Genomic DNA, 144179 nt, shown 5'->3' with positions numbered 1-144179 from the left:
GTCCGCAGTCACCCAGGGCTATAAACAGGCAGAGGGTGAAAATAACCCCCTGAGCAAAGACAGAGCTGGCTCCATTACTGGTTAAAGAGCCATTTTTTGAAAAACAGGCCTGTATTTTGCAGGTATTAGATTACTGATGTTGTTGCTACCAGGCTTACAAAATTCCTCTGATAAAAGGGAAGGCTGGTATTTAGAACCTGTAATCTCTATGTTGCAAAACTGTAAGATGAGCCAAGGGCTCTTTAAATGCCTAGAAAGTCAAGAAACGTCTTTGGGTTTGTTATTGCACTGCTGATTTGGCACAGCCCCTTTCACCCAGAGGGTCCTAAAGCCTTTGCAAGGATGAACCGAGTGAAAGTCCCAGCTGTTTGAGACAGGCAGATGGACAAGGAACCCAGGGAGACCTGCAGGACTGATAGGAAACCAGCAATGCCTCCAGTTCCCAGGGAAACAGCCCTGCCGTGAGCTTCTCCTTTACTATGTGAAAAGGCAAAAGAGTAAAAGAGATTTTACCCCTGATGAACCCCAGATTCTCTCCCCCCTGCCCACCACCTCCTCCTCTCTCAGGCACAGTTTATATGTTGCCCTGTGCACTGCTGCTCGCTTTCTAAGAGTGCTGGAAATAAGAGCGGTAAGATACACCAGTCAGAGGCAAGAATGCTGCCTGGACTCAGCTCAGGTAGAACAACTTCATATTTTTCAGAGAGTGTGAGAAGGTTTGTATTTCTGAGACACTGCAGGTGCTGGGCCAATGCTGGCATCCTGACTAGGGCTCGCTTATGAGGGAGCGGTGCTCAACATTTCTATGAAAGAGCCACTGCCTTTAAAAGCATCTCAAGTCCAGTTCACTGGAAAAAGGATGCTGGAAACAATTAGTGACTTGATCACTTAAAAAAGCACTGACATATTTAACATCTTAAAGAGAGACAATACAAAATGGCTGCTGTAAGGATAAGCCCCACGTTACAAGCATCTCCCCTTTGCCTTCATGGTATCCTTCCACATAATAAGGGATAAAGGGACATCCAAAAATCTTTTTTTTTTCCTCCAGCAAAGAAACCTTTTCAGTGCAGAAGTTAGCACAACAGTGCCCTCTTCTTGCCTCTCCTCCGCAACCACCACAACACCTCAGCCAACACAGATGATACAACGTGCTGCTCTGCCATCGGTAACAGCAGGATTACTCACATAGGGGTTTCTTATTCCCCCCAAACATGATCTGCCACATACTTGGCAATATTGTTTTTACATCTGCTTTATTTTGTACTTCTTTAAAACTGACTACAGAAAAATGTTAGATTCTGGTTGGCAGCCTCTTGAGAAATAAGGAGGAAGGCACTGATGTTATGTAAAAAAAACCAAAGTGATTTAGATGCAGAAAGGAACACTGAAAAACAATTACTTTAATTGCTTTTATTGTTCTCCTGGTTTCGTAGAGGTGCGTAGAGGGAGAGGTTCAAGAACTGGTTTAGACATTAGAAAATCTGATATTGGAAAATGTTTGATGAATTTATTTTAATTTTTTTTCAAGCAGGTTCTGAGTTTGAACTAGGCTGCTTTATATGGCAGATTATTCATTTATCACCAACGTGCAAGAACCTCCTTTTACATCACCAAATAGCGATTTTGGCAAAGTTCGTATTGGGGGGAGTTTGTACTCCTTGCAGGGTAAGTAAGTTTATGGATTGGAAGAAAACCACCACTTTGTCAATTGCTATCTTCTGAACTGATGGGCGGTGGCAGCAGCAACGTTACTTAGAGACATCTGATTTATGTGGCTATGGAACTGCTCGTTAAAACCCATAATGTTTATTTGCGCTATGCAGCTGGCAGGGATTCCCTGAGACCCAGTTCTGCCAGCAGGTATAGTTTTCCGCTGGGTAGAACCACCTGTCATCAGCAGACTAAACCCAGTCATTTTTCCATGCAACTGAAAGGAAGGTGAGCAGTGTCTTTATAGGGAGGAAAAAAAATATTAAAAATCCATCTATGCAGCTATAAAGGCCTCACCACTTTTCCCCCGCTCCTTTCCTCAGTATTGAGCCAAAAAAAGAGCTGGGTTAGAATCAAACTCCTGACTTATTATGCAGACTTCAATGTAATGTGAACTGGGAAGGCTTCAGAACATGGCATCTACAATGCAAGCACCCAAAAGGGCATTTCTAGCAGAACCCCCATTCCCTGTTACACGCTGCCCACACTAGTTCTCTTCTGTTTTTACTCCCCATGCTCGTGTGTGAAATAAAGGCAAGGACAACACCCAGAGAGCTGGAAGTTACCTTAATGACATAGATCTGTATTTGAATTTCATTCAGGTCCTAACTTAACGGTATGTTACCTTGCTCCCTGTCGCTAATTCTTGTCTAAATTATGTTTTCTTCTTCCGCAGAACAGATGGATTCCTAAACCCTCTGGGCTCATCTCCTGGCGCCAGTGCACACAAAGCGCACCCAGCAGCACGAGCTGTGTGCTGCTCAGGGCACTGTGCTCCTCAGGGGTTCATTTTCCCCACACAAAACAACTTCAGACGCAATGTACCTGAGGTTATACAGTCAGACAGACCCGGAGAGACTGCAGAATGCGGGGTTCAAACATCAACTTTTTACTGCAGCGCAGAATCTGATCAAGGAAACAAGTACACAAGGTAGCACAACCCCTTTATCCCTAACACAGGCATTGGAGGCATCGGGATGTGACTTACCTGTGAGAGATGAGACTGCCTGGGGTACTCACCCTCCCCATGGCAAATGCCACTCAGCGGTGACAAGCAGAACGCAAACCAGCTGATTTCTCTGTAGGAAACAGCATGAGGTTGTTCTGTGCAGGCTCCAAAATCCTGCCAGACCTTTGTGAATGCAGCCCCGGGCAACGGACCTGCGCGGGGCTCCCCACTGCTCCCACGGCTCAGGCTGCCCGGTTCAGAGCTGTCTCAGGGGTAGGTGCACGTGTGGCAGTCACACCATGGATTGCAATTTAAACTTCACTGAACTGCCCATACAGTGCTTAGCATAAGAGAGGCTCAGCATTTGAGCTCTTGAAATAAAAACATTGCCCACCAGAAACCTGCTTTTGTATTTACAAGGGCAAAAGTAGGGTCCTGCACCTGGGGAGGAAGAACCACAGGCACCAATATAGGTTAGGGATGGATCTTCCGGAAAGCACGACTAAGGAGAAGGATCTGGGAGTCCTGGTGGACAGCAAACTTCCCAGGAGCCAGCAATGTGCCCTTGTCGCCAAGAGGCCAATGGGATCCTGGGCTGCATAGGGAAGAGTGTGGCCAGTAGGTGGAGGGAAGTCATCCCCCCCCTCTGCTCTGCACTGGTGAGGCCACAACTGGAATACTGCATCCAGTTCTGGGCTCCCCAGTTCAGAAGAGACAGGGAACTACTGGAGAGACTCCAACATAGGGCAACTAAAATGATTAAGGGATTGGAGCATCTCCCTTACGAGGAAAAGCTCAAAGAGCTGGGGCTCTTTAGCCTGGAGAAGAGAAGGCCGAGGGGAGACCTTATCTATGTTTACAAGTACCTAAAAGGTGGGTTGAAGGATGATGGAGCTGGACTCTTTTTAGTGGTTTCCAGCGATAGGATGAGGGGTAACGGGCACAAGCTGGAACATAGGACGTTCCGTTCAAATATGAGGAACAGGAAAAACTTCTTTCCAGTGAGGGTGCCAGAGCCCTGGAACAGGCTGCCCAGGGAGGGTGTGGAGTCCCCTTCTCTGGAGATCTTCAAGACCCGCCTGGATGCAGCCCTGAGTGATGTGCTCTGGGCAGTCCTGCTTCAACAGGGGAGTTGGACTGGATGATCTCTAGAGGTCCAGTCCAACTCTGACAATTCCGTGATTCCCTATAAAAGAAGAAAGAGGATGAGTAGTTATAAAGAAAATAACGCTGTTCTTAAAGCTACTCACCGTCTCAGCCTCTGTGCTTTCTCCAGCCTGATTCCTGCCTGTCTCCTTACTCCAACACCTTCCCTCCTGCCCATTCATTGCCCATTTTCATGGAAGGAGGTCACCGTTCTTGGTTTACACCACCAGCAACACCAGTCTCTTGGAGAAAGGCCTCCTGCTCTTCCTGGAGTTTGCCCTGCTGTGGAGAAGAGATTCAAAACTAATCAAACAACAAAAAAAAGCCCCAGCTGAGCAGTGCACCTGGCCTAGTCCCATGCCCTTCCTTTCTACAGGAAGAAAAAAGGGGCTCTAAATATGAAAACAGGTTTTAACACAAGATAAAAAAGCACAGAAGGGCATTTTTACCTTCCAGTAAGAGTACTGAACTTGGTACACAGCAAAATTCTGCTTGAAAAACTTAGGTTTCAAAGAAAACATAGTCATGCAACTTTCAATACTTGGTTTAAAACTGTTACCAGGTGATAGTTTACACTTGCATTAACTTCTCATGCCTGGAAGAGAAAAATAAAGATACTGAAAAGCACTCTGAGGGGTATCGGAAGAACCTTGCCGTGACACCACTAGTGATTCTGTTTCAACACCACCAGCAGAAGTCCTTGCCTTATGTAAGGAGCTCAGTCTCTGGGGCATTTCACACACACACCAGAAAAAAAACCAAAAAACCCCACCCAAACAAACCCACCCCAACAACAACAAAACAAAATAAAAAAATCCACCCACCAAAAAAACCCCAACACCCCCCCCCCAAATTCCACCAACACAAAAAACCCAAAACAAAACAAAAAAACAGCCAAAACAAAACATACTACAAAAAAACCCCAAAACAACCTACCCCCGCCCCCCCCCAAAAATCTCAAAAAACCAAACCCAAACCCAAAATATCCCTACCAAAAAAAAAAGAAACCCAGACAGCTCTCATAGCCGATAGTAGGATTAATTGCACAGGTTGAGCGACTTAAGGCTAAGGGGAAAAAGCCAGTAGAATAGAGCAGAAGTGAGAAACGAAATTACAAGAAGCATCTAAGTGTTACTGGCTTTTCAAGGGGGTACAATGCAGGTATTTCCTCCAGACACTCTCCCATGCCCTTTATTTATTTTGACGAAATTTTCATTCTTTGTAGGCAAGAGCAGCCTACAAAATTTGGGACGTTTTCCCAGTCTAATCCAAACCTCCTCAGCATTTATATTCTAAATGATTTTTTCAGAATTGATGCAAGTGTATTTATTTTTTATCATTAAAAAAAAAAAGTCCTGAAGGTAGAAACTTGACATTCTGGCTCTCAGCCCAGGAGCTCTTAAAAAAATGTTTAAAAACGAGAATCCCTTGACTCTGTAGGTTATAAGAATGTACAAATACAGCAGTTTACAAATAAAAATGGAAATCTATGAGGCCTTTTTTCAGGAAATTTTCTTCATTTTTTATGTATTTCTCCTTTTTAATAACAACCAGGTAGCCAGCATCTCACCGAGTACCACAGTTTTGAATTACCATGGAGGCGGGTCTGCATAAGATTTACATACCTTGTAAACCGTGGATTTATGGGGAACATAGGTTGTAAATGGGCATTGTGTTTTCACGAACATGAACTTTATATTCACTGTGATTTAAGCATGTTTTAATCTGCATATTTGAAAAGTTCCCAAGAGGAAGTTGGATTCATATTGCTCTGTTTATGATCCTCTGTGCATCGCTCACTCTAGCAGCCAGCATTTGCCAAATTTTAATCTGCCTGGGATTTTTAAAAGTAAGTATTGAATAAATAAGTAACTCAATAATCAGCTTGCTTGGCTAACGACCCAAAGCGTCATTAACCTGCCTAAAGCATGAAGCTCAGCTGAAAGTGCTGAGCTGTGTTCTGTGCTGATCTGGTCTTCTCCCAGGGCTAAGGGAACCAAACCCGCCCCAGCAAAATCTTTTAGCAACGAGATTATTTAGGTGGCTCTTGTTTAATGAGTTAATATAAATTTCTTGTCATCTGAGTGTGAAAACAAGTGTGCCTTGTGCCTCCTTGTGTCTCAGCTCATCCTCACTCTTAAAAATACACTTTCAGTATAACTTCTCATTAGCAACAAACGCCCAGGAATGCATGTCTGTGGTTAAACCAGTTCATCCATCTGTTCCGTAACTTACCTTGAAACACAGTTAAATTGATGAAGATTTCAAGTCGACAAACCAGGTTTTCATACCTTGTTTTGCTACCGATTCACCATGGCCCAGTGGCAGTTTCCCATCAGACTCATCTACACAGATCTGCATGTCTAGGGAAAAGGAGGCCGAGGGGAGACCTCCTCGCCCTCTCCAACTCCCTGAAAGGAGGGTGTAGCCAGGGGGGGTCGGTCTCTTCTCCCAAGTCACAGGTGATGGGACAAGAGGAAATGGCCTCAAGCTGCACCAGGGGAGGTTCAGATTGGATATTAGGAACAACATTTGCACTGAAAGGGTTATTAAGCCTTGGAATGGGCTGCCCAGGGAAGTGGTTGAGGCACCATCCCTGGAGGTATTTGTCGTGGTTTCGGCCTAATTTACCAAAACCGGACCGACAGATGGCCCTTCCCCTCCCTTCTCCCCCCCTCAAAAGAGGAGAGAGGAGGAGAAAGAGATAAGGAGATTCAGAAGTTTAGAATGAACTAAACTACTTTAATGAAGAATTAATATTAAAATAAAAATAAAGAAGAAAATAATGAAATAGATACAATATGTACAAAACCGTATCAAGCTCCCAGGATGACAGTCATGTCACTGGCAGGCACTGCGGAAGTCCCAGACTGGAGTCAGCGACGGATGGGAACTGGATTCCACCTCTGGAGTCAGGAACACACGGATCGGGATCAAAGGCAGATGAACAGAGTCCTCTCTGGACGTCGGCCATCGCGGAAAGAAGGGCTGACCCTTTGATCCCTCAGCTTTTCTACTGAGCGTGGGGCAGATGGGATGGAATACCCCAGTTGGTCAGGTTTGGGTCACCTCTCCTGTCCACTCCTCCCCACCGATGTGACCCCTCTACGTTTTTTCCGTTTCCGACCCCCTAATGGGGCAAATAATGAAATTGGCTGACCTTGGTTGTTATAGCAATAACTATAAGCAAGGACCTCTCTGCTCACCATCCCTTGGCATGGAGCACAAACATTGGTCTGATCATTCTGAGAACGAGCAGTTTTCTCCACAATATGCTGTTAATTTCAGAGAGTTAGAGGAGGCCTAGCTAGGATGTAAAGTTACAGAACAGAAAATTGGTTCAGTTTTACTTCAAACTGGGACAGTATTCAAAAGATGGGTTGACATAGTGCTTAGAGACATGGTTTAGCGATGATTTTATCAGAGTTAGGTTGATGGTTGGACTAGATGATCTTAAAAGGTCCCTTCCAACTGAGACAATTCTATGATTCTATGTCTGTAGGCCCAGGACAGCCTCTAACCACTTTTTAGAGACAGTTAATAATCATGCCTAGTTATTAGTGAGTTTTATTTGAGAATGAAGTTGCAATCCTAATAAAGAATAACCTTCCACTTCTTTCTAAAGAAAAAAAAAAAGTACCTTTCCAAACTGTTCTAAAGCATCTTAATGAAATATTTCCACTGAAGTCTGATTTCAGAAGTCTTTCACATGGATTTGTCAGCCCTACAGTAAATCACAGCTTTCCTCTCTGCCCCTTCTCATTTCTCAGCACTAGCGATACCTGCAGGATCACCAGACACATGGTCCTTGCTAACCTGCTGCTAGTGCCAACACACTGCTTGAAGTCGAAAACCATCCCCCGTGCCTGATTCTGCTCGGGGCTGTGGAAATGACTAGGAACGTGTAACCAGGAGACAGGAGCACGTGTTTAGGGCTAAATGCCTCCACTCTGGAAGTGGCCTCTGGTCCTGAAACGAAAGGGTCAGAGTGGTTTTACATGCCCTGCTCAGGGCCAGCCCGCTTTAGGCCAGGCCTTTGTCCAAGTCTTCTTGGGGATCCTCACAATGATCATAGGACATCACTATAATTTGTTTCTGGATCTGGCTCCAGTTGTGAGGATTTTTTTCCCAAAGCATTTGAAACACCACGATGCCTTTCTTGCAGGCCACAAGGGTGGTAGATTTTTTGGAATGAGTCCATGGGTGCACTGCATGCCTTGAATTTGAAGGTGCCAGTAGAAGGACTGTAGAGGACAGAAGAAGCTGGACCTGGCCTGGTCTCCTGTCCTCGGCAAACTGCGGGGGTTGCTGTGGTGAGACACCCCAGGCCTGGACAGGGGGAACTAAATGGGTCACAACAAACACAGCACCCAATGGTGAATAGGTGCACAAAGAGGTAAGGACCTCAAAACCCCCCAGACGATCAGGGTATTGGCTGCACACACATTCCCCGGTGGTTTGGTGTTGGTGGTGACATTAGGGCACAAACAGGCGAGAAGGCGCAGTAATGCATTCACTCTTGATATTGGTATTCTCATTCACAAGTTTTGCACCACCTTCATTCAAACAGTTAAAGGACTGATAAAAACAAAAAATAACACTTGTCAACAAAAAACAATTGTGATGGAACACATTTCTATGAAGATAAGTACAGACCTACTGATATGCCTTGAAAACCCCCAACACACGTGTTGCTGCAGTTCTCGGGTCTCCTTAAATGCTGCATGGAAGACTACTTTTTTTCTTTATCATTCATCACGATCATATACAGCAAAACAAAGCAGTTCTGGTCCAAGGAGTGGAAACTTTGAAAAGCCCAACAGTGAAGGGAGAGCACCTGAACCACCCTGTGCAAAGACTGCACCTTTCTGGATGCAGCAGTGAAGCAGAAACGTTCACTAGGTGGTGGTCGTGAACCACCACAGAATCGTGCAGTGAAGTGCTTGGTTAACGATGGGCTCCAAAACACAGGGGAGACAGAAAAAAGCTAAGTATTTAAAGTAATAACATTTAGATTGAAGGGCTTTATTCAGAATGCATCGTACATACGGTGAGCATGTCCTCCCCAGTCGCCTGGGCGGACACTTTGGTCAGTCTGCTCTGTAGGAGGAAGGGTGGCTCAGGGGCAGGATCCCCCGGGGCTGTTTGGCCAAGGAGGATCTCCAGGAGAGGTCCCAGGCGTGGTCTGGAGGTGCTAGCTGGAAGATGGGGAGGTGTATGTGTGCTCTGTGCATCATCTTTAAGCTAACAGCTTGAAGGTCTTCTCTGAGCATCCCACCTGTGCTGATAGGGATGAGGGGAAGAAGGCAAGGCCTTCTTCACCACTTCATGGTTATCCATCTACTGGACATGATGATGAAGGAAATGCTTGCGTGGTGTCTGCAACTGAAGAGGGGTTACTGGTGAAAGCCCTCCATCTCCCACAGCAACTGTAGGTAAGCTGTGTGTCAATGTTTTCCTAGAGGCCCTGGCTTGTGAGAGAATAGATTCAGATTTTTACTGGATCCCTCAGCCTTTTGTTCAGAGTAGCAAACTATGCTGCTTTGTCGGGTAGAAAATTATTTTTCCACCATTAGCTTTTTCACACTGGAACAAAAAAAAATGAAGGTAGGGGCAGGAGCAATGCAGTGAGGCTGCAGCATGAAGCTAAATGACAAAAGCAATCTGTTTGGCTCGATTTACATTTCGGTCCTCACATCAGAGACTACAGCAAAGCTGAAGGTGAAGAGCTGATAAGCACTCTTGAAGGGCAACCCATACCCTGTCCAGGAGACACCAGAGGCTTAGAACAGCCAAGCGATGGAGCAGCTGCTCCATCCCTCCCTGTACCAGCTGGCCTGCTTTAGCAATTCCAGTAAGAAACTACACCAGAATGGAGATTGGTGCTATCTTGAGTCACCTACAATAACATATTTCAGCCTACTCTTTTGTTCCTTCCCTTCATTGATGTAGTGTCTTTCAACCTTATTGATGGTGCCCTCCCCAGCCTCGCACAAAGTTTTGCTTCCGCGTCGTCTGCCCACCGATGTCTGCTGTCTTCTCAGCTGGCTTCTGGATGTCTCAAACCCCAGCAAGTATTTTCAGCAAAACAGTTTTTCACACACTCCCAGCCTGTCTTCAGATGAAAGAAATTCTGAAGCTGAGCCCGTTTAGCAGCAGGAGCAGTAATGGGAGTAATAGGGTAGTGCAGTGCTAACTGTGGCGCTTAGTGACCGTGACACACTCTGACATTGATTGATTAAGAGGCTGGAACTCTGACTGTGGCACTGGGCTGTTAAGAATAAAACGAACTTTCACTTCTCATTCATACACATCCATCACCAGCAGAGGAGTTTTAGCTTTTGTAGTAACGACTCGGTTTCTTTTGTGCAAGAGAGATAGAAGTATGAGATGTAAATGCAGTTTTTTCTGTGCTCTCAAAAGCATTTCAGTTCATCAACGTTTTTTGAAAGGATCTTTAAAGAAGAAATAAAACCCTTCAGCAACACAGCTGGATTTCAGCATGTTCAGCATCTCAGCTACCAAGTGATCTTCCTCATTTGGCTAAGAACCTGGCTAGAGATTTGGAAGCAAAAGGCTGCCTGTTGTTCCCCGAGGAGGCAGAATCAGTCCCCAGAGCAGGATGGCTGCCACTGCTGCCGAAATGCCTGGCCAGTGTCTTCGAAGTTAAGGATACTCTGAAGCCCTGCCTTGGCCAGAGGAGATGGATGGCTGCTGTAAAGGGCATCTCTATGGGATAAGCTGATGCGTTACAGGCTGCTCTCGTGTTTCCATACTGCCCTATACATACACCTCCAACTGTTTTGACTTCAGGACTGGCTGTGATGGGAGCTGTGTGATTCAGGGCCCGGCTAATGGGAGTGCAAGTGGGAAAGGTCTGTGATTAGACACTGACAGTTCATTCACCTTACTCTGGCTTCTGCCTTAGGGGGATCCTCCTGCGGCACAACTGCGGCCATGGGCTGTTGTGAGAAGATGCTGGAAAACTTCATCAAGACAGCAAGTCACCACACAGAATCAATAGGAACAAGCCAAACCAAAATTCTAGAATACCAGGATTAGCTTTAGGAATAACGACAGCACCACAAGTTTCTGAAGAGGTAACTGTCCTCAGCAGACGCTCAGGAGGACAAAATTACAAAGTCATCTAATACTGCGATTTGAAAGCATCACTAAACAGAGACAGTGAGAATAAAAGCATAAAGACCAACTCATCTAAAGGTTTAAAGCAGCAAATAGTCATCAGCTGAACCATGTACTGCCGAGACCAGCTCACATGGAAGTGGTTTGCTGAACCACATCTCTCAGCTCTGTTGGCATTGCCATGTAGGAACCGTATTACAGTGTCCAGCACTGATCTCTCATATTCAGGTCATAAAATGACTTGGGGTTTTTGCAAATTAGTTTGACTTTCCCCTCAGCTGCATTTGGCTCTAGTCTACTTCGATCTCTCTCTCTTTGTCCCTCTATCCCAACCTTGGCCTGTCTTCAAAAAAATATGAATTTACATTATGGTCAAGTTAAGGTACATTTAAACACTTGCTATTTTGAGATATGGCATATTTGCCTTTCCAAAAATAGCGAAAATCCCAAACCGAAACAAAAATCTTCAACACAAATTTCAGGACAATTCAGTCCATCCATCCAGGACACTTCAGTTGTTTGAAACACGACTTTTCCAAACCCCATCACCCTCCTCACAGTGCTGCTGCAGCATCCCAGCAAGACGAAGGCTTCAGAAAAACGCTCCTTTGAGACTACCAACGACTGCAGCATCACTTGCTCAGTTCCCCCACTTCATCCTCCTCGGTTCCGCTTCCCATCCGTCTCATCCACTTACCGTATCCTGTCATAACCCATTCTCCAGCTGCTTCACGAAGGGACAGCCTGTCACACCACTGCATGTTGTCTGATGTTATGGTGCTCAAAACCACTGCCGCTGTGCCAAAGAGCCCAGGATCTTCACTGCAAGTGAAAAATGGAAGGTCCCAAAGGTTAAATGCCGCTCCATTCAGACTTGTATTAGCCTCAGATCAAACACTGTACAAACGTAGACATCAACTAACAGCATTTGAACGATTCGTTTATTTGCCAGGTTTTGCTTTTGTGCTAATGAGCTACCCAAGTAGGTAACAGGACCCGCGATTATTCCCCTGACACACACATGGCTCTAGTTCCCTAACGAGATGAGCATAACTTTTTGTATTCTTGATTAAAATAGACCTCAAAAGCAAAATTAAAAGTCACCATTTCCTGGTGTCATGCTTCCAAGTTAAAATTAGCTTGCAGCGAGCATACCCACAGCAAAAAAAAAAAATACCACCCTCCTCATGCCTATATGTTCATACAAGGGGAAAATACGAAGAGAGCGTGAGCGTAGCCAGAGCTAATCCGTTCCCAAAGCCGAGCAGCTATCTGCAGAACGCTTCTGTGGGGCGCTCAATCAGCGTCGACAGCTACGATGCTCTCCTCTTCAAAGAATGCCGGCCTTTCATGTGGGCTGCCTTTGTGCATAAGGAGAGTATTTTTAGCAATGCATTGAGTGATTTGACATTGAGAGACTGAGGGACATTGTCGACTGGAAAAACTTGGATTGTTGGTACTTATCTTGTACTGAAGACTTTCTGGGCCTAGAGAACTGTTTCCAGACTGGGATGAGAGGAGAAAGCTTTCATAGACATGGTAATTATTTATGGTTTCACATCATGCTTTTAAAAGAAACCCCCATACTCTCATATTTTTGTCCAGTCTTCCCCGAGATTGCTAAAAATATTCCTGTGTGGACATCCCTCCTCCTATTTCAAATTCAGGATTTAGGTAGACACAAGGTCAAAGATGCTGGAATAGGAAACCAGGTATAAAACACAAGCAGAACCAAATTTGTCTGCAAATATAACCCAGTTCCCCAGGGAATGCAGAGCCAGCACAGCAGCTGCATCCTTGTGGCAGTGGCAGCCTCCTGATCTTAAGATTTCCTGAGTAAAGGTGGTTTCCACAGAAAACCCTCTGTTCTTTGGCCATGCCTATGGCAGGAAACAAGCCTTTGGAGCTGCAGCATCCAGGCATCTTGATCTAATGTGGGTGAGAAACCACCCCATCCCAGCAGCCTTGTGATGTGCAATATTGAGAGGTGGGGTGGGAGGATGTCCTCCCCTCGTTGTCCCCTCTGAGCACAACCTCCCTCTACCAGAGACACCCAGTGCCCTGAACCAAGCAGATACTGCAAGGACAACACCACACACTGCTATTATTACTCCTGCTATTATATACTGCTGTTATCCCAGTCCTAAAAGGAGGTACCAGGTAGATGTAGACAATATCTACAGTTATAAACTTGTATTTTCACCTTCACTACCAAAGTTTTTAGTTATCACATTAATATTCCACCACTGCAAATCCTGAATTCTGTACTTTGCTAATTAGGAGCCGGGTGTTATCTCTACCATATAAAGAAGGTCTGTGCCATTGCTTGCTATTACATGATGAAAACTTACAGTCCTTAAAAAAAACACTATTCAAAGCACAACACTCTTAACGTTTAACTGAAAAATAAGAGAACTGATCAATATGCACAGCCTTCCATGAACCAGAAGTCTTAAATTATGACTGGTATTAATTGTATATAATTGAAATTATAAACTCCCTGAGATAAATCATCTCTCACTTGTAAATCTTCCAGATATTTTTTCCTAACATTTATAAGTTCTCATTCATAAGCATTTACAGATTAATGCAGAGCTATGGATGTAATTTCTTTGCAAATGAAGCTATGTCAATGTCACTGTTATTTATAAATCTCTAGACTCCTCTTTTTTTTTTTTTTTTTTTTAATCGAGTGTAACAGGTTATGAATCAAGGCATTTTTTATTGTTCGGTGGGTAGGCCTTAAGAATCAGAAACAGGCTCCATAATCTCATTTCCCCAGAGATTAAGTTACAAAAGTGATAAACTTATAGTTAGTACAGCGATGGTTTTGACAGCTATAATTTTTTCCCCAGAAGAAAGTAATTTGAATTTAGATTAAGACACATCACTTTGGCTTCCCTTATAAACTGTTGGATTAAGTTTCTCGATTGCTCTGTACGCACGTTTGCCTGCGCAAACCAAAATGTGGAAATTAAAAACGTAGGAAGAGAGGAGCTTATGCATTCCATTGACCTTTATATTAGTTAAGCATTGGAATTTTAATATATGTATGATACATGCTTTAATTAAAGTGTAAATCAGAACTCTGAGTTCCTCAGATTTATGAGCCATGTATCACTGAAGCTTCATTCTCAAACCTCTCCGCCCGCAGGCTCCTGGGTGGCAGAAGCGCCATGGCCTGTGATGCAGTGCTGGACGCCGATAGGAACAGACAGCACCTAAGTTAAAGGTGAGAACTTCTGGGCCGTCCTTATGTTTTTAATTCAAATTTGAATTTGAAAGCAATCAGACGAAAATATTGGAGAGAGAAAAAAATTCTAGCTGGCTGTATAAATTAATGGTGACAGAGGAACAGAAGTCCTCTCTCTCTGCTTATACCTAATCATTTTATCGTGCAATCTGTCTGTATTTTCCCCCAACCATAGGGTAATTCATACCTGGTGCCCCAAACCAAAAAATGCCCCCTTGGCACAAGCTGCTGCAGAGAACGTGACGCTCAGGAGCCTGCCTACATACATTTTTTAATAGAAGTGGAACACAACAAGAACATCTTTCACAAATAACCACTCTGGAGGATGTTAAAAAAAAAAATAATAATTCCTCCGATTTGCTGTTTATTACCTTCCCTCGCAGATCTTTTCAAGTCATGTATTTATAGCAGCTGAAATACATTCATCACAATTACCATTACTCACCACAGCGTTTCCAGCATGTTCCCGTTCTCCCCGAAGTTTGCTGTACTGCAAACACGCACGACTCTAAAAGGTGCTAAAAATTAACTCTGGCTGAGGAGATCTCATTCTGCGCTTCCATTGGCTTTAATTAGATGATCCACATGAATAAATGAGTTCTAGAACACCACCTTGGATGGAAGACTTTCAACAACTGGTGTCTTGTTTGGGTTGCTCCTGAAGAAGGGGTTGTATGGACCCCAGGATCTGAAGTACCCTGATTTGAGAGCCTGGTGAGAAACTGTATTATACCAGGAAGTGGGGTCACAACAGGAATTAATCTCTGGCTGGAAAATTCCTGTAAGTTCTCTTAGTTCTGAAAGAAACCCTTGAAATGTGTGGTTTGCTGTTGCTTGTACTGCTCTTCCTGGGTGCGGTGGTGGTACCCATCATCTTTCTGACTGTTCCTGCTGATGAATGTAATGTGGTGCCATGAATTTTATCTAGTTTTAGATCAGCTGATGCTCCTCTTTAAAAAGAGGTCTTTGTCCTCTGAAGCCAAGAAACAGCTCTCGCAACAATTTGTCACAGATGACAAAAATCTTGAACAATACCCTTCTCATTCTGGACTATCTGTAATACTTAGATGTTGTTTCTGAGATGTAACTCAGAACAATGTTACCTGAGAAGCGTTTGGTTGAAGTGCCATGAAGGCAAACACAGAAGCTGAGCCTCATCCTGCTCCAGGACCATTGCATCGGCGCGGGGAAGGGACAAAGGTCCCCAAGGCAGAACTTTAGGGATGAATCATAGAATTGTCTAGGTTGGAAGGGATCTTTAAGATCATCAACCTAACTCTGATAAACCATCACTAAACCATGTCTCTAAGCACTATGTCAACCTATCTTTTGAATACCTCCAGGGATGGTGCCTCAACTCCTTCCCTGGGAAGCCCATTCCAAGGCTTAATAACCCTTTCAGTGTAAAATTTTTTCCTAATATCCAACCTGAACCTCCCTGGTGCAGCTTGAGGCCATTTCCTCTTGTTCCATCACCTGTGACTTGGGAGAAGAGACCGACCCCTCCAGCTACACCCTCCTTTCAGGGAGTTGTAGAGAGCGAGAAGGTCTCCCCTCAGCCTCCTTTTCTCCAGGCTGAACACCCCCAGCTCCCTCAGCCTCTCCTCACAAGACTTGTGCTCCAGACCTCTCACCAGCTCCATTGCCCTTCTCTGGACCCACTCCAGCACCTCATATCATATGAAGGAATATCTTATGGAAACAAGAGGCTTCCAGTAACACTGGAGTTAAATGAAAACTAGCCATTTGCGCTGCCCATCATCTTGGAAAGCTATTTGGTGCCCCCTGCGATTTTTGGCTACTTGGTTCACAAAACAATGCTGGCTCAGCACAAACCCCAGCCCGCAGGTTGCTCCACCTCAGCAGTTTCATGCCATCTTTTGCAGCCAGGCCACACCGATTCCATAAATTCATACCACAACTGAAGGCAGTGGCCACTAGCTATACTTTTATTTTGACTTGTAAAAGCAAGAACATTTGCACAGCCAGAGGGAATGATGAAACCAAAAGGGGAATGACTGTAACGCTGCCTTCTTTTATTGTTGCGCATTAAACGAGTACGGTGTGGGAGCATCACACTAAAACCAAACAACGCTTTTAGTGCAGCCTCGGTCCGTTTGCAGAGTCTGATTTAGCACCAATTTAGGCAGCACAGTGAGATAATGAAGCAAGGTCACTGTGGGCATAACTCTGCCAGGAGAGCGGATTGCATCAGGAGGGACGCGGGCTCCATGCGAGCGGTTCTGGCCCATTCCCAGCCTGGCTGGGGCTGCAGCCAAGAAAGGCGGAGAGGTGCAGGGGTGGGATGCAGCTCCTGGGAAAGTGCTGCGGTAAGAGAACTGCTAATTAATTCAATACCAAAATACTTGCTTAGGTAGAAGGCCGCTTCTGTAATCCATGCCAATTGAAACAGCCAATTTGCAGCTTCATCATCACTCTGAGGTTTGCAGCACTTCGCTGAAAGACTCCGAGATTTTAATCTTAGCAAAGGAGTGAGATAACTGCCAACCAGCTCCTCTCAGTCATATGTGGTGGTACCCCCCCGTTCGGCCCACGCAGCAGATCCCACCCCTGTCCTCACATCTCTTCAGAAATCGTCCTCTCCCCATCTCCCCCCTCCATCTCATTCATGGGGGCTCTCCTGATGCCCACTCAGAAGGGAGCAGAAAACATTAGTTTCCATTCATATAACTATGGGGTAAAGAGCGTATCACTGACACTGGCTGGCTCATGGTAAGCCCCCAGGAAAGTTAAATAATTTGAGGAGCACTGGCATACATTGGCACACTCAAAGCCTTAGAGAAGTTGCATCTATTTTCTATACCAGATCCTAGTTGTCTCTGACACCTTAAGGGCAGAGTCCTGTTTTTACTGAAGGCTTCTTTCCTTGGGCAGCTCAGTCCCCTCTCTTGATCCCCTGGTCTGTCCTTCCTTCCGTCCTCTCCCCCAGCAGAGCAGTCCCATCCCCCTCCCACTTACAGCTGCCATTTCTTTCTTTCCAGTTACCATCCAGTTTTGTACTGGAAAACACTGGGCAGACGTGGCTGCACCCAGCATCCCTCCAAGAGCTTAAACAAAACAAGAAGAGGGGTTTCTTCCCAAGTCCATTCTTCTTTCTCCATGTTACTGCAGAAGTGCAGGCGACGCTTTAAAGGGTTCAACTCTGGAAATCATTATTCCTTTCATCTCAGATAGCAGTGGAAGGAATCGCCGAGCCCGGGGCCGGTGGGGAGCTTCCCATGCCTCTCTGCAGCCCAGCTCAGAGCTACCACAGAACACACAGAAAGTGCCAAAACCCAGACAATGCAGAAGACACGTGTCAGCTCTCCACTTAAATACCTACTGATGCTTCACACAAAGATAGAATTTTGATAAGTTAATGCAAAACATCTAGCAAGCGCCATTTTTTTTTCCCCTGTGAGCTTTCGAAACACGCCTGACAGACAATCCCCAAGGCTGTCGTTCCAATCAATTAGTTTGGGTATACAGTTTTATTCCTTATTATTAATAATTCCACTTTTGTTCTATGGGAGATGGATAACATAAGATTCAAATCTATTATGATTGTGTAATTTTCCAGCTTAACATACAGACGGAGTGTATTTTCACAGCACTTGTACGAGACAGAAGAACATTATTATATTTCAGTGTATGAGTGAAATAGTGAGCCTGATGGACCTGACAGGCAATGAGTACTTCTCAGTCTGAACGCTTTATCTAATTTTAGGAAATAAAATAAAATTAAAAAAAAAAAAAAAAAGGCAGACAGACTCTCTCTTGAAAGCATTCTACAGCCATGAGCTAGTTGTCTAAGGTTAGACAGGATGTCTTCTCCAAGACGAAATTAAACCCAGGTTTCCCAAACATCGTGAGCATCTTGTAACCCATCTAACCTGACAGTCCTCTACATAAAGAGCAAATAAACAGATTTCTGCCTTAACAGTAACATACAGTAACACACAGCCAAGGGACAGCATTTAAAGGAGAGAAAGGGGAGGGGGGGAAAAGGCAATTGTGTTCTTTCCTTATGTATTCCTTAGAAGGAAACCAGCCACACCTCTTTCACTGTCTTTTTGCCCATCTGCTTTGAAATCCCACATGAAAGCTTGATAATTGTCCTTGATAGCAAATGAGTTTATTTTTGCTTTCAGCTTACACTGCTCTGTAGATCACACAGCAAGATCAGCGCCTGCTCTAACTTCTTTAATCTGGACATTGCGCTCACCAGGGGCAGCCAACCTCCCAGCAACAGCAGTGGTCTGCGTAAGCGTGTGAAGACAACAGAAATAAAAACAGCAAACGCTGCTTTTACTTTATAAAAAGTTCTTTCTAAAGATTCCGTATGTTTGTCACTGGAGAGAAAAGTTATGCCAAAACTGGCCAACATTGTCTCCAAGAAAATACACACACTTTCTGCATTCCTCAGTTCCGATTCTTGAAGACACCGCCAGGATAAAGCCCAGGATTCAGGAGAAGCTGGAGAGAGGTGAGGGGCAACGAGCACCAGAAAAGCCCGACCCATCTCCTAATGAGATTCACGTCTTCCATCAGGAAACCAATGAAGGAAAAAGCCAAACATTCTCATTCTTCGAATACATTACGTTACTCTGCGCAATGACAGAGATGTGATAACAACGCCAGTTTGTCCATTTGCAACTCAACGTTACCCAGCGCAGCCCTAACCCTGTTCCACCGGTGGCTTTGGTGGGATTCAAAGACACAAGCGAAGGGGTGGGAAGAAGATTAGACAGAGTTCCTGCAAGGGTTCCAGTTGCTTCAGCAGGACTAACAGCTCCCTCAAGGCTTCAGCAAGCCAAACTGTGCTCTTAAGACTCCATTTTTGCCCATCTTATTTAATAATATCCCAACATACAGCTTACATTAACTGCATCTATTTAAGTTAGAGCTTCAATGTTTTTCAATTCTTCTACAAATAAATCATTAGATCCGTATCCGTCATTTACCACCCTATCCCTGCCTGTCTGAATAAGCAACGCATGGCATTTATCAGCACCTTCTGCCATCGTTTATCATGGTGCAGCCCATTGTCATCCTTGGACAAACCTCTCCTCGGGACTGGGGAGCTGCAGGATTTGGCCCACTTAGAATTTGTCTCTATTATTAAATTTTTCTGAAGTCTTTCCGATGTTAGTAACTCAAATGGTTTTCTTTTTTTCAGATTTGGTTTTATTGCCTTGTATTTAAGGCTCAGATAATTAAGTGGATTTATACTTATATTGTCTTACTTATTTACTCATGCCTGTTATTTAAAACCTGGTGGTAACAAAAAGTGAAACTATTACTCAAGTACTCAGGATATCCATAATCTAAATTAAGATCCAGTACAAATGACTGCTTATTCTGCCTTGATGGATAAACAAACATCTGGCACTAAAAACAGTGAGGACAGCAAAATAAACCCTTGCTCTTCTATCCTCTGCCAAGTGTCAGGACATACAGCTTGCCTTAAAGGTAGGTAAATGCAGACATTGACACCAAGTATAGGAAAGCAAGTCAGAAAGTCAAATCCTACGAGTATAATTTTGGATGTGAAGGTCTCGGGATACAAAGACGACCAGGTTTGAGGGAAGAGAGAGCACCTTTATTGCATGTAAGGATCAACTGGTAAAAAGAAATAAGCATTCAGGCCCAAAACGCTTTCTCAGCTTGCATGCTCTAAATCTTGGCTGTTTTTTCCAAGTATATCATTATATCTCAGAAATTATATTATCTCTCCCTGCAGACTTTATAGTGTTTAAAATGTCAACTCTTCTTGAAGATGTCTGCTTTGCACTTCCCATCTGTTCCCAGAGCTGAAGCTGCTGCCCATCACCGCTTCTCACCCCTCCCACGCGCACGTGGGGAAAGGTACGCTTCTGTGGAGAAGAGTGTCCAAATGAGTTACGGCTTTTGGGTGAACATTAACTTCATTTCCATACCGAAAACTAGCAGCAGAGACCACAGAGCATGGGTATTATATACTTGCCATATGAAATGCAATTTATAGGACCCAGCTCTCAGACTTAGGCACAAGAAAAAGTTACCAGTTGTTTCAGTGCAATATGCGTACAGCAAAATCAGTCTAAAATCCTTAGGAAAAGTCTTTTACTAGGAAAAAAGAGCTAAGAGAGAAGTGTTGGTGGGTGTAGCAAAAATAGTTTCAGTTCTTCCCAAAAGAAATAAGAACTAAAGCAAAGAGGAAATGCCTAAACTCATATTTTGGGTGCTTAGGTTGTGTTTATTTTTATTGGAAATATAATAATAATTTTTTTTTTTTTTTTTAAATCAGTCTTTTGCATTCATGCAATGTGGGTTAAGGGATGGAAAGGAAAGCAAGGAAGTCCTGGGCAAGTAGTTGCCCAGTCACACCAAGCCCGTTGCAGCAAAGGAGATTAAAACTTGGAGCCTTCCCAGAGAGGCGCCCACAGCACAACTGGTCTCTGTCCCTTGGACATGCTGTCCCCATGAAGGGCTGAAGCCAAACCAGTACTCTTGGCTAAAATCCCACCATGGTTTTACAGCGGGCAGAAGGAGAGGCCTTTTGGCCAACAAGGCATCTTTTTACACTAAACCCATTTTACATCATTCTGCCAGGGCAAGGTGGCCTTATGGTGAATATAGGTACAACCCATACCCACTGAAGTTCATTTATGCACTGCTAAGGTGGTGCACGGGGGCCTCAGCGTCAGTGAAAATGAGACCTAAGAACTCAATTGGTGGTGCCCATCTCAGCAGCATCCAGGCAGCGCCACCATCCCAACATAAGGGGCCAAGGTCACAGAGGAACAGTGACGCCGGCATCCCCGTGAAAGCTGGCAATCTCTCTGCCAGGCACAAATGGAAAAGACACGGTCTCCTGGCCACGGCTGCCGCCTGGGGCAGCCCGGCCTCCCGCAGCCCCCTCGCGCTGCGCACTCCCATCACAAATGCCAGCCACGCTCATGTAGGCAGGAACGCCCGCAAGAAACCCACCCCCTCTCCTGGCTCCTTTCTTCAACATACTGCCAGCCTGCTGTAAGCCAGCGAAGGCAGCTCGCTCCCCATCAAAGCCCTGCGCTCACACGGTCAAAAATATTCCTGCCTTCTGCTGCTGCCAGCTTTCGGCAAGGGGGAGTTCTGCTTTGTTCCAGTTTTTCATCCAGCCACATGCCACACTGCCATGACTTCGTGGAAGTCTACAGACGAGTCTTGCCAAGAACCCAGAGCTAAGCTGCACCTGCTGAACCACGGCAAACCTCAGTGCTCGTGGTTTGACGGATGTAATTCCTGGCAGCGGCGTCCCAAGGTGGTGCTTTCCAGCTCTTCACAGTGGAAAGCCTCCAAAAGCACGTCTATCTCAACACTCAGTCCCCAACGTGTTCCCCACAGCCTGGTGAGCATCTCGTCCCTTCACCATGGCTTTACCGATGCACTTTTCTCCTCTCTGTGGCTGAGACAACATGGCCAGGGTAGAATGAGTGGAAAAGTAGGAGGTGCGCTACTTCCCCGGCTGCTACCAATTAAAAGTAGGTTATGAACCATCTAGTTTATTGGTTTAGGGTTCTTAAAATTTTACACCGTTAAGTACGCTAGTTCTGAACATTTATTACGCCTGCTAGTGGATCATTAGCTGCCAGCGTGGCTGGGACAATCGCAGCTACTTCAATCATCTCTTTTACCAATTGCACTTAGAAGAAAGTCTTAATTTTGTGGAACTGGCACTTTTTCAATGGATGCCACTCCCTCTTTGTTTTCATTTTTATCTGGTTCTCCCATTTACTCCTTTATGACGGTCCTCCCTGGCAAACTGATAATGTTCAGCTCAACCATCCCAGAGAGCAATGTTTCCTCCTCTGCCACTCTTCCACCAAGGAAAGCCAGGATGGAGAGTGCTCAGGGATGCAACCTATTCCCAGGTGCTTCTGCTCTTCCTCTTCTTAAAGCAGAAATATCGCATTGATTTCATCCCTGTCAGGAGTTTGTTGACGTCAGCAGGAGCCAACTGCAAGTGTGGGACAGGCCAGGTACAGAGTGTTACAGCAATCCCCACTGAAATTGGGTCAGGTCATCAAATCTAACTTCCCCCATACTCAAAAAAAACCTACATTGTGCCATCTTGAATCGTTACAGACTATTTTGATGTTTTCTTCTCTTCCAGTAAGTATACATTAATACTTTCAGACACTCTCCCATTTTTGTTCCAAGTCAAACAGTTCATGGTTTCAAAGATGGTCCTTCAGTACATGAATGAAGGACAGCAGTAATTTCACCAGGAAGCTCATAAAAATCCTCTTTTAGTCTACTCCACAACACTATTCCATGAAATAAAGAGCAAACCAGAGCATCTCCCACATGTCTGGGAGTCTTTACGTGTATCTTGAGATGATTAAATGCCACTGAAGTAAACAGGGAGGCTTAGAATCATGATTCTTTGATTGGGTTGAGTTGGAAGGGACCTTAAAGATCATCGAGTTCCAACCCCCCTGCCCTGGGAAGGGACACCTCCCACAAAAAAGCCAAGCTTCTACCAAAAAAATCCAAGCTTCATTTGAGATAAAAAGTTATCGTTCATCTCAGCATGGAATTAAAATGGGAGGATTATCAGAGATGCCAGTGTTTCTGTGAAGTGGTGTTCATGGAGTGACAAGGAGAAGGTCTGCACACCCTCAGCCAGCAGCCGTGCCACGGCACTCGTCATCCCAGCCCAAACCTGCCCTGGGAACTTCAGCCCCCCAGGCCATTGTGGGGAGCTCACTAGACCTTCGCCACCCAGTGTGGGATGCTCTTGGCAACAGCCGGAAGGGCACTGGAACCAAATAAGGAGAAATCTAGAAGCTGGTTTGTCTCCGCACTCTTGCGGCCAAGCAAATCCGCCAAAACTCACGGAGCCAGACACGGGGGCTGGGGCGGGGGGGCGGAACCCACAAAAACCCAAATGAAGCAACAGATTGAACTTATGACTGTCTGTCCAGCCAGCACCAGCAATGATGAAATACAGCAACAGCGAGTGTGACACAGCTGATGAAAGACCTCAAAACATTTACGCTAATGCAAAGGTTCAGTTTCATGTTCCCTACGAGCTCTGCAAACAAGAACAGCGCCAGAAAACATGGAAGGATGATTGTTAAGTTTTGCCTTCTTTTTTTAAAAAAAGTCCAAATACCAAAACTGCTGCTCCCCAGTTTTTCATTCCAGCCTGTGCCGTTGCAGGACAGGTGAAAAAAAGGCTTTCACAGTTGGAAAAAATGAGTTTCAGCTTGTGAGACAAACCTGCGTTAGAGCCACAGGCTCCCTCAGATCAGACCTCAGTTTAGAAGGTGGGGAGACAGCGTGGTCCCGGGGAGCCGCTGGCAGATGGCAGTGGAGCTGCCCACCTGGGTTGTGTCCCTTGGAGGGACCACCCTGTCACTGGCCCCGCCACACACATACTCACCAGCAAAACACCCCCACGCAGGGAGTGAATAATTTAGCACTTAAAAAAAGAAAAAAAAAAAAAAAACAACACCAAAAAACCCACCCAGGGAAAGCTCTAGTCCTGATTCTGCTCCAAACACCTATTATTTAGTCTGACTGCCCCCATTCTATTTCCTCCTCTTTGATCAACTAATGACCAAGAAAAGCTATTACCAGCATAAGAAAAATACATTCCTGCTATCTTTGAACTGCTGCGGCGAGTGCAAATGTGTTGCTTTCTATGAGAACAGAGGAAATATTTCTTCAGTGGCTAACATGAGAAATGAGGGGGGGAAAGGTAGGAGGAGGTAGGGGAGAAACTTTTATTTTATTAACTAATTAGATCAGTGTTAAAAGAAAATGAGCCTCGCTGAAAACCTCCACATTATTGATTCTGGAGAAGCTGCTGTAGCGTACAATGGAGACAATGAAACACCTTGATTTGCATTTGGAAATGGCTATCCCTGCCCAGACAGGGAATATAGCGATCTACAAAATAATGTAGTTATTGTAATGAGGCAGAGCAGGGGGAAGGAAGGTGGGAAACCATTGCCATCCAGCAAGTTTGGGAAAAGAGTGACTACAGGTAACAACTGCACTTGGACTCTGTTTTTCAAAGTCTTCCAGTATCACCGCATGGAAGAAAAGAAATCCCCCTGCCATTCCTTTGTTTTTTGTGACCAGACGACGAACCAACTATTCCAGCTTTCCATGAACGTCCCTGCTTCCGCTGTTCTGGACAGCCAGCGAGGCCACCACCATTAAAAACAAACAAACAAAAAACCAACGAAAAAAATCAGAACAAACCCCAGCAGTTCTGCACTCACAAGGTGGCCGAAAAGACTCAACTACTAGGACACCAGCAGGGGGTCAGGCCAGCACTGCCCAGCAACGGCCACCGCTCTGCCCCACGCCGTCTCTTGGGTTGGCCCACAGCAGAGATGATGCACAAAGACATAAACTGAACAATCCAATGCTCTCAAAAAAAAAAAAAAAAAGAAAGAAAGTACATGAAGAACATGTGGGAACAAATATTTAACATTAAACTCTATGTTTGATTCCTCCTACAAAAGCACCCCAAGAAAGAAGGAAACACAATGCCTTAAAAAAAAATAATACAAAAATAATCAGTGGAATTTGGGAAAATATAAATCATCCTTTATTAGTGATTTCCCAGGGCACTCATTCAACAACACACTCCGCGAAGTCCCAGAAGTGCATGGAGCAGCTGCCTCCCAAACCTGCAACACGGCACAGCTTAAAGCCATGGTGTAATTTAGAATAATATTATTCTTCAGATTTCTGGCCCGGCAGCTCGCTGGTACTGCCAGCGGATTAGCGAGTGCTAACGCCGGGGCCGTCTCCAAGGCAGCAATGGAAAAGGGTTGATGGATTTTTGGATGTTTCTCTTTCTGACCTGTGCCCTTTTAAAAGGGAGAGAAGCGATGAAACAAAAACCCCCTGGCAATGGGGTAAGAGCGAGAGAACCAGCAGGAGGCAGCTCCAGCCGAGGAGAGGCTACAAGTGGAACTCACAAAAGGAAGAGATGAAGATTGGCACTGGGTTAAAAGTACCAAAGTTACCAAATATGAAGTGCAGGAATTTCTAAGGATGGGGAAGTTGTGAAGTGGGGCCAATGGGGGCTTGCGAGGTCCTGACAGGGAAAAAACACATGGAAAAGCAACTCCGCACCATGTGCCAAAGGATATGGACCCTACCCAAGCAACGTGCAGGTGACCCGCACAATGCACCCATGGCAGAGATGTGAACACCCGCTCCCTCCTTCCTGGAGGCTCACCAACCCAAGCCACTAAACACACACACAACCCCCCCCAAAGCCCAACCGCCACCGACCGAACGCCCCACACACCATCTTCACAGAGGGCATAAGGCGGAGGGAGGGGTGGGGGGGGTCCCAGCACAAAGCTCCACACTCTCTGTTGGCTTTTGAGTGTCCTTCTGAACCAGAGTCCTGGCCTTCACCCTCTTCTGATCACTCAATTTACAAGCTGAAAGCTACTTTTTTTGAACAACAGTATAGGTACCTACAGGGACTAATCATATTCTTAAGTGTCCTTCATCATGATACATGTCAGTCTTCCAGATGCCATTCAAACAACATTACAAGCATCTGCCACATGCCTCTCTGTATTCCTCTCCTCAGAGGAAAACAAAGTTATGATGAAAGCTGTGAATTCACTTCACCGAGTCCGTTCCCTTCAACGCAGCTCTGCGCCAACAGCTGTTAGGAAACTGTACAAAACCCTTTCTTACAAAAATTAAGTACTTTTCTTATGGAATCATTATTTTCAAGGTTATCGAGGTTGAGGTTTTTGTTGGTTGGTTGTTTTGGGGTTTTTTTTTTAATTTTTTTTTTTTTTTTAGTGCTACTGGAGTTAGCAGAAGATGCCCCGTGGTGCACAGCCCAGCCCACAAGAGCTGTATGTTTGTGACACCTGAGAACACACTCAGCCCCAGCCTCACCCCCTCCAGCCACCGGTACAGGAGATCCTCAGGTGATGGGAACAGTCAGCAGGATTTCTTCCAGCCTCTAACATGGTAACAACAGATATCCAACCCCAAAGCACCCCGTTGCTAGTACTGCTACAGGGTGAAGTAGAGGGTTTATTCTGTAACTCTTTTACTGGATGCAAGGACACATAGAGGTTGTAGCCAAGTGCATCACCATTGCTTCGCACCCCATTATCCGCTTGGACAGAGCCCAGAACAGACTCCAGCTCTTCCAAATCCCAGTTGAGCACTCAAACCTTCCCAGTTAATGGGATTACTCGCATCAACAACTGCTACTTTTGTATAAGTGGAGGGCGCAAACTCTCACCTATGTGAATCACAGTTTGGAGCAGCACTAATATATGGGAAAATCCCCAAAATGCCCTAAATCCCAGTTAGATAAACACCTACAGTTCAGTTATGATGATACGTAGCCGGTGATTACACTAACGGAGAGGCACAGCCCTTCCCCTACTCTTGGCAGCAATTCTAGACTATATTGTATCATTACCCCAGAATCACACTTTTGCATCAGTCAACCTCAAACTCCGTCTGAAACATTCCCAGTCAATGCAAAAGCCATTTCTCCAAGGTGCACCTGAAGAGATAACGGGATTAACTGTAACAGACCTTTGCAAAATATGAGATTAACTGGGATTAGTCTTTTATGAAACTACTGCAAAGAAGGTCCATAAAAGAAGAAAATGATTGTTTAGCATTTTGGAGGCTGCAGCACCGGTGTGGTACAAGCTGCTCCATCATAGCTACAGGACACTCTCAAAATTCCCAGTACCAGCATAGGAAGCATGTTCTCATCCACCATCCCCACACCAGGTGGTCAGTGGGCACCATCTGCTCCATGTCCCAGCTGCAGGCAGATGTGGGAAACGTCCCCCTCCGTCTCCCAGTCACACACACCAAGGTCCTCTCACTGCCAGGATCTCTATCTGTTGGTCAGAACATTTGTTTTCTTATCACCAAAATAGCAAACTTTTCACCATGGTGACCTTTGGAAGGTATCAACCCTGTGTCACTAGTTTATATAGTTTATTCAGACTCCAGAAGGGCAACACTCCACTCCAAATGTGCCTCACTGAAGATTATCAGGTTTTTTTCCCATATTGAAAGTATTCCACATACATTGTTCCCTCCTGGCCATCAATGCTGGGGAGGATCTATCCTCTTCTGCGGTGCATCTGGTTGCAACCAGTAAATCTGTGATCCCAGGGAGCCAAAAGCCCTCTCCGGAATGGAGAAGCCCAGTTGAGCCCATTGGACACCCTCATCAACACTGAGAAAGGCACCTCCATTCTCCTATTCTCTCAAGGCATTTAGGTCTCCATTTTGGAAGTATTTTCCTTAAATTGGATCAGCTATCGTTAGTAACACGTTCTGCAATTACTTTCTAGAAACGATGGCGCAGAGGACAGTTTAGGACTCTGCCCATTTTGCTATTATTTCAAAATAAGATTACATTTTAGATCTGCCGCCCTCCAAGGACAGCGTTCACCACTTGTTCTACTGGGAACAATTTGTTAAACTCGCACTCCTTCAGACAGCCCCTTCCATCGTCAAGTGTTTCTCTTTAGAAACTGGTATTTTTCTGTGAGATTTGATTTAATGCTTTAGTTACAGACTGTTACCACAGAATTACTTTCCATCCGCCTTCTCGAGTGTTGCATGTTGACTAACGCAGCCCTGGATCACTTGTAAGCATAAGGTATCCCCCCTGTGACCAACTCTTTCCCAGGAACAGGGGGTTCCTGTCCCATTGGGCTGGTCTCGCTCCATCAGATCAGACCTCCCTTCTTGTCCCAGCAGCTCTCCCAGGCCCTGCATCACTAGTTCAATCCTTCCAGCCCACCATCACACCACCCCCAGCTCCGAGCAATTAAAACATCCTGCTGTGAATTTATGCAGTTAGCACAGTTCTTGGCTACCACACGGAAGACTCACTCATGTACAAAGGATCTCCTCCTACCCCTCCCCTCACAGCACGCAGGGCACCACAGTGGCATCCTCTTCCTCTCCAAAACCAGCTATAAAAAGAAAATCCACAGCAGATGTTGGGATTTTTAACCCCACCATAATGGGAGCCTCAAGGGAAATCAATGTCACCATCTTGCCCTGAAAAAGCCCCCCCAGTCTCTGCACTGGGGTGCAACTGGGAGAACCCACTCTCCCCCTGTGCCAGAGGACATCAGGAAGGAGCCCTTGAAGGGTGATGCTTATCTAGAGGGCTCCCAAGCTCTAGAACAGCCCTACGCATCGACTGCTATTTATAGAGAATGTGCAAGAGAAAGGATTGTGTTTCAGGAGACAAAAGGCTCAAGTTTGTGACTTCAGTTTCACTTTGCTCAAACCGGGTCTAATTAAACCCTGGTTTTCAATAGCCACTTCAAAATAAACGTCTCTGTGATACGGAGAACACTGAAAGTGGGAAGACCTCCCTTTTTATTTAATCTCAAAAATCTATTTTTGCTCAAGAATCCTAGTTCTCCCCAGCTGGAACTTTCTCTTCCTCCTGGCATAGGTGGGAGCAATGGAAAGATGAAGGAAAAAAAAGAGAAAAGTGAATGGGGAGGAACAGCCAGGGGCTCTCACATGAGCTCCAGAGAATAAGGAGGGAGACAGAGAATCTCCAGGAGATTCCCCGAGTCCTGCAAACCAGGTGAAAGCACCTCCTCACCTTGCAAAGGTCTGAGGGGAAACACAAAACTCATCCCCACACAAAGGACACCGATTTTAATCACCTACACCAGACTTTACACCAGGACCACACAAAACCCCACAGTCAGCCCTATAACCGCCTACCACCGTACCAGAGAACTGCAAAATCTTACTTTATTTCCATTGTCTGAGTTCACTGTTCCGCTCCTTCGCTTTCCATCTCCTGCATGCAGTTTTCCACACTCTTGTTTCTGGCTGGGCTGTGAAGAGCAGCATTTTCCCAAGCCCTGCAGCCCCCAGTAAATGAGGAAAGGCGCAACCACAAGCCATGAGCCAGCGGGTGCAGGGAAGAAATGGCCCCTCACCAGGGGCCCAGTTCCACCCAAGAGCTGAGTGGTGCCAGGTGCTGAGCATCTACCCTGAGGGGCAAAGTCCCACCAGCTGGCAGCAGTCTCCCCAGCAACTCCCTCTAAGGGCAGAGGGGTGAGGAGGGGGATCAGCTTCTCCCCTGCTCTCTGAAATACCAACACCTGTGCTGAAATACCAGTATCAGGCATTTCAAATGGGACCTTTGCAGAAGAGACTCTCTTATGCTCTGCTTGTAGTATGTCCTTACTACAGCTTGAACCTCAAAGGATGATCCAAAGCACAAAACTCTAAGTTTGAAATCTGCTTCTGTCCTAAATCATTAGAGAAAGGAATAACTGATATAAAGGAGAAGAAAAATAAATGTGATTGAAGTTGTGTTTGTGGGATCTTGGAGCTAACAGAAGAATTCTGGCCCGCTAGAGTTAACAGCTCACCCTCCTGTGACAGGCACGCCATGCTCTGGTCCTCCAGCATGAGGAGCAGGAGCAAGACCCCAGCTGCATTGTCTCTCCATCAGGCTCACAAAGGAAAGCACAGACTAGTCAGCACCTGCAGTAATCCACATTGATGTGTTTTTCACATCCCAAGAGACTGTAAAACCCTTCCTCCCCGGTGCAGAAAGGAAACAATTCCAAATATTAGGTAAAAACATCTTTCTCACCCATCTACTGCTATTTCAACTCTGTTATGTAAATTCCAGTCAACAGAAAACTTGATGTTTCATACTGTAATAGACCCATTCAAATTTCCAGCAAACACACAGGCTTTAATTTCTTCCTCCTTCCAGTGATACACTTGATGTTCCTCAGACTCTGGGATCACTGGATCTCCTGAGGGACACAACAGCCAAGTCCAGGGAGGCCACATTTCATAGAGGCAGGAGCAGGTCACCTGCAAAGCCCAGCAGAGCAGGCGTCTTTCAGACAGGTCACATAAAGGCCATTTCCAATTTTGGGAACATACTAATAACCTGAGTTTTTACACACAGATAATCATGTGCCCCAAGTAAACTATAGTTCTGTATTAAGTTTGCAGCTGTTGTCTTCCTGGTGAATTTATCAGCTCACATAGTTCTTGGGTAGCTGTTCCTAATTCACCTCAAAGAGGCAAGGGTTGGGGAGGGCCCCGAAGAAGCCAAGAGGGGGAAAAAAAGCTACTTAACTCACTTATTAGAAGTGGAGAAAGAAAAAAAAAAAAAACAGAGAGAGAAAGAAATATATGGCTGTTCAAGAGAGAATTCAATAAAGCTATCACTGTTTGAAGAAAGCGTAAGAGGCCACAAAGGTACAGTCCAGGCCTGAGCTCTTCTCACCAAGACCTCTTGTGTGTGAGTGGATGCACCAGGTTACCAGCAAATAAAGCGGAAGGAGCATTACTGGAGGTGGAAACTGGGCCTTGCAGGAGCTACAGCAGTTGAAGGAGACAAAAATTCCAGCCCAAAGCCATCGTGACCAAGTGGAAGAACATCCTTGGCTGTCAGTGGGTCTTTGGGTTCAAGTTCCATCATTAGCACTGTCCTCAGAAAAGGCAAAGGATGCAGGAGTCCCTGCACTGCGGCTCCTACTAGAACTGACAGGCCAAACCCTTTGGGTTGGTAAAAGATTCCTCTGGTTATTTTTGGAACAGAAGAATGTGAAATTATCTACCATAAGCCTTTCCTTTGCTTTGACCAGTTGCGCCAAACAACTACTTCTAATCTTTTTGGATGTCTCCTGGACACAGTGCTGATGAAGACATGTTTTTCATAACATAGCATTTTACTTATAATAGTATGCAAAGCCTTTCCTGAAACTTTCCTCATCAATTACCTGTCTAGAAAATGAGAAGCTGGTGTTAGAAACTGCCAGATCCTTAATATGATTGACTGTGTCTGGTTTCAGTCAGCGAAAGGTCTCCACGTAACAAATGGCTTGTCTGTTTGTTCTCTGACAAGAAGGACTGTCGAGGCCTGAATATCATTTACACTCAATAAATAGTAATGCTGATGGAAAACACTGGGTTTCCGTGACTCTTGATGTGCCCCACTGGGGCATGAAGACATGTATCGCCACTCAACCCCTACAGCGCGTAGTGAATGGGGAAGGCTCTCCTCCTCCCTGCCGCTGCCGCCTCCTCATCTTGCCAGGCCTGGAGCTGGAAGATATGCATTAACTGAAATGACAAATCGCATAAACATGTGTTTCTCCGTTGGCACTTCCCTGCTAAATGCTTAGGAAACTGTTAACTATGGGAAACAAAGAGATGGATGGAAGAAGATCACTTCTACAAAATGATTTTTATAGAAAAAAAACAAATAAAAGCTTGATGTATGCAAACTCAAGTTGGGGAATAGCAGTAATTTTTCCCTGGTAATGGCTCTTCATGATGTCAGATACAGAAAGATTTGCACTTTATTATCAAAAAGAGAGTCCAAATTAAAGCAGTGACTTGAAGTGGCAGAAATCGGCCTTTGGGATACAGTGAATACAGTACATCTCCCCTCTCACCATACAGGTGGTGTCTACAAGGTTTTAAGATGCAGTTCCAACAAATAATTTACCATATAATAAAACTGTTGATTACGGCATAAAGAAAGCCATAAGATTTGATTCCTCCATTTTTTTTTGTGTACACACTGGTCAAAAGAGGATTGACTGTAGAAAAGAACAGATGATTAAACTGCAGTGTAGTAAACATCAGTATATTTTAGCTATGTTTTCCCTTTAAAACATTTTGCAGAATAATTATAGCTGGAACAAAGGAAGCTCAGAAAATTTCAACACTGGAGCTTTTTTTGCTTTTTTTGGGAAGGAGGAGGAAAAAAAAAAAAAAAGAAAACAGCCATAAAGAAGTTCTGATATTCATTTCTAAATTCTAACAAATACTTCGATTATACTACACTTTGCTACATCTGGCCTTCAGCTTTGGACCTCATCCAGCTTCCTGTAGAACTAGAGGAAATCCAGCTCAAAACTTAGGTTATGTTATTTTCTAAATGGCATAACACAAACCCCCGATTTAACTGGCATTTTCCTCTCCGTCATTTAGTAACACAACTGAGGCAATTTTCCTGAAGAAGAGAAGCAACTCCCCTTTTTGTTTATTTAAAATCGCAAGTGCTTCCTCAGTGGCACACCCAAGCTTGAAATAAGGAGCAGCAATCGATTATTTCATTATTTCCATGTTTCTCTTTGATGTTCCTTTAAGAATTATAATGCATCTAATCTGCACTTAAGAGTTACCTAAACAGAATGAGTCTGTGTAGAGAGGAATCCCAGCAGCTATAAAGACTACTGCTAAAAATGGCACTGTGAGATTTTACCCTAAAGCACGACATTCTCTTACGGCCTTGGTCTTGCAAATATTCAGCGTATGAGTAGTCCTACTAAAGCAAAGAGTCAATCATAGGCTTTTTCACTGGTGGAGTTTTCTTTTATTCATATATATTTTTAGGCAACATATTATGAAAGTTGGAAAGAGGAAAAGAAACCGGTAGGAGGAGGTGAGCCCACGGCCAGTGTACACGTACGGCCTTTGACACGGCGCCTCAGCACAGAGACCTCAGTGAAGTCGACAGCTGAGCCAAACCCCGAGTCCGGGTGATAAAGAGAAATTGCTCAAGGTTTCTCTTAGTGGCAGAAGCCAATGCTCCCAAGTGAACATCTTTCCTCTCTAGTGCAATACCCTGCAGATGTGACTAAACCTAAAAATAATTGCTAAGAAAAGGTTCCAGCATTTAACACAACGTTATGTGCTGCTTTTCTAACCCTTCCTCTGCTCATTCTCAAATGATGATGTAAAGAATTACATAAGAAAAAAAAAAACAACAACAAAAAAAAAGATAAAAATTAACTTAATTTACACAACCAATAAAAAAGTTTAAAGCAATGATAGAAAAATAATATAAAGGCTAGATACATTAAATGCCAGTTCAACAGTATTAAGCTTTGGTAGATCAGTTAAAGAGCATAGCACCAATAAAATCCAATGTCAATACAGGCTTCAGTATGCGTGAGCTGTGATGAAAATGTAAATTTTGGCAAGAAAAGTAGTGTATGTTCCCTGACGCCACAGTTTCATTTCAACATCCAGCAAAAAGTCTTTAGGCTCTTTCACTTGTCGCTGAAGATAGACAATGCCCGTGTAGGAGTTCAGCCTCCGAGTGCTGAAGTAGTTTTCTTCATTTCCCTTGTTGATAGTAAGGATTATGTTGTCTCCAGCATAGGCAGGCGACGGTCCAATACGGAAAATATGAGCTGGGACCACAATATTGGTTTGGAAGTTCAGCTGGTAATAGGTAATGCGCACCGGGGTATTTTGGCAGTCCAGATAATTAAAACAACTGATTCGTTCACACCTCCTAAGAGACGAGAAATGAAGCACATTCAGTGTCCATGTCACAGCAGGTAAAAATATGTGTATTTCAGAGCAAGACAAACAGGAGTCCCAGACTTCAGCTGTGTCATTACCAGCTGCTTGTTCTGCTTTTACAGTGCCCATAAAGCATTTGGAAATGATGTAATTGCTAGAGTAGAACACTAAGAAAAAGCTCATGGACACAGAGAGCTGCGTTGGGAAGCTCCACCATGAAGGAAGAGCCAGAGTCACACTGGAAGCAGCACGGGGCTTGGAAGAAGAGCCTGTGGTTCATCACTGACAGCACAACACCGGGCCAGTGCTCCAAGAAAATAAAAGCAATCACACTTAAAAAGGTAGCTGCAATGTGGGGATGGGAAACAAGCTCCTCAACTTGTAAAGCTGCTCGACTCTATAGGGCAGGAAAAGTATGTTTTAAGGTGTAAGCAGCAAAATATTGGCTTCCCAAAGCACTGCCAGCCACGGAGGGAGGAAATGGGCAGGGAGATTATGGGGCTCCTGAGCCTCAGCTGCTGAGGAGCTGTGGGGATGTGCCATTCCCAGACCCCTGCAGCCTGGCAATGGCTCGTCATTCTGCTCCCCCTCAACATTCCATCCGTCTTGGAGGAATTGCAGTCCAAATATTAAACAGGGGCCCCAAAAACACTGTAAAAGCAGTGCACTGAGCAGTCTGGCAGGCACTGCAATGATATAAGCAGCAAAGAAGATCTTATTTTTTTAAAAAACTTAATTATAAACAGAGCCCTTTTAGAGTTGCGAGCTCTGATGACTGCAGAGTTGGAGGGCAAATGGGGGCTCTAGGGCTTGGAAGAAGGAAGAGGCAAAACCAGACAGAAACTCTACACAGGGAAAGTCCATGTGCTCCAGGCACCAAAGCATCTTCTTAGAGCTCTAAGCACTTACACCCACCTGCAAATTAAAGCACTACTATTAATTAATCCACAGCCACTGGGTAGGGCTTTGTGGCGACAGCAATACTTACATGTCTGACACTTTTCTGTAGTTGGACGGGCACTCGAAGGACAGGCAGCGGAAGCTGCCCTGGATGTTATAGCAAGTTTCCGCAGCTGAACAGTTGTGGGTTCCTATTGCACATTCATCAATATCTAATGAGAAGAAACACAAGGAAAAAGACATGCTAAGTTCAAAAATAAGACGTAATCACATTTTATGGGCTGTAATATCATAGAATCATAGAATGGTTTAGGCTGGAAGGGACCATAAAGATCATCTACTTCCAAGCCCCTGCCACATGCAGAGACACCTCCCACTAGACCAGGTTGCTCAAATCATACGTTTATGAGACTCTGTGTGCACCAGAAGCAAGAAGAACCCATGGGTTTGGCTCTGCGAGCTGAGGACTCACTTTTTCACCACTCAAGTACGCTCCAGCACCTGAGCCTGCTCCGTGCATAGGAGGACTGCGAGAACGCCAGAGGAAACACCCATGAATGCACATTCAGGCGAGGGGTGTCGGGTTCATCTCTGTGCACAGACACATTTTGGCATTGAGAGCAACAGGGGAAATCATGTTGATTCCAACTCTGCTAAAGTTCCTACGTCTTGTGCAGAAAAAAAATTGCCTCCCTTGACATTATCATTTCATGAGAGGTGATAGGACCACTCAGCAGTGTGTGCCATGAAGAAGGGAGGCCACTCTTGCCTACAAGATCCTTGCCTATGATCCTTTTCGTGCTGTTGGATAGTCCTTCCCTGGCTTGGCAGAGAGCCTGGCCAGCTGCAGCCACCCCATGCGTGGCCAGGGCTGGCCACCTACCCCAGGGGAAGTTTGGTCCTTCACCTGTAACTCTGCAAGCATCGGCACATGCCTGTGAACCTCGCTGTTCTCATCCCAAACACACCTGGTGCACCACAGGGTTTAACTTTCATAAACATGAGAAGGGAAAAAAGTTCTCAAAACCCAAGATCCCATTTCCCACTGCAATAAAACCCAAACATGAACACGTTTGGTTCAAACCAAACACAAGCATCTTGACAGAATCACCTGTGTTGTCATATTCTCCCTTGGTCCTGAGGTGTCAGAGATGTGTTGCAAGTAATATTATAACCCAGGCTGAAAGGAGACAGAATAAAATGGCTAGATAGCGGTAGTCCAAGGCAGTGGAACTCTAAACTTCTCAAACCAGCCAACCTGTCCATCCCCGCAGCCACTGTGTGAGCTTTCCACAGCTGTTCCGATTGAAGATCGTTTTTGAATAGTTTCCTGAAAGTGATGGGCCAATTTTTACAGCTTCACAGGTGACTGGTACTCCCTGCACCCAGGCTAACTCTAAGCACGATACTATGTCATGCGTTGTTTCTAAACAAGCCGTTCAGCCCGTGAGGACAGTGCACGTGGGATAAGCTCAATAACCAGGGAAGCATCTGACCGGTTTCAAGCGGCAGAGCCTGTGCAGAGACTTGTGCACGGTGTGGACATCGCATGCAAGCACTGGAGCACGAGGGACAGTCCTGGCTGAAAGACAGCCACGGCTATAGATCGCCCATACAATGCAGAACATGTGTCTGATCGTAATGGCTCCTTCTTCATGGACAAGGCTGTAAAATGTCCATGTGGCCCAAACAAACAATCATTCCCCCATCATCCCGTCTGCAGAGAAACCTTCCCCTCCTCAGAACAAACACGTTGTGGATGGAGGGACACCCTGGCTCTGCCTACACAGCCTACTGTGACAAAAGCCATCCCTCAGGAATACACAAATCCCATCAGAATACACCCATGGTAAAAGCCTACAGGACCTTCACACTGACTTTTTGGGAATGGGGAAAGCTGGGCTATGTCAGGAGAAGAAATTATGTATGCATGAAGGTTACTCTGGATAAATCAGGGGGCAAACACAAAGCAAAGTAACCGCTGCTGTAGAGCTGCATGATCCAGGAGGTGTGAGCTCCACCAGACTGTTAGGAAATATGGGAACTTAAGAACAACACTTTAAAACAAGGCATGCATTTTTGAAATTTTAGGTTAAATATAAATATACCCCTGTAAGGAGAAGTAATGTTGCAGAAGACAAAAAAGAACACTTAAAGCTCAAAGACACTTTATGGCCTAGAGCATAAACGTGGTTACCTAAATAATACATATGCACGAGCCCAAGCCATGGACCTTTAAATGCTGGAAACCAGATGCAATAACAAGGATCCAGCTTGAGCAGAAAATACTGGCAAAGATCTCGCAGTCACATTGTGTACTCCCAAATGTCTAGACAACGCACGGAGGCTTTAAAATGAAATAAATGCTAACAGACAAACCACGTGGACTGTGTAGGGCTCTGCAGTTCTGCCAATTGTCACAGAGAAGAGAGACTCTTAGAGGAAAACTATAACCTCCCACTCCCTCCATTCCCCTGGGATGAGGACTGACCTCATACACGGAACTGACTGGTTTAAAAGTCTTGCAAAGAAAAGTACACAATAGGAAGTAGGAGAGAATCAAAGTAAGTTAAATCCCTCGCTGATTCTCAGAAGTGCCCCTAGGTGAAAAGAAAATTTCTTCCATATTGCAATCCTTGTCATGAAAGCACTCACTTCACCAGTTTGGCTCTGATGCAAAACACCACAGGCAGTTCCTCCAAAAAGATCCATATGTTTAGACACTATTACATGAGGTATAACTCATCTGCTTGAAAAAAAAAAAAGGTACAAAGAATGTACCACCAGTAACTCTTAAGAACTGGTCAGATGGTGAGCAACTGGAGCCAGACCCTTAGCTGGTGGAAACCAATATAGCCTTTTTGTGTTTAGCACAGCCGACATCAATTCAGACAGTTTCTCTGACCACGTTTTCAGAGATCTCAATATATACGACCTCCATACGTAACCCTGCCCAAACTTCTACCTACAAACCTGCAGAGCTCAAAAAACCAGGTCTGTACCCGGGGGTTACTTCCAGTGCCCGACTAAATGCCAGCTTACCCACCCGTGCCTGGAGCTGCCACACACACGCTGAGTTTTGCAAGCAGACCAGCCTCACCATCTAAGTGTCCAGGTGGCATGGGTACTTTGAAAAGCTTGTCCAAGTGTCACTTAGCAGGGCTAGTCTACACAACAGGAGCCCTCTCCCAACGGGGTGAGCCTGCAGGGAGGATTTCACACCACGCAAAAAATGCAATGAGATCCATAGATCCATGCGGCAAATCCTTTCCCTCCACCTCCAGCGGGTGCCTCCGGCTGGGGAGAGCTGCGCCGGCCAATTAAGGCAGTGACTCACACGACTGACTCTGGAAGACGTCCCCAGCTCAAGTCACGCTGCTGGCAGAGGTGGCAACGAACATGCCAGCACTCAAAGCTGGGGGAAATAAAAAAAAAAAAAAAAAAGCCCAAGGAGCATAAAAAGCCCAAGGAGAGTTATAGCTGCAGTTTTCTAAAGGTGACTTTTACATAAGAATTTAAATGCATGTGGGTATAACTGCACGCTGAAGTCATACTTAAAAACACATTTAAAAAAAAAAAAAGCTTTTAAAATCTTTTAAAAATACTTTACTTTTAATTTAGTCTGTTTCTCAGCTCCAAAGTCAGGACCACGTATGCTCACGCCGTTCATGATTTACACAGTGTAAATTCCCTGCCATTACGACTGAGAAGAGAATTTAAGCATAGGAGATGCATAACCAAAAGTTATGTGAAGGGTTCCTGAAAAACTAAGAGCAGGAAATGCCTGGTAGTTCATGTCAGCGACGGCAGGAATGCGTGGAGTACGTAAAGGTAATCAGATCTTCAATCATCATTACGCAGTCAGTGCATCCTTTGGAAATGGAGGGTTTTTACTTCAAAATCAGACAGCTGTGTACCAGATGAAAACCACCAGACACCCAGAAGGCATTTCTATGATTCTGGAGAAAAGGGGGGTGTGGGAGGAGGATACATGTCATTTACACTAACATCAGCTAACGCCAACTTATTTAAGCTTAGGTGGCAGACTTCTGGATGTCCAAGTCCCTGTTCCAGCTCCCACGTTCACTCTCCCAGTTTTCTGGGGCAGGAAACTCCCAATGAAGCCACAGATTTCTACATCTGGCACCTCTAAAAATACCAGATCACTTACTGCTGTGCCACGGTGCACATACAGCTCAGGCAAGTAATCAAGTGCCCCAATTTGAATGATGAAGTGGGCTCCCTTAGGAATTCACTTGAACAATTAGCTCACACTGACAGCTGGGTTGCCACAGTACATTTTCTAACACAGGATAAAGCTGACATTGCAGATACCAATATTTGGCAACTTTGTCAAATGCTGGCTTTTTAACAGAGACTAATGTGAAAAATGGAGACTTGACTGAGTAACCGTAATGGCTTAGATCATTCCAAGGATTAAAGCTTCACCATATAATCCTTTCAGTTCCTAAACTCCCCATTACCTCGACAGGTTCTTCCATTTGCTGCCATGGTGTATCCCTGCTCAGGACAAGCACACTGGTAACTACCAGGAACGTTCACGCAGCGGAAAGTACAAAGAATGCCTGCACTTTGTGTGCACTCATCGATATCTGGGGAAAAAAAAGCACAATTACAAACATATGAAAAAAAACGAAAAAGAGAAATCTGAAAAGGAGGCTGCAAAACACAAGGAAATTCTTATCTGGCACATTTATAATATATTCTTAAACAAAAATGCAACCACGAAGGTCTGATGTTGCTCTAGGACAGTTGATGATGATTTCTGAAATGCTGAACACAAGATCGCTCCCAAAGAGCCTGGTTGCAAGTAGTATGGACTTAGGGAAAAGAACTATAAGCCTAGGGCACACCTGAGTCTGAAACACTCTCTCAGGTACCTCTGTAATTCTAGGATTGCTTTGGGGGCTTTCTTGTGCTGGGAAGAACATGAGTTTCTTCACCATTTCTTAAATAGAGACTCTCCGAAGTACATGTCAGCATTTGTAACTTCAAGAAAGCAGGTAAAATCCTCCCTTTCTCCATTCTGATCACTCTATCCCTCATTCACCCACCACAGCAGAAGTTAGAGCAAGCCTTCATTCAACCATGGCTTTAATCGATGCAATATAGGTAAACATATCTTCCTTCCTAATTTTTTCAGTCATAAGCCCTAGTCCCATGAAACAATAACCTCACCGGTTCCATGGTCAGATGAGCGTATTCCAGCCCCAATCATGAAAATAAACTGATTTTTCCAACAGCTGGAGTAACCTTTTGCAGCTTCTGCAGCAGGTTGTAACTCAGAATCATCCTTACGCATCACCTGCAGCATTAGGTGCTGCCCAGGGTTCAACAACACTTACTGTTAACGAGTTAGCACTGATTGTTTAAGAGTATACACATATTTAACTTGACCTGACAAAGCAGGAGCCTTACCTTTACAAGAATGCCCATCTTCTGCCAGCTGGAAGCCTTGCCTGCAGTAGCACTGATAGGAACCATAAACGTTGGCACACTCCTGGCTGCAGGGACTAGTGTCGCATTCGTTCACATCTGTATCCAAAGACAAACCCACAGACATTGCCACAATGGTTCAGAACAGTATCTGCCACCTTTTCTTGCCCCTGAGAACAGCTACCAGTCCCTTCCAGTCAGAGTGAGTAAGGATGGACTAATTTGTCCCAAGATGTTTCTGCTCCATGGCAGAATGCCAAGAAGCATAAGGATGTCTGTTGCACCTGAATTTCATGTCTATATGTCAATGAAAATGCATACACGTGCAAGCACGTGTTTCAGACCTTATATCCTACAGTTGATTAAAAATAGGTAATCGTGGAGAACTTAAAAAATATCCATTCAATTCAAAATCAATTTTTTTCAAGTTTTGTCACTACCAAGTTTCATCTTTATTAAAACTTGAATGAAAAGTCTTCTATTCTTTGTTATGTTCTCCTTTTATCTCATCTGCAAGGAAAGGAAAAAGTATGTGAGGGAAAGGAAGAAAGAAGAGAAACCTGTCAGCTCTCATCTGACAGTTCAATTGAATATCTGCAAATTTGAGCACACATAAATCATGGATTTACTGTATTTATATTTCACCTCAACTCCTTCTCTAAAGTCCCTCAATTCACACTGCAATTCCTTCTTCATGGAAAAAAACCATTTGGTACCTTCACAATGCTTCCCATCATAAGACAAGCGGAAACCAGAGGAACAAGTGCAATGGTAGGACCCAGGGGTGTTCTCACACGTGTGCTGACACAGGCGTCCGGGGTAATTCCAGCACTCATTTATATCTGCCAGCATAAAAAGCAAATATACAATCAACTTGGAAACCAAAGCATCAAACAAGATGCAGGAGGACATTTTTTAAAGTGTCAGAGATTGATCTGCAGAGCATGGAATGCTGCAGCCTGAGGTTTTATGCTGACTTTGGGCTCTAATTGGTGTACAGTAGTGATAAAATACAAAACGCTGTATCATAGTCTCTTATGAAGAAAGTTGTGAAATCTTCAGAAAGATAAATTTCTAACACAGCAAAAGCATAACCCGTAGGGAAGTGCTTTGCAGATGACCTTCACTGATAACCTGCAGCTAAACCAAACCAAGGGCACCTGGCCCGAAATCTCAGCAGGGAGCGGCAGAACTCTCAACGGCCGGTCACGCTGAACGCCAGCTGTTGTGGAGGTGATTCCATTATCTTTGGAGGCACCGCATTGCAGAACTAATAACGGCACACTACAACAGTGCTAAATTCTGCCTTGAGGTCCAGGGCTCAATCAATCAGTCGTTTCATCTCGTCTTGCGCCATACATACCAATGCAGCTCCTGCTGAAGGCATCGTACTGATACCCCATCTTGCAGTCACAGCGATAAGCCCCAGGAATGTTATGACAAATCTGCCCCTCGCCACAGCGGTGTACACCAGTCTGACATTCATCCACATCTGCAGAACCACAGAAAACAATTAGTTCAAATATAGTCTGCTGAAAATCTACTTTTACAAAGAGAGCAAAATAAATTAATTAAATAACAGGAATAGAAACTGTTGGGGTTGTCCCCTGGATAGAACAAAGAATATCAGCTTTTCCCACTGTGCTCTTCCCAGAGTCAGCTTTACATATCTCTAAGTCAAACTTTTGAAAAGCAATACATTATCTTAAAAGTGAAAATGGTAAGTGTAACTGCAATGGAGCTTTCCCAGCACATTCTGCATTTCAATGTAAACACATTTTGATTCTGATCAAACCATGACATTTAAACAACCTATTCTGCTGTTCTGCCATTCTGTGAGTCACGGCAAGCCATTTAAAGCAAAACAAGAACTAGCCAGAGATTCTGCTCATCCCTTCAATTAAAGCAATTGCTATTTTCATCTCGAGTTGCCCTTTCCGTCTCGCTTCTGCTGTCTACCTTCTGCTCTTTCCCAATGTTGATCTTTTTTCTTTTCTCAATCAACTTGCATTTTGATATTCCTCATGGCCTCTCATCCAAAAATCCAATACCACCAAATCAGTTGCTTCTCCACTCACATGCATCACTTCCAATCTCGTTAAAAAAACCTCAGATGAAGATGAGAGTTTTCAATACGCGCTGATTTCCAAGACTTGCAACATGACTAAATAGCTCATCACTATCTAACAAATCCCTGCTACCATCTGTGACAAGAAGCAGCAAAAAGCCTGATTAACCCTTAGAAACTTGTATTTCTTCAAGTATTCGGAGTTCTGCCATTTCCTAAGCCATCAGAGCCTGCTTCCTTCCTACTAATTCACATCTTCAACTACTTTTACAACCCAAATCCCTGTTCATGTAATATTAATTAGGATGGCAGTCTAAGGCTGGGGGTTCTCCATGCTGCCCTATTTGAAGTCATAAATCTGAGCACTATTTCATTTCAAAGGGTTCCTGGGCAGTTCTTCATCAAACAAGAGCCTTGGAGAGAGCTCCGGAAAGCAGGCACTTGCTGAGAAAATGATAGGGAAGTGAGAGCAAGTTACTTATCAAAGAAACTTGGATTTGGAAAAGTGGGGATTATACCAACCCTGATGAGAGGCACAAGCAAACCCTTTGTTGAATATTTCAGCACAGATTCCCACCTACATGGTCCCTGCTGGCATCAGGGTTAGGGATGGCAGGAAACACCACTCGCCAAGCAAGGGATTCCCGACAGGCTCACAGATTTCTGCTCAAACACTGTCTCCACGTTTTGTTTTAAGATCAGAGGTAGCATCAAAACAGGGAAGTTTCTAATGCAGAGACAATTTTATAAAGTAGCAGTTTTATTTGCAGTGAATTCATGTGTGCAACCATTTCATTAGTTTGTCCAAAATTATGTATTCCCTTGTGTTCAGACTTTAATTAGTTCTAGGGCATTATACCGTCAGAAGTGTGTTGTATTTCACGATAGTTACAGTAGTTTTCAGTTAAATGTAGGAGGTAGGTTTTAATAACTCATGACTAAATCAGAAAATGTGAACATTTTAAAGAGAGATGAAGCCCCCTAAAGAGAGAAGATGACCCTACAAGTGTAGTTCTGCTGGAGAAACACGTGCAGATGATGTATTTACTACTGTGAATAAATCTGAATCAGGAATCTAATTAGCTATTGTAATGCCTTAAAGAAACTAGTCTTTATCATAGAGAGAGGAAATTAGGACCATATGTTTTTCTTCTTTCTTCTCCATGCTTTCTGTCTACTTAAAGAAAGTCAGACAAAAAAAAAAATACCAAAAAGATAAAGACTGCAAACAGTGCAGCCAGCAAAGACAGAGAAATCACCAATTAACATTAAAGATTTGTTTTCCCAAAATCAAACTAGAGAAGCTTCCTTATACCTGCTCCTTAGAAGCATTGTCAATCATGTGAAGCAGAGACAAAGTATCATCAGTAATTTCAGTAATTACAGTACATTGTGTTATCTCATCAGGCTTTAAAGATATAAATGCTGTATGAGTAATGGCAATTTCCTCCTCCGCCACATATTTACACACAATCTGGATGGTCTTGGGGGTAAAATCATGAAGGGAGATACAGAGAGCAAAAAAGAGAATGAGGAAATTTATGCAGAGATGGGCTATTTTTCGCTACAAGTTGCTAGTCGTGACCAACATGGCTTCCACCCACCTGGAACATCACAACAGCATCTTTTGTTCATTTTTTCATCCTTCCCTTTATTCAAAGGGAACATAAGTAGGAATTATTAGGATATCATCACTAACCAAAACACTGATTTAACATCTCTTTATTTTTTCCCCTGCCATTGTTTTATAATTTCCTACTTCGTGTAACACAGAACATAGGGAACTCAAAAATACACAGCCAGCCCTGCCTTGGGCACCAAGGACCAAGCTTGCAACTCCTTTGTGCCGAGTCTGCTCATTCACAGCACAAATGCTAATAAGAGATTAAATCTGCTATTCTGAGTCAGTAACTCCCTAAACACACTGGAACAAACACAAATCAGTATCAAGCTGCGTGCCAGCCATATGAATATTTCAACATTCTTTTCACGAAGAAAGCAAGAATTTATCCTAAACATGCACACAACTGGATGTACACGGGGAACACCATTCCTAGCGCTACAGAGAACATCCGCTTAGCGCTACTCTCCTGAGTCCACACACTCAGTGTTTTGCTGCTTCAGAACCTATCGCTCACAGTGAGACACTGTAAAAAATAGCAAGGGATCATGGTTTTGACTGACAGCATGAGTTTAAAAAGTAACTAAGTCCCAATTACTCCAGAAGGAAGTCAGTAAATCCCATATAGAGTCAAAACCAATGTCACCCGGAGCTCCATGCAGCCCCTAGACATCAGTGCAGCAACCTGCGGTGCAAACAGATCACTGAGCCGCTCAGACAGCAAACACATACAGCTAATGCCCATTCCTCAAATAAATTTAGGAATCTGGAGGTAACTCAAACCCTCTTTTTAGAGCTGAAATATACTTTGTCCTGTAAGAGGGCTCATGAACAGACACTGGAGCCCGACCTTACCGACGCATCGGGTTCCCTCCTCGTTGGAGTGGTAGCCTCTGCTGCACGTCAGCGTGTTCCTCTGGCAGGTGTAAGACCCAACAGTATTGATGCAGTTGAATCCCGGTTTACATGGCTCGGGGAGAGATGTGCATTCATTAATATCTGGTGAAGACAGGGAATTAGAATAGTGAGAGAAGCTATTTAACCTTTCTGGTCTGTTTTCTTCCAGCTGTCGCTTCTTTTTCTTCATTTCAATTTATTGTGCTACAAAGATAAGGCTGATGAAGGTCTGCTGTTCTTCAAATTCAATATGCAAGTATGCATACATTTAAAAGGACAGCAATTTTTCAATTTAGTTCAGAGCAGGATTTGAGGAAAATTCCATGTGGTCAATATGCACCCCTTGGACAGGCTAAAAGGAAGAGGAGTTGGCCAGTGCTGCTGCACATCCTACAAGCACATCGCTGGGCACACTCACCAACGCAGTTTCCCTCAGGGTCTTGCAAAAATCCATCCATGCAGCGCTGCTTTGACTCACAGTAGAACGATCCTTCTGTATTCTGACAAACGAAGTTTACTTTACAACTATGAGTTCCTCTCTTGCATTCATCAATATCTGTCAATCAGATCAAAACACCAGAGTGTGACTAGTTAAGCTGTAATTTTCAATGGTCTTAATGACTAGTTTATAACTTTATTTCTCAGAAAGGAAGTTAGGAAGCATCATCTAAACCAGACACACAACATCCCCGTTGGAAAATCTGAGGTTTAGATGTATTTCTACAGGACATCCACTTCTGCACAGGCTTCAGAACTTGTCAGCTCCTGCAGCAGATTTGATTCAGGTCCCTACTGCCTTGTTCACAGCTTCTCTTGTAGAGCACAAATACTGAAACATCTGCAGTTTTAAAATCCTGAAGACCCAAATTAAAACTAGGAATAAGGATGCATAAAATGAGTAACACTATTTCAAAAGCAAAATGGTCTCATTCCTTCTATACCTCAGGAATTCTAAGTAGAAACCTACCTCCACTGAATTTAATACTAAAAGGGCACCTCACTTGGACAGGGCTGGGATTTCACTTTGTAAACAGGCACACGTGTATACATGTATGTACTTAAGCACACAGAACTCAGTTCTGGAATTTTAGTCTCTCTTACAAGTCATTACTTTAAAGGCCACTTTGAAACGATTTGTAAATTTTATAATCTGTTATAATCTAACTTTAAGACCAGAAAGCAATTTAGATCAGCAATAAATGTTAGAAATGCTACAGATTCAGACAACAGAACAAGACATTCACAAACAGCCTCCCCAAGTAAACCAGGGTTTACTTATGACAGCTGTGCATAAAGCAAGATTTCTGATCATTTCTATTTTATAACCTTATGTTATATGTCAAGAGCCAAGCTCTTTCCTTTGGCATCTCTTACTCCAGCTGTCAGGAAACCCTTTGTGTAAAAAATTTAGGAGTAAATAAGACCGACTTTTGCCCTGGGAGGCAGGACACGTCCCTTGCATATTCCTGTGCTGCAGAACAACTTCTGCTGTGCTATGATTACCCAGGTTACCTTCCGATGAGCCCTCTATACAGACCAAGAAGGAGGAGATGAAGAATAACTTCTAAACCCCAGGACCATTCAAATTGTAAATAAATGCAGACAGACCTCCTAAACACAGGAAGGACAGGGCTGAGTCAGGCCCATGAGCCATACAGGCTGTGATTCAGTGTTCAACAGCAAACAGTGTTCACCCCGTCCAGGAAAAGCAGAGCTACCCAGAGAAACCCAACAGGAATTCCTCCATCAGCAAGATCTCTCTAACCCTTTAAAATCAGGGTAAACCCTAATTCATAAGGTTTCATGGATTTTCCAAATTATTTATAGTTATCGCTGGAATTTATTTCAAATAAATGTATGTATGTACAGAAGGGGCTTATGAAGCCAAACATTTCCATGATGATCAGCCTTTTTTAGTTACTATCTTGATAGCACAGACCAGCAACAATAAAATGCTTTGCAATCCCTTTCCTCTCCCTTTTGTTAACAGCAATTGCATCAGCTGAAAAGCACTTGTCTTACCAACACACTCTCCATCCTTAATTTCATAACCTGGCTGACAGCTCAGTTCCTGGAGACATTTGAATGATCCCATGGTGTTGATGCAGTGCTCTCTCCGCTGACAGGTGTGTGTATCTGTCACACATTCATTAATGTCTGCAAGAAAGAGTTAAACAATTCTGTGCCGCATATTTATCACGAGATCCGCCTCTTCCTGCTCTTTTGGAAGGAATCAAAAGCTCAAGTGAAACCATTTCTTCCAAAAGATAGTGAATATACACTTTGCTACAGTGTTCTGATGAAAGAGGTTTTATTCCAGGATCTTTTGTTAACACAAATCACAGGGATATTTCCTTCTCCCCTCTTCCCAAACGAGCAGTGGATGGTGCACTGAGGCCAAGGGATGGACAGAACCGATTAAATGCAGGTTGGGCAGAGGACTGATAATCACCTTCTGCTTTACTGGATAGAAAGCTCCTGGACAACTGAATAAGAAAGTGATTAATGCTTATTGCTCGTTACCAGGTTTCCTAGCTCAGGCTGTGTATCAGTCCTGCTGCTTCACGCCAGATAGAGAAGAGCTGCTAGTGAGGAACTGCTGCAAGAGATACACACTGAAACTGCTCTCTCGCTGCACGTGAAGTCATGTCACACACTTATTTCCCAAGGAATACATCATTAGAACAAGAAACACAAGAAAATATGGAGAGAGGAGTCCCGAAGGCTCAATCAAGTTTGTAAATCTGTAGTTAAATCTTGAAAGAGATCTGATTTCAGCACATGGAGTAGTAGAAAAGTTCCCTTAAAAAAAAAAAAAAAAAAAATCACTTAAATGCCAGATCACTGAATGTAGGGCACATTTTGGAAAGGAATATGCTACACCTTTAAAATTATATGTTTTGATAGGTTTAGATGAAATAATCTAAAATTCAGATTTTTCTTATTTTAATAATGAAAACTAGGAATGCTACGATGAGCGAATACTTAAAAGCAATAAAAAGGGGTAGAGATGGGAAGAGAAACTTTCTTGCCATTCTCCACAAAATCTTACATGTTCACAGTTCTATATAAAGCTAAGAAATATTTCTAGAGCTAACAAAAGCCAAATGTGACCATAACTTTTACCAATCATCCAGCCTCTCTACACATGAAGCTGTTTTCATACTACACAATAAAGCAAGTATTGTTTAAATCAGATTTTCATTTTGGCTGTAGAACCTCATTCCCAGATAAGTCCAACATCAGATATATTACTTCCCCTTGTGGAGCATGAAAACAGGAAAAGACATTTTAAAAGCCTTTTGTTTTAGAAAACATGTCAGTTTGTTTCCTACCAAACGGATGGAGATGAGCACCAAGAAATTTCAGCTCCTGCAGAAGTCACCCAAGTGGTGATGTGCACCGAGTTTTGTGAGACCAGTGTGGTAGCTTGGTGGCATTTCACTTTTCATTTACTTCTGTTTTCTTTCAGTTTGCCATTGATATTCTTCACATGCTGTGCCCTTGCTTTCCAAATCCAGCCAATTAATCCACAGCAAGGTCACTACCATCAGCTGGATCCTTCTGCCTGTCCCACTTCCACTGACTGGCAGGTACTCACCTGCCCCAAAGCTTTTACAGGGTTGTATCCTCCTAATTCTTGTAAAGTTTCCCAGTTTCTACACATTAGAATGAAGAGGAAGCGGCAACAGTCTCATAAGTCGGTCTCTTCTCCCAAGGAACAGGCGACAGGACAATAGCAAAGGGCCTCAAGTTGCACCAGGGGAGGTTCAGATTGGATATTAGGAAAAATTGTTACACCACAAGGATTATTAAGCCTTGGAATGGGCTGCCCAGGGAAGGGGTTGAGGCACCATCCCTGGAGGTATTCAAAAGACGGGTGGACACAGTGCTCAGTGACATGGGTTTTTTATCAGAGTTAGGTTGATGTTGGACTAGATGATCTAAAGGTCTCTTTGAACCTGAATAATTCTACGATTCTAAGTGGTCTTGGGGGAAAATAAACCCAAAACTACACACCCAAAATCCAAAAAAACCCACCCTCACATGCTGGGAGAAGAATATGAGCAGCTGTGGTAGACCCCTCCCAACTAACCAGACTTAGTTCTTAAATAAATTTGAGGTTTGGTTTGGTTTAATTTTATAGAGAAATGGCTATGGACAGCCACTTAACAGCATCCAAACCAGTCCAAGACCTTCTCCTGGCTACACAACAGATCTGAGATTATCTTTTCTTGCAAACCTTCTCATATCAACTAATTGTCAACACTACACTGGAACATGTGAACTTAAGTCAGCTCAGCATGATGTCAAAAGAGCCACTGGAAGGAAAGCATGTTTGTCTGAAATACCACCCAAATAACATAGGAATTGTTCCACCTGATTAACAGGTAAAAAGAAGTTTAAGATTTCACAGAGGAAAAAAAGATCTAATATAATTTCATATTTTGTCTATAATTTTTTGATTCAATTTTCAAATTTCTGAGTACTCGAGAAAGTATGTAGAACGGGCCAGAACACATTTGGGGAAATTAAAATAACGGAAACTGGAAGATTACTGAATACATACTGAATATATTTTATATATGAAGACTGAATACAATTTTATAAAACAGGACAATATCTCTGTCTCCCTTTTTCATCACTGTTGATTATCCATAAAATCAAGAGAGCCCATAACCTGCCTCTCTTCAGTACTGGAAACCAACTCAACAAGTTAGTAGGATGCTTGACAGAGCACTAGGAAAAAGATGAGTCAGGTTTCCAGTTTGAAACAAAGTTAATTCCCAACATGGGACCAGCTGTAGTCTTCATCCAACACAATTAAGACTGTGAGGTAGGGCAAGGTTATATTTATAAAAAAACAAACAAACAAACAAAAAAAAACAGAAATAAGAGGAAAAATAATTCAGTAACAGATTAAAAACAAGTCACAGTTAATTTTTGTAAAACCTACTAGGCCCATGTGTGTGGCAACAACATTCCTCACTTTATGTCAGTAAAAACCACAATGAAACGTAACCAACTAATTTCTCATTTTTTCCCTGGAATTGTTGTTGAAATTAGCAATATATAAATAATCCCTGAGCATATCTATTGCATCTAAGAAGCTGTCATTTTTGCGAAGGAGTATCAACATTTACCTAGTGCTATTTTTCTCAATACATACTTTGACATTAAAAATTATATTTTTTTTGCACATTTTATAAAAATGTGAAGTGCAGGCTTTTTTTTTTTTGCCCTACATCTGTAGTTTCTCATGATTTTTTTTCCGCTTCAAATTACTTCAGCTCAATTCCTTTTATGGAATACATCTGTTTTATTTAGACTCGTCGTTATTTTGCAACCACTCGTCCTGTGCTCACCCGCAGTCCCTATGGCTCAGCAATAAAATGACCACTCAGGAGGGAGGGAAAATTTGGATGGGGGTTGCAAAGAGAGTAGCAAAGCAGTCTCCCGGCAGTGTGCATGTGGGTGGCGGTAACGACTTTGCCTGAAAGTCACCAGGAAAAGCAATCCACATTTCAAAAGATCCAACCTGGCTCTTATCTCTGGAGAACATGGAGCTTTCAAGCCTAAAGACATTTTAATATCTATTCACAAAGTTACACAAAGCTGGTGTGTGCAAGGTGTTTAAACAGCTGGTGACTCCTCATTATGCATGGTTGGCTTTCAGGAATTCTGGATATCTGCTTTTGATTGCACCTGGAATTAAAATCTTCCACAGTTTGACTAAAGGAAATTCAACAGATAAAAGGTTATCAGCTGTTTTGTTGCTGTGCAAAGGCTGTTCCTCCCATCCCTAAAATATGCAAAGAGTAACATCATTAAAACAACAATGACGTGCAAACAAATTGCCAAAGCTTTCCTAGTGGTGCCTGAGATAGCTGGAGATGGAGCACAAAAGCAGTTAAACTGGAAGAGGATACCTTAGGCGAATGTGGCGGCAATGAGGAGTTCAACAAAACAGAAACCACAGTATGCTTGTGGCTTTCCTCTTCGGCTAGAAAAGCAGGAAAAATGTTAAATACAGCAAATGTTCTCCTGGCACCACACACAGAGCAGAGCTGCAGGCGAGGAGGGAGAACCCAAGGTTTATCTATCCAAAAAGAAAGAAACTTCAAAGTTTTCTGGATTATTTACAAGGATACCTGTAAAAACCTGACTTGCACTAGAGAAATAGAGGTCTGTTATTTAGCGAGGGAGAAGAGGATCTTTTCACTTTACAAACGAGAGTTGTATTTTTCATTTTACTAGTGATGCCTGGGGTTTATCTTATATCTGTCACAATGAAACTCTGTTATAATGTCATGGGGTAGAGGACAGGAGAGGAAGAAAGTGAATAAAAGGAAGCATTTGGCATCTTCTATAGCACCTTCTGCCAAAGTTGCTGAAAAACACACACTAATTTAGTTCCAAAATGCTCCTGGGAGATGTAAAAAAGGAGAGATATCTCCCTACTGCATAGCCCAGGAAAAGCATCAGGGGATTAAATGGAAAGCTTTTCAGAAGCAGAAAGCAAGGTGAGGCAGTTCCTTCAGCTGCTGACTCAGCAGGCCTTATATTCAGAAGCGTGGTACATGCAGCAGGCTCTGCAAGAGCCACGACACACACCATGCAGGCTGGGGCCAACTACAAATACCATCCTCCATCTCACAGTCTGACATTTGCTCTGTAAAGGCATCCTTCCTTCCCGCGGTGTTCTCTCAGCCATTTAATTTAAACTTAATAATTTCATTAGTTTTCCATGCTTACCAGTATCTCTGATTTCAAAATAAATAATAATTTAAAAAAAAAAAAAAAATCCAATTTTGACAATTTAAGGAAAACCCAGAAGATAGTAAATGACATTTCTGCTCTAAATTATGACACTGTATAAACTTTCCTGCTCATGCCCTCATGATGCTCATTTATGGGATGAGATCATAGAGCTTTAAAAGAAACAAAACCAAAGCTGTGATGGTCAGAAAAACAATGTTATAAATGTGGGGAGAAGGACAGGGGTGGAAGAAGGCGAATACATTCACACATGACACTATAGTCACAGGCACTGCATCTTTCATTAATCACTAGTGGTCCCCAGGGGGTCCATTTTCCCAGGTGTTACCACACAACACGGCTGCAGCTCAGGTGCCTCCCAGATCAGCCTCTAGAGAAGTACCCCAAACAGAAACTATTTCATAAGCTCAGGCCTTGGCTTTTTGAAGCAAATTAAATCCTCATAAATACACTTGTAAAAACAGATCGGTTTCTTATACGAACTTAAATAGCAGGGATGATACAGCAGAATTATGATGCATCTTTGACTTTCATACAAAGAAATTTGTGCCAGAATCAACAGAGGACTAATCTGAATTTTTAAATTCCATCACTTTGGAAGGATCTTTTCCACTGCCTGGACTTCTGCAGATTTCTTGAGCTATATTTATGAAGTTTTGCTGTTTCATGATGTCTGAGGATTTGGCAGTATTGACACTGTCCAGAGAGAGCAACTGCCGTGTTTTCTTACTCCAGTTTAATAGTCATCAGTACTGCTGTGGTCATCATACCTATGAACTTTTATAACTTTTAGCAAAGTTATATGTATCCTGAGAACGTATTGCTCGGGAAAAAGCCAAATAGCATACAACTCATGAAGTTAAGTGGCTGAGCAAATGGTGCACATGTGTTTTTACTAACTCACATTGAAATGTCAGATGCAAAGATGGCCAGAGAGCCTTTTAGCACAAATGGTTTAAATGCATCGCAGAGCATGAAGAATTATGATGCTGTGGTGAACGGCTTATACCTATCATCTTACCAACACATTTTCTATGCCTGTTGAGTATAAAGCCCTCTGCACAGATCACTCTGTGGCTGACACAGTAGAATGATCCCAGTGTGTTCACACATAATTGTCCTCTGGAGCAAGCGTGAGCACCTGTGAGGCACTCATCCAAATCTACATCAGCATGTTGCGACCAAAAGGGAAAAACAGAATTCTATTAGAACAATTTCTGAAATTAAGCAACACTTCTTTCACGCTGGAGATCTCTCAATGAAGTGCGCTGGAGCTACCACATTAGCACCGCGCTATAATATATACAGTGTTACCCTGAAAATAGGGCTGGAATAAACCCTCGGAGATCATCTAGTCCTTGCTCACTCCCCCTACGCTTTTGTCATTCCAGAAACAGCCATTCTTAAAAACAGGTAGTCGCACAGAGTCTTTCCAGGAAACCTCTTCCAGTGCACCACCACCCTCACCATCAAATACTTTCTTTAATAGAGATTATAAATGTCCCTTGTTATGATTTAAACTCACTACTTCTACTGACACTTCTGATTTTTTCACCTCCTGTAGGAAAACGATTGCCTCGAAATGCCCCTTTTTATTCTGACATCAATTAATCAAATTAGCTTCCACCACACTTGAGTAAGCAATGCACAGTGTGTATTTGATCTGGTGATATTAAATTCCCATTTTCTTCACAGACTATTTGGAGTTTCATGAAAATAATTTGTTATTCAATAAGACCTGAGATTAAGAGGGATGTGGATCACTTGTGAGCAATTCTGAGCATCAGAAGCTTCAACTTGCATTTCACCGCTGGCTCTTCCTGCTCCCACACTCACAGATTTATAATTGAAGTATGTCACAGAGCATTGCTTCTGACCCTCAGATCTTTCCTGGGCAAATATATCCTTGGTCACTACCCAAATACGGCCATTTAAAACTGATATAACGTGAGAGATCATGATGCAGTTTGGAATCCACTGGTCATCATTGCGCAGGCCTGAGCTTCACTGTCAAGTGAAACCCATGGAGCTGGACAAGCCATGGCACATTCTTCATAGCAGTGAAGCCTCACTGAATTCAGGTTTTCAAGAAAAGTAGAAATAAACCCAAAGAAAACAGATGACAGGGCAGAGCTGTAGCTCTGAGGGGGTTCCTCAGGACAGTAAATACACGCACGTCCTGGAAGCTGCTCCCATTCTCATGAAGAGAAGTTGCATGTCCATAGCTGAGTAGAAAGACCCTGGGGAGAAATGGGAGTGGGAAGAGAAACCAAGAGGGCTGAAAAAAAAGCCTGGAATGTGAGAGGAAAAGAGTACAAATTCACGTTTGCCTTCCCCTGAAGTCCCCAGGTAACAGGCACAGGAGGTATCTGGGAAGCAGATCTGGAATTCCTTCTGGCAAATGGTCTCTCTACTGCCACTTGCAATTCACAGCACTGAAAATAAGGGTCCCTTAGAGAAACACCTAGAGGTATGAGACCTATATAAAAGCGTTTTAACCACGTCCCTGTGGTGAACCTGAACCACGTACCTTCACAAGAAATCCCATCAGCCATGATGGTATATCCAGCCAAACAAGAGCATACAACATTGCCTTCCACAATATTGCAGATGTGCTTGCAGGGGCCATTATCTGTACAGAGCAAAATTGCAAAATACATTAGCATTCACCACACAGATCAGCTCAGTTACAAACCTCCAGGTCACCCAAATATAATCCCAGTTTAGGCAATGAGGAACGTAGTTTGTAAACAATCTGGCCAGAGGGCCCTAATCACTACTTACGACCCTCCTATTTGACAGAAACCCACCTGCCCCACTCCTCCCTGCATTGTTCCCACTACGCTGCACAGCTGCACTGCTTACCTGAAACTAAATCGCAGGTGTGTGACAACCCTGAAATCAGAGTACAGCCTCAAATTACTTCCTCCGGTTTCCCCTGACAACTCCCCAGCCTTATGCCAGAGGTAACAAATTAAGGATGTGCCCTGCAATCAGATTGGTGAAGGGATGTGTGGAATTTTATTCAGGCTCTCTGAACGTTCCTCACTCCTCTGCAGTTTACACCTCCAACATACCTTTACACTTATCCTGCTCTTCTTGCAAGGACATGATGAGAAGAGGCTGAGAAGGAGAGGCTGCTGGAGGGATGGTGGCTTCTGCTTCCAGCCTTGTCACCTGTCCTCTGTCAGGATCTGTAAGGCAAGGGGGGCAGGGATGGATCAGGGATGGCATCATCTCCACCAGGCACCCCACGGCAAGGGTCCCGGTCCCGTTCATCCCGCTCCATCGTGGTTTGTAGGAGGAAACATTTTGGTGACCTGGACAACTGTCTGAGCACATGCTGCATGCTAATGGAGATGCTCACATCAAGGATACAGATCAGGGCTCGGCTGAAAATAACTTCTGTAGAGTAAAACACTGCAATTCCTAATGAACCAAACAGAAAGTGTTAATTTTCTTTTTAAGGATGCTGCTATACTGTAAACAGTGGCTGTCTTTCATTTGGTGTATGATGAAAAATAGAGAACCCAAGCCAAGTCTTCAAACTTGTTCTGTACATCTATTTCAACACAGATGACAACCAGAGGCTCACCTTTATAAGCACAGGATACTCTGGAATGACTTTTACACAGCCAAGGGGAAAACATGACAGCTGCTATCTGTCATTAAGATTTGCAACAAACAGTAATATTAAAGGTATCAGAATAGTTAAAAAAAAAAAAAAAAGAAAAAAAAAGCTCTGTTACATTCCTAAGAGTAATCCAGTTTATCAGTATCATCAAAACAGATGCCTAAATCCTTCCTTAAGAGGGATGTGTCCTATTCCTATTGATTTAAGCGTCACCTGGAGCAAAGTGTGAGCCACCAAACAATGACAACAATAAATGACAAAGTGTGATTGCAATACAGGTTGGGGGAAGAGCAATTTCATTAAAAAGCCAAGAAAATTAAATCACAGACATAGGCTATGACACAGAGGCAAATACAAGACACCAGCTTGTGGCATCTCCTGAATGGTTTCCCCAGAAAGAGAGCAGAGAAGCGAGAAGAAGCTGTGGAAGTTTCACCAATGTATGCTTTCTCCTTGCCTCACAGGGCCACTGCAAGAACATCACTGCTTCCAAGCTTCATGAAAAAGTGTTTTAAAAAAAAAAAAAAGTTAAATACAAAAACATTCACAGTCCAGCAAAGAGCAGGAAACGTACTGGGACAGGTACAAAACCAAAAGCATTATATCTAATCACAGGAGTAAAAATTACCAGCAGTGTGAGATTTCAAAGTGCCTGGTGTGGGTCTCCAAGCACAGACCCCATGACTGAGATGTGCACGTACACAGCGGAAAAATGAGAAATAAAAGGCCAGTGTGGTACCTTGGCAGGTAGAGGACATACGGTTCAGCCCACCCAGCACAGCAAGCGAGGTGCCCTGCCCCGCCATGTCCCTCGCCCAGCCTTTAGCTCGACCCAGGACTCCGGAATGTCAGTAGCCACCCTTCCTTGCCTCACTCTTCCTGTGTGTCTCAGATGTCTCCCTCGCAGTCCCCTACCCTCCTCGCAAGCCTCTGCCTCAGCTGAGCTCTGTAAATCTCTTTACACCTCTTGGCACAGCCATAAGCACTGCAGTCTGGGGGATCTGCCAGGAATACCAACTACCCAGGTACAAGGTATATCAACCCAAATCTGCACTTCAACGGAGTTACCCATGGGAGAAGCAAAGCAAAGCAAAACAAAAGAGTTGGGGTGGTTCAGCCTGGAGAAGAGAAGGCTCCGGGGAGACCTTAGAGCCCCTTCCAGTCCCTAAAGGGGGCTACAAGAGAGCTGGGGAGGGACTCTTGATCAGGGAGGGGAGCCATAGGACGAGGGGGAATGGTTTTAAATTGAAAGAGGGCAGGTTTAGATTAGATGCTAGAAAGAAATTCTTTGCTGTGAGGGTGGTGAGACCCTGGCCCAGGTTGCCCAGAGAAGCTGTGGCTGCCCCATCCCTGGAGGGGTTCAAGGCCAGGTTGGACAGGGCTTTGAGCAACCTGGTCTGGTGGGAGGTGTCCCTGCCCAGGGCAGGGGGTGGCACTGGATGATCTTTAAGGTCCCTTCCAACTCTAACCATCTATGATTCTATGAAAAACCCACACACATGCTCGCCATCGAGCCACGTTTTGCAGTGCTAAAATAAGAACCATTTTCTTTGCCTCTTTTGGATGAGGTTCCCTCCCCAGAATTTTAATATAAACACCAGAGCAGACAGCTGCCGCAGAACCACTGTCAAAGGCATTATTGATGTAAGCGCCGCAACATCATGTTGAGAAGAATGACATAATGAATGCTCATTGTTTGGCTTGGGCAGAAAGTATTTGAAGTCTAAGAAATTCTGTCATTGGATGGCAACACTCATTTTGCTTGTTAAATAACTGAAAGCACTTGTAACTAATATAAAGTTTCAACTTTTCGGGTTATCTGATTTGAAATCTTGCCATTGGAGAACTCCAGACATCAAAACAATTACAACACAATAGACTTTCTTTTCAAGACTTCCACCACACTAGATATATTTAGATTTTGTATGACTGAAAGATGTTAATGATTTTAGATAAAAATCAAAGTTCAGGAAGCAATGCTGTCTGTCTGAACTGAGTAAAGTTTATCTAAAGGAAAGCCAACTGCGAAGTACAAAATTACTGAGAAGAAAAGGTATTTCATTAACAATCTTTACAAATCCTCTTCTGGAAAGTGAAACAGTCTTGATTTGAACACAAAAATAGGGTATAATTAAGTTTTCTAAATGGTTGTTTTTCTTTACATTATGAACCTGTCCAATTTCTATGGAAAATGTCCATGCATCAACACCCATAAAAAAACCCTCACAGAAATTACAGAGAAACTAAAGAAAAGCTTGCTAGATCAATGCAGGTGGCGGGAAGACACCACCATTCATGGTGTTTCCTGCCCATTTTCTCACCTGGAGAGCAGCTGGTCCCATCATCTTGCAAAGTGAATTCTGGAAAACATGAACACTTGTAGGACCCAACAGTGTTTATACACAAATGCTGACAGAGTTCCCCACCATAGAGAAGACACTCATCCAGGTCATCTCCAGGCAAGCTATTTGACAGTTCAGCTTCATTGCTGATGGACAAAGCTTCATTGTGATCTTCCGTCTCTGAAACTGCAATAGAACAATATTTGCTGGTTCTCTAATAGGTATTTTAGCATTAGGACTGTACAGTATGGAGCATTTGGTCACACAAACTCCACATACAGTCAAATCTACCCAAAACAGTTACTCCCAGGACAAGAGCAAATGAGCCCATCCTGAAGATAAGACCTTTGTGCTGAAGGTCCACCACCTCCTTCCGTAAGGCTGGAGGGACAGACATTTTACAGAAACCACTGAGAAACAGGGTGACCCTGGGAGGTCACAAGCTCACCGTTCACACTGACTGCTAACACCACTGCTGTTGTTATTTGAATGAAGGTATCACATTGAAGCCACATCTGAATTTGGCCCCACTGAAGAACCCCACTGATTTTCTAATTTCCGGAGAAAAACTTATCCAGTTGGTTTGGTAACTCGTTTCAACACCACTATTAATTTATTGGCTGCATCTGTAGCTGGCATTACAAACATTCTGGGACCCGCTTAACAGTGACATGGCTATCCTACCTACTGCTTTTCAACACTGGCAAAAGCACCATCCCTTCCATTGCCTGACCAAGTTTCTGCGATACTGAAATGAATTGTTCAGCAAGTTTCTCAGTCAGCTTTTCTTAAACACATTCGTGCAAACTTGCTCAGTGAGGTCTCAGCTAGGGCAAAATAAACCCTTACATTTGTTGGCAAGAGAAAATACATATTGAGATCCCAAGAAGAAGATGGACAAAAACTGAAGCCCAGCATATGCTGGAGGTTACCACACAACTCATGCATGACACATGGCTACAGAGCGATGCTGGAAGGAGCATGACCTTGGGCCAAGGGAGGAAGCATAGCTGTCGAAGCTCCAGATTTGTCATGCTCCCTTTGTCATGCCTCTTTGGCTGCAGGGATTTGACCTAGCTCTTTGGCATCACTGTGTTCATACGTTGAAAGAGTAAAAACAAACTTTCAGTGCTCTGGGGCTTCTCCAGAGCATGCTGTGAGAAAGCTGCTGTGATGCTCTGCAGGACAATAGGAAATCTATTCCCAGGATGTTTCATTAGTATCATAATCCATGGGACTGCTATGGCTGGACTCATCATTGCTTTAGGCAAAATCTTTCAGGTTTGCTTCTGCTAAAATGAGCAGCTTCACCTTTGCTTCTTGATAAGAAGGGCTAATGGCAAGTCTCTTTACTCTGTGACTGGGGGGAACGAGACCCCAAACAACTAAAGAAGGTATGTTTTGAGGATCAGAAACATCTACATATTTTTTGCTTTTTCAAAACTGTTTTAAGAACAAGGAAGCCTATATTTGATCTGAGAGGGAAGACAACTGTGCTCCTGTAGCATTACTCCTTCCAGCACCTGTCTGTATGACTGTGTGAGACAGAGACCTTACCTGCAACGTCATCAAATCATAAATGGACACTTACCCTTCTCAGGTGTCACTGTTGGCAAAGGTTCAGGATGCCTCTTTATTTCGGGATGGATAAAGCGATCTCCCCCTTCACAGCAGGACAGCATGACGTGACTGCAGGGGTAGCCCAGATTAATGTTGGACTCGCAGGTTTTGCCCTCACTCCTTAATCGCAGGCCCAAATTACAGCAATCACAGCATTGCTGCAAAAGGAGGAGACTGTCAGTAACGAGGACTTAATTCAGTCCGCTTTAGGGATAAGCCCCCACACACACCTGGAACTGATCTGCAGTGTCTTTAACAGTGGGGCATCTGGAAAAGCACTTAGGGTTAAGACAGTCACAAACATCAAAGCTTTCCTTGTGCTTGGCTTTGCCATCCTGCACAAACGGGTCACCTGCAACCAGGCTAAAGGCAAAGTCTCGCTGTGACAATCATTTCAGCAGTTTCACGTGCAAGGAAGTAGTGGTGCCACAGACCACCTCCTCCTAGCTCTTGTACACAGACGTTGCTTTGCATATGGTATATTGCAAACAAAATAATACAGACCTATACCTCTTCATATTAGATCTTAAAAAAAAAAAAAACCAGTTAGTTGTTTGAAGCAATGTGAAAGAAATTGTAAATACCCTGCATGGACATGAGGATCAGCAGCAGCATCTGAGCTCTGTCAGTACGTCTGTAATGACTCTTTCCGCTACGCACCGCTCCCCTGCAAACCTACCATGACCTTATTTAATTACCCGACTGTCCTGGACAGCATTCTGCTGAGACAGTGGCTAGAGAAAGGCCAGGGTGTATTTTATGAGCTATTTGCCTTCCTTTTCTTCCTGAGTACATCTAAGCAGCAGCTTCACTGACAGGTTGATGCAATGGGGCACCCCTGAAATGCAGTCTCTCTTCAGTTTCCTCTGCTGCAGGTGGCAGATGACAAGTGTCTTCTGCTTTACTCAGTCACATACAAACCTACTGCAGAGTCAGGCCACAAAAATTCACCAGATAGATCATATCAAATTCAAAAAGTCCATACTGCAAGCGCACAGTGGGTACCTAATCAAGCAAGGAAGTGAGGAGCTGTAAGTCTCTGCCACAGAGACGTACAGGGGCCATATGTGAATTGAAGATGCCTGTCTGGATTTAAATGTAAATGTCCTGACATCACTTAAATATATATATATTTAGATGCTTTCACTGACAGAATAGCTATAAAACGCGGAGTCTCTTTCCCTCTGCAGCTCCTTTGATAGTCAAGACATCCAGCCCATTTATAGTTTGCAGCTACAGGGGAACAGCCTCCCTGAACCAAGAGAAGCCATTTCAGTCTCGTCGAATATTCAGTCTATGAGAAGGTGTCAGACACATAAAATGAAGGTCACAATTCAAACCAGCACCAGTTAGCTACGTCAACAGAAAGCCCAAGGTCAGAACAGAAGAGAAATGAACTGAGAACCCGCTTCCCAGGAGAGAGATCTCTGACCTGAGGAGAGCAAACAGGAGAAGCAGCGCTGTCAGGGTTGGACGCGGCATGGAAATGGAAAGGAATGGCATTTCGTGATTAGCAGTCCTAGACGGGCATTCACATTAACCACAGTCTGTCTCCGCTGGGGAGACAGGGAAATTGTCCACTGACACCTCAACCTGCAGAAACTCTTCTGCTGAGTCACTTTTTTCAAGATTCAAACACTGCAGCTTTAGGGTTTCTTGAGCATTTTACACCCAATATGTACCTCTTGCACGTTCAGCCCAGTACCTATGACTACATCTCATGGTTTATGTCCCTGCTTTCTAATCTGAAAAATCCCCAAACATCACAAATGTGAGACTTTATTCACATTTGCAAATATGCACAGCCATAAAAAGTTGCCTTTACGTGCCTAAATACATGCTTGTGAAAAATTTACAGCACAGGTCCTGAAAATGCTGAATTATTTTTGACACTAAATGGGCTAAATACTTTCAAAAGAAGTATTAAAAAAAAAAATAAGAAAGCTTTAACTATAATGGATTGTGATCATGCTCAAAAAGAGAAAAATCCTTCTTTCAACCTCCCCAAATTAAAAATTTTATGAACTGAAAATTCTTTCTGTAAATATTTTTTGTTTTGGTACCGTTTTTTCAGCTTCAATATGCAAATCAAAAGAAGTTAAGGATAATGCATGTTTTTACTGAAGTACTGTAAAATACTGGAATATTTGCTTTGAAGAATATGGTTTTTTCCAGTCCTTGTTTTAATTCGCAATTTATCCCATGTGCAGGCATCACAGAGAGTATTAAATCAGTCACACACTTTTGGGTTCACATATTTTGCAGATGAATACAAATGTCTCATCTTCCAGTGGAAAAACTTTGTCGTCGAAAAGTTCCTTCTAAAATGCAAAAACTTAAATGTCTTGATCTTCTATTAGCAACCTCTTGAACTTCACCAGAATTCCACAACTGATTTAATAACAAATATGACTATTTTCACACTGCAATCGAGAAACTCACCTTAAGAACCACTGCTTGATTCACAACATTCTGTGTTGCTCTGAAAAATATCTTTGCTGGAATCCAGCATAACTGGATTTACCATGGTGGCATCTCCATCCACTAGGAAAAAGTCCCTGTGCTTTTTGTATTAGAATAAATAATTAAAAGCAGCCTAAGATTAAGTTGTACCGAATACAAGGTGAATAACTCCATCTAAAAAACTGGCGCTGCTGTGTTCACCTTGAAGCAAAAGTAAGGACCATACATCTAAAATGCCTGAAGAAGACCTACACGTGTTTGGTACCTGGAAGTAAAGCCCCTGGTTTTTCCCAGGACAGCCCAAACATCTTGCAAAGTCTTTGGGGCAACAAATTTATCTTTCCACATTCCAGACAGATTCCTCTGATTTCTGATCCCCAGCCACAGCAGTCAGTAACAGCGGAGTGGACCAGGGGAAACACTGCTCCACGCTGTCAGCATTTTCAGCGGGTCACCTCTGACAGAATGTTTAACTGTAATAAAATTAGAAAGCCTTTCTTAAAGTCTCAACAGTCTCAACATTTATTCATTTTTACTATTTTTTTCAAGCAGTAGCTGCACTGACTAAAGAGTTAAAGGAGCTAAACAGGCGGGCAAAGCTGTTCAGTCCATAATTTTATCGTTTCAGATGGTTTCTCTTGAAGAAAAACATTACATTGGAACTGGTGTGAGGGGCTATTCCAAGAAAGTATTTTGTAACTTGTTTCAGTTCAGGCAGGAATGATGAAGCTTTCCTTCTCCACTTCTTTCTAAGGAACGGCACGTGTGATAAGACTTTACAGCTTCTTGTGCTCTGTCTGGCATGCAAAAGACCCACGGTGAAAACCTAAGAATAATAATTCTGTCACACTTCAGAGATATTAATGTCCTCTCCCAAATGCACAAATTCTCTTTTTACTCTAATAGTCAACTCCAGACCCAACTAAGGTAACACTTTTGAAAATGACAAATCGGCACAGCTAATTAAACCTTAAACTCCGCAGTAGATGTCCATGTATTTCGCTTTTCCAGTGAACAATTACCTGGAAGAATCACGGATGTATAAGAACAGACAGAACTAATCAGTTTCCTGCTGAGACAAGCGAAGCTGCACTTAAGCTTACATATAGCTATGTAAATTATTATCAGAGTGAAATGAATTCTGAAATGCACCCTTCTGGTATAACGAAGACAAGCGAGCAAGCAAGATGCTGAATCTTCAAACTGGTTTAAATTGGTTTGGCTCCACTGATTCTCATAAAGCAAATCTCATTTATATAAGCTGAGGCTGCGGCTCGTGATTTGTCATTTGAACCATTCGTTAATGGTCTACCTTTATTTACGACAAAAGCTTCCATCACCATCTGAAATGCCTGTTCCTCTTGTCCATGGTTTTGTTTAACTGGGAAATGAGACTGCAATTCAACACTGTCACCAAGCACACTGTTCAGTAATGCCTTCTCCATTACACCTTCGATTAAGTTTTGCCCTACCATTTTCTAAATTCTTCTGCACCATAGATATAAAAACTGAAATGGTCTTTTCAGCTACTTGCAAAGTGAGGAAGCAAAAGTAATACAGCAAGTAATATCTTAAAAATGGAGATGGAAATAATACCAAACAACATTACTGAGAAGTTTTAAAAGGAGCTGCATCACCAGGCAATTGAAACCTAAATGCAAACAGCGTAATTTCCCTGCCACATTCCTGCAACTCTCTCATCTTCTGTGCTCCACAATAACGTATGAAGAAATCACTGCTAGATGCAGGAAATGAGGACACCTCGTATTTGGGGAAAAAACCTATAGAAGCATCAGAGGAACGTACCTTATACGGTGATCCTCCGCAGGGATCACTCTCCTCCGGGCCGCAGACGTCTCCCTCCTTGGCAGCAATCATGCCGGCCAGGCAGCTGTTCTCCTTCACAGTGGAGACGCAGCACTGCTTCTGAGCAATTCTGCAAAGGAGCACGGGGGTCAAGTGCTTGCTGACATTGAGAAGACACCAAGATAGGATGCAGAAAGCCCAGACCTATTACCCTCGCAACACATTCCACAGATTGGGTCTCTCTTCGACGTGTGTGTCAATACTAATATAATACAGACGGTACCACTGACCTTTGCAGGATACATTTTTTTTTTCTCATTTCTAATAAAAAGATGGACTGATAAATGCTCAAGAAGTCTTGTGTTTAGGTCATTGTCTCTCCAAGTCTGGTCACCAATATCCCTTACAGCTCACCTATGTGCAACAGTCCCTCATCCCCACGTTTTTCTTCTCAGAAGTCTTCAGAAGGTTTCGGAAAGAGAAAAAAGACAGAAACCTTCTTCCCTGGAAAGCAAAACACACCCGTACACTCTTACTGCTGCACCAACACTCTTACTGCTGCACCAACCAGAGGTCTGAAGCTCTGGACTTAAGGATTTAAGGAAAGTGTCACTTCACAAAGCACCTACGAACTGTTCTTTATAGCCCCTCAGATCATAACTCAGAGTTTAAGCTTTCCTCTAACTTAAGTTATCAGAGGAGGTTATGGGTGACTTGATCACTGCATATGAAGAACTTTGGGAACATACATTTCCTATATATGGCTCCTTAAATCAAACATTTTAACAAGATGCCCTGAAGGTTAAAATGAAACATTAAAAATCTAAATGGCAAATTCTTAAACGCAATTTTAATAGATGACTATTAAAATAATAAAAGTCTTTCCTACTGTTTTGAAGTTCAGAGTGGATTTTTCCTCCCACCCCTTCAGAGAGGTACCTGCTTCTTTCATTCCCACACAAAAGGGCAGACAAAATCTCATAGTCCCTTTGGCTTTACTCCAGGAGCCAGTCTCTCACCCCCGGCAGCACGGTGACAAGCAGCACCCCACAGAGGGATGCATATGTGGTCCTAGGATAGGCATTGTCCCCTGGAGTGGGGAAGGGTAAGAACTGAGGGCTGCAGGTCACAAGAACCCTCCTGAAGGGGTTATGCTGAGTATGGGACCTGTAAATTGGGCATATGTGACACAGATGAACATGTCAAAACTCAGGTGAAATAATATATTATGTTATGAGTAAGGGTAAATTTCTGTTGTGGACAGATTTGGCAGCATGAAAGAATTAAGCAAAGTTTATCTTTTTCCAAGAATAACCACGATGTCTAACTGTCTTTTGCTGACGCATCACCACAGGGAGCACCGCCTTACGGGGTACCCTGGCCACGATGGATGGGAGGTTGATGCGTTATAACAGCCAGCGCCTCATAGCAAAGCAACTCTCCTGCAACAGAATTGTTTGCAGGCAAACCACTTTTCTCAGTCAGATACCGTTACTACTGCAAGAAAATACAGTTATCCTAGGAAACAAAACCTCTTCTTTCCGGAGAGGAATGTATTTCCGGTTCACAGCTTTCACACTAATGCTTGAATGAAAAATAAAAATATTTGTAAAAGATAAAAAAGAAAGGGATGTCTCTTATTCCAGTAAAAACCAGGCAGCGACAGCCACTTGGCCGCATTCCTGACACCAGTGGTTTGTTGTGTCAGTTTTACATTAATATTTTTAAGCTGGATAGCCTAAGAGAGGTGTAATCAGGAAGCAGTGGTTTGAGTTTGATTACAGGAAGGGGATTACCACCTCCACCTGCTTTCCCTTCAAGGAAGTTAGTTTTCTAATCCAGCATTAATTGCCAACTGGAGAAATACAATTTTTTGAGCAATGAATGGTACATTCATACATACCCAAATACATTCAAGTACCAGTAATTAAACTATTATTGCTTACATAAGACATCCAAAATTTCATTAAAAAAATAAAAAAGCCCTAAGTCAACGTTATTATCATTTGTAGAAATGACAAAATGCTATTAGAAGTCTTTTTATATGTGCAAAGTGTTTATCGTATTAAAAGACTGAAATCTATAGATTCATGTTCTTCTTAAGTGTGACATTTAGCCATTTTTTATTTTAGTATTTCTTTAACTATCAGCACAGCTCAGTTGCAGCTCCTCTATTATCAGAAAATGAATTGGGAGCAAACAGTGTTAACCTCAGTCTCTTGTTTCTTCTTCCCAAACCTGCTCTTAGCAGACCAGACAAATAAGTTGTTGGCTCAAAGAAGATTCAGAACATTTCTGCTTTAGGGAAGGAGTTTATGAGTTAGGATCAGTGATGACATCAATGTATTAAAACTGATGTGTGTCTGTAATTAGGACACAGTGTCAGCAAAAAGCAGGATTCACAGTGGTAGAGCTGATGTAAATGCCACCCAGATAAACATTGCTCTATTACGATAAAACACATTTCAATTATGAGATAAAAACTACTGCACTGGGTCAGATGAGATTTAATCTCGCCTAACATCCTATTTCTGATACAGCCAGTGGTACAAGCTCTGGGACTGCTTTTACATCTGACTATCAATTCACTTTCTAAAGATTTCCTGTAGTTTGCTCTATTTTAAGTTCATTCATCCAGTTACTACACATGATGTCTTTTAGGCAGTCCCAGTTGCAGCAAACTCCTCTGTTGTAGAAATCATTTTTAGGTAACTTGCTATTGTTTCTTGGCAGTACCACTGTGTCTGTACCATCGAAGGAACCAAACAAATAGTGTTTAAAAGATGTCAGAAAAGCAAGACTTGTTTTACTGTATGACATTGAAGAGGGCTGGAGAAATGGGAAAGATGGGAAAATTCATACCACAACGTGGTGGGGTTTTGCATAGAACCCTTGGGCAGACCCCTGAGCAAGACATAATGTCTGTTCAAAGCAGGGGACATGACATTTCACACATCACTTGCCCCTGTCTGTCTGTATCCAAGCTCTGTGTGAACCCTAACTTGTTCCGTACCAAAGGCTCATCCTGACCACGATCATCTCAATTAATACATTTCCCGTCCTGCAGATAGTGTTGGTCATTACCCAGAAGTGCAGCAAGTTGGTACATGAATATAAAATGTCTGGAGACATCAAGAGACATCAACAAGTAGCCTTAACATTTAAGTTTTTGACACTTGAAAACCCAAAAATGGCATTTGGAAACAACAGACACCTCAACCTGCAACCTCTAGGTAAACAATGTACAGCCTCGGCAGAGACAGGGGCGGCTTCGCTCATCCGCCTCAGCTGGAAAAACTCATCCTTCAGTGCACTGACGGTCACTGTAAATCCCAAGTATTTACAGACAACTATTCTGTAACTAATCTTTACAATTAGTATCTATCTTATACTTTTTAAAATCTTTAGATAATGGATATGTGCACAGTGACCAGCTCGGCACACCGGCACATCGCCCGGTGGCAGCAGTAAGTGTTTGCCTATGCTTTCAAGGTTCTGAGGCCACAGATTTGAACACTTTTTTACATTACATGTTCTCTTTACACAGAATATTTACAGGTGATTTTAAATCTTTAAAACACAACTGAAATTTTGAAAGTAAACCAACTGAACTCCTGATCTCTTATTCTTTGAAATCCCAATAGATTCACAGGGACTGAAACATTTAGGATCTGGCTTTTTCATCTAAACCCAGCCTCAGATGTGCAGGTGCAACTCATTAATGTATTGGATTTGCACCTACTTAGGCCAAGGCTGGAATTTTTTAATCTGTCTTTACTTCATAGACAGTCGGTATGTGTCAGTTATGTCATGCCAGATCCCAGTGGGGGGGATTTTAATCTCCCAGTAACTTCAGAAAGGTGCAATGATACTAACTTTGATAAAAACGATTATGCCAAACTTTTTTAATGCTGAAAATGCTGGGATCACTCTTAGAGAAATCCATCTGGCTTATTTTGCACCGTGTGAGTCTCAGATAACTTTGCCTTCATCCCTCCTTGAGGCCTGTTCCAGGCTCGGAGGGGGGAGAGAGCGATGGGATGAATCGCAGCGAGCGTAATGTGTTGTCCTTGTTACTCTGCACCCATTCTTCTTGTCTTGCCGTGCAGTTGGAATCTGGCATCCTCACTCAGAGCAGATGCTACTGATACCGGCAGCACCATCAAGGCGTATGGTCCCCCCCCCAGCTGAACACAGCCGGCAGAACCAGCAGCCCTTCACAATGGACAATAAACACATAATTTAATGATACGGATAATCATTCCATTCAGCACCTGCCAAATGGAGGACCAACTCTGCCCTTCTATTTATCTGCAATTCCACAGATGCGCATAAAACTGGGAAACAGGAATTTGTGCTCTGTTCACATGAGAGAGGAAAAATAATCTTAAAAGGCTGTTGTTTAGATTAGATTTTGTAGAAAGGAAGGAAGAAATCCTTCTTTCTAATTTGCCATGATATATTGCCAGTCTACCAATAATTAACAGTTCCCAGTCTCCTGCACATCCCACGAGTTGCACAATCGTTTGATCTCTTTTAAAGGGCTGCTGTCTATGTTAATCTAAAAAGCTTGTTTTTTTCCTTACATACCTGCAAATATCACCATCCATTCCACTTACAGGGATTTCTGTGCACTCCCCATTGTCCACAGCCCACTGCTGTCCAGCTCCACAGCAGCTCTCAATCAACTCCTTTGTGGAACCTGCAGAAAATATACACTCAGAATTTTCTGTATGGAACAGATTGGTTTTAGCTCTCATTTCTCAGTTGAGAAGATCTGAAATAGCAATAGTTCAACTTTTTCTTCTTTTTTTCTTTCTTTTTGCATTTCATTTGGTTATATGCAGATAAAGAAAGAGACAACTGAGACCTGCAGTATCTTGACATAATTGATCACCTAGTAATGTCTTTCAGGGAGGAACCACAGAAGTGAATTAGAGTTTTAAATACAATACTGGTTTGAAGACAACTCCACCTTTGACAGCTGTGAACAAAAAAACCTGAAAAGTCATGCTTGGCCGCTTAACGCAAGTCAGTTTAGTAAGTCATTATGCTGCTACAACAGTGGCTTCACTACCAATAGCTGGGCTAGCACGAAGGTGTCCAAGCAAACTTCACAACAGATGAAATTCAGCACACAGAGTGTACACAGCTGTGGCACGTGGCACACACGAGCCTCAGTATTTCTCTTATACCAAATTGTAAATATGAAGCTTCACTGGTGAGTAACAACAAGCCGAAACACATTCCTTGTCATGGTCCCTTAAAGTTCTTCATACTTAGAATGAGTTCTTTTAGGAGGCTTGACATATTGACAGGAAGAAATTGTTTCCATAAGATAAAGAAATTTCACTCCTCAGAATTACCTAGAGTACATATACCTAGAGTGTCCTACAGCTGAGTTTGAGGGTAAGACAACCCAAACCAGCCCTGAAGCCATTGCACCCTCAGCCTGTGCCTGGCTCAGAGAGGTTTGATGACCAAAGCCATTTCTCTCCTCCCACGTTGCCCGTTCGTGCTCACACACGGGGGCACACGGCACCATAACAAACTGCAACCAGGCTTCAGTCTATGCAATGCTTCCATTTTATGCAGCATATTAACAACACTAAAAATATACCTGAGTCTTGAAAGCTGTATTACGTGCAAGAGTTGCTATATGACACGAGACAGACGATATATGCAGTTAAACCAGGCAGGAAATTACACCTGATAATTACGAAACACTGCTATAAAACAGTTTTTCAACATAGTTTTAATTCAGTCCCTTGGTGGAAACTCCATTCATCTTACCAAGTGCAGAAACACATTTGTTGCTACAGTATTGCTAGGTTTAAAACAGAAGAATACAGCAAAATTTACGTTCTATATTGCAGTAATCAACATGATTTATAATTCAAATAAAAATTAATTACTCATTCCTCACTAAAGAGTCAATACCAGACTGCTGTAGTGAAGTGCCGTGCTATTAGAGCAGTCATATTTACAAAATATATTGCCTTTTGTTATGACCTTATGAATAATTAAATCTAGAATGCAGTTATAATAAAATGAACAAACTATTTCATTTTATCTCAATCAGGAATTAGAAAAACTGAATAATTCATAACAGGACTCTCAGTCATTAGCATGGATTTATGATATTTTGATTATACATTAGTAAAAACAAATATATACAACTAGACATGCACAAGACTGAAGATCACAAAGCTTCTACGCTGGATGAAGACTTTAAGCTATATGTATAACAGACTTTGAAATACTTAAACGTTCAAACAGAGCTTTGCTTATTTGGGGCTTTCATGATATTAGCAGATTAATAAGTAGATTTGCATCTGCTCACGGAAAACAAAGCCATTTTATTTGAGAACACCACAATCCTGAATATTTGTTATACTGTGTGCATCTCTGATATTTCATAGAGTCATTTAACAAGACACCTGTTAACAGATAATTTGCTATTTATGAATTTCTTCACTAGGAAAAAAAAAAGTAATTTATTTCTGGCTGTACTATAAAACAGCATCATGTCTCCTCACTTGTTTTCAATTTAGTAACTTATCTCCTACAATTATCACTCTACATCACTCTGAAGATATGAACTAAAGTACATTTTGGCCTAATCTCAAAAGTTTGTGTATTGTCTTTTAGAGACATTTAGAATTTAATTCAAATATTTAGAGAAACATTTTCCCCTCCTGAGAATTTTAACTCTTCCTTGACTGTGCTTTACAATGTCGTGGTATCTCAGCATCTGGTCCAGCCCTGACTAGTACATGCTGCTAACCAGGAATTTCATCTTTCACCTAGAAAAATCTGGTACGGGGCTGGGGCTGGGGTGTATTTTTAAAAGTTTAGCTGAGGCTCAAACATTACACTGAGGAAAACACAGTTAAAAGGTTACTGTTAAAAGGTACTAAATTATCTGCCCCCAATCACACAGTGAACCCTAAGTTTGTTAAAATAGCAAAGGAGACAAAAGGGATTTTGAAAAACCCTCCTCCCCCTTTTCCCCCCCAGCGTTCACAAACGATGTTTCGAGAGTGATGAAACATCAGCCAGCTCTAGGACTGCTCTAGAAGGGACAGAATATTTCGGTTTCTTGCCAGAGCCTTTTTGACGCTACAGTTTCACTGATTTCAGCTTCACCTGAATTTCCACTCAGAACATTTGAGCGGTTGAATGCCTCTGATTTCATTGCTTACCTCCATTCTCACCTCAGTTTTGCAGCTCTGCAGAACATTTGCATCGATTGACTGACTCCTGTTGTGCAGGTATCCATTCTTTGAGCAAAGACATCGACTCACTCACTCAGCTATTAGGGACGTTTTATCCACCACTCTCCTGTTCTAAACTGTTTCTTTGGTCCAAGCAGAACACAGACAGACAAACCTTAAGACTTCAGCTTCCCAGCAGGGAGCACTGAGGGATCCATCCAAGCCCATGAGTGGCAAGTGATGGGTTAAATCTCGGCCTTTAGCTTTAACAGTACCAAGATTTCGTTCAGGTAAAATTATTTTCCTTTCTACTAAAATTATTACAGGAGCCATGACACATTAAAGAGTCTTAGATAGGTATTTTTATCTATGGAGAAAACCACGTAGGCAGACATTGTACAGGAACTTGGATATAACTATTTGATCCAAGATATAGATAAAGCTCAAAACTGATATTATTCCCAAATGAGATTACCTGTTAGCGAGAGAAAATCAGTTCACTGTATTCCAGATGAAACACAACTCAGCGTGAAGGTTGGCATTTCAGGGGCAGTGTGACGTTGCCAGCCCCAGGCAGCTATATCTGTTCACTGCTGGCTCTAATTTAAGCTGTTAATTGCTGGATGGGCACTCACATGCGAAAGAGGCACTGTTCATACCTCCACGGTCACACCAACCCCCTGCAGCACTACAGGCTGGGGGCAGAGTGGCTGGAGCTGCCTGGCAGAAAAGGACCTGTGGGTGTTGGTCTACTGTGGGCCAACATGAGCCAGCGGTGTGCCCAGGTGGCCAAGAAGGCCACCAGCATCCTGGCCTGTGTCAGGAACAGCGTGGCGAGTAGGACTCGGGAGGTGATGGTGCCCCTGTACTGGGCACTGGTGAGGCCCTACCTCGAGGGCTGTGTCCAGTTTGGGGCCCTTACCACAAAAAAGACACGGAGGTGCTGGAACGGGTCCAGAGAAGGGCAACAGAGCTGGCGAGGGGTCTGGAGCACAAGTCTTGTGAGGAGCAGCTGAGGGAGCTGGGGGTGTTCAGCCTGGAGAGAAGGAGGCTGAGGGGAGACCTCATTGCCCTCTCCAACTCCCTGAAAGGAGGGTATAGCCAGGGGGGGTCGGTCTCTTCTCCCAAGTCACAGGCGATGGGACAAGAGGAAAGGGCCTCAAGTTGCGCCAGGAGAGGTTCAGATTGGATATTAGGAAAAATGTTCACACTGAAAGGGTTATTAAGCCTTGGAATGGGCTGCCCAGGGCAGTGGTTGAGGCACCATCCCTGGAGGTATTCAAAAGATGGGTTGACACAGTGCTTAGAGACATGGTCTAGTGATGGTTTTTATTAGAGTTCGGTTGATGGTTGGACTAGATGATCTTCAAAGTCCCTTTCAACCGAGACAACCCTATGATTCTATGACTAAGCTGAGCTCTTGTTCTTATGATGAAGCACGCTATTCAGTTGCTATACCTGAGGAAAATAACTTGCCTTCCCCAAAACTATAGTACGTACCTTTAGGGTAGAGGAGGGAACCAACAAACAACACAGGATCTCACATGGAAATGAGTCTGAGATTAATTTTGATGTGGAACCTTCTAGAAATGAGGCACTCCATTAAGATGCATCTTCATTTGGAGGCCCTCATTGCTCATCCACAGGGGAAGCCAAGAGCCCTGACTCCCAAGCTACAACATAATTTTGAAAAAAAAGCAACTGTACAAACTGCCTGAGTCCGGCCCCAGCATAAACCAGCCACCCCACGGAGCTCGGTGGAGTGGGCTCCCAGCCCAGCATCACCTGTGACACAGCAGGTTAACGAACCGGCCTCGGAGAGCAGCTAATGAACCTCCCCAGCAACACCCATGGCAGATAATGAGTTCCCAAGCAGCAGAGCAGGCAGGCTGACTCCTGAGGTACTGGAGAGCACCAGCACCTTCTCACATCTTAAAAGCAGGCTGTTATTTGGTATAGAAGTGGATACAGTGGGATGGGTCGCTTTCACCTGCTGCAACCATCCTCACCCACCAGAAATGAGTGGAGAAAGAACAGAAATGGTACTAAAGCAGGACAGGAGCAGTTTCCATCACCTTTCCGTGAGCGCACATGCCCAAGGAAGGGATCAAAGCCGAGTGCGGCTTTTCCTGTCTAGTCAGTGCTCATGACTTGTTTCCCACTCCCTTATGAAAAAAAGCCAAAACACACCTTGAAAATATGTTTATAGTTTTTTTTATATATGTCTATCTTTCCTTTTAAAGGAAGGGGTATCCAGACCTGCAATGCACCCAGCAGATACTTTTCACAAGAGTTGTTTGCTCACGCTGGAGAAAAAGGTATTGTATTGCCTTATCAAATACCTGCCCAAGAACATAAAACCATATTCTGTGGCAAATAAAGAAGAAGAAATTCATAGGACGGCAATTAACTTGATGGAGTTCTTCAAATACTGAAAAATACCTGTTGCCAGTGGGTCTTTTTTCTGCTTTAATCTCTTCATCATTTAAAGCTTTAATAAATAAATAAATAAATAAAAAGGTACTGTAGCTTTACCCTTTAATAGGTTGTCATTTCTTATCAACAGTCTGAGAGGCTTTATTAAATTCCCTCGTTGAATTTCACCATTTGGTCGTGCAGTGTAACATGTTCTTAACTTGATTTATCTGAGATGGCGAGGAAGACGTTTTAATGAGTAAAGGTAAAGAGGAGAAGAACATTTATCTTGGCAAAGCGAGGGGAGGGGAGAGTGACAACCCAGCCCCACAGCCAGCTGCTTTCACTTCCAACTGCACTATCACTTACATCATTAGGACTGGTTAAGCTTTCTCCAGGACCTGTTCCCAGATAAATTAGCCTACGGTTTATTCTGTGCAGGTTACTGCAGGCTCCTCAAAGCGCCTCAGTGTTCAGGAGCGTATTTCACTCTAAATCTTACTGAAAGGAGAGCGGTGCTTGAGTGTTTCCATGATCAAATCCTCAGTTAGCTCATTGCTGGGGAAGGGGCTTTAACCCACATGCACTCATTAGACTTTTAGGCTCCTCTCATTGGAAATGAGAGGAAAAGCAGATTATAGAAGAAATATAGGCTGAGCTGAGAGTTCAACACACATCTCATGGCTTCAGTCCAGCACCTAATCCTTCCTTCCTCTTTTCCACCATCCTCTTCCATTTCTACTGGACTCAATTTGCCATGCCATTACTACAGCAATGTAAGCGAGGTCCATCACACTTGCAGCAACCTGCCTTCATTTTAAACTTCATGCAGCAAAGTGCCTTTCTCCGCTCTCCTACTTCCTCTGAAGTCACCTGCCTCTCTTTAGAAATCCATCCCACCATTCATCCAGGACAAATTCCTGCTCTATTGCCTTCACTCCTTGGGAGGCATCTGATTTCCATTTCAACCTGAAAACGCTCTGTTTCCTACATTATTCTTTTTTTCATAAATTCCTTATGCTGGCTCGCTTGGCAAAATAGAAAGAGTTGTGTCTGCCCAAAGGCACAATGAAAAACTGAATAAAACAAACTGAATGTTCTCATTTTACTATGCACTGTACAATAGAGACACACATCAACATAACCTCAGCCAGGATTGTCTGGCAGATCTTGCTCTAAGTGTGAATGAATAGCAACCTTATATTCCCTCCGGCTTTAGCTCTGGATAATCCCTGTAAGTCAAAACTTGTATTACCTTTGCCAGAGGTCAGGTAATTTAGACTATGTTTGGTCTTTAACGTTTCCATGACAGCACCCTTTATTAGATCCAGGTTGAAAGAAGGGGGGGCAGGGGGGAAACAACTAAATAAATTCTTGAACCTTTTTCACCAACTAAAAACCTAAGCAATTGCCTTTTAAAAATTTGGCTTATTTGGCTCTACCCTTCTGTCACTGAGTTTGAAGTGAAACAGTTCATACACAATCATCCTTCTATCAGCTACAATAATAACTCAAAGTAGGCATCGTGTTTCTTGCCCTTCAGCATAGTCTTGGCTGTATTTTCCTCCTCAACTTTCCTTCCCCAGCCCTTGCACAGAGTATATTTATGCTGTCTATTAACTTTCAAAAGAGCTGCGGCTTTGGAAAGCCTGGTTCCGATTACCCTTGTAATTCCTGCCTGAAGAATTTTATCTTGGGGGAGAGCATGCTCTTTGCGTGCTCCTTTTTGTGGCTAGGTAGGCTCCTTTCTTCAAAGCCAGCGTTTCCACCAGCCAGGTTTAATTTTAAAGTTAAAATCAAGAGGAATATTGTTTATTGGGGGATGTAGTCAGGGACTGTGTCAGAGCACTTGGGAAATGCAGGCAGCATCACTGAATCTGCTGCAACTCAAGCATTTATGTAACACAAGCAATTTCAATACCTTCTTAGCCAGTTACAAATAGAGCTGAGGTTGTAATGATAATTAAATTACAGAAATAATATTCATTTTTTTTAAAAAAGCAAACAGAGAGGCAAATGGATGTGTGTGTAAGGCCTTAATTTAGCTTATGTGCTCTCCCTACTTCTGTATATTTATCTACAGAAAAAAAAATCATTAGCTTCACCATGTACGTCTTCAACCCCTCCCTCACTGCAATACCGGCGACAGCTGTCCATCCAGACACGTTCCTGCTTTAAATTTTAAGAGTGTAGCAGTGAAAAAGGTCTTTGTTTTGGTCTGGGAATGTCAATCAAGAGCAAACAAAGCTATTGTGCCATTTTAGAGTTCAACCGCTTAACAACACTAGACACACCTTAATCATGCAACCCATATAAATACCTACTTTGATCTCACACCAATCACAGCAGAAATATTGTACTTTTGTTTAAAGTCACAAAGGAGGATTGTACACTTGTACGTACAGATTCAGGCGACAGGTTTAGACACCACACACACGCTGGCAGAGCTAACGTGAGAGGGACTGGTTATCAACAGCCACACGAAGGCAGCCACAAAGCTCACCCATCTTTCAGGTTGCAGCTGTGAGCTTTTAGGTATGTGAGTTTTGCAGCTTTGGTAACTGAAAATAAATCCCCAGCAGCTGACCAGTGCCTCATCTGCTTCGATCAGCGCAACTGCGCATGGCGCACACTTAAAATATGCCCCCTTGGCTGTGCTCTGGGAGAGCCCATCCACAAACTGTTCTCAGAAAAACTCTTGAATCATTTCTTTCGGGGAAAAAACAAAGGCCAAGATTTTCTTTCTCTTCATGACCAATTCATGCAAAGTAGAAAAACAGTAAGAACCATCAGAGAAGTTATTCACTGTGAATTGAATGCTCATCTTTATTCAGAACATTACTGAAACTGGGAAAATTTACTCACTGACTCATCCCCAGCTGCTGGTCTCAGCTCCTTTTCTCTGCTACATTTCTCAACACAACTTTCAAAGTAACTTAATAGGGTATGTTACAAACAGAAGCGGCAGCCAAATAGCCTTGCACACCTTGGAAAGGCAAGAAAAGATAAGATTGCAGATAATATCACTCAGCGAGGGCAGCACACCCCAGGAGCCCAACCTGCTCCCGGTGAAATATGTGCCCTCCAGCTCTGTTTGTACAGGGCTGAGGAGTGTTGAGCAAACAATTCAACATCAGAGGAAGGAAACCCCTGAGTTTCATTAAGTTTCTAATTAATGCATAGGGATGTTTAAAATGAATAGAAAAGTTGTTGTAGGGCTCCAGCTTTCCTTATTTGGCTGTCCTACTGTACTCCTTGCTAGTCCTTGTCAGGTTCATAATCATAAATTACATTGTTTATTTATTTTATGATGCTCTGAAGAGCTCGCTCTCATTTCCTTTGGCTTTTCTTTATGAAGTTCCGCAATCAGCGTTTGTGCAAGAATTTCAGCAGTAAGGATAGTGGCCCAGGGCATTTCCTGGATTAACAACAGGCTGGAAGAGTTGATGGCCCATGGTTCTGCCTCAACACATTAACCCCAAGGAGGTTTAAATTCCCCAGGAAGCCCCCAGTGCCAGAGCAGCTATTGTGAAGGAGATTCGGTGGGATACTTTAGTCAACAGCAACAAAACAAACTTCCTTTTATCCCTCACCAATGTAGTAAGAAATATTAATTTGAACGGGCTGATGATGATGTTTGGAGTGTTTCAGGGGGATTTAGCAGCCGCTAGCAGGAAGCACAGCAGGAAATTTCTCTTCTGCCATGCAGTATGCATCAGAACCAAAGCTGGTTGGAAACAAGATTTTTCAATTCCCTAAGAAATTAATGATTTGAGGTGGAAATTAGGAAAATAGGGGGTTTAACTGCTAAATGAAGCACCTTGTTTGACACTGTTACTGTGGTTTCACACAGGAGCTATTGGGTGACTCATTTTTCTCATTTCACTTTAGATTTTATCTCCAGCTTAAACTATCCAGTCTCCCACGGTGGAGCTCAGCGTATCCCCACTGGAGCCTTTGGCCACGATAAACCAGGAGAAATACAATGCCATGAAGTGTTTAATTCCCTAATTCCTCCCTGTCAAAAATCTACACCGCTCAAATCACACACAATTCACATTTTGTTGCAACAAATTGTTCCTAATTAAAAGGAAGTCATGCTTGTGTGTGTTCATCAAGATTAGCGATAGCATTGTACACTTGCAAGCACCTTCAAATAAGGTATATAATTTGCAAATTATTGTAAAGTACTGCAGAAGTGGTTGTTTTCACTAAAGCCAGGGTTTGAACCAGTGCCCATGGAAGCCTACAGACCCTGTCTGCTCCTTTACTAAAAATTAAAGCACAAGAGCTTTGAATATGTAGAATAACTACTAACGTGTATATTAAAGGCAGTCCTTAGTTCAGCAGCACTGATGAAACTTAGACACGTGCTGAAGTCCTTTTCTGATTCCAGCCCTGTATGAGGCGCAGTGAGATCAAGTATGACAGTGCTTCCTACAGGGAGCATTCAACAAGTAACATCTGTCTCCCACAAAGTATAAAATAATCATAAGGATGTTGTGAAAAGATTAGCATTTCATTAGCTGACAGCTTGTATCTGTCCCTACAGAAACTATTTCTTCAGCAATCTCAGCGTTTTATGCTTTTTCTAAGCCACGGAGATAGTCACAAATGCTTTTCCTTCCCAAACTCTTACACATACACCACTGGAAGTGTCTCTTTGTGGTCCTGCCCAGCCTGAAGGAGAGGACTGTGTGCCACAGCAGCACTGGGGCAGGCTCCACCACCCCACAGGCAGCACCTGAACCAGGCGCGAGTTAAACCTCAGCTGGAATTCCATCTCCTGCAATGGACTCTGGCTACACTTCCCACTTGGAAACTACAGACTGCAGCCAATTTTAAAGGAATTTACATTCCTGAACATATTTTACTTTGGAACCAGAGATGAAGAGGGAGAAAAGGGACTGACTTGTGAAAAGCTCCAACTCTGTGATTTAAATGTGTTTTGGAGCATTTGGGATAAGGCGGCAAATTCTAATGAAGGGTGGAGGAGTCTCTTCATCTTTCCCACAAAGGCTCATTACAGTTACTGACTGCAGGAGACATCTGAAACGAGTAAAAGAAAATACTAAAAGAGGCAGAACGTTACATACCACTTCATCAATACATTTCCAAAACCCAGGTTTTATTATTTGCATGTAAATAAGTAAAGAATCCACTGCTCATTTTGTTTCTTTTTTAATATTCAACCATGAGCCATGTCCACATAGACATAGCACCTGTTTGGGCTGAGGACACAGGACCTGGGTAAGGGAGGAGACGACGGAGAACAGGAGTAACTGAAAAACAGAGCAGGGAAATGGTTTTAGTGCTTCGTGTTTAAAGATCAAATTATAATGGAATGATCAAGGCATCAGGATGGTTCAATTTTGAAATTTCTGATCCAGGTTTCTAGTTCAAGTCACCTACTAACAGCCAGTAATAGGTGTGCACTCTGAGTTCTGTGCTGAAGGCTGTTGGTAAGATCCATACCGAGCACTTTGTTGTGATAGAAACCTCTTGGGGAGCACATAAGAAAGGAACTAAGTGTCTGTACACTTAAAGCCAGAAAAGTCTGGACGTAGCTGCGAAAAGAAAATAACACGCTGAGTCATCGCCCATGAAGTAGGGATCCAAGTGGCTGAAACGCCAGGCTTTTGGTGGCTGAGAGGTTTTGGAGCACCCCCAAATTGTCCAGGCCCACATAGATGAGCCCAGTGCTTAGAAAGGCCAAAAGGCCTTTACATTATTCTCTGAATTTTAGTTGTTAGCTCAACAACTGTGCTGCGTTAGCCAAGTTAGCCAATAGCTTCAAACAGGACAGTGTTTGTTTATAGTCTCAGGCTACAAAATGCTGACACAGAGTCAAGCTTTTTAATGTTTGCACATGTTTAAAATAAAAGTTTTCCCCCCACCCCTCTTGAGTTCTCAGTGGCCTATTAATTTCTAAGGAAAATGGGCACAATCCTCGCATCTTCACATTTTTTCTGGAGAAAGGAAAAAAACATTCACACCCCAATAAAGCATAAATTGGATCTTCACACATGAGGTAATTACTTCATCCGGAGCTGCTTGCAGGCTGAAGAGCTCCAAACACAAACACAATCCTGGTAACTACTGACACATCATGAAAAGCAGGGTTTACACGGTCTGCATTCAGCCCAGAGGTGGCTTCAGAGCCTGAACTCCGTCTGAGGCGTGTGGTTACCACCTCAGGTGGGTTTCACTAATCCAGCTGCATTTCCACCCTTGAAATCAAAGCCATGTATTTATAACCTGCGCGGAGACCAAAATCACTAGGCAGATATTTTTTTCAGTGCCTTTTTTCTTCCTGCGTCAATACACCTCATGAAAAAGAGATTCATCAAATAAAGTCAGAGAGCACCGAGAAGATGAGTGAAAGATAAACTCGCCCCCTCTTGGTTTTTCAATAAATCCAGGCCAAGAGGAGAAACATCTTCGTGCTGACTTGTCCTATGCTATCTATGCACATTGATTGGCTGTACTACTTATAAACACTGACATCATTCCATAAAAGAGACTGTAATGTAGATTTTTAATTGGGTAGATGATTTAATCTGAATTATTTTTTTATGTACACAAAGGTAAATCAGCACAAAACAGGTCTTTTATGAACTACTCCACAGTAGCAGGAGTCCATGCATAATATCTGGTCTCTCCAGCACTTAAAATGATGACTTCTCGCTGTGATCGAATTTGTTTTTCTTTGGATTTGCCAATTACACCTTCCTGTGTCATACCTGCAACGTGAAATGGATCTTTAAAAGCAAAACACAACACTAAGGAGCACCCACAGGCAACCCACAGATCTCAGTAAAGTGCCAGTGGTATCCCCTCATTTTCTTCCCCACATTTCCCTCATCAGATGCAACTTCTTCCTAGTAACCTCCAAAAAACTTTCTCTTTCTGAGAAAGGCCTCAGAAGAACCAAGCAGCACATCCCACACATCCAAAATGGGATCTTGGAGGCAGGAAAAGAAGCCAGTTCCTGTGGGAAGGACACCCTTAGCCTAGTCAGGCTCCAGGTCACATTTAAACACAGTAACCTCAGTACCTAACCCATGCGAGGGGAAATCCTCTCTCTTACAGCACTAAAACTCAGCATTTTAAGACTTCAGAGATGAAACGTGATGTAAGACACACGTGAACTCCAGAATAATGTGCCTTCTGATGACACCTATGAGATGAAAGCTTCTGTGCTTACCACCAGCTGCATTTCTAGAAGGTCTAGAAGTTGCTTCTCTGCTTTCCACCCTCCCTTGCCCCCAGCGCTGACAAGCTGATCTAGACCTCATCGGGAAGAGGAAAGGGAGCAACATGCGGGACAACACGGAACGGCACAGCACGTTCTTGGCAGTGGCCGGGCACCAGCCAGCTCCCTCCCCCAGCAAGGAATGCATCTTTCTTAATCATGGGAGAGGTTCAACTTTGAACTTGCTGCTTCTCCCAGCCAGCAAACACTCTCTGTGAACTGCCAGCTGTTTCTTCCTCACTGCGAGACATCAGCTTTCACGTAGGACAAGGGCCGCGCAGGGGTGAGGGGTGAGCAATTGCTCCCCTCCACCATGCATTGAAAATGTGGGGTCGAAACCTGACTTCTGGTGTGGCTTCGCCACCCTCTATAAACCTGCGATGAAAAGGAAGAGGGGTGAAGGGAAGATGGGGTCTATATGACTAAAGCAGAGTAATCAACACATATTTTCGCAGTGTCCTCAAACCAAAAAGAAAGCCAGAAATTCTTATCACGTCAGATATGGGAGTCCTTATAAAAATTTGAAGAAAATCTACCTGTTTCCAACATAGGAGTCCTCTGGAAGGCCACCAACCCAACTAGCCCAAGCTGCAGGCACCTGAGGCACCTGAAGGATTTTCCAGTCCTTTCTGCAGGCAAAGCTTTCTGAGGCCCAACGCTGTCCCCACGAGGCTGATGTTCAGCGCACGGGCAGGGGAGGATGCTTTTCTTTAAGGGCAGCACAATCAAAGGTTAAAGCTGCCGTGCCAGGGGAGCTCCAAAGCTGCTGAGGGAAGCACCAGCTCTGAGCCATGCTCCCTTCGGCAAGGGTTAGGACCACCAACAGAGTTTATTGGCAAGGCTGCTTTAAGGGAGGAGTTGTTTGTTTTTAAATTCAAGTTAAATGCACTGCAACCACATTATAATGAAAGATTGGCTATCTGGCAAAAGGCAATATGAATCCTCTTGGGATCACAAGCTTTCTAGGCAATTTGTTACAAAAACTTTCATGTAAAATCTGAATATTCAGCTTTCAACAACAGGAAAGTACCATCCACACATTTCAGGTTAGGACCACTCTCTTGAGTCTTCTTTTATCACCCAAATGGCACCGGGCAGAGGCCGTGCTGTGCCTGCAGCTGTGACCACAGGCTGTCTGCTGCTGGTGTGGCACAGTCCCATGTTGATACAAGCACCAGTAACCCAGCTGCCGGGCAGACAGAAGTAACTAGAGCAGCGACAGCCCCCTACAACACTAAGCAATGTCATCTGTGTCCAGCTGGCCTCCTCTAGCTCTAACCCGGGAGGGTTTCTCCGTTTTCACTACTGGTTTTCCTCTCTGAGTCTCTTAGTCTTCTCCCTCCGCTACCTGCACACATTACACCTATTTTTCTTGACCCATTTTCCTTATCTTCCCCCAAATTCTCTCTCTTTGCCCTTATATTTTTGGAAACTCTTTTAACAGAAAAAACCCACTATCCCTTTCCCTCAATGTTAGGACACAAACCAAGCACCCAGTACGCCCACGGTGACTGATGCTGCAGTTCCTGGCCACCACACTGTTCCTACATTGTATGTGTTTCCCCGTGCCCTTTATCAGTCTTAAACCTTTTCGCAGGTTCACTCGTTGACTCAGCAAAGCTGCCGATTTCAGTCAGGACTCCCAGCACTCAGTGTATTCCAAGTGCTTTTAACAGTGCTATTAGCCCTGAGCTCGTGTTCAGCAGGTATTAAAGGTCTGGAAGAGGAGATCCATTATAGTGTTGGCGGTGCCAGCACACGCTGTCTCTCCACTGCACCATTCCTCTTCGCAACCACCCCGAGCCAACGGATGAAATCAAAGTAATACACGATACTTGCATTGAATTGGTACAATTGGAAAAGATTTTATTCCTACGCGGTGGTTCATTGACTTTTATATGACTTTTAATCTCCAGTGTCTGCACACGGACTGACTAGCACTACAAGCGAATGAATAATATTTCAAGAACTTGGGAGAACATGGAAACCTGAGTTAACAGTTTCATGAATTCATAATGATATTAAGATGACTTACATTCACAGCATATGAAATATAAAGCAAAACTGCCTGGCGCAGCCTAACCATTTGTTATTTAAAGCCAATCACTTTCCCACACCATCATCTGTTAAAGTAATGATTAGTGCAACTCTGTGCACTTGATTTGTGGATTAAAGCTATTTAGTGAGGAAGTAATATTGAACACTGAAACAAGTGAAAAGAAGCCTTCTAAATACAATTTTGTTTTCCATATTCTCTTCCTCTCTACAAATTTTCTCATATTATAGTTGCCTAATTTCCCAGGAGTTGGGAAGTTTTTCACCACTTCCAGCCTTCCAAGGCTTTATGTCAATTTACATCTACGACACAAAAAGTTTAATGACATCAATTGTGACTGAGAATCAGCGATTAAAAGAAGGTATTTTACAGACATCTGTACAGCGAGGTTGGCACATAGAAACAAAAAAGCAAATGAGGAAAATACATTGGCATTTAAACACAGAATGTTACGTTAATTCCCAAATGTCAACATCTGGCTTCAAACAAAATCACCCCAAGACCAGCAAGACCCCAAATTGCCCAGTTCCCTGCCAGCAGTGTATAGATCCAACTTGAACAGAAACAGAACCCACAGGTAAGACTTTCTACACGCTATTTCCATGGAATAGTTCCAAAACACTTCATATGTTTAAGAAGTCAATTAAATTTGATATGTTTGCTTGACATCCAGTGATATTTGCTACAAAGAAAGACTCAACATTTTTAACTCTTGATGTAATATTTTCACAACCCAGTCCAGTATATGAAAACAAGTTACAAATTGAACTTACGAACTATGTATCCAGCACCATCCATAACCAACCCGTTGGAAAAATGCAAGTGATCTGAAATTTCATACAGGTGTGCCTACAAACAGCAGTTAAACAAATGATTATTGATTATAACTACAATCGCAGCTCCACAAATGCTCAGCCTCTCACGATTTTCCCCATTGCGATGCATCCACTTTTTTAGCAACTATTTTCTTACTTTACATTCTGAGGACAGACTGACCTGACGCTAATTAGAATGACTTCAGGCTGAGGATACTTTCCCTTCAATATGGCCATAAATTAAAATCCCAGCAGTCTAACTCTCAATAATCTCTCTTTCTGCATATCTTGAAAATCTTCTTGATGCCTTAGGAACTGTTTTGGCTGCTAGGATGAGGTATTGTTCCCATCTATAAAGCTCTGTACAGCACGGCTAAGGTCATCTTCATTTCATACACATCTCTTGCTCAGATTACTTTTTCTTTCTTTGGTCACCTCAGATAAACAAATGGGACCCTCACACATCACCTTTACAGAATGATTATTTTTTTTCAACTAGGATCCAAGCTAGCATGCAATTTTTATATATATATTTTTAACCATTTTATCAAGGTAGTTTTCCCTTAATAGCAGTAATCTTCATTTACCAGAGCTGGTAAGTACAAATCCCCCTCCCAATCCTTTCTCCCCCATAAAAGAAAAGATTATGTAATTTTTCATGTTTTATGAGAAAAATGCATTAATTTTCTGTTTGTAACTGGCAGGATTTGAGGAAACTAGGGTAGAGGGCAAATGACAAAAGATAAAAAGGCAGTGGGGATAAGGTCCCCTGGGCTCCTGGCAACAGCCGGGAGGGACAGACTCCTCCAGACAACAAGGCAAAACATTTAAATTGAATTACTGCTCCACGTCACTCTCCCAAGCGAAGGTTGCCAATTCTCGTGCCAAAAGCCTTCCCAGGTGCCAAGTCATAACAGCAGCCGAGCCAAAGGGAGGGGACGCCGCAGCCATGGCTCCTGCATGGGAGGTGCCAGCAAATTCCCTGGAGCCGGATGGATGAAGAAGGAGAGCTGGGTCCTGTGATGACCCCCCAGCGCTGAACCACAGCCGCTGCCTGGTGGCAGTCTCAGTGGCAGAGCCCTACGCTAGCACAAGGCTACAGGGGACTCTGGGGCCACTGGCTGGCTCTGCTCTAGAGCAACCCACATCCCTCCTTCACCCGGGGATGGAGCCAAGAGATGGGCCTCTCCAGGCTGAAGTTACCCTTTGCGAGCAATCCCCAGCACTGCTGACACCGAGGGGTTCATGCAAACCCTGTGCGTTGTTCGCTTGATTTACTACAACTGCGGGACGCGTTCCTGCCTCCACCCAGGAGACTTGGCTCAGTTAACTCCAGCTCACAGGTAAAAGCATTATGGTAGTTATGATTTACTTCCACAGAGTTACAAGTTTATTTCAGCAGACACAAAAAAAAAAAAAGAAAAAAAAAAAAAGAAAAAAAGAGGCCAGCCATATGTCCTATTAGATCCAGAGGATCACACTTTCTACAGCTTCATCTGACACTGTGAAAAATGAAGATCAGCCTTATCTCATAGCACATGGCTTTTGAATGACATTCCCCAGCATTACATTTGCAAATAAGTCAGAGTTGGAGTAAACTGAAGGCCACGGGTCAAAAAAAGCGATGCCCTGGCAAGAAGCCAACAAAAAGTAAGAACTACCTAACACTGCTAAATTTCTTCCTGACTTCCTCAAAAATGGATAAGGATATTCATGAAAAATGCCCCACACCTTACTTCCTATTCTGTGTTTCTTTACAAATACCTGAGAACTTGCAGTGGCAAATATACCCATGTCTGTAAAACAGAGATGAAGCAGCAATGACTTAACATTTTTCTATTACCCTGATACAATAGTCCTTTGTTTTTCTTTTGTTCATAGGATTTCACAAACTGCACATGACAGAATTGAACCTTTTACCTGCAGGGACTGATGCTGTTTATCACAACACAGGATCCAAATTAAGTCATTTTGTGTGCATTAATTGTCCAAAGGAAGACCACCCTTAACACTGCACCAACGGCTGAAGTAGGGGAAGCCGAGTACATCTTCAATCACCCCGCTCTCTAATTTGTGAGCCTCATGGCAGCTTTAAGCCCTGTGTGATGCAAAGCCATTTGCTTTGCCAGACTGTTAGAAGAGAGAGTTGTATTTTGCTTTTTCTTTCCTGACGGAAGAGCCTGGGTGAATGACCTTACGTCTGACCGCGCTAAAGTGCAAGCAATCCCCGCAGCCCTCTGCAGGCCTCCTTGTTCTCATGGCTCCCTCAGCCTACATGTCATCGACCGGCGTCAGCAGCAGTGACTTTTTATGTTAAATTTCTGAGAATGAAAACTCCTAAATGCTGTTATGGCACCCCACTGGAACCACATACAGACTCTCCTCTGCTCTTTCGGCTTTTTTGCTTTCATACCTAATGTCAAAAAGAACTGCCCCACAGAACCGCACATTACACGTCTGTATAACAATTTCCCATCTCATAAATTTTTTAAGTTGTTAGCCAGACTTCCAGCCGAAGTTGCCAGAAAGATAAGGATATCAAAGATGTCGAGCTCCTGGAAAGGCTGGGAGGCTGCTGGCCCAGGCAGAGAGAGGCAGCCCAACCGCAGTGCCCCAGGGAGGACCTCGCTGCAGACACACAAAAATCCTCACTGCAGAACTTCTGGAAATATCTGCCCTCCCAAACCAGCTTGCACAACCAGGATTTAGGACAGCTAACACCATACCTAAGTGCAACATAGGCTTTGACCTTTTTAAAATTGGTAGATTTTTCACACGTACACACTTTTTTTTTTCAGTTTAGAGACTGGGAGAGGAAAACCAGCTTTACTTGACTTTAAAATCCCCTCCCCCAGGGCAGTTTCCAAGCTCTGATGGGAGGAATGGTTGAACTAAACTGGTTCGGCCAGAACGGAGATGATGCTCTCTGGATCTGCAGCAGAACCTGCATTGCCTGACACTGATTTATTGCCCAGGTGCCAAGTCCACCCCTCGCAATTCAGTTCGGTTCCCTTCCTTCCTTTCAGAAAACTTCAGCTGCACACATTAATTGTTTCAGCAGCATTAAGTTAAATCACAGCTAGTTCATTAGTTAACTAAAACTATTTTTATTTCCCACACGGACACACCATGTTGCTCACCCTCCATTTCACTTGCAGAAACCCCTATCACATAAGAAATACCTCAGTTTGGCTTTGCCCTCCCAAAACCAGGTGTGACAATGTCACAAGCTGTCCTCTCCTCCCAGTGGGAGGATTCTCCATCAAACGTCTCTCAGCCTGGAAGAAGCCCAGGGCAGAGTCACCCCTGCACATCAGTGGACCCTGCAATAAACCCTGCTTTGCTTGGGGATAGATGTGGTGCAGTCACAAAACTTCCATGTCACTGAGCAAAGCAGCCCCATATTTACTAATGTCTTATTTCTCTCAACACACCTTCAAGTGCTCTTTTGGATTGCGACACGGTAAAATTTCACTGGTGACACTGCAGGACCAGGATTTGCGCTGCACCAGAGCTCTGCTATGGTAGAGGCTTTCTTGGACGACAGACTCTGCTGCTCAAGTGATAAGTACAGGTCCAGTGATGAACAAGTTCAAAATCATTGTGATAAATGATTTATGCAAAATCATTGTGATAAATGATTTATTCAAAAATAAAGATATTCTTAAATTTTCTTACATGACTGTTTCTGCAAGTGGCAAAAACAATGACAAAAATAATACAGGTATTCATAGAGTTGGGAATCATTTAGGCGTTCATTCTGGCTGTACCTATTCCATTAAGTATCAAATATACAGTAAAAGAAATATCTCTAAAGTAAAAGAGAAAGTTTCTTATTCTTCTTTTAGCTGACGGGGGTATTTAAAATCAAGCTCCATTAAAACCAATAGAAACTACCACAACAGCCTGCTACCTATCCAAGAGAGGATCATTTCCATATGTAACAACACAGCCCTGAAGTGACAACCCAAAGTTTTAGAGTGATAGAGACACCTGCTTATCTGCTTATTAAAAGCCAATTCAAAAATACATTTCTCATCCTGTTGAACCAAATTACTAGCAAACAGATAGCTAGTAAACGCTACTAAATAAATCTTTGCAAGCCTCAGACTCTGAATTTCTTGATTGTATGCGTAATAAATACCAAGAGCTTGAAGCAATACAATACGCAAGAGGGCTGAATCATTTTTTGGCCATATGAAGAGGAGATAATTTAAAAAACTTTATGTAATCTCAACAAACTGACAGCTGAGGTAACCACCTCAAATGACAGATATATCTAAAGAACCATATGAAGCTTGGCACTGTCCCAAATCTCCTTTCCCTACCTTCATTCATTGAGTGAAAGCTATTGCCCATGTGCAGCTTTTAATACTGGAACCTGTTTTCAGTATGGCAAGAAAACCTTTACCCAAATAAGAGCTAAGAAGCTTAAATAACTGCCAGTAATACCAAGAGTGGAAAAGTCGATTAGAAGTGAAGATGATCCGCTATCACCAATTGGATGTACATCTTGCAGTACAGGTGAGAAGAGGATAATTCCAAGTAGCACAATGGGAGCGCCAATTCAGAGTGCATGATAAAAGCCCTAGAAAAGCATAACAAATTATTTATTCACTGCAATGCACTATATATGAAACATCAGATTCCATTGTGCTCACAGGAGCATGAGGATGACTTAAAAAAGGAGAATAAAGATTACCTGTGGTTGTTCAGCCTGGAGAAAAGGAGGCTGAGGGGAGACCTTCTCGCCCTCTCCAACTCCCTGAAAGGAGGCTGTAGCCAGGGGGGTCGGTCTCTTCTCCCAAGTCACAGGTGATGGGACAAGAGGAAACGGCCTCAAGTTGCGCCAGGGGAGGTTCAGATTGGATATTAGGAAAATTGTTTACACTGTTTATTAAGCCTTGGAATGGGCTTCCCAGGGAAGTGGTTGAGGCACCATCCCTGGAGGTATTCAAAAGATGGGTTGACATAGTACTTAGAGACATGGTCTAGTAATGGGGATTTTTTATCAGAGTTGATGGTTGGACTAGATGATCTTAAAGGTCCCTTCCAACCTAGACAATTCTATGATTCTATGATTCTGTGTGACTCAGTGCTACTCATGAGTTGAACAAGGAACCTCCAGACCAGTAACCCAGACCAACATGCAGGGGAAATACAGCAAGGAGGAGGAAAGACTCACTTTTGCAAGAGGCTTAACCTTCCTCCTCGCACACATCCCCATCACCCACAGGACTCCTGCCAGAAACTTTTGGCATTGCTTCAGGATCAAACATTTCTTGTAGCCTTAAACTAACAGCAGAGGTAAAGTTTAAATGCGTATTTCCATCCAGGTAATTGTAAGAGGAGTTATACCCTTATGACCTGCACCCTCCGCTCCTGTAGCCCAAATTGGAAAGTGAGAGTTACAAAAGGTTCTGCTGTGCACCCCAAAGCTGACAAACATGTCACACACACAACACAAACATCACCTGAGACCTGCCCGCAGTTGGACCACGGCCCTAAGGGCTCTGAATTTACATGTGCTAGAACATACTGCATGAAGGCCATACAACATATGGGCCTCTAAGCCATATATTCAACAAGGACTTCTCTGAATCCTGTGGGTTTGTTGCTTGGTACACCATCTGCCAATTAGCTCTCATAAAACTTTACATTTACCTATAAACTTCAGTAAGAGAATCTCAAACCTCGTAACAAAGGTGATAGCTGACACACACAGTCCCCTTCTCTTTTACCTCCTTGAAGTAAAGCCCAATTGAAGCTATAGGATGCACAGATCACATTGGGAATTTATTACACCAGCAAACTACTCGCAGAAAATCTGGAAAATAGCAAGATTTGTTCTCATTATAGACAGAGGTAAGGACTCAGAGGCATACATTTTCGCAATTTGGGCTTCTAAGCTGCAGATTCAACACTTGAGACAACCTGAAAACATGAAATATGAATTTTTAACCTAAAACTTTCTGAAAACTTGAGTTAAATTTAAAAGCATAGCCAGCAGTGCCAGTCATTTTTAAGCTGGAAGGAGAATGAAGTCCTTAGCAAGGCATACATTTCCACGGCACAATGGCAACAAGAGAAGATGCTGATGATAAAGAAGCTGAGTCAGATGAGGAGCAGACAGCTTGAGAGCATCTGAAAAGCAGAATGGATGCGAACTCTGCTGTGATGAGTCACCAGAGATATGCAGGAAATGAGGATTACTCAAAACAGGGACAATTATCAGAGCAACATAATGTTTTTTAATGGGAAATTAATGTTTTATTCAAGTGATGTTTGCTAGATGTAATTCCTTGTATCCAAGCAAGTCTAGAACTCCAGCTCCACCTTTAAGACTTGGATCTGATTTTCTGCTCGTGTTATGAGTTATGAACTCCCCCAATTGCACAAACCTCTCGAACGACAGACTGTGCCTTTTCACAAGCTGGGAAGCTGAATGGTATAAATCGGATTTATCATACATAATGTGATATAGACGTGGATGAATGGGGTTGTTTTTTTAACAGATAAAAGCTCTTTGGGAACAAACATTTATCCCAGTATATGGTATTAAAGATAAACACGCACTATAAAGTCTTCCATAGATTTTGTGAAAGACCGAACCACAAAGAACATTCAGCTCCAGCCTTATTCAGAAATGTAAACAGTTTAAGGCGGCTGGTTGTTGTCCTCAACCTGCAAGTAATTAAGCACTAATTCTCTACCACCTACTGAGCAAGAAATTGGAGAGGAAATATGACACAATGTTAAGTACGCACTTTTCAGGCCAGACTCAACTGATGGGTTCTGTGTATCTTCATCATCTTCACTGGATCAGACCTGATTTGCACCCCCTCGTCTCAAGAAGGAGAGATGAAATGAGAAATCTCCCAAGGCAGAACTGTAGATGTTTTCCTCAAAGTGAAGGATTTCCAGTGTTGGCTGCAATTGTCCTGATACATCCAATGCCACCCACAAAGCAGGACAGGGTGAAACATTTCCCATTCCCTTACGTGGGATTCACTTGTGATAACCAAATCCTTGAAAAGACCTTCATACATTTCACCCAAACGTTTTCCACTTTATTTGCACATTCTTTTTCACTGAAAGAAGATGAAAGGCTTAGTTGCCTTATCTGTAATTAGACACACATTTGCCACACGTTCCTGGGACAAATAAACTGAATTTACCTTAACAGGATGCTTTTATCCAGCTGAACTACTTTAAATTTGCTGCTGCTTTGTTGCACAGTAACATTTAAAAAATAAAAATCAAACCCAGTCCCAGGAAAGCAGCATTCCATGGCGTTTTTCTGAGCTCTGCAGACCTCCTGGGGCAAAAAAAAAGGAGGAAATTGTTTGAAGCATGAAGGATTTTTCCCTTCCCAGAGTCTCCAGGCCCATGTGAACCCTTGCTGGAGCTGCTGGGTGACGTCAAACACATCCGCATCCTCTGCGGCGCGGCTGAATCACCCACTGTGGCAACGCAGGCTCCAGCTTCACTTCTCAAACCCACTCAGGTTTCATCACTCAGGTCCAAATTTTGCTTTGGCGGACAGACGAAAAGCTTGGTCCAGACCTCTATTTTCAATTTAGACAAGTATCTATGGCAACTACGGTACTATTTTAAGCCATTCCTATTTAGCCACCTCCAGGTTGAAAGTAAAATAGAAAAAAATACCAAGCCCACCCCACCACCTGCTCCTCCAACAGCTCAGAGGGTACGATAAAGTAGGAGGTACCTGTCTGCTAATCTCCCTTTCCTTCCCCAAAATTTCAGCAAGGCTCCATTTTCCCTTGTTAGTCATTTCTGTGGGTCTGAGCAAGAGAAATGCCTTAATTTGGCTCTCATAATCCGAATTTGCTGGCTCTTCTTCAGTACCTCCTTGCTGCAGTGACCTTCCTGTGAAGGTGCTCCAGGTGCACACAAGGAGAGGGGCTTGGAAAGACAGCTGCCCCCAGGGTCCCAGCCACCCCACCATGGTCCTGCCACCACACTGCCCACAGAGCACAACAGCTGGGGAAAGATGTACACAGTTGAATTCTTTTAATTCGCTATCTATTTACAAGGTGGGGTTGGTTTGTTTTTAAACACTTGAGATTTAGTTTTTCTTTTTAAGGAAGACTGGGTGACTCTCCTACTTTTTTTTATTTTTAAATCTTTTAAATGAAAAGTGATGTTTTTGGGCAGCCACATGACTCCAGGAGATGGAACCTTACAAACAACCTCAAATATCAGATTAGTTGAAATATGTTGCAGGATCTGGCACTCCTTCCTTAACTTTGTAGGTGATGTCCAAGCATTACCATGCTGGGAAGCGTTTATTAGTCTCCTTTACAAGCATGCGTGGCACAACACTTGATGAGCAACTTTGCCACACGCTAGGTTTTCACTCTACCGTGTTCTGAACATGATTTGCTACAGAAGGCAGAAATTCATCTAATTAATCAATTTGCATAACTGGCAGTTATAAAAACAGCCAGGCAAGTCTAAGCTGTGAGAAACGCAGTAAAATGTGAAAGCAGGTGAAGTCTGTTTACATATTGCTGTTATCAAGCTACAGTTGGAAATGCATTCGCTGTGTTGTGTTGGGTTTGCAAACCAGGACCTACTTTGCATCACTTTGAGGATTTTCTGAGCCTTGGGGCTCAGCTCAGTTGCCCAGCAAAGGCTCCCCATTTTGCTAAGGGTACCTTGCAGCGTGGCTTGATCTCCAGCTACCAAACTCATGGCTTTTAAGGGACGTGAATAAAGTTACCGCTTTATCACATGCTGAGCCTTTACAGCGAGCTGGCAAACATTCCTATAGCATCATGCAAACCTGTGGAGTAGTTTTGCCCCTTACAAACTCCTGCTTCCAAAACTTCTATTTTTTGTAGCAGTAGCCATCACGGAGTTGAACTCTCCCCTGCTTGACAGACTGATTCAGAGAACATGTATTTTAGTGTCAGACTGAGGTGGTTTCTTTAAGTATACACAAGTAGTTAAAAGTTGCTCAGCAATTTGACAGTGAGTAACCAAGTCTTACTACCAGGGAGTAAGAAAGGAAGAGGGCAAACAAGATAAAGGCATCCTCCAGTCTCATCACACAGCTGCCCAGCACAGCTGGAAGCTACTTTGCACCTGGTTTAAGGCATTTGATACCGACAGTCACACACGATCTGTAACCAGTGTTGGCTGGATTTATGCCTTCCTCCTGCGTGCTCTCTGTGTGTAACTTCTGTAATGAACACCAACTTTAAATTCTATACTACAGCTCAGCCTGCACATCTATGCACCCGGGTACAGCAGTCGCCTTTCTCTCCACCAGCTGCATGCACAGACAAGCCCTGAAACTGGTCCACAGGAGCCCGCGTGTAGCATCTTCTCCTAATTAGATGAAGATAGGGCATAGATGAAGCTTGAACTTTAACTTTTCAGTCCCATGAGAGGCACTGCAGAACAAACCTGAGCTGTACCACTAGAACTACCAGAGCAGCAGAGAGGAGACAGGTTATGAAAGCAGATAATCTGCTTTCCATTCTTGGGAGAATGCACAGATACCCTCGGTACTGAGTGTGCCATGGGCTACACCACCGGAAATATCAGTCCTCTTAACAACCATTGGTAACTTGCATCCTTCTTCCGCTGCACCAACACTTGCTCCTTCTTATTTGTCATCAGCTTTGGCAATTTTCAGGTTCTGAAGAGTCTGGAGCAGATTCAAGCAGCAAAAGAAAAATCTCAGCAAGGTGGCAGCAAACAGCCAGCCAAAACAAACAAGGCAGCTTCAGAAAACCTCTCTAGTTCATCTTTGAGAATGGAATCAATCAACATTTCAGCAGTGTGGTCCTCTGGCCCTCCAGGAAATGGATTTACTCTTTAATCTTGCAGCATTTATATATTTTTGTTTCTTGCCATTAAAGAATATAAATTATAGAAGTGCTGAAGATTTCTTCACTAGTACCGGGACCTACCTGTGTTGCAGTCACACCAAAGTAAGGCAAGACTTGCTCCAAGAACCGCAGTATTCTGACCTGGTATGAAGACAGTACGCAAGGCTCATTCTCATACTAACATATTGATAGGATAGTGCAATTACTCTGGGTTTACAGAGTAGCAAAATAATTAATTGGTCTCTAATATCTGAAAGACAGAGCTATATTCACCTACAGTACTGACCATAATCCAGATACTTGGGGTCAGGTGCATGATTAACTCCCAGGGGGTGTCAAGACTTTTCCGTGTCAGATTTGAAACACAGCAGCATAAACCTCAGTTCTGTTAAACCAGCAGGGATCAGGCAAGCGGATTCACCATCCATCAACACCAGCTCTTTTTTCCGAAAGGAATGTGGTTCATGATGCTGGATCAGTAGGTACCAAGCTCTCCCCTGCCGGCCAGGGCAAGAGGGGCTCATTCCTGACCCTCAGCCCCGTGTCATGCCGCGGGCTCAGTCACTGCAATCTACTGCATCTCCATAAACATCCATTTCCCAGACATTCAATTTGTGGAGTTTACAAACAAACAGACAAATGGCTGTAATAATGCGTTTGTATAATGATCGCAGGTTTTATGAGGTATTTGTTTACTATACGTTAACTGTAAGATCTAGGAAAGGAATTTGCATCTGACCAAAAAATATAACAGACAAACAAAGTTTTGTGACTGCAAAGAAAGCCTTGTGAAGTGAGACCAACTGTTGTATTTTCATGCGAGATGTAAGGAGTTCTTTCTTAAAGATAGCATTTAATTTTTAGAATTTCTAAGGCTTTAGAATTGTCCTTACCTTTTTATACTAATATAGGAGGAAGCAATATGGTTAAAATGAGCGTATACCTTACTGGAACTAATGGGGCTAATGTGGCATTGACAGGACAGGATTTGACCTTCAAAGTCTTTTTTCAAGATATATTACTGACTTCATTTAAAAGCTGAGTAACAGTGAGCAATCTCTCTGAAATACCAGGGTCAGATTTCAAGGCTGCATAAAGCTGTTCACCATACCAAAAAGGGGACGTTAATATTACCTAATAAAGGTCAGATCCTCCAGTTTGAAGGAGTCCAGACCAACAGGGGTGATGATGAAGCGTTCCACCTTTGAAGTCACAGCCGTTCCCTTACGCACGAGCTGTTTGCTCTGCCAGACTCTGCCGCCGTTCTGCAAGGTCAGCACTCACCCAAGTGAGAATGGGAAACCAGCACTGAAGGTTAAAGGATGCTTAGTTTCAGCCCCAAAGTGTTAAATTCATTTAACCATAGTGCAGGAGTGTGAAGATAAATAGTGAGCCTAAACTGGCCTTTCTGCCACATGCCAGAATTTTGCAGCATACCAAATTCTTCCCACTGAAAAGCAAATGTAACTGGCTGACCCCAAAAGCGCTTATTCATTTTAACTGGTTGGTTAAATTCATAAAGAATAAGAAAACTAGAAATATAACTCTTTTTTAATCTAAACTGGTTATTTTTCACCTAATGCCATGGCATCCCTGCCCATCCCACAATGGATTCTCGGTCATGCCACAGTATAAACCTGCTCCTCTTGTCCCCGGGGCCAAGGACAAAGGAGAAGGAGTGTAGACACCACCAGGAAAATTGCTTCCCATGGCCATAGGCCAAGCAAGGCAAGAACATATGTACATTGTCCAATGTTCAATGTAACAACCCAAACTTCTGAGACCAGCTCACAAGGTTTGGAAAGTCTCCCTATTTATTTCCCATCTCACTGAAAGATACAAGCAAAACCACAATTTGCTTGTGAGCACAGTCAATCCCAGCTGATTGAAACCGAACATTTATGTCACCTCCTAATGCAAAACCCAGTCATCGCCAATGTTTGCTGTACTTTTCTTTTGATTTCAGTGCCATGAGTTAAGACAATGCTTATCAACTTTGATCCAGAACCAGCAAAAGTACAAATTTTATCATTAATACACGAGACATTACTTAAGTGTATGTTATCTTCAATGAAAACAGTTCCTCAGAGTAAATCTCTTACAAAATCATTTGGCTGGAATACTGTAGGTTTGAATCTGGAACTGAAAACTACTAGTAGTTTCATGCAAGGCAATTCCAACACAAGGAAAATTAATGCACATTGCAGAGGAAAAATTCTTGGATAAGAAGGAGAACTATGCTAATCTTCAGCTGCTTATAGGCTATAAACAAGATGTTTTATAGAGGTAGCTGAAGAATTACAATTGGGTCTACTTGAGCATTAGAGAGAAATAGCCATCCACGAAAGCTTGATAGCCAAATACTGACAGTATTTGGCAGAGTTGTTGGGTGGGTGTAAGGCTTTCCATGCCACCAAGCAGATAATGGATTGACCTAATACTCTTATCCAAAAGTCCTCCTCCTAGTGATTTCTCAGAATCATTATTTAAAAAAGACTCCTTCAAGACCATTAATATAGTAGAAAGTTTCCCATTCTGCTTGCTCAATGCAAAAGAGCTCTTTAACCTTATGGAAAGAGTCATAAGAAATGACCATTATATATAGTAAGACTAATTTTCTTTAAAAAGATATGTTTTCATTGATGAACTTTACTTTTTAAATGACAAACCAGACAAGTTTGAACACAAGTCTTCTACAAAACCTGTCCTCCCAAAACACAACGCCTGTGCCAGGCACACAAGGCTGCCCGCTGTCTCGGCTAGCGAGAGAAGATGACATGCTTTTCATTTCAGTGTTTGCTTTTCAGGAAATTCTCTTCCCCACTGAAGCAAGGTTTGTGTTTCTGGAATTTCTTTTGCGTGTGCCATGTGCTATTGGCTCACAGCAGGTTTGGTATTAAGAATAATAAATCCATGGTACAAACAACTGACAGCAAAATATAATTGCTTCCTAAGTCCCTGTAGAATGTCTCAATCAGGATACGAATACAAGAGGCGCTTTTGATGCTTTGCTTCATACAAGATGTATAACTCCACATTATTAATCAATTTAACTTGTGCTCAGAAAATGGTTCCAGTAAGTAGCACATACAATGTCTTTCAAAACTCAGACAGAAACTAACGTATAAATAGTGAGAGGTGAGAAGAAAAGGAAACTGAAGTATAGCCAGATGTTCCTGTTGCAAGAGCTCATTCATTCTGTTCTCAATTCTGTCCCTGCATAGGAGCCAGCTCCAGTCAGACCCCAGATCCCCTGCTCCAAACACAGCTGATGGTGTTGCTCCCAAGGAATACAAGGAGGAGGTGAGTGCTATTACGGCCCCATGCCAGACTGCAGCCCTCACACGCTGCTAGTGAGCTTATTACTCACAAAAATACACCAAAAGCACCTCAGTGACATACTAAGACCAGAATATATTGTGTAAAATTGGCTTAAAATTTCAGGGACTATGTATGATATCCATGGCAAATGCCATTTTTGCCCACCTGGCCCTCTTCTGTCCCTTTTCCATGGTCCTCACTGATGATCCATACTGAGCACCTACTTGCCTTTTCGGTTTGTTTTTAGGTAACCTGTTGACTTCCCTAACACCACTGGAGGCACATCTTCCTCCATTTCTTTCCTGCAGCTCTCCCAGGAGAGTTCCTGTACTGGTCCCCAGTGTCTGGTGGCCAACATCAGGCTGCGAAGTCCCCCTGCTGGGCTGAAAAGACCCCGTGCTGGGCTGCAGCCACGCACAGTCAGGGGTGGCCACTCCATCTCCAACCTCCAGCCACCAGCACATCCCACAGTGCGGACTTCAGGAGAAAGGACACGTTTCCTTGATTGTAAAGCCACAAAAGTTGGCTCCTCCAGGGCTATGGGAAGCGGAGGAAGAGACAAGCAGCAAATGAGGAGGGGGAAAATCCGCACTGGGGTCCAGCAGCACCGAAAAAAGCAGGGAAGGCAAAGGTGCAGGAGAGAAGATGCAAATTCTTCTTCTTGAGATAAGATTTCCACAGTGACCTCATACAAAGTAAAGCTTATGCTAAGCACTGACCTTACATATCCTTGAGATGTGCCCAATTCAAATAACCTTACTGGAAAGGCGTGCAACACTTGTTCCTCGTGCGGTACAGGTCACTGGATATGCAAGCAATAACGTGAACAGTAACTGTAAGACCACCTGGTTTCATCTGATGATTTTCATTATTTTCAAGATGTGCATTATACACAGAGCAACAGTTCACAAGACCATCGATTTTCACAACATCTTTTAAAAGAAGTTACTGTTGTAAATCCTCCCCTTTCATGCAACTGTTTATACTACTAAAAGATTTTAAGCCCAGAGTTGCTGGAGCCATAAACATTTATTTTAGTACTTGGTAATTCAAAACTATGGTCAAACAAGTCTTTTGAATGCAATCAGCATCCCAACGGTTCAAAAAAAGCACCAGCACTCACAGCAAGGAGGAAGAAGGAATTATTGTTCTGTGTGTTTTTCTAAATTACTTCTTTTTTGGGTACAAAGGGGTTGAATAAGTTGCAGCCAGAACTCCCCTGCTCCCCAGGCTGTCTGCAGGGAGCAGCTGCCTCCCCATAACGCCCCGGAGCACCCATGTTAGCGACCGCGACTGCCACCCCCTAATAAGGTACTCCATCACTGTCAGAGTGTCCCAGCGATGGAGTAAAAGCCAGTAATTCCACCAGGCAGGGAACAACTGCAGAGCAGAGGCTCTGTAATGTCACCGCTCACAAATTCGTTCACAGCACCGTGCTTGGTGGAGTCACTCCAGGTGTAGTGTTAGAGCAAACACAAGTGGCTCCAGGGGGTCACCGCAGCTCCCTGTCCCCACAGGCAAAGGCAGGAAAGGGAAAAACGCGCAGAGGAGCTTTGCTGGCCCTAAAGATTGCACGCTTATTTTTTAGCTCTATCCCTCACTCAGACTTTGGCTCAGCACCAACACCACCAGTGCTTTGGGCTGGCAGTTTAGGACTTTTTGGTGGCTTTGGAAGAGAATTGGTCACCTCAGGCACAGTACACAGACTGGGAGCAGTCAATAAAACATAAAACCCGCTCACACATGAAGGTATCTTTATAAAACTCCAATTACTGTTGGCTTGTTACCTAAGAATCCCTAAGAGGTAAGAGATTTTGCTCGCTGCGAAGCCCGGGGTAATGAAATTACAAATCCTTTCATGAGTAAGCATATACTACAAAGCTACGTTTATTTGGCCTACATATTTGAAACTGTTCAAAAGGTTATTGTCTCACAAAATTTGTATCAGAAATGACTACTTATATTTGCCTCTCTAACAAGGAGCTATATTCAGGGTCCTTTGTAATTCCTCAGTGATCAATGCGAATACTACAAACACTACTGCAAAGAAGTCTCATTTAAATTCTGTTTTCTGAAGAAGTATCAAAAATACATACCAAAAAAAATACTCAGGTACATACTATAAATAACCAGCAAATGCAGTCCCTTTGAGAAACCTGGTGAGCCCAACAGCCTTGTCTTTTCAAGTGGTTAATTAATTTGTACAAGAAAACTCCCATCTTATTTCCATAGTTTGTCTCCGGCATGTTTTAATTTCAGAATCGAGATCAAATGTTCTTGTTGCAAACCATGGATGGAGCTAACTTTTCACAAACAATGATGTTTACCTCTACAAAACAGGTATAACAGGATGACTTTCCAAAAATATTTTGAAGCCATCATAAGTTAGCTGCTTGACTCCAGTTGAATTTATTACTTCAACATGTAAGATTTAAACTATCCTGGTAACTAAATCCCATGAAGTTAAGGATATCTGAAAACCTTGGTCTGTGTTCAGTGTCACTGTGAAAACCTGTCCCATGCAGACATTGCCTTTTGGGCTTGTGCTGGCGCCAGCAGTGCCAGCTCCTCCAGGGCAGGACGGGACACCAACACCACCGACATACGCTCCCCGGCCAGATGTGAATGGTTCATCCATCCATGGTTTCACTTCTTCTTCAAACATTCTCTGGACTCCCCTTGGTGCCAACACTTAACACAATGGATTTCCTTATAAAAACCTCCTCCAGCCAACTGCATGAGTAATAGCCCTTGTGTTGCAGCAAAAGGAACTCAGTGTTTAAAATGCATTATCAGCTGCTGGGAAATCTGAGTACACCACATCATCACACCAGATGCTGTGAGAAAGCCCTTGCTCTTCAGAGCGTATTTAATGAAGACAAGACTTGCAAGATCTGAAGGAACACAGATGTTTGTCCCACCTCGTACTGCACATTGTACCTGCTTGCCATGGTTCCCAGTGTCTTATCCATAAAATCACACTGAAGTGAGGGGCTGTTACCTTCATTTTATGGGCAACTCAGGAAGACAGAGCCACCTTCTCAAACATCTCACATTACCTGACTGGCAGGTACTGGGGCTTAAAAAGAAAAGACCTCAAGACCTGAGCATTTCTGCAAGTTGTCAAGGCTCTTATAAATCTGTATGCATCTGATTACGACAGGTTTTGCAGACAGTTTTTAGCAAAGTATGGCACTGAAGCTTGGCATTCTGCATACCAGGCTTGTGCTTGCACCACTTCACAGACCTTCACATGTTTAAGAAAAGATCCTCTAAACTATTTTCTCTATCTAAAGATCATGAGATCCTGCTTCAACATACAGCTACCACTTAAAGTAGTCTTATTATAAGAGTTAAGGACAAAAATATCACCATAACAGCTGGACAAAAAAGTATTGCTAACCAGGAGCTCATGACCTTTGGTTAATATCTCCGTTTTAGCAAAGAGATGCACAGGATGAATGGAAAAGGGTCTGCGGTGAGGAGGGCTTGGGCTCACCAGGGGGATTCTTGGAAAGAATAATGTTCCAAATTCAGAGCCCGCAGCTTTGAGAGGCGCCCTGAAGCCCAGCCAGCTGGAAAACCAGCAGCAGTGGTCTGACCCGAAGCAGTTCCCAAAACACAAAGAGGCAAGCAGCAGTCAGGCAGCAACATGTCCAGAGACATCAGCGAGACACAAACACCAAAACATCAACACTGGCCCCAAAAATATGCTCCCAGGTAGGGCAAGGCTGGATACTCAAAGCTCAGCTGCTGCCGGCACGCCCAGACCAGCAGGTTAGACCAGCCCTCCTGATCCCTGCTCAAATTCCTCCTGGGGACTAGACAAAGCATTTCATACGGGCCAAACATTGCATCCACTGGAAGGAAGAGCTTTGGAAACAGAAAGCCAGGCCACATCTGGCAGTCCAGTGCCTGGAGATTTGAGACCTTTGGCTACTGTTTATTTCAGAGGCTGCAAACAATCAGTCTGAATGTATGTTGGGAAAGGCTTTGGTTTCCCTTCCACCCTTTGCTCACAAATTCATGCCACAAATAGTGTTTAGTGTGCACACACTTGAAATTAATGGTCTTTTTAAAATGGAAAGTGCCAGGAGGGCCCATCCCAGCACAAGTGGCTCCCTTCCCCTTGCTCTCCAACCTCAGCCCCTATTTGTCCTTGTAGATATGGGAAGGAAGACAAACAAAAACACAGGGATACACAACTGGGGTGACTACTGCACCAAATCCTGCGTGCAGGGGACGGACCCAGCCATGCTTCATCCTGCAACACTCCACTCAAGCACAACCTTGACATGACAGGTCCACTGTCAGCAGGGCTGGTTGGCAGTGGCCCAGTAGCCCAAACCTGCCAGCTGATCCGAGAGAGGTCCCTGTACAAGCTGTGCCCAGCTTCACCACCAGCAGGGCCAGTAGAGCTGGGCAAGCCACGGGCACTGGGGTCAGCACCGAGGTGAGTGAGGGAAGGGGTCCAGGAAGAGCTTGTGCATCAGAAGCTGCGAGAGGATCAGGCCCTCACATGTCATATGTGGTATTTTTTAATCAGGAAATAAACTGCTGTATTTTTTCCTTTTCCTCCTAAACTGCATCCAGCTACCCAGTAGGGTGTGAATGCCATTTTTTGGCAGAACTGCTACATCTATTTTGTGTTTCCCTTTTAAAATGCTTCTTAATTTTTTAGTGTTTTATTCCTCTTCTTTCTGTAAGTATCCCACTCATGCTGCCTTCCTCTATAATCTTACTCCGAACTGTAACTACCAAAGAGACAACGCTGTCACCTGGGGCTGTAATCCATGCCCACTCACGCTTACTGGCCCAGAGGCTTTTTCTCCCCACACTCCACTCTCCGGAGGTTTTTATTTTTATTCCTCAGTTATCCTAGTTTCGAGGGCTCGAAGCTGCTTTCTTCCTGTTGCAGAGAGAACAGAGACGAAGTAGACAACACAGGATGAAGCAAGTAAATGCGAAAGAACACTTCACCCGATACCAAAAAATACAAAGTAACTGCAAAGAGTTTGCGTTTCTGAAGCACCATCCACAGAATTCTCCCACCTCCGGTGGCTTTTAGGGTGGTGGGAAGAGGGATGAAGGGTCAGTGTGCTCAGGGAAATCCTTGGAAGCCCTCACCGCAGCTCTGCTTTACGGATCTCTTGTTTCCCGTTTGTTCTCAGTTAGGAAATTCAAGGCTGTCTTTCTTCATGAGCCTCAATATCAGCAAACATGCAGCAGATGAAATGTTTGAGAGCTTTACTACATCCTTAGAATTTACACGAGAACCTCCCAGTGCCTCCTACCACTAAATGCCAGTCTCACATCCACCGATCTCGGCTTGCAAATATTTACTTGGTGCAATTTACTTCAGTTTGGAGAGCAATTACCCTTATCTCTAAAAATGACCATGATAAACTCATCCACAACTGGTAAAAAATACCTCTATTCTGAAACACAATGGTTCCGGCTAGACAGAAATTGCTACTCAGCCTGCCAAAACCGGAATGCAAACCATAAAACATTCACAATGAAGCTGTTTGCTACCTGAGTTAAATTTATCCAAGAAACAGTGCTCTTGGATGCACTCAAGAAACTGGCCTATGCCAGAGCATAGGGAAATGGAAAAAAAGTGGGAAAATCATAACAAAGCTTGTCAGTAAGATCTTTAAAGATGTTTTATTCAACCCTCCCCTGTTAAGGGCATTTTTAGGGTGAGAAAATAGCAAATAAAGAAATTAAAACTCTCCCTGTTTGTTGCTCTTGCAGTACGCGACAGGGTAAGATCAATGTTTGGACAGAGTATATAAAGAGAATAGTCTCCATCAATCTCATCCCTTCCCTTGGTAAAAGTACTTAATTTACACTTTTTCAGCTGAGTAATTACCTCTACTTTACACCTACAGTTCCTTTAGGAATGGAGTCATGAGCATTTGCCACAGAAACTTCAATAGGTCTGTATGTTGCTGAAGAAAGCTGCTCTTCAGTCTATATTGAGGACTGGGCTCCCCCAGCCCCGCAGAGCTGGTGCTGCGCTTCCCACCTTGCGAAGGGAGAAACCAGCTCCCCAGAGTCACCAGTTTGCCAGCAGGTTTGCAGCAGGGCCCATGTCTGTGACTGCGCCCTCCCTGGGGGCCACGCTGCCCCAGCGAGCCGTCAGTGCAGGCCTGGCCTCACATGGCACCTGGAAAATCAGCAAAATGCCTGGTTCTGAAAAGCTCAGAGCAGCCAAAAACGGAGAGGGGGAAAAATTCCCCAAAGAAATGGCAATGCTCTGGACTCCAGAGCAAAGACGCTACATGGATCATCTCAGCTGCCTGCTGTGAAATACAGTGCAGTATTACATCTCCTATATGCTTGTCTCTAACAACAGCAGCTTTTTAGATGCTGAGTTATTTCCATCCCTGGGCTGGGCACAGCTGAGCACATCCCCAGGGCAGCCTCCTCTCCCGGGGACCAGCCCGCGCCTCGGCCAGAAGGGAACCAGCCTGTCCCAGCCTCACAGGGTCATCCTGAAACACAGACGAAAAAACAAGCGCAACATGTGAAAGAATCAAAACACAAAATTCATCCTTCCTGGGCACCAAAGTACTCCACGTTGTTTCCACCCTTAGATTACATCAGAGATTTGGGAGATGAAAACTCAGCTACATATAAAACCAGAGCAAGATACATAAAATATAAGTAATGAAGCCAGGTTTTTAACCAAAGGCATCAGGGATCCAACCACAGCTGAGTCCCGGTGCCAGGATACAGCTAATAAGAAGAACAAATGCAATAGCCATCGAACTTGGGCTGAATTTTTAGGGGCAGCAAATGTTTCTGTGAAGCCTCCCCTGCTTTTCTAAAGTCTAGAGAAAAAGAAAGACTAAAAAAAACCCATAAATATGTAGAACGTCCCTACAGTCACAAAAAGTGACTCAGGAGCCTAGATAAATTCACGTTTCCAGAAAAAAAAAAGCAATTAGGATGAAATCTAAATAACCGTACTGATGATTTCACGGAAGGAAAACCCAAAATAAAGAAAATCTGTCTGCATAGACACACTGATAAGAAAACCAGGAAAATTCAATTAAGTGCAAAAGCCCCAAACAATCCCCTACCCCAGCCCTCCTCTCTGAGACAGCCACTGCTGGAAAGGCACAGCCAACTCCAGCCCCTGCATCCGTCCTCCCTGCACACTGCGACCCTCGGCGATCACACAGCGGCCAGAACACCCTCCTCAAGCTGTGGGCAACCACCTCCGCACCCCACAACACCCTGCTGAGAGCTGGTGGGACAAAAATCTGTGCTTCTGGGAGCCCACGGGCAGGGCAGGGTGTGGAGAGTGGCCGGTGAGCACCTCATCGTGTAAGGGGAGACCTTCTCACTCTCTACAACTCCCTGAAAGGAGGGTATAGCCTGGGGGGGGTCAGTCTCTTCTCCCAAGGAACAGGCGATGGGACAAGAGGAAATGGCCCCAAATTGCGCCAGGGGAGGTTCAGATTGGATATTAGGAAAAAATTTTACATGGAAAGGGCTATTAAGCCTTGGAATGGGCTGCCCAGGGAAGGGGTTGAGGCACCATCCCTGGAGGTACTTAAAAGACAGGCTGACACAGAGCTTAGAGACATGGTTTAGTGAAGGGTTTTATCAGAGTTAGGTTGATGGTTGGACTAGATGATCTTAAAGGTCCCTTCCAACCTAGGAAATTCTATGATTCTATTCTATCATTCTACATGTTTTGGGACATAGTGACTCGGTGCCTGAGCAAGGGCTGTGTGAGAAACTGGACGTGTCTTAATCGCACCCTCGGAATCATTGTGAACCCCTCCTGGACCAATTGGACCGGGACCTAATGGACTGGTTCACATGGCACCCCAAAGAGCTGGATGGGACCTGAACACTGTTTTGGGGCCACCCATGTGCAGCCTCCGAGGAAAAGCCCAGCTGCAGCCCGAGGTGCAGCATCACCCTGCTGCGAGAGTGGCAGCCTCATCAGGAAACAGCCAAAAGGCCTCACAGGTTTTAAAAATTCAGTGATTGATGCCGTTTACATCATGCTGCTGATTCTTGAGGGGAGAAAAGTAGTTATATGGCAATTTTGGTAGATTATGCCATTTTATAGTTAGAAATACATGTACAAAATTTATGTTTTCATTCTATAGCTGAAGGCAAAATTAATTTTTCTTTCAAGTCTGACTAATATCTTCACCCACCCTCTATCACTGGTTCAGGAGCCACTGAAGAGACAGAAGATGTATGTGTTTTATTACTTGAAACATACGGATCTACTCACATGAGTCACAACCATGTCAATTAAAACAACACCACCACGACAAAGTGAAAATCCAGCAGTCCCTAGGCATGAGTGCCGGCCCTCGTCACACCAAGGAAAATTCCTGATTTTTGGAGAAGGTTCTGTAGTTCCTTTACAGCCTGTACAGATCTGCTTCCACCAACTATTCCTCATGGGAATGGTGGGGTGGAGTGGGGCTGCCTGGCCAGGCCCCACTTGCCAGCGGCTGTGGGGTGACGCACGTGGTGCAGTGACACTGGCACTCGCTCCCAGGACATGCAGCAACTCCCTGGGCCCCAGAACCTCAGAGCTGCACTGTCTACAGCCAGAGAGTGCTATGCTCCCCAGGGCTACTTATTTTCATTTCTACTTCTAGAATATTAAAGGAAATGAGATATATATATAAAATATAATATATATACATATATCTCAGCTAAGGCAAAAATGGCATCCAGTGATTTCCAAGCCTGCTTCCATAGGCTAGGCAATTCATGCCTGACATGACATCCATCACATTTGCTCCTCACTGACAGGGATCCCAACCTAATCCAAACCCCAACCAGACCTGTGTCTGACAAGCAGTTCCCAGGAATCACAGACTGGAAACTGCCCAAGGAGACTCTAAAATGTAGTAGTTAGCTCTGCTGCTACGAGAGTTGGGGTTGCTGCTCTCTCTGCTGAGAGTGTTGGTTGATAAGAAGCTCAACATGAGCCAGCAACATGCGCTGGCAGCCCAGAAACAACCTGCATCCTGGGCTGCATCCACAGCACGTGGCTAGCAGGGTGAAGAGGGGGATTCTGCCCCTCTGCTCTGCTCTTGTGAGACCTCACCTGGAGTACTGCGTCCAGCTCTGGGCCCCCAACATAAGAAGGGCATGGACCTGTTAGAGTGAGTCCAGAGGAGGCCACGAAGATGATGGAGCCCCTCTCCTACGAAGACAGGCTGAGAGAGTTGGTGTTGTTCAGCCTGGAGAAGAGAAGGCTCCAGGGAGACCTTAGAGCCTCTTCCAGTCCCTAAAGGGGCTCCAGGAAAGCTGGGGAGGGACTCTTGATCAGGGAGGGGAGCCATAGGACAAGGAGGATAACGGTTTTACACTGAAAGAGAGGAGATTTAGATGAAGTCTCAGGAAGAATTCTTTGCTGTGAGGGTGGTGAGAGCCTGGCCCAGGTTGCCCAGAGAAGCTGTGGCTGCCCCATCCCTGGAGGGGTTCAAGGCCAGGCTGGATGGGGCTTGGAGCAACCTGGTCTGGTGGGAGGTGTCCCTGCCCAGGGCAGGGGGTTGGAACTTTAAGGTCCCTTCCAACTCAAGCCATTCTATGATTCTAAGATTCTAAACACTTTCACCCCAACAGGCTTTCTTAAAACCTCTCCTTGAAACTTTCAGCATGGTCTACCCATCTTTCCTTTTTGAGAGAAAAAAAAAAAAACAAATGGCAATTTAATTTTAAATAGGTTGTTTTTAAGCTACATCAGAAAATAGGTTATTGCACATTAGTCCTAACTCAGAGCCATGTATTATGCACAGCCATGATGCACAGCTCAGGTCAGATTTTGTGCCAGGCTGCAAAAAATATAGGGGAAGAGCTTTGTGCTTAAGTGGCATGGTCATACTAAGCAACGTAAAATCTGACTACAGATGAACTCAGTGCACCACGTAGGAAAATGCTTTTTTGTCACTTGCATTTGCAGAGAGCAGATGAAGATGTTACGGACAGATCCTCTTATTCAGGTTACATAAACTGGAAGGCTGGAATCAGTTCACTGCTTCCCCAGGATAACCAGCCAGTCCCCCTGGTTTGATTCATCTTTCACATAACGAAAGGAGCTAAAAGTAAAATACAACAGGCATCCGCGAAGAGAAGGTGGCATAGAGGTTAGGCGTGGAGCACATTAACTATCTATTAAATAATTTTTTTAAGTCTACACTTCCTAATGGCATGGGATGTGTGCTGATTGAACGTTTTCTCAAGTCAAGGCATTGCATTCAAACACCGCTGCCTGGTTTACCCCTATGATGCAGTGAGGGTCTTCTGGTAACAGTTTCTAGAGCATTGTTTCGGTGAAATCAAGAAGTCAAGGTCTGACTTAGATTATAGCTGTTATCATTGATTGTAAGGTCAACATTTACAATAAAAACATAAGCGGAAGACAAAGGCTACCATCTCCATCCATGGACCTCGTACATCTTTTGTATGTCAGTCACGAGGTGCTGTTTGTATTGGGACCTAGAGTCTCAACTCCAGATCTGCTCTCCTCCTATCTCCCCTCAAACTTCTTGAGTTGATAGACCAGTCAGCTCAAAATGTTTAAGGGCTACCTAGATAACCCAGGAGGAAATATCACCATCTAGGGAGTAATCAGTATTCTCTACTCAGACTGCAAGTATTATACATCGGAATCTCATGAGAACATTTTGTGCCACATCTTGAAAAAGGAGATATTACTCTTGATTTGATGAAAAATGAATTGGAAATATGAGCTGTGCATGTGCTAATTTATAGCGATGAAGTTTGCATTCATTACAGTAATGAGCATTGCATAAAGCGTATAATCAACATTCACTGCAGATGTCAAGAGGAATCCAGAGGCAGCGAGGAATTACGTACACTTCCCACAGTTGATCATAAACATCATAAACTTCCAGCCCCCAAAAAACACCAAGCAAGAGGCAGTCCTTTTTCTCCCTACTAGTCCTCAGGGGTATTTGAGTGTATCTATCAAGTTCTTGCACTAACGAGCTCAGACAGCCTTTCAACCATAGGATAAATATTACAACAAGTGCTGTAAATATTTTTGTAGTAGAAGCACAACTGTTTCACTTCCTCCCCAGCAAAAGACAAAAGCTACAAATGTGATTACATTCAGTTGGTAACTGGAGGATCCAAGCAGATAACTAATTAAAACCTTGTGTAGAGTAAGATGTTTCTCTAACATCACATTAGAAATTAAAAGCAAGTAATGGAAGGAAAAAGTCGGGCAAATCATTTAACAAATCATCATGTGAAATAATAAAATACCAGAAAACACCATCCAGAGTCTGCAAAATCAAAGCAAGGTAGGCAAGAGTGAAATGGTATCTATTACGTCAAATGCAACACAAACCATCTTGTGAAAGAGATGAAAGAAGGTTTGTTTGATTTCATGCCCACGTGGAGCAGTAAGAAGAACAAAACAGTGGCTATGCACCAATGTTCTGATGAGTAAATGCTCTCTAGACATCTACACTACAAGCAGTTCTTACCTTCTGGCAACCTGGGGTTAGCGTGAATGGAGTTGGGGTCCCCGTCTTCCTCGGGATGGTACCGATAAAGTGTCTGTGACTGCTTTTGGGATGACTGACTGCGGTCTTCCTTCAGAGCAACAGGGGGGGAGGTTGTTGCGCTGAACTTTACCTTGGGGAAAGCATTTGCCTCGTGCGTTTCATGGGAAGATTTTGACCAACTCGGCTCTGTTAAATTCCCCTCTTCAAAGCCTACAGACATGCTGTTCCCCGGGTCTTCCTTTCTGGCATGCTTTTTTATTTTAGAGTGGGGGACTCTTTCTTGCTCATGCCTCTCTTTGTCCCCTGGCTTCCCCTTTGGTCTCCTCTCTGGTTCCTCCAGGTGCCTGGGTGTCTCAGTGGTGGCCGTTGTGTGCTCCAGAGGAGCACTGATTGTTAGTGGTGTTTCCTTGTGTGTCACTTGCTGGAGGGATGCTGCAGTGGTGCGAGGCACCCTTTTTCTCTCACTTCTTTCTGTGGCACTGCGAACTTCAGAGGGGACCATAGCCACCGGTGTGGTGAGTGGCGCAGCTGTTTCCTCGGCGTACAGATCGGCCGGAGCTGAAGCTGAAGGAGCAATGCTGGCTGGTAGGTAGTCGTAATCCTCATTTTGCTCTTGACTGATGCTCTCTTGCTCTAGGTGGGACGAATAACTCCTGTATTTTTTTGGAGACTCCACCTGCGTGTTGTCTCCTTCTGGTGCCTCCTGGTCGTAGCTGTAGGGATCATCATAGTGCCTCTCTGGTTCACTGTCGTCAGCATCTATCGGACTTGCAGTATTTAAGGCGAATGCGTTGCAGTCTGGAAGCTGGTAGCACATCAGCTCACCACCAGCGTTCGGGCAATGGCAAACCTTGCAGGGGGGCATGTGAAAGGTGTGCCCTGCCACGTACTTCTGGCCCTCATGGAGGCAACCTATTCTCCCACACTGAGGACAGCCATCAGCTGGCACCACCGCGTCGATGCAGTTGGGGGGCAGCTCTGGGCACAGCATGAACTGGCAGCTGATCTTGCCTCCTCCTTTAGGGCACGAGCACTCGGTGCTTCCAAAGTCCACGAAGTAAGACTGCCCTTCGGGCACTTTGCCATTGATGAAGCCCACGTTGACGCAGTCGTAGTACTGGTAGCCTTCGCAGGTGCAGCCGTGCTGCAGGCACGTGGCACAGCACTCGCCAGGCTCCAGGACATCCTCAATGCAGTTGTCCAGGGGCTGGCACTCGGTGCCCGTGCAGTCCCTCTGCGCACGGGAAACGCCGGTCCACAGTAGCACAAGGAGGATGGCACTCGAACAGCTCAGCTGCCAGCTCTGGTACCTACCCATAGTCTTCCCAAACAAATACAGCTTCACTCCAAACTTCCACATGTAATTATTTTTTTTTTCCTAGAAGGCCGTAGATTCAGCTCCAAATCTTCAGTGTTTTCCCAAGTTACCTTTTCTCATGGATCCTAGAGTTATGAAAGAAAACTCTGTTAAAGACTATACTCAGCACATATCCTGTTAAACATTAGAGGTCTTTAAAAGTTGGGACAAAATCCAACATCTGGAAACCCAAGTACGAAATTAATCATAATGTCTTCCAAGCATTGTAGGCACTAAGTCTGGAGTTGCATGCTTCCCCCCCACCCCTGTTCTGAAAAAGAAAGAAAGAAAGAAAAAGAAAAAAGGTTGTGACTGTTCTTTTTTGAATCTGTTCACAAAATGTACATATATTTCAATTAAAAAAGGCTTTTATACTTCAATGGCTTTTTGTTAATCTTTCTAGCTAAAAAGAGAAAGATTTTTTGGCAGATAAGAAGTAAATGCACAGTTCTTCCTCTGCAGATGTAAGTTTAAGATAAGTATTCTTTATGTTTCAATTACAAAGACCCAAACCTTAAAGATCTTTCTTAGACAAAACTTAGCCTTGAGACGTGAGAATTTGTCTGTACACATGTTAACTCAAAATAAGAGGAGTTTTTTTCTGCCTCCTTCCCTCACTTAGCAATCTTTTGCACTTCAGTCTTCGGCATTAGCAGTCGTTTTTTTTTGCCCCAGCAGTGCTAAAATAGAACTTCTTTGTATATTGCGGTTACTGTGTGGTTAAACATCGTATTAGCTATCCTGTAATACATATTAGAGGCCGGATCCTCAGCTCACAGAAGTTGGCACAGCTCCACAGCAGGCCTGTAGCGCACAGAGGGATCCGCTCTGACTTCACTGGAGTTACAACTGTATGTGCAGTGGAGGTTCACACCAACTGTGGATACACCACTAATGCTTTATAGTGAATTACTACACTATGAACAGGAAAAAAATAATATATATATACATATATATAAAAGAATTGTCTTAATAACACTTTGTTAAAATGCATTGAGGAAAAGAAAGTAGTTTGCTTTTTAATTGCTAACCCCCTTGACCCTAGAAAAGCTTAAGAGTTAAAGTAAATCAGCTGTTGTCCTTTAGATCAAAAGCAAGGTCAAAAAGCTACACAATCAACATGGAAAAGTAGTTAGAAAAATGTTTGCCTATAGAATTTTATAGAATTAGCAATCTGATTATTTTTCCAGAACCCCTCCCATCATCACAAAATAAAGACCCTAAAACATTTCTCTAGGGGGTAAAATGTAGTCACATCACCAAGAACAATAAACCACACACGCAACAGGAATCCTGCCAGAGAATTCATTCAGAAAGATTACTTCTCCCATTCAAACTGGGCTCCCAACGAGTCTGCTTCGGCACTGCTGGAAAGCAGCCAGGCCGTGGGAAAAGCGTGCCTGTTCTGATAAGATATGGACAAACTGTGCTAAGAATTTCCACAGTTCTGCCCTGGAATTTGAATTACTTCAGTACATTGTACAGAGATAGAACTCTTACAAATGTAGGTCTTCTATTACTGATTTGAGTATATTAGTTGAGTGTGCTAAAGGATACTAATTGAAGGAAAGATAAAATTGCCAGAAAGTATAATAATGGCTTGGAAGGATCTCACTTTTTCAGAACTGCTCTCAAAATTAGGATATTTCATATGAAAGAGAATTTTCAATACATGATGCTGAAATTAATTCTTCAGAATCCAGCCTGGGAATTAATAATTTATCCTACTTTCAGCAGCTTTTCCAGATAATCCAAATTTGTAATCATTACAAAGCATTAGCTGGGACATAATGAAAGGAAGGACAATTAAAGATAAGCTGCTTCTGTAAGGGTCCCACAGCAGGATTTTGTCAGCATCCCCTCCCATTGGTACCTCCTGGCTTTAACGCTTCAGCGCATGTAAGTCCCTTGGTCAAACTGTGCTCGCCAGAGCACTGCCGGTGGCAGCTGAGCACTGCTCTTGCCTGCATCTCCCTCTCCCACATCGGTGCCTCCCAGGCTCAGAAAGCCCCGGGACCCCGATATGGGCCGCTTGGGTGTCATCACCCCAGGTCTGGCCATGAAGGTAGGGCACAGCGTTACCTTGGTAATCAGCACCCGGGGGCCACCTAAAGGGCACCCACTGTATACCCAAACAGCAACTGCCCACAGTCAACTCCTGCTGTCCTGGTGCAGCAGAGCCCCTGGGGTAAATGTGACAATGGGAGGAGGACAGCCTGTGAACGGTGTTTGCCTGCCTTCCCAAAACAAGCACTCACTCCTCAGGCATAAACTGGAACTCCCAGCAACAAACCCCCGAATTACCTGGGATCCTTACGCAAGAAGCAGAAAGCCAGTCACGCTTGATATCTAGCATGTCTGGAAGTTCAAGTCACAGCTGAGGACAGTCCTGTTTTCGTGAAAGGAGCCGCTCCACTGCCCTCCCCTGTACGGTTACCTCCTCCCCTGCCCTTATCTCCTCCCCTCCTCATCTGCACCCCCTTTCTGTCCAAGGGTTTGTTTGTTCACCCAGGTCACCTCCAGTTTTTCCTCTGTTCCTCTCCTTGCTCCCTTGCCTCTCGCCCACGGAGAGCTCGCAGCCCCTCTCCCACGAGCCCTGGCCCTGCTCCCCGCCTCTCACACTTTCTGCTCAATGCCTTACTCAGTCCCTCTGTACCCTCTCTCTTTTGATCATTTCCACATCCCTCAACATTTGGTTTCTCAAACTACCAACCTCAAACTGATAAGGCAGAAATCCTTATAAACCCTTTTTCTGTCGATAACACCACTATCTTCCCTATCCTCAGGCTCCCTTCCTTCATCAGAGGCACCTTGTTTCTGGTGTAATGATTCCAACAAAAGTATCTCTTTTTATTCCTTTAAACCATTGTATTTTCCCTGTGCTTTTCTCCATCTGTTCCCCACACCCATCATTTCCCCACCACCCCATAAACTTGCATATCAAAGAAAGAGTCTCTAGTTCAGGCACAGAGAAAAAACAGCTTTGAGCGAAGCACACAGACACGACTATTGAGCCCCCCTGAGAAAATGCATCCCTCCAAAGAGAGTGTGTGTGCTCTTGCCAGCCCACGCAGCTGATGTGCAACTGCCTCTGGATCTATGCCCTTTCCCAATGCTGGAACGATGCTCTGGGGACAGCAGCTAATTACTTGGTAATGGCATCAAAAGCTGGAGCTGTGAAATTAAGGTGTCTATACCAAGAGGTTAAAAAATGCAGTCTCTCCAGAGGATAGGGGAGTTTAATATCAGCAGATATTATTGCAATAATCTGTTTCCATTAACTATTTTAATGCTTCCTTTAATGTCCTTTTACACAACTGGGATAATACGCAAGGGCTTCACCTAAATGAGAACTGGATCTTTTTACTCTTAACTCTGTGCTTTCCCCGCTCTTATCAGTGTCATTGACTTTTGCTGCTCAGTTGGGTGGGATGTCACAATAAATTAAGCCCTGCACACCTAAAATAAAGGTCTTTCAAAGTCTCTGTTCAAAGCTTTACAGAGCTCTACAGCAAGATAACCCCGGTGTCAGCCCAGTCCTCAGGCAGTGCTTCATGACCCAGGCGGCTTCAATTTCTGTCCTTCGTGGGGTTTCTAACCTGCTGTGCTGCATCTCCTGCTCTCCTTAGGTTCAGGTGCTGACCCTGTTGGCTTTAGTGGGGTTGTACTGGGCCACTGTTGAAGTAGTTGTTGCCAGTTGTGCGCACACAGTCGTCCTGAGAAAGCATGAGTGCCCATGGAAGGGATCGCAGAATCACAGAATGGTATGGGGTTGGAAGGGACCTCTGGAGACCATCTGGTCCAACCCCCCTGCCAAAGCAGGTCCACCTAGAGCAGGTTGCAGAGGAACATGTCCAGGTGGGTTTCTGGATTGGGACTAAGTCCCTCAAAGTCAACAGAAGTAAACCTGAGAGGTAAATCAGCAGTAAATAGAGGATGGTCAGACCACAAAGGAGTTCCTTATTCCTCAATTCCTTCTTTAAAAATCACAGAATCATAGAATCATCCAGGTTGGAAGAGACCCTTGGGATCATCGAGTCCAACCATCCACCCTACACTACAAAGTTCTTCCCTATATCATATCCCCCAACACCACATCTAAACGTCTCTTAAACACATCCAGGGATGGTGACTCAACCACCTCCCTGGGCAGCCTGTTCCAATGCCCGACCACTCTTTCTGTGAAAAATTCTTTCCTAATGTTCAGTCTAAACCTACCCTGCTGGAGCTTGAAGCCATTCCCTCTCATTCTGTCATTAATTACCTGTGCGAAGAGACCAGCACCAACCTCTCTACAGCGTCCTTTCAAGTAGTTGTAGAGAGTGATGAAGTCTCCCCTCAGCCTCCTCTTTCCTAGGATTTCCTAGGAATCATCTAGGAAAATGATTCCTAGGAAAGGCAAAGCAACTACACCTTATGGAAAACCAGTTTAAAAAAGTAGGAGGCCGAATGAACATGAACTCCAGGCACATATCTTCATGGAAAAGGAATGAGAATGGTTCACGTTGCAGATGAAATCAGTGTCTGTGTGACAGGCCATCCAAGGCTAACAGCAGCAACCATCAAAATTATAACTAGCACTGGCTGAAAAACATCATATTCCTGTCTCCTGGCAGGGGAAGCGAGTAGAACAAAACAAGATTTCAAAATGCTTACTTCAATTCAGTTTGGGGCCCAAAAGTTATAAATTCTGACATTTTTACAAAACAATATACTCAGAGTGATTTACTTCAATCAAAGCCATAACATAAAGCCGAAAGGAAGAATGTTGACTTGATTAAAACAGTTCAGCTGTATTACTTCAAAATGTTGATGAAACCAGTGTGTTCCCACAGATCTACACATTTTAAATGTGCAACTTCTTTAAATTAAGAGGAGTATTTTATTGGGAGATTCTTTTTCCAGATGGTTTCATTTCAGTGCTGAACCAGAAAGCTTATTCTAGGTAAGCAGAGGTGACACTTTCCCTCAAAGGCTTCACACAAACATGGTCTTTCTGTGTGAAGGTTGCCCCGAGACGGCAGAATAACTGCAGGTGTGCACGTGTGGGAGAGATACCCCAGGATCAAGAGCACTCTTTCAAACGTTCACTGACTGAAAAGAGGCAGCCATTTATAAACACAAAGCAATAAATAGAATAAATTCAGCCCACTGCAGAGGAGAACACCTGCATGAGAACCCACTGACTTCCAGCTTTGAAGATGTACCTGTGATTTAACCAGCTGCAGATCCCTGCAAATGGGTTTAGATAGAACAATCCTCTGTCCTACCTCTCAACTTCTCTCTAAATTGCCCTTTGCAAGAATGGTGAAAACAGAAATGCTGTTTTGATGTACATCTCCTTTAGAACAGTGTTCAGGGCCAGATGCAAGCCTGCTGGGAAACTGGAAGGCGGCAGACAGTTGTGAGGTTCCTCCTGTCTCAGGTACTGGGAGCACTCTCCCTGCGGGGGTTGCTCACTAAGTTTGCCCATTTATCTATGCCCAGGCTTCATGCGTACAAGGACAGGCGTCTGTCTATGCACTAACCCACAGAGCTGCTCTGAAAGGTTCTCCTGGTCTCCCAGTGCTACCCAGTCCAAACTGGCTCTCCAGGCGCAGGCTGCACATGACCAGGGACCAAACACAGCCCTGGGCTACGATGTTGAATCTCTACCACGTTGGCGAAAGCCTTGCAAAAAGCACAGTAGTAGGCTGAAGAGCATGTGCATGCCCCCGCTGAACAACAGGGCTAACATATTTCGCCAGGCTGTGTATTTTAGCACTTCTCCCCAGCCAGACCTCTCTGGTCTGTGGCAGCTGCCAGCAGCTCTTCAATGGCTGCAGTCATAGTTTAGACTAAGGGAGGAAGAAGGGAGGGGATGGAAGCAAATATCAATTTAAAAACAATCCCTTTTAAATGCAAGAGAAAATGGAAGTTTGTTGAGAGATCTTTTTTGTATGAAAAATACAAAAAAAAAAAAACCCTAAGCTGGGTAGCTCCGGGCTCAGTTGTGCCAGGCGGTGGATTAGCTCTTCCTTTCACACCCTCTCAATCCGGAAACTTGTGATCTCACCAGCGCTGGAAGGGATCGCTGCTGGCTGCTCCCAGCACATCTCGCTAGCAGAGGTAACCAGACAGATGAATGAAAAAGTGGAGAAGAGTTTCCTTTACTGCTCTTATGCAACACACACAGTGCACAGAGCCAGTCACTGCTGCCTGCTAATTAACGAAACTGGAGATGAGCTGAAGCCTTCTCATTCTGGGCACCGGGGTCCAGGAGAAAGAGAAGAAGGGCAGGATAAACCCCAGCATAAATCCAAATTCAATCAGCTGCTTTTTCTTATCGAAAGTAAAGCACGAGATGCTTAGTCACTTCAGTGTTGTCAACACTCCAGTTCTTGGCAAAATCAGCCCTCTTTCAGAAGTCATAGCTTTTGCAGGCGGTTTTCCTCAGCTTTATTTTCAATAAGACATCAGTTACTCTTAATGCCCTTTCATGGAAAAGCTTAAAAAATGGACATTTGGGAGTCTGGAGGATCATTACTTAATCCAACAGAGAACTCAAAGAGTGGGACAAACAAGGAGCAAGCAGCACGGTATCAAAACTCACGCGGTTTCCCAAGAGCAGCTCCGATAAGACCTCCCTTCCCAGCAGAAGCGCCCCCGGGCAGAGATGCTCCCGACGCTCTCCAGGACATTCCCCACGCTCAGATCCAAACAGGAACCTGACAGGCTGCAGTAATGGAAAAGCATCGCCCAACGTATTTCAGCTGAAGCAGCCAAGCATTAGCAATAGTGAGCAGGCAGCTCTGGGACGTATTCTTCCAGAATGTACAGCTTTTGAAGCCATTTCTGAAGTCCTGGAGAGTGAAGGCAGCCTTTTCTCAAGCGAATGACGGGGCAGAGCTGAGGAGGGGAGGATCATATCTTGGGTCTATTGTGTCAGTGCTCCCCCTCGCCCCAGACCAGCCCAAAATATCAGGGCAGGTACTTGGCTCACTGAAGACTGAAATTCTGTGTCATTGGGAGTCACCGCTGCAGCAGATCCAAAGTGACTCAGTGGGAGGGTGGCAGCTGCAGAGGAGCGAGAGAGAAACGACTCACATGGGGGAAAGGAGGGGAACAGAAACCCCATCCCGCCCAGTGCACGTGGCTGGTCCTCGTCCCAGCCCTGACACGCTGGCAATGGCAGCGCTCCGCAAAGGGGCTGTGTGGGACAGGGGGACTAGAGCAGCTGAAAAGTGCTACTGAGTCTGACAAACCAACGGAGACTCCGTTTCCCTCCGGGAGATGCAAGTGCGGCGCCCGTGCACGGGAGGCTCAGCTTGTACTTGCCACGGGGCCAGGGTCACGCAGCTCTGCTGCAGAAGCCTAACTCTTTCTTTTGAGTGAAAATAAATGTGTTTGTTATTGATACGATTTTTTCTTTTTCTTCTTTTTACATCACCAAGTTTCAGGTGACTATATACACACCTCAAAAACACAATTAAATAATCCAGCTATTTCCACAACAGCCAAAAAAATCTGGGAAAGGATTAAAGCAAACTCAGCAACAGCCATTCAAAAACGTTTCCCAAGGCACAGCCAACAAAAACTTGTCAAAGCTCATAAGTTATGAACTAATTTGCACAGAGCGAGCTCTTTTGGCAGCAGGCAGGCAGAGTGTGTCCCTCAGCTCCCCAGCACCTCAAGCAGCCGCACACACGTGGAGACAGCCTCAGAAGATGTGGCAGCACAGTCCCAGTGATGGCCCTGCCCCAGGTGCCATCACCAGCACCAGTTCAATGCTCTGGGCTCAGACAAAGGCTATAAACACCAGAAGCTGCTCTGATGGGTGAAGGAAAGAATTTTTGCTCATTTACTTGAAGAGTTGCACTTCTCCCTTCACTCTCAGGAAGAAACAAATCCCTAGTTTCCACGATGCTCCCCATTATTTAGATGCTTTTGCGTGGGAAACCCTAAGTCAAGCAGAACATGGCCCTCTATAGTCTCATAACCACCCTCTTCAAAAAGCATCCTTTCAAGGTCCTGGATTATGTTTCTCTCTCTCCTCATTTCTTTGCCTAATCTTCCTCCAGGAAGTCCTCTGCCCCTTCCCAGCGTTTCACCAAGCTCACACATTTTCAGGGCTGCTGCTGCTGCCTCTCACCAAGGAAAAAAACTGCCGCAGCCTCAAGGCCAATGGCATGCCAAATCTGAGCATCTCATTTCCATGCCCTCTGCAGTCCCCTCTCCCCATTTCTTATTTCCTCAATGAAATGACTACGATGCTACTTAGAACTTTCCGTACGCAACAGATTGAAGCTTTGGGTTTGTGCCTTTTCTTAATCCAGTCTTCTATTATGCCAGCAGTTTGAACCCCACTTCCCTAAGTGGTGACCATCAGCAACACAGATCTTCTCCTGTTGTCAGGAAACATGTTAGTTGGAGCATCTGGGCATTAAAGAGAAGCACATCTGGACACTATCTACCTATTTCAGGCAGCACTTGTAGAAACGCTGAGAATTAAGATTTCCCCACCCCCACTCTTAACATACAAATTAGGCAAAATAAAGCCTACTATTAACAGCCAGCTTAGCAAGTGGCCTTTCCTGCCCTGTGCACTGCCATGTGCCTATTTGGAAATAATTAACAACTGTTTTCATTGAGGGAAGACTGAAGGGAACCGCAACACAGTTTTCCACAGTCTACCTGTGAGGCAAAACTGCCCACCAGCCCGAGGGGCGGTTCCTCCATCGCCTGAACTTCAACCTCCGAACAGAAGAATTTGATTTGAGACTCTCCAGGGTGACTCAGAGGGGTTTGCTTCAGTCTGCCAATTAATTCCAAATGAGTGTCAAAACAAAATGTCAATACAGTAATTTTGTAGCAAATAATTTTTCAGTAAATGTGTCCTGGCCTTGTCATTGTCATGATTAATAGTGAAATTCTATCTGCTGATGAGGTGAAAATAACACACATTGTACAGTGAACATTTTATAGTCTCTTACTAATTTGGTTCACAGTTTCTCCATGACTTTTATACAGAGCTCTGTCAATGTAACTCTTTTGATCCACAACACTCACAGTTACTGTCTACATTCAGGATTCCCCTGGGAGCAGGCTGTGAATCTTGACATGTTCCCCTCAAAAGGCACAAAGATTTTTCACAATGTAGCGTAAATCCCCAAAGGACCAAAGATCAAACTGTTCTCCTTTATGACTCAATAGGATGCAAATCTGTCCCTCAAGAGAGTAAACGTGCTCTCAGTAACCAACTGTAGCAACAAACCAACTCCTTTCATTAGCTGTGCTCTGCTCCACAGCTGAGAAAATAGATATTTTGCTCTCCCAGCTGCAGAACGCACCTAGCTGAGACACGTGTGACAGTAGGTGAACTTCTGCACAGCCATTGCCCTGCCTCTGCGCTGGCTCTTAAATAAATAGCACTTGGAGACAGCACACCAGGCCATCGCTGTCACCGTTCCATACAGAGAAGGCATTCTCTGCCCTATCCCTCTGGATTAAGTCTGGGGGGGGAAAACTGGAGAAGGAAGACTCTGTAGCTTATTACATCTGGTGGATAAAATGCTAGCTCAGCTTTACCCATCACAAGCACACCCTAGCTCCACCTCACAGTTCAAGGAAATACCTCTGTCTTGAGTCACTGCCATTGAATTTTCTTTGTTACGGTACATGTTCTCAGAATTTTTAATTTACAAAATTTTCAGCCCTCTGTGTAGCCCTGAGCATGTTATTACTGCTGAAGTCATCCCAGATTTGCTATGTCTGCCCTTGACAGTGATCCTGAGAGTTTGCTGTGCTCTAATCTGAACAGAGTCTTCCTGTTAGAAGGAAGGGACACGAACAAGCAGTGCAAGTAGAAACAACTCTCCTGACCACTACTGCTACCTGTAAGGCTTATGTGGAGTAAGGCTGGCATGAACCAAAATCTTTGAGCTTCACTGCAGGACAGGTTGTGTAGGACCTCTACTGCCAGAGGTCAGTCTGTGCCTGAACCTGCCCACAAGAACCATGGATACAGGATGAAATGGACGTGTAAAAAATACCAGGGTGGATGCATCTCCCAACAGGAACTGGTACCAGTGTGACTAAATAGTCACCTCCTTTGCTCTGCCACCAACTGCTTAGCCCCATTTCTTGATTTCCCAATCCTACGGTTTTCTACAAGCCACAGAGGAGATAAGGTTTAGAAATAAATTCCAAAAAGACAGGCTGGGCTAAGGATCCAGCCTTGTAATTTTGCATTGAAAAATGTTCAGCTAATTAATCTGGTTGAGTATCTGCCCAGATATTCCTTGGTACGAAGAAGAGGAACTCAGATTTATTTCAGCGCTTGCATCTGTGTCCTCTCCCCACCCATGCCATGAGACAATGGGCTGCAGACAGAGCATATCTGTAGTAAGTGGACTGCGTGTACCATGAGGCATATTGCCAATTATAAATTAATGAAATCCAGAAAAAGCAACAGTGATCATTCCCCAGGAATGGTTTCCTCTGATATGGTGACAAACGAAATCCCGTATCAGGGTTATTACATATACCAATTAAATTCTTTAGCTAAAGCAAAAAATTATTATTTTAATGGAGGAGAAACTAGAACATTTGGTTAAAATGTTCTCACAGAAATGTTAATTACCACAGGCATTAAACAAACGGAAACCAAAGCCTACCATTTGTTGAGCACTTTGAAAAGTTTTAATGCAAAAAAAATGTGCTGGAAAGAAACCTTCAATTTTTCCTCATGAATGAAAGCAAATCCCTGTAAATGAAGATACATCTATCATGCTGCTAATCAGTCAGCAGCCGCAGATGCAATCCATCAATCAAAACTCTTCTTGCACAAACTTTCCGTAAAAGATAATGGAATTAATTTGGTTTGTTGGATACCAAAACGTGAAAAGATGCCTGCTCTGCTATTTCATCTCAGAGCCTATCATTCAGAGACAACAATAACGCCAGATGTAACTAATAGTAGTTACCCTTGCAACACCTCCCATCTTCCACCCTGTGTTTATTCTGTGCTGATCCTCAAAGACTGCAGAGAGTTGTGCAAGTGGAGCTGAGAGATGCTGTGTGACTCCCAGTTCTGGAAAGTGAACTGTCCTGAGCCTCACTGGCTGGGCAAGGCTTTGCTTCTCAGAGGCCAGCAACTCCTGGAGGTGATGGGACAAGCAGGTCAGGGTCCCACGCACCCAGCACACACCACCTGCCTGGGACCCTCAATTATACCTGCTGTAGCACACAATTATATGAACTAAACTCAATGCTGACCAGGAAGATGCTCCTACAGACAGGCAGACTCAGTACTCTGCCAGAGAAGGTCTGGATCAAGCGTGCTTTGAGCCCTGTTCTTCCTTCAAAAGATGCCAAGGGCAGTAAAGCTACCTCATTTACTGAAGAATAATATCTAGAGAAGTGTTTCAGAAGAGGCATTGTACTACATGCTGGAGAAAGTCTGGCTCGTTTCTTCAGAGATGAGACCTGTTCTCTTCCAGGCAGCAAATTCATTTATAATCAACCTGAAATAGATTCAAAGCTATTTAGGGGCCGTCATAAAACGAAGGCACTGGCTGGTACTTTGAAACTCAGAAAAACAAACTATCTAGTATTAATTCTTGCTGACAGGTTTCAACATAAACAGATATGGAAACATATAAATACACATATTTCTTGTACTCCCCTGGCATGTTTTTGCTCTGTAAGGAAGGTGAATGCAACGCACAACCCTTTTGTCTGCTGCACATGTGGAACCCTGGATCCTGAACTCCTTCCGTTGATTTCAGTGCCTTTGGACCAGATCCAAATCGTCCAAGGTGTAACCTTAATTTGGAGGAAAAATTCCTGGAGAAACGGGTTTTTTATGTATATTGTACAGAATCTCAAACTGACAAACTCAGCGATCAGAGAGTTTGCTATATGTCTAAATACATTTAGACAACTTCTGCTCTCCAATGCCTTCATGCATGTAGTGCTTGTGTTCATAATGATTTGTGGTTCTGTACCATACTTACCCTACAAACCAGGATGATATTAGAAGAGCAAGTCTTGTTTGCTTTGTAAGTTATACATTACATTTTCTGCTACCACAAGAAGCTAGTCTGGTCTGCTGTGTAAATACACAACCCATACTCCTGAAAATTTTAAGTTACTGATCATTAACAAACACAAGTAAACCCATGATAACTTGCAACTACAGGCAGAACACTTAAAATTAAAAAATCTCAGCGATCCAGAAACACTAATTCTACAAAATTTGGCTTTGTTCTAGTGGGAAACATACTATGTTTTTTAAGATATCTAACAAAATGGAAATTTTACTTTAACTGCTGCCCAGAAGAGAACAGATCTCATCACTGAAGAAACCAACAGACTTCTCCAACATTTATCAGAAAAAAGGCAGCTCCTTTCAAGTATACTGAAAAGTAAGCTAGCCCCATATTCTTGAGTAACATTTTGGGGAATTGAAAACGTTGATGTAAACTTTGCTTTTCATGTCAGGCAACACCCAGTTATTCCTCCAATGCTGGAGAGAGTATCCAGAGCAATCAACAGATGAGCGTGCTATTTTTGCCTTAAATTATGTACATGCAGGTACTCCCACTTACATAAAATGCTGATTGAATATATTTTGTATTTTACTTTATAGAGGGGCATATAATTTAAACACCGAGAATACCTCTCTTCATTTCACAACAGCTTGTTTTTGTTGAACACGCTAACAAAACAGTAAATTGAGTATGATTTTCATTACAATCAACAATACTGCAAGAAGGTGGTATTGACTAGTGAGCACAGTTTGTTTGGTCTTGGTACATTAAAATATGCATATATATGTTTTGGTCAATTTTCTCCTGGAAGAGAAGGAAGCTATTTTATTTTCCAGCTGAAGAAATCCTACAACTGTAAAGATGATTTATGCAATGGGAAAGAAATCATTAATATAACGGAAGAAGAATGAGCTGATACTCCCTCCCTTCATGCTCATTGTAAACAGTCCGGCACATGACTGGCAAGAAAAATTAAGATGACAAATTCACTTAGATGCAAAAGATAAACTGAAGTCTCCCCAAATCACAGGAAATTTGGTATAAAAAAATACCAAAAACCCAAACCAACAAACAAACCACCTAGGAAAGTAAACACAAATGATTGGGACCACAACATATCCTTCCCAGTGAAAACAGAGGTATTCCTGCTTTCCAATCTGCTCTCAAATTCCTCTGTGAGTACCTCCATGAACACAGCTGCCGAGGCCAGGCTAACGTGCAGTCGCCCGGCAGAAAGAGGCACCTGCAGAGAGCCTTCCTGTGGCACGACCCAGCCTCACCCCAGAATGATTTTAAACACTTTGGCAGCCCAGTCAGACATTCACACCCAGCTGTCTGGTTTGGAAGGCTGGGAGAGGGAAGATTTTCACCAGATTTCCAATAACATAAAGGTACTACAACTTTGCAGAATCACTTCTACAAGCAAGTTGCTGATACAGCCATCTTGGGTATTCAAAGGACCAAGGGTAAGCACAGAACAAAGGGAACCATGAATATAAATTCTCTAAAGAATGCAGGTTCAGTTTAACTTCAGTTTTCTAGAAGTTACGTTACTGATGAACTTTCCTCTACAGTCAATGGAGAGGTGGATAAAATTTCAGAGGGCAATTAATATCACTGATAATCTGGTTTAGGATGGATGGGTTGCCCCCTAGATGTGAGCTTGTCTTCACACACCATATGGGGACCTTACATGATTAATTACCTTATTTTCAGGTAGATAAAGCTGAAGAGCTTGTGATTTTTCAATTTGCAAAGGAGAGCTCTGTGGGGAATATGAATAAAACTTAGAGAATTCTACAAAAGACAGATAAACTGAAGGGGATATTCATTCACCAAATGTGGACCACAGAAGTGCAAAGGCCAGTGAGAAAAAAGCAATCATTCCTAAGGAGGCCAACCGGAAGATTCGCAGTAGAGCTCTGAAAAATCATGGATTCCATCATCCTAGCAGTTCCTGGTCATTTAGAAGAATGAAGAAGGAAAGTGGTGCAACTTCTCACAATTCTGCCACTCCTGTTTGACTTGTAAGACTGACTTTTATGGAGGGTGCAAGATATGCATCACGATGGGAGACATTCCACTCAGTTCTGTAGGGTTGGCTACATTATACATTAACGTGATAAGGACTGTCAGGATCTGGGTCTTCATTGCTTCCACGCTATTCTTATAGAGCCAAAGCTCTATAAATCAAATAAAACAGGACTTTATTGCATGGAGACAAGATGAAGACACAGCCCAACTGTCTGATTATAAATGTAACATACTCTTGTTATACACAGGCTACTGTTAGTATGTATTGACCACTGTCTTCCACGTCCTGCTAGATGAGATTTCCCATTTGGGATGTTTAACCAAAATAAATGTTCACCTTAAAATAATGCTAAGCGATAACTTTTTATGTTACCTTCCAATGCGTACTACCACCTCACCCTAGAGGCACTGGTTTTCCTTCAGTAGAGGATTTTGAGTTGTTTGACTCTACTCTGTTTATTTTACACAAATGCTATTCCTTTCTTACAGATGGATATGATCTGTTGAAGACTTGGAACATTTTATCCCATAGCAAAACTCATTCAAAAGTACCATCTGTTCTTCCTGCAGGGGCACAGTAATGCCAGAAACTGTTTAACATTCCATAAATTAAGACCATATAATGGATAGCTCATTGTTAAAGTGAATCAAGGAATCGTTTGGAACCTGATGACAGACATTTTGCTGGGATTTCGCCTCAAAAATAGTATCCAATGTATTATTTTTGGTTTGTTTCTTTAAAAACTTCACATACAACATTAAACAGCAAAGGCGTGCCACAAACTAGACCATCTTAATGCCTGGCTTTATCCCCGCTTCCATCAGTGTCAGCAGGGTCCCTTCTATTAACTCCAGCGGGGCGTGGGCTGGGCCAAGGGTTTAGAACAGTCACTGAAAAACAAAATTCTGTTCTCACTTACCCTGGTATGTGTCTGTTGTATCTGTATGATATACTTCCTAAGAGAACAGAATTCAATCTTCAAGTTTAAGAGCCATTAAAATATGCCTTATTTTATAGATTTTACACTAATACATTACACTCACTCACACACACACACACACAATATACACACCACTGCTTCACTTACTGGTAGGAAACCCTAGCCAGAAACGAACGGCCATTTGCTATTCCCTTTCTACATCCAAATGCTAAGACATGCAGAAGCTTAATCAATAAAAACACTGGACATAAAATCCTGCTATGAGTATGTATCATTTGAGTCAACATTAAACCAGCCTTCATTTGCCATTCATACAGAGAAACCACAAAATAAAAAAAAAAAAAGAAAAAAGTCTACAAAAAAAAAAAAACACGCACAAAAGAAATCAATATTCCTTAATTGGAAAAAAATGGCACTATAAAATCCTCCACCCAATCCTGGGACTGAAGTGGCACTCTGCCCGGTTCTCTGGGCTTCCTGGGGACACGCAGTCCTCCCTAACATGCAATTCTTGTCACACGCGCCGGGAGCTGCGTGTGAGCTGTGCTCCGGTGCCTCGGTGCAAAATTTACACCCCTTCACTCAGAAAAATACTATACACCGGTGCGTTTCAAAACCCGTGAGTGAAAGAGAAGTAGCTGACACTTACACGCTCTAAGTGGTAAGATCTATCATCTAAAAATTGAGCTGTTTAATCCCGTGAAGTCGTTATTTAAGACTATGTATGGAAGCGTATACAATTATTGCCATCTCTTTGTGAAGCTCTCACATTGCTATAATAAAATCCGCAGAAGGAAAGCACTTTTAGCCCAACCATTACTATTCCCAGAGACAATGCAGATATTTTTCCATCACATCAGATCCTGGCTGGTGGGGGAAGGGCAGGAGCGGCGGGGAGGGGGGAATGCAACTTGAGAAGTGGTAAGTGTGTCAAAATCTAAATTACTTGGAGATATTTTGCTGCACAATCATCCTTTATGCCTGTGCAGCTCAGCTCATATGGCTCACATTCAGCCTGTCACACTGAATCATTGCTACTTCTTGACTTACATTAACAAAAACAAACCTAACTTTCGCTCCAGTCTGTGAGGTAAAAACGCTCTCCGAATTCTCAGTCAAAAGGCCCGAAGCAGCATTAAAAATAATTGTTTTTTTAAAGCAGCTCACTTCTGAGGAGAGGATAAAAAGCAAAAAAAAGTCCGCGAAGAACTGCCTAACAGCACAAACGCATGTGTTGCTTATGGAGTATTTTGCAAAATAAAAAAAACAACCCTGTACTACAAAAAGCTTTGTCCACAAGCAGAGTAGACACAGCTTTAGCAGTCTTAACTAACAAAGCAAAGCTGCCCCGATCTGCATTAGTCTTTAAACTCTATCAAAGTAGATAGTTAACAAGAGCTTTAGAGTCTGCTCAACAGTTAGAAAGTAAATCGAGAAAGCAAAGCACAAAATCGAAGGGAAACACAGCCAGATAGAATCTTTGCAACCAGCAGAACACCAGGCACACAGCAAAGCCAGCGCTCAAACAAAGTTATTTTACGCTTCTCCCAGTAAATCTGCAGCAAGCGCCCGGTTCGGAAGGGTTTGTGCTGACCTGTGGATGTGCAGCAATGCAGATGCAGAGGGTTTTCCTATCACCTTTTGTTCCCAGCCATGTCAGCTGTGCTCTGCTCCAAGTGCTGCTCACACTCCCAAATCCCCTTTTCCAGCTCTATCTTAGGAACTGCCCAGATTTTGTAGTGTAATCTGAGCAGGGAAGTACCATGTGCCTATGATATGGTTAATTCACTTTTTTACCCCCTGCAATGCCTAAGGAAGCTGCTTCGCATTTCAAAGCCATGCCTGAGGCCGCCTGACCCAGGTACAGCTGGGGCAGCGCTGGGGCTGCCTCCTCCACCCAAAGGGGGCGGTTAAAAACTGGTAGGTTCCCACCTACCAAACCCTGGGATGGGGGATTCGCTGGACTGCTGAGATCCTCATCTCCCTTTCCCTGGGGTGCCCAGTGCAAAGGGCATCACAGCTCCCCACACCAAAGGCAGCCAGCTCTCCTTGCTTGGGGCCACCACCACAGTGCTGGGACCTTTGCTGTCCCTATGGACAACACCAAGGTTCTCCACAGAGATGGCACCGGTAAGGCCCAGTGAGGCTCCTCGAGACCAGCAAAGCCTGGGGATCTGATCTGGGTCTTTGGCAACGAAGACATGTCATGGGTGTGCTGCAAGACTCTCATCCATTCCTTTCCAGGTTGCCATCAGCTAAGCAAGAAATAATCTCAATTTCGTCTGTTAACTGAAGAAAGCTTTCTATTACTACTACTACTACAAAAAAAAGGCACCTCTAAACTTTTTTCTATTAATTCTTCAGTTACTATTATTCTATTGTTATTGACCTATTTCTCTTTTGTATTTGCAATCATCATCATCATGCTTAATGATGAGAAGACAACACTTCAGAGAAGAAGGAAATGCCTCCTTTTCCCAAATTCTGCCCAGGGAAGAGTTAAACCAGTTGAGAAGCTGCCAAACACAACGTACACCAGAGAAGGCACAGAGAAGAAGGGGTAGAGTAGTCCTCAAGTTCTGTCACTCCTGCTCCTCCAGCCCCAACCACATAATCAGGTCCTAAGCGTTGCCCACCAAACCCTACGTGATGAACAACCAGCACTGATCTGGTGTAGGCTTTTCCTGAGTGTTTAGGTCTTGAAAAGGCTAAAATGCAAACTGTCAACAGTTGTGCTTTTCTCCACCTTTCTTGAAAGCAAATTCCATACAATCCCAACATCAATATCAACAATGTCTCAAACACCGCTAAGTCAAATTGCACAGAGGGGCTGGAGGAGCCCCACTTGGCAAAAAAAAGGGAGGTTTCCATTACTCTCTATTACAGATGGGGGAAGCAGCTTTTAAACATCTGCGAAAGAGCCCCTAAAAGAGATTAAAGGGGAGCAACAGTCAGGGATCTGGGCATGTTTAGTTTGGAGAAGAGGAGGCTGAGGGGAGACCTCATTGCCCTCTACAACTACCTGAAAGGAGGTTGTAGAGAGGTGGGTGTTGGCCTCTTCTCCCAAGGGAATAATCACAGGACCAGAGGAAATGGTCTGAAGTTGCAGCAGGGGAGGTTTACATTAGATATTAGGAAGAATGACTTTACTGAGAGGGTGGTCAGGCCCAGGGAGGTGGTGGAGTCGCCATCCCTGGAGGTATTTAAGAAATGTGTAGACATGGCACTTCAGGGCATGCTCTAGTGCCCAAGATTGTTGGGTTGTGTCTGTTTGTGGGTGGGTGTGGTGTGGGGTTGTGGGTGTTTGTTTTGGTTTGGTTTTGGTGTTGGTGTTCTGGGATTTTTTGGGTGTAGTGTTTTTGTTTTGGTTTGGTGGGGTTTTTTTTTTGTTGGTTGGACTCGATGACCTCAAAGGTCCCATCCAACCAAAAATATTCTGTGATTCTGTGAAAAGGAAGGATCTAAGACATAAAGATGGAAGAAAAAAGAAAAGCTTCAGGGGAATTTTAACTCTTGGCCAGAAGAAGGCAAAGCAATTTCATGTAAGGAACCTGATTTTTAAATTGTTTGCCTTGTGAGTAACACCTGCAAATACCTTGTGTGGGATTTCTAATGATTGCGTTATGCATCTGCAGAGCTTTTCCTTCTTCAAACTCTAGACTTTTGGATAAACCAGTTCATTCTAAAGCAAAGGTGCTAGTTGTATCTTCCCTGTTGCATAGTTAACTAAAACCTGTTACGTTTGAAATCAGCGCGTACATTAAGGTAAAACTAGAAATAGTGTACTGTATAGTACTATTTCAGAGAAAAATACACATTCTTCAATGATGAATTCAAGATCTCAGCTTGGAAATTTGATCTTGATCAGTTATAATCATGATTGCTTACAAAAAAGTAACAAAAAGGAAGTGAAGTGAAGTGATCTCAAAGGTTAGGAATTACGGCCAACAGACGTCTGGCTGGCTGCGTTTGTGTCCACAACTTGTACCTCTGCCAGGCACAGGCATCACCTCCGTTGCACCCTGGGCAGCGCTCCATGGTCCTCACCCTGTTGACGTGGGACTCTACGCTCCCCCATCCCTGATTGTGACCCCTCTGATTTCTGTGCACCCCAACCCCCCAGGTCGGGGCCGGGTGGCGAGGGCTGCACAGCCAGGGCAGGTCACCGCTCACCGCAGGAAGCCAGCTCTTCACTGCTTAATTTCATTAGCCTGTAGAACAGGCTGTAATTTGCTGAAATGATGATTAATCAAATCTTATTTTTCTCTAAGGCAGTTAATGAACAGCCAATTAAGTGTCTCAGTAATTCTGAAATAACAAAGGAATACAAAAGTGACAACTAGCAGCTACTTAACAGCACAAGCTAGCACCACAGTAAAAGCCAGCCCAGCTGAAAGGGCAGAAGATACGTGACTAGAAGATCCTTTCAGCCACACCATCCCAACGCCAATATTTATTTTAATGCTTCAGACAGTCCCTTAGAGCTCAGAGGCCCCGCACTGGGCTCTGTTCTAGCACTGAGTGTGTCAAGTGTGGGTGCACCATAGAATCACAGAACTGCCTAGGTTGGAAGGGACCTTTCAGATCATCTAGTCCAACCATCGCCACCCCCACCACCCCCAGTGCTTGCTCCCACAGCTTTGCTTTTTTCTCCTGCACCCCAGGCTGTAGACACCCCCTTGCCCAGCTGCAGCTCTGCAAAGGGAACCCACCACTGCCTCCAGCCCATCCCCTGTGCCCATCGCTGCTCCTCAGGCCCATGAACGGTGAGGAGGGCCAGGGAGCACCGGCAGGGGACAGGTAACTCTAGGAGAGAGGGAAGGACACAGCTATGGCAGCCCAACATCAGCTGGAAGAGCCCAGGCATCTGCAGCCTCCCAGTTCAGCAGGGCAGCGACTGTCTATCTTGTGGTTTAGTTCGTATCTTTTCCAGACTCCAAACAAATCCATGAAAGCTTAATTTTGATCATATAAATCAGGATAAGGCAAAGTTATATAAACACAACTTAGTACAGTACCCAAAAAACAAGGAATGACATTTTTCAAAGAATCCATAATCTTGTTTTTTTGAAGTATTTCTTCAGTGGGAATTGTGCTGGAGCAAAGAATGCAAATCTTAAAAGCTTCCAAGAGGGGGTCATGTGAAATTACTCTATTTCAAGATTTTTCCAAATCACTAACATTTCGATTTTAAATGCATTTGTAAGAATCTGCCAACAAACAATTTTTCACGATCAAAAGAGGCTATTTTTTGCAGTTTTTGACTGTCAGGCTTAAGAAAAAAAAAAAGCTTTTGTAGAGAACTTATGCCACTTCTGTAGAAACTTCTGCAATCGACAGTGACATAGCAGATTTTTTCAAATAAACCCCAAACCCCTCAGAAAAGAACAAAGAACATCCTTTGTTTCAGACAAAGAATTTCAGGAGAAACCACAAAATGTTCAAGCAAAACATTAAACATTTGATTTTCCACCCATTTTGCCAGCAGTCTGAGTTTTCCCATAGTTCTAGTATCAGTGTCAATAAGGAGGGGAGGTAGGTCAGAGGGACTACACTCACTCTGCCACTTAAAATCTGTGCTAATTGAATGAGGATGAAAACAGGATATCATTTGCAGAAAGTGTTTTCTTTTAATGAGGAAACGAGACCTACTTAATTTACCCATCGGGGAAAAAAAATGCCATTGAAAAACAACTAGAAGTTTTTACTAGTATTACCACTGGTAATGCTCCTGCCCCAGTGCTCGCCTGCAAACACCTAGCTCTGCACCCCATCCTAGTGACAAATGGGGCCCAAACAGATGGATGCTGCTGATGGCAGATGTTACTTAGTCTCTTTAAATGAGCTTTAGAAAAGCAGTCTTAAAAAGAAATGGAAACATCTCATTTTAAACCCAGGGAGACTATTTCATTTAAAACACACACACGCTTGCCTGACACACTTCACTGCCTATTTTAGTGCCTTTTTTCCAGTGTAAAGATATCTCTCAATCATGGCAGCACCTGGAACATCAGTTGTGTGTCAGAGCAACACAGTGCCCGGCAATGTGGTATTTCCAGCCTCAGAGACCTGCAACCACAAACTACAGAAATGCAACCAAGAATTAGAATTAAATACGTGAAACCGCCTAGTCTGGAGGTGTGCTTCATCTTCATGATAAAGATCATAAAGTGCTCATTTATTTTTTTCACTTTTTACAGAAGGAGAGATTTTCGTAAATTTAAGTATATACCAGTGAGTTTCCTTTTTTATTACTAGCATCTTAGTTCATTTTGTTTAAAGGTAGGAATAAAATTGATGCACTCAAGTTAACCTGTTTTCCCAGACTGAAGAGACATTATTACATGTTCATGTTCTTCTACACATCCTAAATATTCAGACACTTGCAACACCCCAGGGTATAATGTACTATGTCAACCCTTTGAGAAGAATGCAGAAATCTTAATAAAAATGGAGAGAGATTGCTTATCACACGCCCTTGCTATTAATGTCTGCATTTTAGGAAAAAAAAAAAGACAAACCAAATTATTGCAAACATTCTCCACAGTACATATCCTTATGGCTATGCAAGCAGCCATGCCAGGAACCAAAAAGCATGCCAGAAGGCAGACTGTATTTTTGCTTTTGCTCTCAAGGCACACTGTTATGTCGCAGACCACACCGCGGTTCCTCTTACTGAGCAGATCCATTTACGCTATTTACCAATTCGGAACTGAGGGGTAATCCCCCAAATCAATCTGCTCTGTACAGTATCAGATTATATCCTTTCCAAGCGGCCATCTAAGTTTTATACATTAATCATACCCAGCCTTTCAAGATCATCAGACGGTATGTCACACTGATTACATGACCAAGCCCCATGCATAAGGCAGATTAGCTTAGAATAGGAAAACATGACATGCTACCAAATGTAAGCGTTCTGGTAATGAAAACTGAGTAAGTAAAAAAAAAAAATCCTGAAGAGACCTGGTAGAGCCACTGGGCTGCCTCAGCAGCTCAGTAAGAAAGATGTTCTCCTTCAATAATGACTTCAGTAGGCCATTAGTGAGGCTGGGGTAACTATACCCCCTCTCCTCCAGCTGCCTGTCCTTCCACCCAGCACCCCCCTTCAGATGGGGCTGCTCTGGCAGCCTCTCACAGTCCTCCCTAATTCACTGCAGGAAGGAAAGAGACAAACCCAAAAGCCAGTGGGATTATCTTCAATAGTCTAATTAGTGGCTTGAGATAATCCACTTGATTTTGCCTAAAGCAAATTAGGAAGCGCTCATGTGAAGGACGGAGCCAGCAGATAGGTGGACTGGTACCTCCTGCCAAGAGGCAGGGACAGCAATGGGAGGCAGGGACCAGGCACAGCCGATACTGGGGGAAAAGGTCTGGCAGTGGTCAGAGGGGTGGGATATCTGCACAGATGCCCACCCTGCACCCCAGCCTCAAGGGGTTTCAGAAGGTGCAAGCCAGGTCCAATAAACTCTGCCCAGCAGAGCTGCTAGCATCTTCTCTGCCAACTCCATTAAAAGCCAGTAATACATCCTGCAAAGCAAAGCTATAGTAAAAATAAAAAAAAATTGGGCTTTGGTATCAGAACTAAAATCTGGCAGCCTGTTCCCATGCAAAATCCATCATGAGTGATACATTTGTAGAGGACAGCTGGAACAAATCCATGACATTTAATGACATGGTAAAAGCAAACAACTTTAAATCATTTGAAATACTACTGTGAATAGATGAAACTTTACAGCGTTCACATGTTACACTAATTAATCATTTCTAAACACTTGTTTTTAATTCTTAAAAAAAAAATCATCTGCAGAAGTGCTTTTTTTTCTTTCCAATTCCAGCCATATATTTAAAGTAGCATTCTCCTGTGAAAAGGTTTCAGGCTACACAACACTTCAGAGTTTTAAATGTATTCTGTCTCTCTCCCATCTAAAGACTCATGACACCAGCAAAACAGTACTTTTCTGCCTTCCATCTTTTTCAAGTAACCTGGCCTGCAAAGCCCAGCACACAGTCCAGAAAAGCAAAAGTCCTGGAAGTTGCTTCTATAAAACACTTCAAAAGCGATTGTCACAACAAATTGCTTTTTAATTTAAATGGGAATTCAAATCTCATAGGCACCCTCTCAATCCCCATCCATGCATGCGCATCCAGTAGCATCCTAAACGGTTCACAAAGCCTCAGGTGAAAGAACGGGTCTGTCCTTCCATGGGTAAAATTGCTGTTCAGTCTGAACCACACAGACACCCTTAAGGAGTTCAGCTGGTCCCACTCCTGATGGCTGCCGCAGAGCACCAGTGACCTGTGAAATTTCCCAGAAAGAACTGCTAATGGGACCTGAGCTAAGAACTGGGGGATAGGTGCCAAGCTGAAATGATTTAGGACAGCACGAACGTGAGCGTAAGGGGCACATCTTAAGCTGATTCTGTCTGACAAACGCGGTTAAGTTGATACTGGACAAATGGCTCAGCTCCCATTTAAGTAAAGCCGGGGGGACATGCAGACAGTCTCTCCTGGACGTGGCTACAGCAGGAGTTGGCTGAAGACCAGCAGCTGGCTGGTAGTCCCCCCACCGCATGTCTGGCAGGAGGGACAGAGAGAACATTCACTGCGCTCGAGCAGACTCAGCTAATTTAGTCAAAAACAAAGGTGGTTTGAGCTAACCTGGCTGACTTGGCAGTGAGGTGAATTAAGAACACCCATAAGACCCCTTCTGCCAGCCCTGCTGGGGATATAATCTTTGCTGGTTGTATTTTCTACTTCCAAAAAGCCATGTATCCATGCCCCAGGAATTGCCTTCTCTCTTTCCCTCCATCACAAGTCTAGACAAAACCACATTAAGATCCGTCTTTGACTATACACGTACAGGTGTAAGGGGTTAGCAGTTACTAAAAAGTTTTGTGGATACAGGAAAAAATGAGCTCTTTGTCTCCAAGGTGTGTTCACTGAATAGAGTCAAGAGTGAAAACCAGAACTGAACTAAAAGAAGCTTCAGGCTGAGGATCAAAAAAAAAGAAGAAATTCCTATCAAAAGAGTTTGAGGTGAGAAGGGACGCTTTATAAACCTTCATTTCGCAAAAAGGAGTGTGTGACATGCTTTTTCTTGACTTTTTTCGTGACTTTTTCTCCCCAGGTTCCCCTGAGCCCAGCCCTCCTCCAGCCCGCAGGAGCGGCGCGACCGTCCATCGCACCTGGGGCTGGACAGGCAGCTGTACCACGGTGGGACCGCCGGCGCAGAAGCACTTCTCACGCTCCCGTCTCCACCCACGGCTCTACAATTCGGGATTCCTGGCACCGGTTTGGACAGCTCGGCAGTCAGTGCCTGCCTTCATTCATAAAACTGAGACCACACTGATGAAAGCCACAGGCTCGAGTGCACCCAGCAATAAATGTCAGTGACATCTCCCGGTCAAACAGTTACTTCCACAGCCTCCCCTACGCGGGAAGCCTGGAGGTCACATCTGGACAATGAAGTCAGGGCGAGCTGCATGCGTGGATCAGCGACAGCGCTTAAACTTCTCCCCAATTTTGGATTCAAGCCACAGAGTTCATTAGCAAACAAGACAGACAGGAATGTATATCTTTCTTAAAGCAGACCAGGAGATGTAATTAACACAGCTTAATTTTCATGAATAATGTATTAGGCTTGTAACCTACAAGAATGAAAAGGTAACTCAAAGGGTCTGGTCTTGCTCTAATCATGTTCAGCAGAAGAAGGAATAGATCCAGGCCACAAGTGAGCTGCAATTTCTTCATACCTAAGTGGGATATATGTTCATTTCAACAGTTTGATTTCTTACAAAAAGACCACAATAACGTAGGCAGGAGAAAACAAACTGCTTTTTGGAAAGCCCCTTTCAGAAGTCTCTTTTAGCTTCTAATGTATATGAATATGGAATCGGAAAAGGACCTCATGGGATATTAAATCCAGGCCCCTGTTATTAAAGACGTGTCATTTCCAGCAAAAGGAAAGGTTAATATTATGCCAATGAGCTGGAAGGAAATCCAAATTCTAATGCAAGAGAATGAGGGGAAAAGCTAAACAAAAGTGAATGCATGAGACCATATCACTATATCAGAGCCTTATTCTAAATACACGGGCTGTTGGTACACCTAAGAGGAGATAAGAGGCAGAATAATTAAGCGTCAAGGTTCTTTCTGCCACTAGGGATCTGCATACAAGTGAGAGAAGAAACACAGTTCAGCAGTTCAGCCCTGGGAGAGGAGAGGAAGGTGAGCTCCCAGCAGGCACAGGCCTCTCCCAGGGCAGTGTGAGGCCACCTGAGATCAAGGTTGCCCCATGGTCAAAGACTCGTGGAAGAAGCAAGCAGTCCCTGGCAGCAGCAGCAGTCTGGTTTCTTCAGGGTACGATGCTGAAAAGCCAGATGACAGTTGTAGAAAAGCATGTGCCCACTGTAAGTCTTTCAGCAGCCACAAAAATCTCTGGATAATTTAAGGGACACTTCTGGTTTTGCTAGAAGCCCTTAAATCCCACCTCTTAGCCACAAGCCAGGGAAGAAACTCCCAGGCGTGGAAAAAATCCCAAAGAACAGTTTGAAAGAGAAGACCAACATTGTAAACATCTGTCATCTCCCGGAATAAAGGAAAGCAGGAAGCTGTGAAAGGCACGGTGGGCAGTAGGTTTGGTTTGGTTCACATGGGATGCAAAATCTAAGGGCAGAAGGATGACAAGGAAGGAGAGGCGAGGTACCCAACGGCCTTCATGCAGGCTTTGAGAACTGAGGGCAGACACCAGACACTACAGCAATGAGAGCCGCAGGAGCCCTTAGAGGTTCCAACACACACAAACAGGGCAAAAAAGCCTAATTTTTAGCACGGAGTGAAAGCAGGTCACAGCCTAGAGATGGGATGTAACTACTAGACATCCTCCTGCGAGCCCAGAGGAATGGACATCCACAGGGCTGGGGCGGTTCTGGCAGCGTGGCAATGTCCTGGCCCCGGCCCTCCTGTTGTTGAGGAACTGTTCAGCAAAACAAAATAATTCCAAAAAGTGTAGTAACAGGGCTGAATACAAACCAGAGAAGATGCCACCTCCTCCCTGCGCTGCTGCTCTACAGCAATCTACCACCAGAGCCAAAAGCCAGCATGGGATGTCTGGTGAGCTTCATCTTGCATGTACGCGGGAATGAAGCTACACTCTTAAGCACTCTGGTGCAGACTCCTGTGCACTCACGGGCCTCTTCCAGCGAGAGAGCAGATCCTCAGGTACATGGGTTGTTGCTCTCCATACAATGTTCTACATGCCGGAGCAGGACAGAAAGTGCTGATGGCACTGGAACGTCACCTTTAATGCCACAAAGCACTGTGGGTCTCACTCATCATCATCCCTGAAAAGCTACCTGCCATAGAGTGCACCAAATTGAATAAAGATGGCTTCAAGTAGACCAGATCTAAATTTAGAAGTATATGTAATGCCATGTTATCCCCTAATGCAACTGAAAAGGAGTTAAAGTGGATGGACAGACAGATGGAAGGAAAAGAGTGAGAGATCTCTCCAATCACAGAAACTGGTTTGAATTAAAAGGAAAACATTTTTCCTGGTATTTAAATACACTGCATGGCTCCAGGTTACCTATTATTTATTCCAGAATAGCTTGCAAAGCAGCTTACGGGAGTATGCCCAGAGCAGCAGTGCCACAGAAGTGGAATCCCTGAGGAGTTACCAGGACTGAAGACCTCAGCTGCTTTGCCGTCGGTTTCTTGTCTTTACTGGAGAAGGTAAAGCTCCAGCCACCACACTGAATGCCATAAATCCGGCTCAGAGCCTTGCCCACGAGAGAGAATACATGGATACCGTTAAAATAACAGGGCTGTCGAAGGATAAGGCAGCACTAGAAAAGGTTTGCCAACACAGTAATGCCAATTAAGGGTGTGACTTCTGGATGACATTTTTACACCAACACCAAGCCTATTAATGCTGGTGTAACTGTCTTCAAAGTCATTTTGAAGGCCCAGCTGACTCCATTTGGGAAAAGAAAGAGTTGAAAGACCCTTTTTTGGCATCAATAGGCCCCATTCTGCCATTAGGAGAAAACCTTTCATATTAAAAATAGTTTCATCTGTTCTACTAGTAAGGGTGTTTTATGTCTAGAAAGCTCTATCTTTCTCAGATAAATTTACACCCATTTACCACATACCATAAGCTCTAGTTTTTCTTGTTAAATCACAGTCTAACCAAGTTATAAGTAAATCCATGTTTATGCGATGTGCCCATACACTCCCTCTGCAACCAAAAGGACATGGACGCCTAAAACAAAGACGTCCCATGAGGAGAAGCACAAAAGGATTCAGGTGCAGATGGTCTGTTAGAAAACCACCGGAACAGATACAGTCTCAAGCACCACCTCTCTACTCATCACCTATGGGTGCAAAGAAACAAAACACAGTACCACTGTAACTCAGCAACAACAACATCTCTTCCTGCAGGCTCAGAGAACAAGCGTGGTGCCTGTAGGCTCCAAGGACCTTCATGCAGGTGGTACAGACCATGCACCCAACACCACCTCCTCTGGCCCGACTCCCCGCGGGTGGCTCAGCTCTGAGCGGACCCACAGACTCCAGCATAAGCCTTTGAGTGACAAGAGGAAGAGATAAGGTGAGGGGAGGTGTGGGGGTAGAGAACAGCCTGGCTCTCATTCAAGCCCCCAAAACACCGGGAGCGTTTCTGCTTCCAGGGGCTGAATTTCTCCACTGATCCTGCAAGTTTGCTCCCCCTAAATCTCCCCGACACAGCCCCCTGCCACGGCAAGTGTTCGCACCCAGCATTGCTCACTCCAAAGATCCACGCAGACCAGCAAAAGCAGGCAGAAAGCATTTCTCCCGGTTATCCCATGCACTTTTTCCTCTTCCTTTCAAACTTCCCGTTGGTTTTCGTTAAGCCCACATGAGGCGAGCAAGCCTGCACAACTTGGAGAACGCCTTTATGGAACAATTTTGCCAGATTTCCCCCCACCTCCAAATGACATTTGATTTGCAAACACTCCCACCGAACCGCAGGCTGCTCTCGCCTCCACCCAGGGAGTTGTTTTCAATAAAGCAACAGCTCTGAAACATCTACAGCAACTTTTTTTTTCTTTGACAATTTGCCACTTTCAGAACAAAAAAAAACAAAAAAAAAAAAAAAAGAAAGAAAAAGAAAAGGAGAAAGAGAAAACAGCGTAAGGAACGTTTTGCCTACTTGTCCCAGCAGCCGGGAAAGGGCTTTGGATCGCGTCCCCCGCACCGAGGGGCTGCAGCCGGCTCCGCTCCGCCCGGGACCGGCACCGGGACCGGCGGGCGACCCGGGACCTCCCTCTGGGCTCCGCGGGGCCGGCGGAGCGCTGCACCTCGGCGGAGCGGAGCGCCGGGGACCGATCCGCTCCCGCGCTCCCCCCGCCGCTCCGCCACCGCTTGCACTTACCGCGCTCCTCCGCGCTGCTCCGCTCCGCTCCGCGGGGGAAGGGGCAAGGGGACCCCGGGAGCCAGAGGGAGGGGCCGGAAAGCTGCGGCGGGGCTGACCGACGGCGCGGGGTGTTTGTCTAACCTGACACCGGGGGCTGCCGCCGCCGCCGCCGCACCGCGCCCCGCACCGCGCCCCGCACCGCGGCTGCCCGGCCTCAGCGCGGGCCGGGCCGGGCCGGGCGGGGAGGCGAGTGCCCGCCGCCCCGGGGAGCCCTCGGAGCGGGGCTGGACACAGGGAAACAATGAGATGGGCTGTTCTGTAAGGCTCACGTGGAGGAGAAAAGTCTGCATCCTGGATCCTGGGGGTTCCAATTAGGAAGGAGAAAGCGGGGGCTGAAAGCCGAGCCCCACAGCCGCCGTGGGGCAGAGGTGCCTCACCGCCTGGGTTTGCCCAGGTTAAGCCCCCTCAGTCAACCGAAGGTGGCTTCGAAGTTGTGCTAAGCAGCGCTTTTAATTTTCTTTCCATCCCACCGCTGCTTAACTGAGATCTAAGCGGCCCCAAACTTACCTCGCCATAAGCCACCGTGGAAGCATTTGGTGATTTTGATCCTAATCTATACATCGAGCGGGTCCAGTTATTACATTTATATGACAATAGAGACTGTTTATAGAAAGCCATCCTGGTATAAATTAGAGACAAGTCCCTGGGAAGAACGAAGTCACTGCAGCACTATGTCATCGAGAAAACATCCCTCAAAGGGTCTCAAGAATAACTCAGGGTGCCTTCTCCCCGCCAGGGACGTGCCTGCAAGCGCAGGGGGCTCGCTCCAGCGCCCTGGCTCGGTCTTGCCCTGGGTGGGGAGCTCAGGGACATCCCGTGGGGGCACCAGGCTCAGCTCCCCTCTGCATTTCTGCTGCTTTGGCACAAGCTATTTCCAGCCTGCAGCCTGGCTGCAGGGCCAGCCCCGCACCTCTGCAACAAGCCCCTGGGGCAGGCAGCGAAGGGGGACCCAGCTGGGCTGTTTCACCTTGCCGAGCTCCTCCATCTCCTCAGGCATTTAGTTATGGCAGGAAGGGACTGGCCAAACACCTGGGTGATGGACGTAGCAGAGTATCCATGGTCTGGCTGCTGGCTTTGCCTTTCCCAGCAACCAAGGGATAGAGCAGCATCTAGTGCTGCGCTCAGAGATGGTGGGTCCCCAGGGCACCTGGTCACCTTCTCCTATCCACATGTGCCACCCTGGGAGAGAGGTCCCTCGCCATGCCCTCCTCCTCCTGCGCTCTCCTCTCCTCCTCGTAGAAAATGCAGCTCAGCCCGGTCCATGACACTAAAAATGCAACATTATCAGAGAAACTTTTGGGCTGTCTCTGGCTCCTGCTCACAGGCAAGTTTGAAATCCGCACAGACAAAGTGTGCGTACAATTACAGGGAAGTAGCAGTGCAAGAATTTCCATTTCTGAATGATGTGGTATCCTGTCTCTGACGCAGCCAAAGCTTGGGAAAGTGGGACTGTCCTATTGTGTGATGTTGCAGTGCGTGTGGGGAGGGGGTTTGCTGCCGATCGCTGCTGGACACCTTCAGGGCTAGACCAACTGTACAAAATTATTGTGTAACTTTAGCCAGAGAGAAAAATGCTATTTACTTTGTGAGGAAACAATCAACCGTCCAAAAATGATCCTACACAGTCTTCAATTTCACCCGCAGGAAAAAAGAAAGCATAGAGACAGCTGAGGACTCCAGTTTCTCTCTACCTCTGTGAAGATGTGATGTGAGCACTGCTGCTCTGAAGGTCGCGTTTGCAGTCTCCTGGAATCATCTGGTGGCAGCCCATGAATGCTACTTGCTGTCACCCAGCTGCGCCATGAGCAGATGGGAAGCAACAGAGCCAGCGGTAACGCCTCATCTGGGCTTTGCACGTGAGGTTTGTGGCTGAGATGGGAGTGAGCCCATGCCTGCCAGCTCCACACCCCAGGGTCCGAGCCGTGCGTGTTTGAGGAACCCCAGGAGAGATCACTGGAGTCAACCTGTGATAAAACTGAAATAGGCATTACAGGAGACTCCTGAAATCACTTCGGCAGTTTTTGCTGTTGAAGCCATGATGGCCTCAGCAAGGCAAAGTCTGTAGGTAGGGGTATAATCTCTCATCAGACCAGTTGATGCACATGGAAAACAGTCAAGAAGCTTTCAGGCATGCAAATCCTTCCTCAGATCTAGGAGGGGGACACAAGCTGCACCCACAACTCTGTTAGATCTTCAACTTGAGGTTTCCTCTCCCTGAAACACCCGTTGACTGTTATCACCATTTTTGTTCCACCAACACAACCAACACAGGCAGAGGCAGCAGGAGAGCCCAACAACCCAACGTGTTAAAGACAGAAGTTAAAAATCCTCATCACCACTTGTACAATAACATTTCCAATGCCCTTGCTATGCCCAGAGCTGAACGTGTAGCAATGGGGGGGCTTCAGGAAGAAACAACCACAGACTTGGTGTTTGTTGGTGCACCTTTGGGAGGGGAAAGGCGTAGGGAAGTTGTGCGCAGGGGTCTCAGTCCTGTGTCCAGCACCTGAGGACTGAGCTGATGGAGAGCAATGGCACTGTCAGAGTGGGTAACTGTGACACAGACTGTACCCTGCTCCGCCAATGTTCTCCTGACGTATCACTAGGACAAATCAATTAGTCCCTCTACAGATCATTGTAAAACAACAATAACTGATGCAACACAGCCCCAGAGGACTGTAGAAGGTAGAAACTCCTCAGCGCAGCAGAGCAAAATGGCTGTTAAAATCTGCCAGCTCAGCTCTGCTGTACCTCACCACGACGCTACTCACCTGGGGAAACCCAGAAAGTCCTAAACCTAACTTTAGGTTAGGACTCCAACGTAGTTGGGACTCCTACGTGGTTGGAGTCCTACCCTGGTGGCCTGTCCTCAGTGCTTTCACTCAATTTGCCTGAGTAAAAAATATGGCTCAGACACAGAGTAACTTTTTTAACCTTATAAGATCACTTAAAATATTTGGCTTTGGCTTCAAGTGACACAGAAGGAGTAATACATCTAGGATGTCATGAAATGAAGCTAAATGGAAATATCTATCATTTCTGAATGAAAGAAAACTGACCAAAAATATTGTTTGGGGACTGAAAGGGTAAGGCAGGCAGTGTGAATCCACACAGGATGCAGAGCGGCCCTCATCATTGGTGGGATTAGCACATACCCACTGGGGGACTAGCTTTGGAAAGCAATGCCAACGCTGTGGAAGCCTGACTTAAAGAGGAAAAATGTTCCTTTCGGCTTTCATTCGGCCATTTTTTCATCTCAAACAGTGCTGAAACCCTGAGCTCTGCATTGGGCATCCAAGGGGAGAGGGGCAGCACTGCCTCCTTCCAAGAGCCAGGCAGGAAACCTGGACACACAGAGAGGCCTCAGCACATGGTGTAGTTAAACCTAGAGAATTTGACCCACTTAGAAGCAACTGGAGCTTTTCCAAATGAAAGCCCCAAAGAAGCGGAGCCAAATCAGGAGAGAGAAAATGTGACATTTCAGAATTCCAGAGCTAACACAAAAAAGTCTTTAGTGTTTCCTAAGCAATAATTTCCTAATTGCAGACCAGTAGGAACCACACCACCAGTATCTCTATGACTTTTTTTCCTGCCACCGTGGATTGTAGGAACTCTTGCCACATCTGTTCCGTGACTCTCTCTTCCACATGGCTACAGCATTCCCACTTTAAAGCCCCGCTTCTCGGGATGAATAACCACAGAGCAGAGCTGAACAATTGTCAAGTGTGGGCAGACTCAGACTGAAATATTTTCTCACGTGTCCTCATCCAACCACGGTTTTTCAGAATTTGGGAAGATGTCACAAAGCAACAGAAAACAATCCTACTTGGCCAAAGCCAGGCCATTCAACAGCGTGCCTTTTACTGCAGTGTACAGTTGAGAAACATAAGAAATATACAGCTCACACAGGAAAAGCTTTTAGCAGATGTTGCTGCCTTGAAATACCAGAGTGTCAATATTCTAACACATTTCAAACGAGAAAAATTGCACAATTTATAGACTAGCCCAATCCAAACAAATCAATTGCAATATATGCCTACTCTGAACCCAGTGGAGAAAAGCTCATACTGTTCTGGAGATTTCTGATCACCGGGACTCACAAAGATTTGCCGTGACCTGCATGGTTGAACTCTTAACAGTGGAAAGTTAAAGAAACAGCTTACAAGGGAAGATTCCTGCGGTGCTGGATGAATGCAGCATGAGAATTACCTACTTGGGCAGTTTAGGAGGAAAACAGCATCACCCTTTATCATTGGCCAGTTTTTCTGCAGGTACTTCATCAAATTCAATACTGTGCTATAGCCATTCACTGCCATTGGAGGAAATAAAGTCATACATGTGAAAGAGACTAAAGCATAATTTTCTGAGCAAGGAGCAAGTGTGCCCTACAGTGACTTGCTGTTAATTTAACGTACTGACAAACCAACAGCACTTATAAGCAGCATTTGATAAGGTATTCTTTCAGATTCTGATATTTTACTGCAAGTGTCTGAGAAACGTACCCGAATCTAAGATCAAAGGGCTCCACAAGACAAACGGCAGGAAAATAATCTTCATCTTGGAACCTGACTTGAAACTATTCCCTCTTCTCAAACCTTTTCACCACCAATCAGCACACAAAGGAAAGCATGTCTCTCAGAAATCACCGCTCTGATGCCAGCAAATGTCACCTCGTTGATGAGCTTTCAGACTGGAAATGTCGCTGAGACAAATCCTCTGCCAAGGTGAGCTCTTCCTTTACTCCATAGCCATGGAAACAGGTACAACATGCGCTCTTCCAGGGCTTGTTACCTTCGTTTCTGTCACATGTAAAGTTCCCAAAAAACCCTAGCTGAGCACATGAGACACACTTGGGCTTTGACTGATTTCTGGTTATGCAGTAGTGGCTTAAATCTGACATCCACCCAAATGTGTCATGAGCAGGTGGAGTTGCGTTTTTCCCCAGCCAACTCTGCTGGCACCTCCTATCTCCTCCTGGCCATCCCAGTTCCTCTCACAGGATCTTCTGTACCTGAACATTTTGAGACTAAGGAAGCCGAGGAGGCAAATGAAACAACAAGTTTCAAAAAAGAAAACAATAAAAAGAAAGTGTTCTGTATTGACCTTGAAAGTCTTCAAAAAACAGATGAAGCTTTAGCTCTTCTCATGGTGGATGAGCCGACTAGTGCAGACTGCTAAAATTCATTTCAGATTTGCTGCCACAAATTGCATGTGGGTCTTAAAAAAACAAAACAAATATCCAAGATAAGAATGACCGCCAACATGCTGCATCATGTGAAGCTACCCTCCAAGAAAGGCTTCGCATTACAATTCTGAAACATGCTCTTAATTTAGAAAGGATAAGGATATTGAAATGTCATTTCAGCAGAACATTACAAATATTTAAGGTTGCCAACTAGGACCCAGAGCCCACAGGCTTCTTCTGTGTGGGCTCTTTTTATGTGGGTTCTTGCACCCACATCCAGCTCTGCTAACATCAGCAGGGTTCTCTGTGGGTGCAGAGATCTGTCAGCACTGCACCCAGCCTGGCTGGATATAGCAGTAGGTGGGATGGCAGGAGAGCAGCCAGCATGAAAGCCAGGATGGCTACAGGTTGCAAGAAGAAAGTAAGGAAAGAGAAGCCTGGCAGCCAGAGCCTGAGCAGGGCTGAAATGCCCCGCGAAGATGTGCATGCTCTACATCGCTGTGCTTGTAAAGAGCCACTCTGGTTTGAAAAGTCTGGAGTCCTCTTAGTTTTGTCCCATATTGGTGCATGGAACAAATTAATGTCACAAGACAGTCGTTTGTCTGGAGAGCACTTACTGACAGGGCAAATAGGTGGCAGAGCCCAGAGCAATTCAAAACAAAGGAGGAATTAAGGATTAGGGCATCTCCCAAAGGACATCAACTGAGCAACTGGCAGGGAGTAAACAAGGAGAGGGACCGACAGCAGGGGAAGCAGAAGGCAGCAATGGGCCCCAGTTTGGTGACATTGGACTATTGCTTCTCCAGGATGTTAGGTTAGATGCTTCTCCACATCTTAGGATGTGAGCACAGGGCAGGGGCACAGAGTGCTCTCAAGGGACAGAACTGCCCCAAGCAGCAGCCTCACCAGCCACACAGGAAGGAGGAAGGGCAGCAGCCACCTGCCAGGGAAGGAGAAGGGATGAAATGGGAGAGGCTGCAGGGACACACAGCCAGCCCCAGGCACAGCAGTGGGGATAACTTTAAGCTCTCCCTTAAGTTTCTGTGGGCTTTATTTTTTTAATCCCTTGCCCTTTCAGTGCAAGCAAGGACTTGCCAGGCTTTTAACCTGAAGTAAATTGTATCTTCTGTCATTCCTTTACTTATTTAGTTTGCATACCTCCCAACTGCTGAATTTTACCTGCTCATCTTCTACTGCCAGCAGCTTTTCCATTTGTGCAAATATTTCTGCTCACAGCAGTGCAGTGGCTCATATTTGTTTGGCCACCATAAAATTAATAGTTCTTCCGTTTCCTTCCAAGGTGAGCACATATCCATCTCCTGCTGCAGTATCTTGTAGGCTTGGCACAGACAGCCCTGCAGGCAGGTTCTTGTGCACTCATCTTTCTGCTCTTGTAAAACCTGGAGTTCAATTCCATGTCCACAACATTCGTTTTCTGTATGATTTTTACACGCACCAGCCTATACAGGATCCCCTTTTTTTCCTTTCCAAACTATACATTAATTTTGTAAAGGTTCATTCTGAGCATGAATATTCCCATCTAGATTCCAATCTCGAGCTCTTCATCCCCATAGCAC

At 44.0% G+C, this 144179-nt stretch overlaps 1 protein-coding gene across 1 annotated transcript; it reads right to left on the bottom strand.

Annotated features, from left to right (window-relative positions):
• Positions 1-32580: 32580 nt before the first annotated feature.
• On the bottom strand, positions 32581-137406 carry FBLN2 (fibulin 2). Its single transcript, XM_074151448.1, has 17 exons — positions 137376-137406; positions 107574-109037; positions 67715-67826; positions 63125-63254; positions 58827-59013; positions 57215-57421; positions 54337-54453; positions 53790-53891; positions 46502-46636; positions 44898-45035; positions 44438-44581; positions 41257-41385; positions 40610-40735; positions 39876-39992; positions 38921-39049; positions 34525-34648; positions 32581-33525 (listed from the first exon to the last, which is right to left on the bottom strand). Exons 2-17 carry the CDS (start codon positions 108952-108954, stop codon positions 33168-33170), a joined length of 3636 nt encoding a protein of 1211 aa, XP_074007549.1. The 5' UTR covers positions 108955-109037; positions 137376-137406; the 3' UTR covers positions 32581-33167.
• Positions 137407-144179: the final 6773 nt, after the last annotated feature.

The sequence above is a fragment of the Numenius arquata genome, chromosome 8 (assembly GCF_964106895.1).
Source record: "Numenius arquata chromosome 8, bNumArq3.hap1.1, whole genome shotgun sequence".
Taxonomy (NCBI): Eukaryota; Metazoa; Chordata; class Aves; order Charadriiformes; family Scolopacidae; genus Numenius; species Numenius arquata.
This window is presented reverse-complemented; position numbering and strand designations above follow the sequence as displayed.

Excerpts from the sequence above, each read along its gene's own strand:
- FBLN2 (XM_074151448.1), bottom strand. The coding sequence starts at position 108,954 with ATGTGGAAGTTTGGAGTGAAGCTGTATTTGTTTGGGAAGACTATGGGT. Across the intron at positions 63,255-67,714 it reads ATGGATGGTGATATTTGCAG|AATTGCTCAGAAGCAGTGCT; the intron begins GTATGTAAGGAA and ends GCTCCTTTGCAG. Across the intron at positions 39,993-40,609 it reads TGATGGGAAGCATTGTGAAG|ATGTGAACGAATGCGACACT; the intron begins GTACCAAATGGT and ends CTTTGGATACAG.